The sequence below is a fragment of the Microtus oregoni genome, unplaced genomic scaffold, assembly GCF_018167655.1.
Source record: "Microtus oregoni isolate MIOR12 unplaced genomic scaffold, Mior012 000082F_ref0000272, whole genome shotgun sequence".
Classification (NCBI taxonomy): Eukaryota; Metazoa; Chordata; class Mammalia; order Rodentia; family Cricetidae; genus Microtus; species Microtus oregoni.
The window spans coordinates 298,861-443,039 of record NW_024544542.1 but is presented as its reverse complement, the minus strand read 5'-3'; the positions used below and the strand labels follow the sequence as shown (position 1 = coordinate 443,039).

The 144,179-nt window shown below is 44.6% G+C and overlaps 2 protein-coding genes across 6 annotated transcripts; one reads left to right on the top strand and one right to left on the bottom strand.

Annotated features, from left to right (window-relative positions):
- The first annotated feature begins 77,226 nt into the window (after positions 1-77,226).
- CUNH18orf21 (chromosome unknown C18orf21 homolog) lies at positions 77,227-84,588 on the top strand. 3 transcript variants are annotated; one of them, XM_041643184.1, is made up of 5 exons: positions 77,227-77,365; positions 77,443-77,465; positions 79,270-79,469; positions 81,876-82,075; positions 84,033-84,588. In XM_041643184.1, exons 1-5 carry the CDS (start codon positions 77,289-77,291, stop codon positions 84,184-84,186), a joined length of 654 nt encoding a protein of 217 aa, XP_041499118.1. In that variant the 5' UTR covers positions 77,227-77,288; the 3' UTR covers positions 84,187-84,588. The 3 variants fall into 3 exon arrangements, with proteins under 3 accessions (XP_041499118.1, XP_041499120.1, XP_041499119.1); XM_041643186.1 differs by lacking the exon at positions 81,876-82,075; XM_041643185.1 differs by lacking the exon at positions 77,443-77,465 and having other exon boundaries at positions 77,249-77,365.
- Positions 84,589-89,453: 4,865 nt separating this feature from the next.
- On the bottom strand, positions 89,454-140,300 carry LOC121441871 (regulation of nuclear pre-mRNA domain-containing protein 1A). Of its 3 annotated transcripts, none has more exons than XM_041643203.1 (8): positions 140,000-140,300; positions 117,347-117,476; positions 113,775-113,881; positions 113,599-113,696; positions 112,047-112,173; positions 111,772-111,947; positions 92,650-92,845; positions 89,454-90,143 (listed from the first exon to the last, which is right to left on the bottom strand). In XM_041643203.1, exons 1-7 carry the CDS (start codon positions 140,148-140,150, stop codon positions 92,696-92,698), a joined length of 939 nt encoding a protein of 312 aa, XP_041499137.1. In that variant the 5' UTR covers positions 140,151-140,300; the 3' UTR covers positions 89,454-90,143; positions 92,650-92,695. The 3 variants fall into 3 exon arrangements, with proteins under 3 accessions (XP_041499137.1, XP_041499136.1, XP_041499134.1); XM_041643202.1 differs by lacking the exon at positions 89,454-90,143 and adding an exon at positions 91,445-92,360; XM_041643200.1 differs by lacking the exon at positions 89,454-90,143 and having other exon boundaries at positions 91,445-92,845; positions 140,000-140,299.
- Positions 140,301-144,179: the final 3,879 nt, after the last annotated feature.

Here is a 144,179-nt window from a genome sequence, read left to right as displayed (position 1 = left end):
GGTTGCCATTGCTGCTGAAACATGAAGAGGGTTTTATGAATGTGCTCATAGGTCAGTTAGCCTTCCTCTATCTCCAGGTGTCCTTTCCTGTGGCTGCCTCTCCCAGCCCACAGACTTAAGTCTGCCTGTCCTGGTCTAGAGAACTCCCTCGCCATGTTCCACAGACCACACGAGGTCTCTGTGTCTCCTGGTAACTGTCTTTTGGGAAACACACCCTTCACAGCGGCCAGGCTCTTCAGAGAATATGCTCTTACCTGCCTGCTGTGCTCACACCAGCGGCAGTTGCTAGCCTTCCATCCACGCCGGCTTTTTACAAATTAGCTCATATGTCCAAGCATGAATAATGCTCATTATTAGAATGAGATGGAGCTCAACAAAAAGTTTCTTTCTGGTTTTCATCTTTTTTATGTCAAAATCGAATATCATCATTCCCATAAATAATAGATGAGAATGAGATTTGCTATCATTCATTCCATTCTTTGTGCTCCTTTCAATTTCATGCCACATATCACAAATACATGTATACAAAGTGATTGAATCTTAAAGTTCTAAAACATTTCCTGTGATAATAATACCCCAAATGTTAAAGTATTTCTTCTGATTGATTTAAGAATGGTTATTAGTAAGTAGTATGTATTTCTCTCAGTTTCTTTTCCTGATTTGGTGTTACAACACTCTAGCAGATCAAACAGTATTAAGAGATTTTAGAGGCCCCAACTCAAGGTATAGCCCATCCCAGTGGAGAAGTCAAGGTCGCAGGAGCTTGAAGCACCTGCTCACATCACAATCACAGTCAGGAGAAAGCAAGGGCTGAACAGACTCACACTGATGCCTGGCTTGCTTTTTTCACTTATGCAGCTCATGTCCCACTGAAGATTAGGAAGCTCTTCCCATCCCAATTAATGAACGCAAGATACAATCTTACAGGCAGTCTTATAGCAATACAAGCAGAAGCCCACCTCTAGTGAATGTAGGTCCTGTGAAGTTGAAAGTAATATTAATCATATACAGTGCTTACCAAAATTACATATAGTTTCATGTATGTATTTATTTATTTATTTTTGAGGAAGATCTCACTGTACAGCCAAGGCTGTCCTAGAACTGCTAAGTAACCCAGCCTTGCATTCTCAGTCTCTGCAACACTGAAATTGAAATAATACGCAATCCTATGTGGTTGTATTCTACATTTCAATAAGTAATTATTAAACAAAGGAGAGTTAGGAATTACACTTGTAGGCTGTTTTCCTATGCCTGCAGCCACTTCCAAATCATCATGAAGACACTTAATATTAACTGTAAATGCTTAGGAGTGTTACTAGGTAACTCCTGTATTTTAAATTAACCCATATTTCTTATCTATGCTTTGGTACAGGGCTTGGTACCTTTTCTCAGTATGGCCTATCTTGCTTCTTCCTACATCTGCTCAAGGCTCTCAGTTCCACCTGTCTTCCTCCCAGCATTCCCAGTTTTGCTCTCTGGCCTAACCTTATCCTGTTCAGCTATTGGCCAGTGAGCTTCCTTATTAAACCAATCACAGTGACAAATATTCACAGTATACAAAAGAATTATTCCAAAGCATACACTTTTTTTACCCAGGTGTGGTAACACACGCCCTCAATGCCAGCACTCCAAGGCAGATGTGAGCAGACCTCTGTGAATTCAAGCTCAGCCTGGTCTCCATAGTAAATTCCAGGACAGTCAGGACTACATAGTGAGGCCCTGTCTCAAAACAAATGAACAAGACTTGTCTTTTAAAATGTTACTTATAAGCATTACTCTTCAAAGAAATTGAAACAGGCTTTATGGTCACAAGAAGTTTTTTAAGGCTTCATATTATAGATATTCTTGGTTACAGATATGTTTTAGGGGCAATGAATTATGGGTCAGAGAGAATGGAGCAGGGAGAAGACCTAAGGTTGGAGCTTGATGTAGGTGGGTCTTCTTTCTATGTGTTGCTTTCATTGGTTAATTAATAAAGAAACTGCTCTGCCTGATAGGTCAGAACATAGGTGGGTGGAGTAGACAGAACAGAATTCTGGGAAGAAGGCAGTGAGGCAGACGCCATAGCTCTCCTCTCTGAGATGGACACAGCTTAGAATCTTCCTGGTAAGCCACCACTTCGTGGTGCTACACACATTAATAGAAATGGGTTAATCAAGATGTGAGAGTTACCCAATAAGAGGCTAAAACTAATGGGCCAGGCAGTGTTTAAAAGAATACAATGTGTGTGTTGTTATTTCGGGGTATAAGCTAGCCAGGTGGCCAGGAGCCGGGCGGCAGGAATGCAGCCCGCTGTTCCTTCTACAGGAGCTGAAGACCAGAGTCTAATAGTTGTGTTCTTGGGGAAGAGAAGCTGAAGCTGAGGAGTCCTAGGTTGTGTACTCCCTACATATACCTTTCTTACCAGGAGCACAGGTCTCTGCTTTTACATATTTTTAACGTTTCTTAAGAACAGACATTATTGTCTACTATTATTCCACATAATTTTAATACATTAATATTATTCTATTTTTAGTGTCAGCAATGTGATATCAGCAAAGCACAATCTCATAATCTGACATTTAACTATTGTCTTTAATTTGAGAATTGTTGGTTTTATACTTGAAAACTTACTTTGTTTTTGTGTAATCATAAGAATATGGTTTTACTAAGTACAAAAATGCAAAAGAAGCACCTGCTATTTATGATTCTTTTAAAGGAAACTCACTTTGTCCAAATCTGAAAAAAATTGCCTTAATGTATGGAGGACCCCCAAGTCTAGGAAACCCAAAATCCCTCTGTTGCTAGACACCACTTCCCCATTGTCATCCAATTACAGGACCCTACCTGGTACATTCCCCAAGCCCAGGACCCACTCTTACCCAAGAGTCTTTGGGGATTTCAACCTATCATCTCTGACTGTCTAAGAAAATAACTGTTTCATCCTACCTCTTCTCCTTTTAACACCCCTAAACTTGCAGTATAGAAAAGATCAAGAAAGCTAACGGGAACTACCACCTGGTTCAAGACCAGCTTATTAATTCTCAGTAGTCTCCTCTACCCTGTGGTGCCCAACCCTTACAAACTTCTTTCCACTATCCCTTCAGGAACCTCCCATCTCTTTGCTCTGGATCTCAACACTCTACAGACTCGAAACATTTTTGTTTTCACCTGAACTGACCCTGACATTCTCCTCTCTACAGAGCTCACTTGGACCATCCTACCCCAGGGGTTCCAGGACAGCCTGCACCCACCTGGCCAGGCCCTAGCTTCTAACCTACTCTCTTTGTCTCTCTCCAAATCTAAACTCATACATTATGTAAATGACACCCTGCTCTGCAACTCATCCCTACAAATTAGCCAAACTACTAACACCTCTGCTCTTCTAAATTTCTTGTCCAGCTGGGGCTATAGAGCCTCACCTTCTAAGGTCACCTACTTGGGATTAACCATTACCCCAACCCATAAAGTCATTACTTTGGCTAGAAAACATCTAATCCAGACCCATGCAGTCCCCTCTACTAAATAGGAAATGTTACCATTCTTACCATCCTGCATCCCTTTTCTCCCTCCTTGCCCAGCCCTTATATGAGACAGCCCTTGGCCCCTCACATGAGCTCCTCCTCAACCCTATTACTAAGCCCTTTCAGAAGCTCCAACAGACTCTCCTCCAGGTTCCAGCCCTTAATTGCCCAGACCTAACTCGTCCTTTCTCCCTCTATGTTACAGAAAAGGAGGGATATGCCCTTGGGGTCCTAAACCACCAACTGGGACCTTCCTTTGTACCTAGTGGCACACCTGTCAAAAAGAAACTAGACCTTAGCGCACAGGATGGGCACCCTGCATGCATGCTTTAGCGACTGCTGAGCTCCTCTTTCATGGATCACTAAAGCTAACCTTAGAGTCACCCACCGCTCTCTTCTCACACAACCTGTCCCATCTCTTAATTGATAAGGGCCTATAAACTCTACCTCCTTCCCAGGTTCTTTCTCTCCAGGTGGCACTGGTAGACAATGCCACACTTACTTTCCAATCTTGCCCAATCATCAATATCTCAAGTGTTCTTCCTTGAGCCAACAGTGATCACTCCCTATCTCATTCCCGCATTGAAACCCTAGAGGAACTACTGCCCCACCCCTTACTGTCAGGAGCCGGTTCCTCCTAAAATCATTACAGGAACCATCGCCCTGGGGAGTCTGCAGAGAACCCCATACCCCTAATTGTGTTAAGAAACCGTTCTATTGACAGAGCCTACCCCACACTCAATTAGCTGTTAATAGAGAGCTATCTGTTAGGGGAACCTGCCCCACATTCCAAACTATCTAGAGAACTAGGTGTGTCAACCTGTGAACTCCTGGCCTATGTGACCGTGGACCACGCGGCAAGATTCCATGCCCCCGCCCCCATCCCAAGCCAAACTCCTTATCCTATATAAACTGCAACCTGTCTCTAATAAACGGAGGTTCTGACAAACCTATCATGGCCTCCTTCTTCTCTCTTAGCCCATTGTCTTCCAGATAGTGCCTCTCCGGGACCCTGAAATAACTGACTGCAGGGTGGGTTACAACCCCTAGACTAAGTAACCCACCCAAAGCGGTTTACACCTTACACCTACAGGAGGACACATTGCCTTGGGCTATCTATACCTGGTACACAGATAGCAGCTCCTTTTTACATGAGGGTACCCAAAAAGCAGGCTATGCCATAGTGTCAGATACTGGGATGATTGAAACCTGGGCACTCCCTGTCCACACTACCAACCAACAGGCTGAACTAATCACTCTCACCCGTGCCTTCTGATTGGCACAAGGACAGCTCCTAAATGCTTACACTGACTCCAAATATGCTTTTCACATCCTCCTGTCCCACACTGCTATCTGGAAAGAGCGCAGGCTACTTACAACAAAAGGAGGATCCGTAACTAACTCTGGCCAAATTACAACCATGCTAAAAGCCCTGCATCTCTCCAAAGCTATAGGAATTACTCTCTGCCCGTCTCATTAGACTGACATCTCCAGCCTCTCTAAGGAAAATAACCGAGCTGACGGGGCAGCTAGAGCAGCAGCCCTTCAGGCCCAGACTCACCTCACCCACTGCAGAAAGTCACATCCTCACGGTCCCCTGACACTTGACAAATTCTCTTCTATCCACACCAGTTCTTTCATCCTAATAGCCAGGCTTTGTCTCGTTTTATCAAGGCCCACCTGCAGCCCACCCCTGGGGACTTGTATTTCTTAAGAACTTTTACTGCCTCTTGTAAAATCTGTCAAATGTCAGACCCTAATTCCAGACTTCACAATCTCCCCCTTTTCCTACCCACCAACCCAGGGGATCCCTCCCGATGACTGGCTGGCAACTTGACTTTACCCACACGCCCACAGTCAGATGAGTTAAGTACCTCCTGTTTTTTGTAGCCATGTTCTCAGGCTGGGCAGAAGCATTCTCCAGCACCAACAAAAGGGCTCTGCCATTCTCTGATTTCCTTCTCTGGGAGATTATTCCGTTATTTAGAATCCTTGCCTCTCTCCAGTCAGACAATGGTTCTGAATTCACCTCCGAGATCTCCCAAAGCTCTCAGCATCCCTTGGCATTTTTATATCCCACATCATCCTCAGGACTGAGGAAGGCTAAAATGAACTAACTGATCCTTAAAAAACATTCTTGTTAAAATGTCACAGGAACTTCACCATGACTGGGTAAAGCTCTTGCCTGTGGCTCTTTTCCGACTCTGGGCTCTCCCTAAGCAACTCCTTTCAATTGTGCCATTTGCACTCATGTATGGGAGGCCATTTCTAACCCCCCGGCCTCCCATCCAAACCCTCACCTCTCCCTGCTCACCTGCTCACCCCCTACTTATCATCTTTGTTCCCTGCTATGGAACTTTACTGAAAACCCCCTGCTCCGACCATGCACCAACCCCTAACCATCCCCAGTCCACATAGAGGATCACGTCCTTCTCTCTCCTCCAGACCAATGCCCTTCACCTCTTTCCCCTAAATGGCAGGGCCCCCTTCAAAGTAATTCTTGTAACCCCCCACAGGGGTTAACTGCTAAGCTTGAGGGCCTCCCTCATTGGATTCACTTATCCCACCTCAAACCCTTTGCCCCTCCCCCATCTCAAGATACTCTTTCTTCATACACAGCAACCCTAACAGGACCCTGGTCCCATAAGTTTCAGAGGACACCAAGGTCAACTGCCTTGTCTCCAATCCCAGAAGTGTGAGACTTCACCCCACAACTGTACTCAGCCGGATTGGGAACCCCATATGCTTTCCTTCCTGACCCCTTTCTGCGAGCTCCTGTCTCTACTAATCACATCCTGCCTCATCAATTTTCTTCCTATGCATCTCCAATGACATATTTGAAATTTCTTTTTTTTTTTTGGCATTTGCCCTTTTATATTTTATTTATTTATTTATTTATTAAAGATTTCTGTCTCTTCCCCATCACCGTCTCCCATTTCCCTCCCCCTCCCCCAATCAAGTCCCCCTCCCTCGTCAGCCCAAAGAGCAATCAGGGTTCCCTGCCCTGTGGGAAGTCCAAGGACCACCCACCTCCATCCAGGTCTAGTAAGGTGAGCATCCAAACTGCTTAGGCTCCCACAAAGCCAGTACGTGCAGTGGGATCAAAAACCCATTGCCATTGTTCTTGAGTTCTCAGTAGTCCTCATTGTCTAATTAAACTAATTGGATGTTGTTGCAGGACTAGCAACCGTTAGCCACAGAGTTAGAGGCATAAAGACTATAAAATGTGCCCAGGTGGTAAGGAGATATCCACACCCCAAACTCAAGAAGGAGACTCATGGAGCAGATTTCAGTATAACTCTTTACTACTGACTGCCCTCAGTAGTCAGCACCTGAGTCCTGAGTGTTAAGGTGAGGCCACGATGATGGGGAAGGCATGGGGGCTTTAAGGTTTATTTATGTGGAGGTAGGAAAACTTAACTGGTGATAAAGAGAAAGTGATTTGAGACGTATAAAAGGATGAAATATCTTCCGGATTCCTCTTTCTTGCTATGCTACTATCTATAACTTAACCACTAGCCAATAGAATTCTGATTAATAGTTAATCTAGCTCTGGCGGAGGACTTCCCACTATACTCCACCACTATATCACCATAGCCACAGCTCAGAATTTTAAATTCCCTTCGGTTGCTTTTTAACGTGTCTAAAACTTATCTCTTTTTAAAAACTTAGAAATTCTCGTAAGCTTCAGAGAGTTGGCTTGGATCCACCCAAACAAGTCAGATTCACTCCAGATAAGTACCATCCCTGGTCTTGGGACCTTCCTCCCTCAATTACCAGGACCTAAGGAAATTTTTTTTCCCCCTGACTTTATCTTCTGCCCTGACAGCATCTTGCCAGATCCCAACAGTGCCGGATGGTTCCACAGAGCCTGGACAGCAGTGAAACAACCAGCTACCCCAGAACGTGGCCAGCACCCCAGCTTTCTCAAGTTCCCCAAAGATGACTGATGCCTCCCACGTCAGCAGGAAGCAGTCTCGAGAACCAGGCCCCTCATTTCCCACCTCCACTTGCTATCCCTAATCACGTTTTGTAATAAACAAAACGGATGAATGTTAGCATTTCCGGCATCACCTAGGCAGTCCCAGGGTCCGACAGCCAGGCGTGTGTTGACAGCATTCAGCCAAATACTTACTCAGCCCAGGGTCCTTCGGCCCTGCATCACGGCATAATCTATGCACATTCGCTGTGTGGTTGCCTAAGTCTGTACAACACATGCTAAGCCCCTTTAAAAGCAGGCTCTACCGATTCCTCTCTACCGCTTTCCTTTCCGAGGAAGTCCTCCACAAACCCCTCTTTTTCACACCCTATCAATAAACTTCCAATGTGGGTATGTTGTATGTTGTGGTTTGTTCTCAACGTTGCTAAACTACAACATGGAGAGGTTCAGATTTGGATACTGTAAGCAAGGGTAAAGTTGCCCACGAAAGACGTATTGGGGGTCAAACGCGAAGGCTAAGAACAGCAACTTGGTGAGAGAGCAAGCAGCTTCTGTATGAGAGCATCTGGGGGTGCAGGCTGTTTAGATGAACGGGACGTCCTTGCCCTAGGTAGTTAACCTTTGGGGCAGACAAGGGAGGCAGTGGTTTTCCTAGTAAACAGAAACTGACTTTATGAGAATCCTGAGAAGTGCTGAGATCAGGCTTTCTTTCTGTTTACCCACTCAGAATTCTTTTGTTTAGGATATTGTCACCAGCGCAACCATTTTTGATGACCCACTCTGAATCTAACAGCAGCAGAAGCGAGGAGTGGAGAAGCCAGGCCTTGGCCCAGGCACCTTTTAATTGCTCCATCCTAGAGAGACTGGGTACTGGCAGAGGAGAAAGCCCAGGGAGGATGCAGTTGGAAGTGTTGGTCAGGGAATGAATAAGACAGCAACAGAACGAGGCCATATGCACAGGACTCTCAGCTGCCAGGTGCCTCAGACCAGACTGACTCAGGCCGGAGGGGCCACCCTAGCTTTGGAAGAGCCAAAGTTTGACTGGAATCTCCGAGAGAAGTCTTTGGAACCACTTCCTCTTGTTCTCTGTATTTTTAGCTTCATTTTGGTCAGCTGCAGAAAGATTCCCCAGTCAGGTTGTGGGGGTAAGCCAGATAGAACACATTACCAGTGCAGAAACCTCAACAGAAGAATACTTATTTCTGGTGCAGTCTATGTATCAGGCCCAGAGAATATAGACCAGCCAGTGTTCAAGCAATGGCTGGGGCCTGCCTCCTATGCTCACTTTCTAGGAAGCCAGAACATTCTGCCAGTGCAAAAGGAATAAAAGGGAAATTGTGGTGGCCAAGGTCAAAACAACCAACCCATGTCCCCACTGTCCCTTAGGTAAGTGCCAATTCTCAAGCAATACCAGGTCCCGGCAGACAGAGGGGTACCCTGTAGAAGTGATAGAAAAAAATCTTTGTTCTTGTTAAGATGGTAAGAAAGACTTAATTCAAGATGATTACCAAGATATTTCAGAGAAAGAGAGAGAGATTGAGAGAGGAGGTCAGACCCAACTTTGAATACAGCAGAAATAGCCGAGAGTCAGAGCTGTGCAGGCCCGAAGGTGCCACCGGAGATGCGCCTTTTGGCATAAGCATCATTTTGAGCTTATTATTTTGAGAAACTGCAGACATGGGAAACGCTCTGAAAACAAAGTGGGAGTTCCGCTTTTGTGAGGGAAATTTACATCTGTAAAGGAAATCTCCATGTGTAAGGGCGTCTTCTCTGTTCTGAGAATAAAGATGATTAAATTTCTGGATGGAGACAGCACCCACTTAAATCTGCATGACAAACCTTAACCTTGCTCCTGAGCTGTTTCTGCTCAATCTCCATAGCCCTTCTTTCTTTCTTTGTTTCCTGCAAATGATGATATTTAAGCCAGATGGTGCTATCAAAGTCACTTCTTAGAAACGTACTCATTTCTCTGGGTATGTCCTATGTGTACAGGAGGTTTACAGTTTATTAAAGCTTTATCTTTTGTCCTGTTAATGGGTCCTCACCTAAGAAGTTAAAAAAAAAAAGAGAGAGTGCTGTGGGATAATGCTCTTGTATCCTGTACAGATTTGTCACTCGTATTGATTTAATAAAATGCTGATCGGCCAGCAGCCAGGCAGGAAGTATGAGGAGGGGGTGACCAGACCAGGAGAATTCTGGGAAAAGGAAAGGCTCAGTCTGGATACACCAGCCAGACGCAGAGAAAACAAGATGAGAATGCCTCACTGAGTAAGGTACCAAGCCATGTGGCTAAACACAGATAAGAATTGTGGGTTAATTTAAGTTGTAAGAGCTAGTTAGTAATAAGCCTGAGCTAATAGGCCAGACAGTTTACAATTAATATAAGCCTCTGTGTGTTTTGTTGGGACTGAACAGCTGTGGGACTGGGCAGGACAGAAACTTCTGTCTACGAGAGAGAGAGACAGAGAGAGAGACAGACAGACAGACAGAGAGAGAGAAAGAGAATAGAGAAAAATTATTATCCATGGAAGAAGATAGGAGGGTTATAAAAAAATTACTAAGTAGATTCTAACTAAATACCAATCCAAAAGTTAAATAGCCAAAGTCAAAGATGAGGAAGTTGATCAAATAGCAAGGCATTCCCAAACGAGGCATATTTCATCCACTGCCCAGTATGTCAGTCACTGAAGTTATGAATTTTGCCTGTTAATCCCACAAATGGCGAGGAGAAAGGCAATCAACCAAAATCATGGCCATAGGTTTTTTGGCAATCAGACACCATGCAACAGGCCTCAAGCTTGTTACTTTTCAAACCCCAGACAAATAACTGAGGTGCCTATTTAACATATCAGAGTTAGACCTGATCACCAGGTTCTCCCAGCATCCCTCAGTCCCTCCTTGTTACAGGGTGTGGCTGGCATTGTTATGATTTTTTGCTGTGAGTCCAGATGCAGCTTGCTGTGGGGTCCCACAAACCAAGGTGGCTGGCCCCAGCCATGCAGTGGCGGGCATCCAGCAGACAGTGAATCCCCAGAAAGTGCAAGTTCCTGGCAAAGGTGCAGGTTCCCAGCATCGAGCAGTGTGGCATGTGGGAGGCACATGGACAGATACATGGTACAGAATAGAATTGGATATTTATTAGTTAAATTATGGAATGGGAAGGAAAGAGGGGAGAATGGGGAAAGAGAGGAGAGAGAGAAAGGAAAGAGAAAGAAGAGGACAGAGAGAGAGAGGAGAGCAGGAAAGGAACAAAGGGAAGCAAGATGGCGACGGAGGGAGGGGCTGCAGGAAGTGGGTGTGGCTTGTCTCTTAAAGTGATGAACAATCATAACAGGCATACCCTGCCCTCTACCATGAACTTTCTAGTCCAGGGGCTGAGCTGTCCTTCCTTCAGAGACTCTTCCCTACATAATCCAGACATTTTGGCTACCTACCCCTTTTGTACCTTTGGCCTCCTGGCTGCTACACCTCTGTTACCTTCTCTCCCTTCTCCCTCTCTCTTCTTTTCCCCTCTCCCCACATGACCCAGCTCAGTCTAGTTATGTCCACTCTGGACTCTACCAATGTCTCTGACTCTGGCTATGCTCTTCTTCACATTTACAATAAACTTTCTACTCTACCAAAGCTATTTCTTTTTTTCATTCAGTGCAGGAGATTCTTTGGGGGAGGGGGACATGAGAGGCTGTCTCTGAGCAGGGATAAGATAGTGTTGATTTTATGGGGGTATGAAGCATGTGCACACAGGAGGTGGACATGCATCTCATTGGTGATGACATGTCACATCATTGGCCTCTAGTGATGACGTGGCATTGTTGCTGAGCCATTGAAGGGAAGAGGAACCGGTTCTAGAATGTGGGCTTTTCCTAACAATACCCAAATTATTTAAAACCAGCTTTATATGTGTACATGGGCTGTCCACCCTAAGCTGGGGTTCCGAGATCAGCCCTGGACATAGTGAGGACAGGATTTTTATAGTTTAGGAGTAGGGGTTTCCAAATGGGTTGTTTGGCAGGCAAACAAGCAGAATTACAGGAACGAAACATAAGCATAGCAAGTTGGTCATAACCTCCTGAAACAAAGGCAAGGTTGTCATTTCCTGGAACAGGCAGTACAGAATCATTTGAAGTTAAAGTTACATTAAGGGCATAGCCCAGTCCTTGAGAACAGAGGTTTAATCATAAACAGAAATGAGCCTATTTTGTCTTTATTGTAAGATGGCTTTCAAGCCCAAGGTGAAGGCAAGCTGGGTTATCATTGCCAACATGAGAAGGCTGCAGCCTCCAACATGGCATGTGTGTCCTTTCAGTAGGGCTTAGGGTCATGCACGGAGAAGAGTCAAGGTGATCTGAGGTCATGAATGATGACTGAAAGCAGGGGAAGACAAAATATCAAGTGAATGTGTCCTGAAACTTCTAGGCTCTTCACTTGTTCTCCGGGACATGTCATTGTGTGCAGCCCTTCTGTTTTAAATGAGCCAATGACAATTTCTGTAAGCACAGGGTCATGGGACTACAGTGACTTGTTTCTCTAGATTCTTCCCTGACCTCCTGCCCAGCAGGAAAGATGTTTATCCATTAATGCTCTTTTGCTGGTGACTCTCTGGCTGCCCCTAGCATTTGTCAGCTGTGGGCCCCAGAAGGACACTGTACACCTCCTTCCCCATATCACCCCCTCTTCTACCCCAGCTTATAAGTAAGCGTCAGGGCCTGATTCTTACAGAGACCCTCTCTGCTGGTTTTTCCTCAAGTACATACCTGCACAGTCAGCTAGTCACTCATCACGGGTCTGCCTTTCCTTCTCACTGACCTTTGAGCTGGGTACAAGTTCAGAAAATGGCTGCATTAGTGTGGTCTTTCTGCTCAGTTTTTGCTGAGCCAATTCTTGGTTCTTTAACCTTCCAGATGGAAGCCAATAACCAAGTCAGAGATTCAAGAGTAGGACTTCATTCAGCGGACAGTGAAGTCATATCCAGAGTCAAACGTTTAGATTGCATCTCTTACACACACGCATGCACGTACACACACACACACACACACACACACAAACACACACACACACACACACACCTGGAATCAGGTAATGAAAGGGAGGTTGATGCTTTCTTTGGTGGATTACTAAGTGAATGGAATAACCCCGACTTTCCTGGATTTTAAGACTCTGCCTTAAAGAATCTTGCCCTCTCTCCTTTGTGACGATGGCTGGCTAGTTGTGGGGCTTGTTGTGGAAATTACAAGCTGTCCTGGCACTGGTTAGGGGAAAATCTACTATGGAGATGTATTACCGCAAGACAGCAATGAAACTGGAAGGCAACTGTGATCAAGATACTGGCCCTGTTGTTTTGAGGCATCCTGGCTCTGCCTGATCTCGCATTTTGCTTTCCACATTAGCTCACCCTCTGTGATGGTTTGAATGGGAAATGTCCCCAAATGGTTATGAAATTTTATCATAGTAAGAGAAGTACAGTAATAAACCACCATTATGCTAACTGCACATTCTTAGTGCACACACAGATCACACAATGTATGCAAGGATAGGGCTCAGGAAAGAGAAACAACGGGAAACAGTGCAAGAACTGATAGAAAGTGTACCTGGTAGGACAGGAGATTAGATCCCTCTGTACTTAGACTCTTCATTCTTGAAGGATTTCAAGGGCAAAGGTCATTTTCCCTATAACTTCCTTATTCCTGTATGTTGGCATGGGCCAAGTCAAAAGTCCCATAGAGATCCATCACTAACTGTCTAAGGAGAGGAATAGGTGTACTTCGTCCCTTGGAAGTGTTAGTTGACAGCTTCTTATTGTTGTGGTTTTGCTATGAAAACACTATAACCTAAAAGGCATAAACCTAACCAGAAAGTTAAGGATTCAGGGATCAAAGAGTAATAAAAACAGTATTTTTAATAACAGACTCAAGAAAGGAAGAAACCAGCTGTTGTGTGAGGCTTACCTGATGGTATCCCAATAGTGGCAGCAATGTCATTGCCGCCAAAGCTATGGAGCCGGTTTGTGAGGGCTGGATAGAAGGTCTATCACGGTACTACTCTTGCAGGGGGCCAGAGTTCTGTTTCCAGCACTCATATCAGGTGGCTTCTAACTACCTGTAACTCCAGCTCCAGTGGCCATGTCGGGCTTCTGAAGGCACCTGCACTCGTGTATACACACAGACACACACATGCATAATTAAAAATAATATTTTTAAAAAGGAGTGTGTGTATGTGTGCGTTTATGTGTGTAACTTTAACACAGCTAGTATTGGGGATTATTTATTCATTCATATATGATTGGAGTGTGTTGAGAGAGTGTGTTTGCCATGGCACACACATATGGAAATCTAAAGACAAGTTTCTCCTTCCACTGTGGGCTCCAGGCTCTGAACTCAGGTAATCAAACCCGCATTGCAAACACTTTTAACCACTAGTTATCTGACCAACCCTAGTTAGTTTTCACTTAGGCGCTGGTGACTTCACAAATACCACTTGCTATTTCAAGAGAATATAAAGGACCAAACACTTATCTGCAATGCCTTGTCTATGTGTATTAGTTCCTTTTCTGTCCAAATACCTGACAAGATGCAAGTTAAAGGAAGAAGGGCTTTTGCAGGCTTACACCCAAGGGAATGATTCTATCCTGGTGGGGAAGGTATGGTAGGAAATAAGAGAAGCAATTAAAAGAAAGAGACAGGAAAGTTAAAAAGGGGAAGTGGAGCACAAAGCTCCTGCATATCACTGCTGTAACAGTAGTCTTAGGATTCTTTTCCAAATGCAAGAACGAAGTGAGGACACTAAAAATTTTCAGGTGATGGGTGGATGTACTGTTAACATCCAGACGAACCTGGCCCCATCCCTTGAGGACCTGACAGAGTGGGCCACACCCTGTGCCAGGCCTGCATGCTGGGCAGGAGTACCCTGCTTCTTTAAAAGGCAAAACTCCACCTACTTCGTGCTCTTCTTCCTCTTCCCTTTTTTCTCTCTGCATCCCTCTCTTTCTCTCTCTCTCCCTCTCTCTCTCTCTCTCTCTCTCTCTCTCTCTCTCTCTGTCGCTCTGTCTCTCTCTCTTTTCTTTTGTTACTCCTGTCCCCAGAGGTTGATCTCTTCTCTTCCCTTTCCCCTTCTCTCAATAAACCCCACCCCCCCACCCCTAAGCTCTGTCAGGTGTATTTGTCTGTCCCTCACCTGCCATAGGCTCTCACCTGCCACCAAGGCTCTTCTTGCTCAGAATCACAACATGTATTCCAGAAGAAAGCGTTTAAGGGCACATGTAGCATATTCATGGTGAACGGCATTTTCCAGGTGCTTTCTTATGAAAAGCGCCAACTACCATCTAGGCTAGTCAGTCTCAAGAGTAGAAACTGGAGGGGCAAGAACCAGAGAGTAGGGAGGAAGAGACAGCCAGACAAATTATTTCCCAGAGCATGGAAGGGGATTGATCACAGAAAAGGTCACAGCCAGGGTACCTGGTTCTTACTATGTACAGAACAACCAGGCCAATCCTTAAACTAGAGATTCCAAAATTCAAGAGTATGAGATTAAAGAGAGAGAGAGAGAGAGAGAGAGAGAGAGAGAGAGAGAGAAAGAGAAAATTAACTTAATCTGGGAATATTGGCACATACCTTTAACCCCAGCACCTGGGAGTCTGCAGCAGGCTTTGTGAATTCAAGGTCTAGCCTGGTCTACATAGTGAGACCCTGCCTAAAACAACAAAATAGAGTATGAAGTGAAAAAGTAGCATATCCTCCAAGATAAGAACTAAGACCAGGGTGTTCCAGAGAGATGGGTGGGTGGGCAATTTCTGTTTCAGTAAAGTTGCAGCCTGCTCTCCAGTGTGAAATCTTAGTTCTTTAACTCTCCAGAGAGGATCCAAGAACATGAGAGGTCACTGAAGGAAAAGAGCTGAGGTTTTGGTCTATGGACAGGGAAGGGCAAGATCCAGGGGTCAAGCTCTCAGACCAGTTCCTCCCTTGCCCCAGCAGGTGAAGGAGGCAAGACCATCTTCTCGGGATGTAAAAGGTCAGATGGATAAGTAAGTGGGTGGGTTTGTTTGTGGCTCTTTTCTGAGAGGTGTCTTGTGTCTCCAAGAAGTCTGTCTTTCCCTTTCTGTTTTGCCATATCTGGCTCGTTCTGGGGCTTGTTATAGGAATAGTAAATTCTCACGGCACTGCTGAGTGGAAACTTCACACGATGAGATGATGAGATGGTAATGAATTGGGAGGTACCCACTGGTTGAGCTGATGGCTCCATCAGTGTGATGAAGTAGCCTGGCTTTGATGGCTCATTTAATACCTTGCTTTCTAGAGAAATTCACCATCATGACTCAAACAAGATGCACGCACGCACACACACACACTTCCCATTTTGTTTGCTTGTGTGGCTTATTTCTTTGAGAAAGTTGTAGGATGAGTTTTGACCATCTTTTCTTCCTCCACTCCTCCCTACCCACCCAAATTGGCATCTTGTTTGTTTGTTTGTTTGTTTGTTTCTACCCATCAAATCCAGCTTGTGCTGTCACAGGTGTGAGGTCTTCCACTGGAGCATGGTCCCTACAAAGACTGTCTATAAAAATTGCCTTTCCCGCCGGGGGGTGGTGGCACATGCCTTTAATCCCAGCACTTGGGAGGCAGAGGCAGGCGGATCTCTGTGAGTTCGAGACCAGCCTGGTCTACAAGAGCTAGTTCCAGGACAGGCTCCAAAACCACAGAGAAACCCTGTCTCGAAAAACCAAAAAAAAAAAAAAAAAAATGCCTTTCCCTCTCTCCCATCTATCAGTTGACAATAACTCTCTGACTAAGGAGCAGCCACCACGTCTATCTCCCCTCTCCTGGCTTGAGCTTGCACAGGGCCTGTGCGAGTTATCATAACTGCTATGAGTTCATCTACCCTGCTGTGTACAGAGGACATTGTGTCTTTGTATTCACTTACTGCTTTTGCTCTCAAAGTCTTTCTGCCTCTTCTTCAAAGCTTCCTAAGCCTTGAGAGGAGGCAGTGCAGTATAGATTTGAGCATTCTGCAATCTCTTGTTCTCTGCTCCTTGGTCAGAAAACAGACATTCTTAATGGACACACTGGCCATGTAAGTGTACTTGTATCAAAATTAAGCAAAGGGAAGCAAGAAGAAACAGGAACAGAGAAAAAGCAGGACTTGCCTTCCAAGGACGGGTTTTTAACTCACAAGCTGTGGTGTTTTCTGTTCTTTCACACAAAAAGTTTTCAACTGCCCACTCTCAATGATCAGCCACTCCAACAGGTTTGAGACAGAAGAGGCTTCCAAGTCGGACCATAGGGAATGCTAAGTCAGAGGTGTTTTCTACACAAAGCTGATGGGACTTCACTGTGTTGGAATGTGAATTCTAAAAGGAGATGAAAGTAATGAAGCCAAAAGATTTGTCAAAGGAGGCAGGAAATTGGGGAATCGTGGGTAGAGAGATCAGCTCTTCAAGCATTGGACCTTCTATTGAGTAAGTAACAAAAATTCCTGGTATCTTTTTCTTAAACACCTTTTATTGATTATTGCGGCTATCACATCCTGCACCCCACTTCATTCATTTCCCCACCCCTTCACATCCTCCTTCTGCCCTTGCAACCTTCTCCCCCAAGTCAAATAAATGTTAACGGCAAAACAAAAGGCAAAAGCAAAACCAAGCAAACAAAACCAAAGCAGTCTCATTGTGGAAGTTGCAATGTGACACAAGACACACAGTGTGCCCTTCAGTTCACACATCTTTACTTGTAGTGTTCATTGTATTGAGTCATTGGTTGGGCCCAGGTTTTTATCATTGACCACACGGTTAAAAATAAACGTACACCAATATCATGTAGTTGGCTGCCTCTGTGGGCAGTGCCTACTTCCAGCTCTTGGGCCATGCAGGAGTCTTGTTGCCCCATGAAATGTAAATGACTTCCATGCCGTTAGAAAGAATTTAGATTAAAGAAAGAATCTGACACAAAATTACACTTCAGAATGAGCATTTGAAGGAGAGAAGAGTCTCCAGACTATGGGGAGTGGAGCAGGGGCATGATCCACCTTTAAGTGGGGGAGGAAGCAGAACCATTACCACACCACACCAGGGGCTCCTTATGAGACTGTCTTCCCTTCACTAAGAGAGCTAGCCACTGCATACAGCATGTTGAGGGGGCTGGAAGAACGTTTTCAAATCCCCCAGAACCTGGAGAACAAAGAGGGTATCAGACGCCACAAAATCCCAGAGGAGCCACGGGGTCTGTAACCTAACATGTGGGACTGTCCACAAGCAGCACTAAATACGGGCAAAGTTGCTTACCTTGACTTTCCTCTGCGCAGAGATCAACTCCCCCTTCCAGCGACTTTCCCCACACCAGCACACATTAGCAGCAGGTCAGAACGTCCCATCATTCTGACTCCATCTTATCTTCAATTAAAGCTTCAAAGAACATCATACACTGGCAACTTTTTTTCTGGAGCGTCTCCCTTTTCTGGAAGGAAGGTATGCTTCTGCTGTTCTTTCGCTTCCTGGAAAGCCTGCTTAGCCCGCACTCTGGTCTCTTCTTGGGGGGGGGGGGGGGTGGACTTTGGAATGGAGCATAGCTCAGTGTTAACAGGCTTATTTAAGATTTTCCCTGCTTTCAGCAGGATTTTGCCTGGCTTCTGCAGGGCTGGCTGATATAGAACACATAGAGAAGGCCAAGTTGAGGCCCAGGAAAGAGAACAGCTTAAAGGACCCTAAAGCTCCATCTTGGTAAGAGTCTTAGCAAGAAAAAAAAAAAATAACCAAAAGGAACTTAGTGGTGAGGAACCCCAGAGATTACTGTTGTAATCAAGAGCTAATAGAAGCACCTGGGTCAGCACATCTCAACCTGTGGGTCGCAAGGTCACCTAAGACCATTGGAAACACGGATATTTACATTATGATGGTAGCAAAAATACAAGTTATGAAGTAGCAATGAAATGACTTTACCGTTGGGGTCAGCACAGCGTGAGGAACCGTATATAAAAGGGTCGCGGCATTAGGAAGGTTGAGAACCACTGCACTAAGTACGGAGCCAGGATGAAAACACTCTGTGGAAGCCATGAAGCTCCCCTGGGGCCGGGCGGACAGCTTTGTAAATGTGAATGACCCCCCGAAGCAGAAGAAAACTGTTTGAAACCCGTTCCGGAGCTTGGCTTGAAACCTCCACGGGGCCAGGCCTTTCTCCAGAAAGCCTGACCTCGCTTGGCACATACCTGGCTACTGTAGGCTACGGTGGACTACTGCACTATTAGGCATGGATCTACAATTCCCAAACTGTCCAGTAGGCGTGGCTTTCTTTCCCCGTGGATGCAAATCAGTTCTGTAGCTAATACAGAAGCGCTTCCCTGAGTTCCGGATCAAGGATAGTACCGTGTCTTTTCAAACCGAGCCATTGCCTGAGCAAAGGGCTTGAGTGAGGCTTTCTATTAGTTTATGCAAATCCTCATGTAAAATTCCAACAACGGTGGCTCTCGGGCTGAGTGAGCGTCTCCCCGGAAGAGTTAAAACTGTCAACCTGAGCAGGCGGGGAGGGGATTTTCTGGGACCCCACAGGTACGGATCTCAGTGGAGGGTGTGGGAGTAATTGATTTGCATAACTCTCACTAGCAGTGTTTGGATTCCAACTTACTGATTCAAATATGCAGAAAAGCCCGAGGCAGGGACTGAGTAGGTGTGAACGACAGCCTGACGGCTCGATTCGCATCAATTAGCATTTCAAAAAGTGTCATTCCACTGGAAGACCTTTTCTTAATTACTGCTGCACAGAGGTTCTAAGGGGAGCAAAGAGCTGTCTGGGGGTGCAAATCTTGAATCCCGTGCAGGGGAAAGGTGTCCAAAAAAGGGAGGAGAGAGAGAGAGAGAGAGAGAGAGAGAGAGAGAGAGAGAGAGAGGGAGTTAGGAATTGGCTTCAGCCATCAGTAGGAAAACGGCACTGATACCAGGGGACTTTGGAATCCCCAAAGCTTGGTTCCCTATGGAACTTCTTGAATTTTCCATTCGCGGTGGAACCTTGTCCTCAGGATACCTGCATTTATGCTGTCTGTGTGGGTAATGCAGGGACAGTAGCAAAACACTGAGAAAAGAAAGTGTGTGTGTGTGTGGGGGGTCGTTTCTGTCCCTCTGCTGTCCCTTTGCTGTGTCTTTTAAAGGCAACAGAACCATCTCTACTGACTCATTGTCAAATCACCCCCCTCCCCCCCCCCACCTCAACTGGGGACATTTCTTTTTTGAGCAGCTGAAGTAGTAAGTGGGCAGGAGGATGCTGACTTAGTGTGGAAATAAACAGAACACTCGTATGAGAAGAGGCAGAGGCTCTGGGCTCCAGCAAGGGCGCCAGCCACAGTCACCACTCGGTGCTGGCAGAATCTCAGGGCAGGCAGCGGGGTGGCAAGCTTCGCAGAGGAAAAGCGCTGGCTCCGGTTGTGCCCTGGCTGCCCTGGCTGCCCTGGCTGGCGGCTGTTGGCGGGGAAAGCTGGAGGCAGGCCGATCAGAAGAGGGGACATCTGAATGACTGCAGGAGGATTGCCTTTCTCTCTGTGGTTCTCAATGGAGGAGGGGCCCGGATAAAAAGCAAGGACGCTGCCAAATTCTGACCCTTTGCCTGAGTGCTGCAGTCGTTGCGGCTTGGCTACCCAGACCGGTTGCTATGGATTTTTGTGGGTCAGAATTACATTTTTTTCTGTGTGGTGTTGCTATTGTCCGCTAGTGCATTCAGTCTGCCACCGGGGTTCTGCTTGTCACACACACATTCTTGGAAGGAGTACCGCAATCTTGAACACAAATGGTAGCCTGTTTAGAAATGCCTCCCATTCCACCCCCATGGCACTCGGGGGAGCTCAAGTCTTTGACCACTTTACCACTGGGAAGGTGAAGTCTTCAGGGGGCTGCTAGCACATTTGATATGGATGCTTACGAACAGAGTCAGCAACGACAAGATGTCTGATCCTCAGGGATAGGGACCGGCAACCATGAGGCAACCATGAACCCCGTGGGTATCATCTGCTGGCCTGGTGAAAAGACCCCGGGTCCTAAGCTACTACAACACAGCTGTAACCCAGCCGTGAAAGATCAACGGAGTACATGGTCCAAGGAGAACCAGGAAGCCAGGGTATTCTGCAGTCACCACAGATCCCCGAGTTGGAATAGGGACTGTTTGGAACTTCACCCTAGACTGCTCAGAGCAGCACCATGGGACAAGGGGGAGCATAAGATTCCTTGCCCAGGAGGGGCACAACGCAGAAAACGGGTTGGCTAGACAAAAGCAGAGAACGTTTGCCTGTCAAATGACTATAGGCCCATTGGGGAACCCAGCGCCTCCTGCCTGACTAGATTCTTCTAGTTCTTCCAGTTGTAGCATTTCTTCCTGAGAATAGGATAGGACCTGTCTGGGCAGAGGACCCCCCTGAAGGAATGAGTTGGTGGATTTTGAAGGTTTTTTGCACCCCAATAAACCTCTCCGCCAACGCAATAATCCGAATCAGGCCAAATTAAACCGAATTAGAAAAAGGCCAGGTTTAATGGATACCAGCACTACCTGGTGGCCCTCCAGCTCCCCCCCCCCAGAGGAGACAGGGAAGGAAGACCAGAAAACCACGTGTTTGTTCTCTGGGGAGGGGGGCAGTTTAAATACTCTGTGGGAGTGGTCTTGAGCATCTCTGGAGAGAGGTCATTTGGCGGGCTTTCTTGGGGGAGTCTAAACTGAGGCAATTCCCAGGGGAGGGGGCTTGGGATGAACTTCACCGAAACATTCCAGACCCTTTGGATATTTGGATGCCAGGGGCTGGGTTGACACTTCCAACCAAACAGCTTTATTCAGACAAGGATAGGTTAGAGGAGTTCTTTCCTTTAAAAAAAAATATTTTATATGTATGAATGCTTTGTCTGCATGTATGCCCAGTGCCTACAGCGGTCAGAAGAGGGCATCAGGTCCCCTAGAACTGGACCTATGGGTGGTTGTGAGTCACCATTTGGGTGCTGGAAACTGAACCCTGATCTTCTGCAAGAACAAGTGCTGTTAACTGCTGAGCCATCTCTCCAGCCCCAGTGATTTTTTTGTGGTTATGTTACTGAGATATCTGGGGATTGTGCTGTGCTTTGTGTCCCTGTTTTGTGGCAGACTGTTCCTGTGGAGACGCAACACACACACACACACACACACACACACACCCTACTCACCCCAGATTGGGAGCCCATGATAGGCCAAAGTATGGATCAGACACCGAAGTCCAACTTGATGAACCAATACCGTTATTTATTAGGATTACTTACAGAAATATGGGTGAGGAGTTACTTATAGGAAGAGAAATGACCCAAAGACAGCTGCATCACCAAAGCCCACACCAGCATGGGTGACATCTCACAACAGCTGGGAACCTGGAGTACACTGCACAGCCTGCAAGCAGCTCAGCAGGTTGGAGAGTGTCCTTTCCAGGTGCTACAGTTGGTCTAAACACCTTCCACTCAGCTTGTCTGGTTTCTGCTACTGCCAGACAGAGGGTTTGGTCTTCGAGTCTTCTTTGCTTCTGGGCTGGTCTGAGAGGGACTCGCAGCTGTCTTCACTGTTTCTAAGTCTGGGGTGGGGGTGAAGGAGGTGTAGTGATAGCATCAGTGATACATGATTGGTTTCCTTAGTTTCTTGATCCTTGAGGGGGTCCAGGGCAGTCAAAGAGATGGTCTCTTTTGGTTTCATCATCCCAGGGTCAACCCTCTTAAGACTCGGTCACTTGTGCTGGTCCTTCCTTTCCTGTCTGAATCAGAACAAAACGAAGGTGGGAACTGCTAGAATACTTTAAGACTTTGTGTCTTGCTTTGGGGATAAGGATTCCAGTTCTCTGACCTGGAATTAGCAAAGAGGATGCCTCGACTAGGGGGGCGAGGGAGAATGAGGGTGAGATACAAGAGGGTGGGAGAAGGCCAGAGAAGGATGAGTCCTGTGGCTGCTTAGGGAGTCATACAACCTCTGTTTCATGGCACTCAACATGCCCTTGGGGCATCATTTTTTTGACCTGTCAAAATATTAGGTGAAATAAGTGCTCTCAGTAGTCACTGGTCCTAGGGAACAGACTAGACTAAAAGAACTCTATTCTCTCTGAAGCAAGAAACCACATCACTCACAACGGGGCCACTATTGACTTTTTTAGCAAAGAAAGCCTCCACGCTTCTTTCCTCCAGACCTTGGAAGCTGGACTCCAAAGCAAGAGAAAATTTGTGAGCTCAATGAAAGCCCTACTGGAAGTCCTGCCTGTGGCTTCTGTCTTCACCTGAGAGAAAATCAGCCCTGAGATGAAGTAAATGGAATGATTACCAAGAATTTTAGGGAGGCCCATGTTGGGTGCCATATATTACTGGAGAACTTTTTTCCCCTTTGGGTTATTAGTCTCGTTAATAAAATAATTTAGAAAGGGACCTGGAAATAAGGTCAAGGACAGTTTCATTACAGTTTAAGAGAAAACAACAGGACAGGTAAGTTGCCAAACTTGGCAGCTTCCGGGAAGAGAGAAAAGAAAAGAAGGAGAAAGCCACGTTGTTTATAGAAGCCACAACAGAAAGGGGAGGGAGAAGAGAGCTGAAGCAGTCCAGTGCAATAGAGAAAGAAAGCTTAGCCTTTGGGAAAGAGACAGAAAGAAGAAAAAGAAAGCAATCTTCCATGAGGGAAGTTCTGCAAGCATATGCTCTGAGAGAAGGGATAATTATTCCTCCCATCTCCTCAGCATGGCCTTATGAGAAGCATCCTTTTCGGTGGGTCACTTATTGGTCAAGTGATTGACAGGCCCAGCTGGATTTACTCTTAAGGGACGCGATAATGGTATGTAACGCTCCAATCTTTGGAGCAGAGAAAATGCCCTGTCTCCCTCGAGGGCCAGAGGTAGATTTTGATCTTTCCACCAGGAGGAAATAGCTTTCTCTCAATGAGTCTCAAAAGGATCCCCAGTGGTATCCCCAGTGGCATCCAAGGCTAGTGTACCAGAACTTTAGGTTTACAGTCAGGAGACTTGGTGTCAAATGACTCTTAAATTCTCACTGCTATTTTAGGTCCTGACAAATTTAGGGATGCTGTCCTTTCTAGGCCAGTTGCACTTTCATTCTTTTTATTACAACATGACATAAAGTCAAAGATTCTAAGAAACAGATATCTAGGGAGGGGTTTCATCCTCCTACTCCTTATGAATAGTTGTGACAATTAAAACTGGTCACTAGACAGAATCTAGAATCACTTAGGAGACACACCTCTGCATATGTCTGTGAGGAAGTTTCTAGATTGGCTTGTCTGAGGTGGGAAGATCCACTTTAAATGTTGGTAGCATTATTCCATGGGCTGTGGTCCCAGACTGAATAAAAAGAACAAAGTTAGGTAATTCATCTTTCTCTCCTTGATTGTAGATACAATAGGACCAGCTGCCTCCCACTCCTGCATGGTGCCTTTTCCTACCACAATGGACTAAACTCTCAAACTTTGAACCTACATGGCAACAAGAAAAGTAACTGATTCGAAAGTCCTATAAAACTATCTGTATCTTGGCCGGGCGGTGGTGGCGCACGCCTTTAATCCCAGCACTTGGGAGGCAGAGGCAGGAGGATCTCTGTGAGTTCGAGGCCAGCCTGGTCTACAAAGGGAGTTCCAGGACAGGCTCCAAAGCTACAGAGAAACCCTGTCTCGAAAAACCAAAACAAACAAACAAACAAACAAAAAAAAACCTATCTGTATCTTGCTATTCCTTTCACTGCCACAAACTGGGATGCTACTTAGATTTATTTATATTTATGATATGTATTTTTTATGTGTATGTATATTTATGTATGTGATTTGTGTATGTATTATGTGTATGTTTTTCTTGCATGTATGTATTGCATCATGTGGGTGCCTGGGACCTGGGAGGTCAGAAAAGGACATTAAATCTCCAGAACTGAAATTATGGATGGTTGTGAGCCACCATGCCTGCTGGGAACTGAACCTAGGTCTGCTGAAACTCACAGCATCCTCCTGTGCCAGTCTCCCGAGTCCTGGGGTAACAGGTGCGACATTACGCCTGGCCTTCCCCAACCCCTTTTTTTGAGATGGCCTCTAGAACTTTTTATATAGCCCAGCCTGGCCTTAAACTAGAAATCCTCCTACCTTAGCTCCTGAGTGCAAGTTTTATGGATATATATTACCACAGTAGGCTTGGGACTTGGTAACTCTTCCTTCGGGTAGAAGTCCAGGTGTAAAGTCGTTATCTAATCACAATGTGTTTACTTCTTGGAGAACAGACAGACAAATTTCCCTCTAGTCTTGACTAGAAATATTTTTCAACAGGAAAGCATAATGCCTGAACGAAAAGGGGAAATCTTTTGGAATTTTAACTTGCATATTCTTGTTGTTGTAGATATACGGCACTCTCTGGAAAGGGTACTCTCAGTCAAGTGCGCCTCACACTTAGGAAAAAGAGGCAGTTGTTCTACTCATCCCATCTGCTGCAAAGAGAAGAGAAATCACCCAACGCCAGCAAGGAGCTTTTGCCCAGATAGTATTGGGCTTACTCCAACTTGTTCTCTCTTTATATTCTGGAGACTAGGGCACAATTTCGGAGGGAATCCCTTGTCATGAATAGAATTTTTTTTTTTTGCACACATGGTGTACATGTGTTAATAAAAGACAAACTTTTATGGCCAGGCATGGTGGCACATACCTTTAATCCCAGCACTCAGGAAACTGAGGCAAGAGGATCAGGAATTTAACATTAGCCTGGGCTATACAGCAAGACCCTGTCTTTAAAAAATAACAAACAACAATTACACATTATTTTTACTACATTGAGAAGTTTAACAAAGAAAGGAAGGTGGCCAGGGGCTACCATGAGGTTGTGCTTGCAGGAGACAAAACATGAAGTGAGGTGCGGGTGAGTTGTTCAGTGTGCCCCGTTGTATCCTGCTCAGACTCTCTCAAGGTCCCTACTTTAGTTCTACATCTGTTTCTGTGATTAAAACACCCTGATCCCCCTGCCACACCGTGCCACAAAATCAACTTAGAGGAAAAAGTGTTTGCTTACAATTCCAGGTTGCACTGCCATTGCAGGGCAGTCAAGACGGGAGCGCCAAGCAGCCAGTCACTTCACATCCTCTGCCAAGAGCAGAGGGGATAAACACACAATCAGACTCATACACTCGTGTTTCAGTTCCTCTAAAAACACAATACAAAAAAAGGCATACAGTTCTCAGGGTCCAGGCCAAGATGGTGTTGTCCACATTCAAGGAGGGTCTTCCCAACTTGATTAACTCAAGTAAGAAAAATCCTTCACAGGCCATTTGGATGTAGGTGGTCCCTCCTTGAGAACCCCCTTCTCAGGAGATTCTAGATTGTGCCAAGTTGAAAACTAAAACTAACCATCACAGTCCCTTTATGCCTGACCCTGCCGGCTACAGACAGCCAGGGTGATTAAAGACTTGCTCCAGGGTCGTGGGTGGCATTTGGGAACCCACCTTTAAAATGGTTTTGGAGACAGCAGTGCTCTGGAATATTCCAGTGACTAAGGATCTACAGGCCAGGGTGTGACCTGTGACTTGACAAGGCCCAGAGGGTCTAAGTATTGCAGTGACAGTGGGGGTTCCAGATGCAGAATGCTAATCTCTGGGCGTGGAGTGGGGATGAAAGTGAGGTCCTGGGAGCGAACTGAAGGGTAAGCCTGACCTCCAGAAAAGCAAAGCAGTTTAGTCTTAGCGGATTTAGGCAAAAAATCTTAGGGCTGGGAAAAACACATGGTATGGTCTAGGCCAACCAGCCCCTGGACAGGCATTGTCACTGGGACCGGGGACCCAAGGGCCGCCTATAATTCCCTGCTCACCCAGCTCTGGTAGTAGTGTGGATGGTGGAAGACAAAGTCAGTGCACACTTACAGCATCCTATCCAAAGATGCTAGGTATGTAACCCAGGCTTAGTGTTGGGGGAACTCTTCACTGAAACAAACTGCTATAGGTTGGATAGCTTACATATCAAATGCTTCGTCTCCAGCCTATGCTGATATCAAGAGGCAGTGGAGCACTTAGGAGGCAGGGTTTCCTCCTAAGAAGAAGGGTTACTGAGTATGTGGTCTGAGCACAGCTCCTGGGTCCCAGGCCCCTTCTATTCTGTTTTCCTGCTGCCATGAAGTGAGTACTTTTCTCTGCTATGTGCTGCTATCATGGTGTGCTGCCTTGCTTACCACAGGTTCAAAGGCAATGGACCAGATTACCATGGGATGAAGTGTATGAAACCATGAGCCAAAAGAAACCTTTTTCCTTATATGATGATGATCTCAAGAATCTTTGTCACAGTTTCAGAAATCTAACACATGAATGTAGTTACAAATAAATATGTTTAGAAATATATATATAAGTATAGATATCTATATGGCATAGACACATGCACACACAGGCACACACAGTCACATACTCACACACGCGCACAAACGCGCACACACACAAATATACATATATAGGACGAACACCATGGACCTGACTCTGAAAAAAGCAAAGTTTACTTGAAAATATTGGTGAGGGCTTACGGATTAAGAAGATAAAGAAAATAGTGGTGGTTTTCATTTTAGAGAAATAAAAATCCGAGAGAAACCAAGATGTGACAACTAAAGAAGACAGTGACATTCTAGTCCCACGGGAGAATCTAGGGAAGAAACAGCTTCAGTTTTCTGGGCTGACCAGATCACTTTTGGGCCATAGCTCCGACCTACAAAGCCCAATGGCCGCCACCATGCTGACATCTGGAGTGGCCGTGCGTCTAGACGCTTTGTTCTTGGGAAATTTTGAGGCAATGAGGGGAATTTAGCCATGGGTGCAAAGTGATCTAGTACCTAAAGTCTGTCATAAAGCTGGGCAGTGGGTGGCAGCAGCTTTGCTCTGCTGGGGTGTGTGTCATACCTCAGGGGAAGAAGAAATCTGTTGCAATCTCAGATGATGCTGGTCCACAGAGCTCAGCACAGGTGAGACAGAGCAAGAGGCTGAAAAATGACAATATTCTTTGCATTAAATGCAACAGTTCTTTCCGTGGATAATTAGAAATTGCAACAGCCAGTATTATAATCTCTAAATCATGCAACTTCTACAAAACAAGGCAGATTGTCTTCATTTATGGGTAGGAAAAACCAATGCTCAGAACGGTAACTTAACAGAACGCTGCCATGTATCTATATTCACTGATGAGCGAAGATTCAAAGGTGGTGCTTCTTTTAAGCTGTCCTGTCATATGATGCCGACCCCAGCCTGCCAGTTCACTGGTCCCTTCGTTTCTGTCACTTTGACTCATCTCTCTCTTTCCACCTGACCAGGCACAATTAAGTCTAGCGTAACACATCATCTCTCTTATGTATGGCTGGATAGAGGTGCTTTGACTTTTTTGAAGAAACTCTTAGAGCTGCCGGAAGGGAAATGCTAATAAAGAAATAGTCTTATCAATCTTATTCTTAATGATATATAAATGAAACTTTTTTCAAAGAAAATATTTTAAGCAGAAGACAAAATGTGGTTCTTGAAAACTTGAGTTAAGGGCTGGCAAGATAGCTCTGCAGGAAACAGTTCTGCCACCAAGTTCGAGGACCTGAGTTTATCCCTAGGACCCACACAGGGAAGGAGAAAAGCGGCTCCCACTGACCTCCACACCCACATCATGGCTCGTGCATAACCCCTGCCACACACAGCAAACAAACAAGTGATGTAAGGAACAAAAACAAACAGAAACTCAAGAAGCAGGAGAATGACTCAGTCCGTAAAATCAGTTTGCGAAAGGATCCAGGTTCAGATCCCAGAATCCAAGTTTAAAAACAAATCCTGGTGGCATGGCCCTGGAATCTAGTGAAGGCAAGACGGGAGTTGGGAACAAACTGATCTCTGGTAGTCCGTGGGCTGGCTAGACTGATCTATCTGGCAATGGTCCAGGCCTGTAGGAGGCCCTGTCTTAGACAGGAGTGGGGACTGTGCCTGAGGACGGTCACCACGGTTGTCCTCTAATGGCTACATGCTGTCGTGTATATGCTAAGGCCCTACATAAACACACATGCACGTTCACACACATCTACCTTGATTTAACACAAAACCGGACTGGCACAGGGCCCTGGCCTGCGTGGCGGGGGTGGGGATGGGGGAGGAATAGCACCCCCTTCTGTCCTTTCTCTTTGCATGGTTACCATCCAGAGGCTGAGAGACTGAGACCCACGTCAGCGCTAGGGTCCCTCTAGGAACAGCATAGCAAGGTCTTCAGAGGACAGAAGTGCTGGGAGCTCTTAGTGATTACACACTCTGCTTCCTTCTAATTTTACACATGAGGAAATTGGGGCCCAGGGGGTAGAGCAACTCTCCCAGAGGAAGTTTGCTGTGAGACTCTGGGAATGGCCTCCACTCACGGCAGTGCTGGTTCTATCAACTAAGAGGCCATATCCCTCCTACCCCCCTGGCAAGGGGGAGCACAGGTGGACATTTTTAATGCTCTGCAGAGCTAATTCCCTGTGCCCACAGGAGGAAATAATTGCACTATAATGGCCCTTTTTGTCTCTATTATGTTTTTAAATTCGCATTTTTATTTCTTCTTTGAGAGTTTCACACATGCACACAATACACTCCCGATATTCTCTCCCCCACCCTAATTCCTCCTAGGTCACCCCATGTCCCCGTTTTAACTTCATGTCTATCTTTTTGGCTTGATTTCTATAACCCAGTGAGGGAAATTATTGCTGCCTATACTCACACTGGTGTGAGGCCTTCCAGTGAGCATGGCCTTCCTCCCGGGCCCCCCCAGCAGCCATCACTTGCCAATGGGTCCTCAGCTAGGGGTGGGGCTCACACACCTCTCCCCAACCCTGCTGGAGTGTTGGTCATCTTGAGCTTGTCCAGGAAACCACAGCCGCCTACATTCAGAGGGGCGTGGTCCTTCCCACCTGTGCTGTCTTCTGCTGATTATTATTTTTTATTTCTGCCTCTTTTTATGTTTGTTTTGCTTTTTATTTTGAGACATGGTTTCACTGTGTAGCCCTGACTGGTTTGGAACTTGCTCTGTAGACCGGATTGCCCTTGAACTCACAGAAATTTGCCTGCCTCTGCTTCTTGAGTGTTGTTCTGCTGGAACTAAATGTGTGTGCCACTAGACATGGCTTTAAGCTTGTTTTTATAACAAAACATGTCTAAGATACAATTCATATGCCATACAATTCACATACACACATACAAACAATTCAGCTGTAGCGGCTCACACTTTAAATCCCAGTACTCAGGAAGCAGAGGCAGACAGACCTCTGAGTTTGAGACCAGCCTGGTCCACAAAGCCAGGCCTACACAGAAAAGTTCTGTCTCAAAAAGAAAACAAACAATAACAACAATTAAAAAAACAGTTCACTAACTCAAAGTACACATCTCAGTAGATTTTAACATTTTTATTATTATTACTTTTAATTATGTAGAGGTGTGTGTGTGTGTGTGTGTGTGTGTGTGTGTGTGTGTGCATGTGGCCCAAACTGACCAGAGGCATCAGATCCCCTGGTACTGGAGTTAGAGAGGACAGTGAACTGCCATGTGGGTGCTGGGAACTGGACTTGGGTCCTCTGGAAGAACAGCAAGTTCTCTTAACCACCAAGCCATCTCTCCAGCCACTTCTGTAGTTTTTAGAATGCTGAGAGTGTGGGACCGGAAGCACAACACACAGTCCGTATCCTGGCCCACACGGCCATTCTTATTCTTAAAAAAATATCCCTTGGGGTCCCCCCGCCCTTGGGGTCCCCCCGCCCCACAGCAAACTCCGGCGGGTCCCAGCAGTGCCGGGCACCGGCTCTAGGGTCCGGCACCCGAGCAAGCGGCTACAGCTTCTCACCAGCGGGAGGGCAGGCACGCGGTGGGTCAGACATATAAACACAGAAAATAGCCATTAATGTTTATTAAAAAGGGGGAGGGAGAGAGAGAGAGAGAGAGAGAGAGAGAGAGAGAGAAGAAAGAGAAGAAGGGAGAAAGAGGAGGAGAGAGAGAGAGAGGAGAAAGAGAAGAAGGGAGAAAGAGGAGGAGAGAGGCAGAGTCCCATGTGTACACCGCGGGGGGGGGAGGAAACAGAAAGAGGGAGCAATGGCGGGCGAGGTCAGAGGTTAAAAGGAGTGGGCGTGGCCAGGGCAGGGACCAAAAGAATAACAGCCATGGCTGCCACTTTTCATTTCCCCGCAGGGTCTTCAGCCCTAGGAAGTTTCAATCTATTTCTGTCTCTCTGGGTTTGTCAGTTCTGGGTGCTATAGTTAATGCAATCATGCCAGCTGTGGTTTCTGTGATTGGCATCTTTCACTCAGCATAACATTTCAAGTCAGTAAAGTTACTTCAATCCCCGCTGTTACTAAATAATATTGTGCTGAATGGACCAGTGGGAACATTTGAGTCATTTCTATTTTCTGACTAAGGTGGGTAACGTTATGAGCATTCGTACACACACTTTCTATAATGACACGTCTTCCTTGGTCATGTGCATACACTTATCTAACAACTGCTAAGTACTTTTCTGTTTCAAAACTTTTTGAGGAAGTACCAAACTGCTTTCTGAAGTGGTTGACCATTTGTATCCTGACACTGTGTGAAGACCCCAGTTTCTCTGTGTCCTGACCGTAGCTCTACTCTTTGCTTTTCTTATCACTCTGACAAACACAGACACAGCTTAGGGAAGTGAGGTGAACCTGGCTCACAGTGTGGTGGGGAAGGCGTGGCAGCTGGGTCAGCTTCATCCAGGAGGCGGCCTGTGGGCATGAGCATCCCGGTGACTGACAGGATTCAGTTAGGTCCCGCCTCCCAAAGTTCCACACCTTCTAAAACAGCGGGGGATCCAGAGTTCAAATCACCAAAATGGTGACAACAGCCATATTTCGCTGTGGTTTTGATTTGTATTTTCAGTCTATTGGCTTTTTTAAATTGAAATATGCTTTTAGGTACATAAATATAAATATAACTTCTTACTGGAATCTAGCCCTTCTCAATGGCAGGATAAACCCATTCTCTCACGGCATGTTTTCTGCCTTAAACTCCATTCTGATTTTGTGTTTTTAGCTTTGTGAATATTTTCCTGGCATATATTGTCATAAACTGTTTAGTTTTAGAGAGAGCCATGCCCAGTTTGAAGCTGCTTTGCTTGTTTATTTTCTGTAGCTGCTCTTAATTTCCGCACCAAACAGACAGGTTACATTCATTTCCACTACAGGCAGATCTTACTGTATCTTCAAATTTACTTCATTTCTTTGTAACATTTTCACTTCCTCAGTTTTGTGAGATTGATTCTTAATTTTCTTTACTGTTTTTTAGTGTTTCCTTTAAAGATTAAGAAATATTATTATTTATCCTTTTTTTTTTTTTTTTTTTTTTTTGGTTTTTCGAGACAGGGTTTCTCTGTGGTTTTTTTGGAGCCTGTCCTGGAACTAGCTCTTGTAGACCAGGCTGGTCTCGAACTCACAGAGATCCTCCTGCCTCTGCCTCCCGAGTGCTGGGATTAAAGGCGTGCGCCACCACCGCCCGGCTATTTATCTATTTTTTAAAAACTTCATATGAATAGATATGCTGAGCATCCCTCCCTGCTTTTCAACCCCTACACTTCGTGTTGGTCTCCTGTGTCCCCCTAGAGGATTTTACCTCTGCCATATGCACACGTTTCATGGATCAGTATAACATCTAGAATCTACAATGAGAGAAAACTGGCTTATTTTACTTAATATGATCACCTCCCAGTTGCAACCATTTTCCCGACTTCAATCTTCTTTATGGCTGAAAAAGTTTTCCCATTGTTTCATTGTATATTTACACTACATTTTCTTATTTATTTATTTATTTATTTATTTTGCTTTTTGAGACAGGGTTTCTCTGTGTTACAATTTTGGCTCTCCTGGAACTAGCTCTGTACACCAGGCTGGCCTGGAACCCACAGAGATCTGCCTGCTTCTGCCTCCCAAGTGCTAGGATTAAAGGTGTGCGCCACCATTCCTCTGTTGATGGGCACCTTGGCTGGCTCCACAATGGCCACTGTGACCAATATCACAGTAAACATCCGCGAGTGTCTTCAGCATGTGCTGACCGGAGTCTTCCACACAGATGCCCAGGAGTCACACAGCTGGCTGCGTGGTAGATTCACTTTTAGTTTTTTTGTTTGTTTGTTTGTTGAGAAACCTTCATTCTGACTTCCATAATGACTGTCACTATGGTTGGAGTAAGATGGAATCTCGATGCAGTTTTGATTTGCATTTCTCTGGTAGCTGTTGAGTTTGGACATTCTTTTTGTATGTATATTGGCCATTGTTTTTTATCTCTTTTTGCTGTTATTTTCTTGTTTTTGTTTTTGAGCGGAGACACCACCATGCCCAGCTAAATTCATCTTGTGAAAATTGTCTCCTTGATTCATTAGTGTTGAGAGTAGTTTCTGTCTCGCCCAGTCCCGCAGCCATTCAGTCCCAAATAAACATACAGAGCGGAGGTCTACATTAATTATAAACTGGTTGGTCTATTTGCTCAGGCTTATTAACTAATTCTTACATCTTACATTAACCCATTATTCTTGTCTGTGTTAGCCATGTGACTTTGTCAGCAAGGGATTCTCATCTTGCTTCCTCTCTGTCTGGGTGACGACTGCAAACTGCATCTTTCCTCTTCCCAGAATTCTCCTGTTCTCTTCACCCTGCCTCTACTTCCTGCCTGGTTGCCCCCCCCCCCCATACTTCCGGCCTGGCTACTGGCCAATCACCATTTTATTAAAATACAATGACAGGGTACAGACCATTGCCCCACAGCACATTAGTGCATTTATGTATTGGGTTGTTTGATATCTTGTTTAGTTTTTAGGGTTTTCTTTTTTTTGGATATTACAGGTACTGATCCTTTGCAAATGTGTGACCAGCAAAGATTTTTCTCCCGCTCTGTATGTGGTCCAGTTTTGTAATTTCATGAGATCCTATTTATCAGTAGTTGACTTTATTTCATGAGCAACCAGAATCCTTACCTATGTCGAGTCTTGAAGTGTTTTTTCTATAATAGTTTCAGCTCTTAAATTAAGGCTTTTGAACAACTCAGAGTTTACTTTTGTGCAAGGTGAGAAATAAAGGCCTAGTTTCATTCTTCTACATGTGGCTATCCAATTAGAAGCACACATTTAAATACTTATTTCTGTTAATTCACATCAATTTAACAAGCTTCTCTTTTGCTTTTATTTATTCCTGCTTCACCTTGGGTCACAATTACCAAGAATTTCAGATCTAATAAGAAAACTATTAAGAGTAATGACAGCAATTTGCAGTTATTCTAGAGCACCTTGTCCTGTCCCGTAGCTTGTCGTAGGCAACCACGACATGGATTCCTCTGATGTTACTAACATAGCCAGGAAGTAGGCGTCAGAGGAGGATGCTAAACAGAAGAGCCTGTGGATGAAAATTAAATAGAAGCCATAAAATCAAAACAAACAAGTACAGATAAAGCCAGAAGCATAAAAATTCAAGTCTTCCTCAACACCAAAAGAAAAATTTTAAAGAAAAAGACAAAGAAAAGATATTAGTCAGGAAAACTTTAAAATACAGCTCAACACGGATAGTGATTTTAACAAAGTATTATGGATCTGAGATGAAGCACAGCAGCTATATTAAGATGCACAAGGGCAAGGCTGGAGAAACAGCTCAGAGGATAAGAGCACTGCCTGCTCTTCCAAAAGTCTTGAGTTCAATTCCCAGCAGCCACATGGTGGCTCACAACCATCTGTAATGAGATCTGGCCTCCTCTTTCTGTTTTCTTTGTTTGGTTGGTTTTGGGTTTTTGAGACAGGGTTTCTCTGTGTAGCCCTGGCTGTCTTTGAATTCATTCTCTAGATCAGGCTGGCCTCAAATTCAGAGATCCACTTGCCTCTGCCTCCCAAGTGCTGGGATTAAAGGTGTGCACCACCACCACTTGGCTTCCTCTTTCTATCTTAAACTCAACTCATTAGCAACCTAACTGTTCTTTGCCATTTGATATGACACATTTATGGGTCAGTCTCTGGGATAAGCACCACTCACTCTCTCACGGTCAAGGACAGACAGAAGGAACAGGACGATTAAGGGTGTCTTGTAAGAGCTACGCCCCACAGTGCATTTCGCCAAAGCCAGGGGATGCTCCCAGATGAGACATTCGCTAAAAACTGAGCACTGCAAAAGAGGGGAAATCCTTTGGCTGCATGGGTGACAAATGGCTCTCCTGCTTGCCTGTGATGTGACCCTCACCTTAGTCACCCTGCAAAGAGGACCTCTGTGGCTGCACATCAGCTGGGGTCCTATCAGGTAACAGATGCCTGCTCCAAAGGACCAATGAGGAATGTTTAAGGAGGGAATTGTTTGCAGATAGGTAGCTAAGGACTGAGGGATGCCAGAGAGCAAGGAGGCTCCCCTGGGACTTAGAGCAATCTTGTTACAACATTCAAGTTGTAGGGGGAAAGGGGTAGGGCCTGCTACAGAACCCATGGGAGCTGTGTACTGGGTGAGGTGGGGTGCTTGGTGGGCAGCAGCTGATCCTGCTCTCTGACATGCTCTGCCCAGCTGCCACCACGCATAGAAGTCAGTCTTTGGAGGGGGGTGGGGCAGAGAAGGGGCCCAGGAAGACTGGGACTAGTAGAAATATTCAACCACTGCCTGCTCATTTCCAGGTGATTGTAGCAATACCTGGATTTGGTGATACATTTGCAAGGATGGCAACCACACAAACTTTCATTTGCCGAGGACTCAGACTGCAGGGAAAGGAAGCCCCAAGAGAAGGCAGTGAGGAAGCCGTTTCCCTGTCCGTGAAGGCAGGGCTGGGTGTGTGGAGGGAGACAGCTCTGTGCTCACACAAACCACAGGGCTGAATTCCAAGCCTTTGGTTAAAAATTGGAGTTGTTTACTCACCTGGAGCTCTGTCATTATCTTAGGTGTCCTCGTGGGCGCACTCACCTGGAGCACTCTCGCCCCCCCCCCCCCCCCCGCATCTGTCGTCATCTTTGGGGTCCTCGCGGGAGCACTCACCTGGAGCGCTCACGGCCCCACATCTGCCATTATCTTAGGTGTCCTCGCGGGCACACTCACCTGGAACACTCTCGGCCCCCGCATCTGTCGTTATCTTAGGTGTCCTCGCGGGCGCAGCTCTCATGCTGCTCCTGGGCCCTTTCTCGGCATATTAAAGCACATTTTAAATTGTCACATCTTCCAAGGCAGAGAAGTCCTGATGGAAATGCAGTTTGAAACCAGCAGCAATCATCAGAGCTCCATCAATTAGCACTCGGCATTTAGCAAAGCAGGAGATTTTCCGAAGCTCTCGAGGCCTGAAACATTTTACAGGGCTCACTGTGGTTGCCTGTTTGAGTGATGTCCAGGGCTCTTGACTAGCCTTTTGATTGACAGGTTTTTCTGCTTTGTGCTGCCAAAGAATACTGAGCTTCTTAGGGGAAGCTTTAGCACAAATGGTTTAGCTCCTACAAGGCTCTTCAGCACCTTTTTTTTTTTTTTTAAGTATCCCTGCTTCAAACCACTAATTATAATTTATTATAACAATACTTCCTAAGAAGCAGGGTCCTCACTATAATTAGTTGCCGGAGAGTAGGAACAGCAACGGTTTATTTAGTTTCAGTTTACTTGTTCGGAATTTGTTACCACTTGAAAATTAACTCCTAATCAGATCTAAACTCCAAATGCTAGGGAATCATCACCGTGGGCTGCATATATTTCCCAGCAATTTGCCCTTTTTTTTTTTTTTTTTTGCTTTGTTTTTGTTTTGGTGATGCCTGCTATTTTATATAGCTGAGAGGGAAAGATTTTTATCCTAAAATGTTAACATATTTATGCCTTTTCTGGGAGATTGAGATGCATGGCCCCCCCCCCGGGCATCACGCACAGCTTTCAAGTGCTGGGTTGTGCGGATTGGAAATGTACTTCTCCACTGTCACGCTTCATCAAGCACAGAAATGAATAGGCGTTGTCTCCTGTGGTCTGTCCCAAGACTTGCCCTGGCTCCGTCTCCTTATCTGTAAAATGCGGGTGATAACAGAGCTGTGTGTGGAGCTTCATCTGAGCATTTGGTGAAGGGCTTGGCAGCAAGCAAGCAATTCTGACTTTCATTCTGGGCCAGCCAATAGGGTGACGGTGGCAGCGGCTAGAGCGGATGAGAGAGTGGGTCTCTGGGCTTGTGCTGAGCCGGGACCAGGGCTGCCTGCAAATGAAGAGCAGCCCTTTCTCCTCCATGCAGGCCAGGCTTCTAAGACAACTCTCAATGCTTAATTCAGACATAGTCACCAGAACCAAGTGGTTTGAAATTACTTGGCTCTCAAGTAGGTGACAAATACATCTTCATTGGGGCACCTTCTTATCCTGTTATGACTTTCAGGTCCTTTAGCACCCTGGACTGAGGTTTCTGTCTTGAGAATGAAGAGTTTTGTTCCTGGCCTCGTGTGGTATGAATTCATGAGGGTATTTCCCAGGCGTTGGGAATGCCTACCAATATTCATGCTTCATAGGGTACCGTGCCGCCTACGGTTATTGAAATGTCACTTGGGTAGTTCAGAAAGTCGGTGCATAGAGATTTAGCTTGGTGACACAATATTAAAAGGACAGCATACAGATATGTTTGAAGCATTGCCCTTTTTTGCAGATTAGAAGTATTAACAGTTTAATTGTGCTAGAAGGGCACTCAGTTGATAGAATGTTTGCCTGCTGTGCACAGGGGCCCCAGGTTCAATCCCAACACTGCACGAACTGGGGGTGGTGCACACCAGGGAGGTAGAGGCAGGAGATTAAAACATTCAAGACTGTTCTTGGTGACTTTGAGGCTAGGCTGTTAGATATGAGACCCTAACCCCCAACTTCACCCCCAGAAAAGAGAAAGGGAAAGGAAGAAGTAGTTTAACTGTTGTTTGTGGTGGTAAAAGCAACATGGTTATTGTCAAAGTACTACAAATAAGAAATGTCATTGCATAATGAAGAATAAACTCGCCAGCCTTGGGTTGCTCAAACCCTGCATGCTCCCCCACCTAGACTAGCCCAGGGCCCAGCTCTTGGGAGTATCCTGCTTATAGTGTCTGTATACCTAAGGCCTTGGCATCAGATAGTTTATGCCAACAATGAAACTTATGGTGAACAATGCCATGTGTCAAGATTTGGGGCTGCCATGCACTGCTCTGACCTCTGAAACACTGGGTGTCTTAGTTACTGTTCCATTATTGTGGAGAGATACCACAAGCAAGGGAACTCCTAGAAAAGATAGCATTGAACAGAGAGCTTGCTTACAGTTTCAGAGGGCGAGTCCATTATCATCAAGGGAAGCAGATAGGCTTGGTGCTGCAGCCATAGCTGAGAGCTTCACACCGTGAACTGCAGGCTGCAGGCAGAAAGAGGGGAAGCTGGGCCTGGTGGGTGGCTTTTGAAACCTCAAAGTCTACCCTTGGTGAAAGTCCTCCAATAAGGTCACACCTACTCCAACAAAGCCACACTTCCTAATCCTCCTCAAACCGTGCAACTAAATGGGAACCAAGCATTCAAACATATGTGCCTATCGGGGCTGTTTTCGTTCAAATCGTCACTCCCACTGGGGCAAGGAACTGAAACTGGTGACCCGGGCATCCTGTGCACGATTTCCTCCAAAGCTCCAAATGTCCCTGCATGGCTGCGGTTCCTGTGTCCTGTCACATCCCAGCTGGGAGGATCCGTGTGTGATTCTTCAGATGGTGACAGTTGAAGGCTCCTTAGATTTTCCTGTGCCTATGTTCCTTTCCCTACCCCTGATATTAATCTCTAGGGCTTTGCTATAATAAGTAAACTGGATCATATTTGGGGGATCCTCTGAGTCTTCCAGTAAGTCATCAAAAACAAGGATTGTCTTGGGGATCCCCAGCGCAAGCAAGCAAAAGAAAAACCATCCATTGTACACCTCTTAAAGATAAGTTAAACACATGGAAATCACACACATACTCAAGGTTTTTTGTTTTTTATAAGTGGAAAACAGATTATTCTCTGCTTAAGAAGCTTCCCTAGGTTAACACATAATGGACATACTTTCATTTGCCCTAATTACAGAGATGATATTTGTATGACGTTCCACTGCATAGAAAGTATAGAGTTTGAGGTACGTTTGCTTAACCCATTATCTACAAATAGACACGTGACCACTTTCCTCTGCTCTTTATATTTTAAACAATGCTTCAGTAAACACCATCGAAGATAATCTCTCTGTGAGCTTTTCTAACTATCTGTGATATAACTGTAATGCAATTATTGTATAACACGGATTGTAATACTGAGCCATCGAGTGGGCTCAGCAAGTTAAGGGACTTGCAGCCAAGCCTGATCACCTAAGTTTGATCCCTGGGACTCACAAGGTGGAAAGAGAAAATTCCCGTAAGCCGTCCTCTACAAGAATGTCACATCATGTGTGTGCCCCCATTCAAATTAAGGAATGGAATAAAAAAAATTTAAGGACTGTAATACAAAGATTTAAAAATGATGATGGAATCACTTGAAGTGACAAATGAGGTATGTCATAGCAGGTAAAGTTTTTGGAATCCCGCCAGGAGGACTTCTGATCTTTAAAATGATTGGACTTTGTCTAGAATCGGAAGAAATCCTCATTTACCTTAATGGAATCCTGAATCCCCACTATTTCCAATGTATCAACATACAGGCTGTTATTTATTGTAAGTCTGAAAGTATGCAAGACTTTTTGCTGAGATTTATTGTGATCCATTTGTCAAAAGTTTTCAGCTGTAAAGACCTGGCCCACAGTCCGAATGATGTAAGAGCAAGTGCACCCACTAATAATAATCTAGCCGTGTGCAGAACAAAACTAACCAATCTTAGACAAAGGCAACAGAGCCCAGAGTCTACACCACATATCACTGATAATGTCTAACAGTCAGGAAAGATCGGGAAATGGAGTCTGTAATCAACAGGAAACAAAAATTAACAAGATCCATGCATGACTAAGATACTGGAATTACTAGACAAAAACTTCTAAAAATAGTTATTATAGATCTGTTAAATAATTTTAAGAGAAAAATACAAAATGAGTGAGCAGGGGAAAGGAACTCTTAAAAATAATAAGAATTCTAAAAAAGTGAAATTTGCAGAAAAATGGATGGATTTGGGAAGTATATTAGATGAGGTAACCCAAACTCAGAAAGAAAAATCTGCATTCTCTCCCATTTTTGTTCAAGTCCAGACTTGGCTGCATGTCATGACTATGTCTCAAAAAACCGAAACAGAAGATGGGACAAAGACAGCAATTGATTTTTCACCAGGACAGAAAGGCAGGTGGCAGATAACCATGAGAAAAGACTTCAACACCACTGGCCACTAGGGAGATGAAAATTTAGACCACACTGAAGTGGCGTTACAAACCTAATGGGATGAATCAGTAAGGCAGGGCTGCTTAGACCTGGAGGGAGGGGTCTTACACACAGATGATGGGGGGGGGGGTGCAGCGGACACCACTTTGGGAAACTCTGGGTGTTTAGCTTCTACCTTCCACTGCCCCAGAACCTGCAATCTTGGGAATTTATCCCAGAGGAATGAAAACTATTGTTTCACACAAAGCCTTGTGCATGAATGTTTCTAGGAGACTTAGTCGTAATTGCCAAAATATAGAAATGTCCAAATGTCCTTAACATGTGGTAGTTTGAAAGGGAATGCCACCCAAAAGCCCATGTTTGAATACTTGAACTCCAGGTGGTGGAATTATCTGGGAAGAATTAGGAAACACGGTCTTGTCACTGAGGGTGGGTTTGGAGGTTTTAAAAGCCCAAATCACCCCCAGTTGCACTAGCACGCTGTTTCTCTTTCTGTCTCCTGCTTGTGGGTCAGGTGTAACTTCTCAGTTACAGCTTCAGCACCATGCCTATGGGCCTGCTGCCTAGCTCCTTGCCATGACGGTCATAGACTCGTCCTCTGAAACTGTGAGCCCCATAAACCCTCTCTTCTACAAGTTCCCTTGATCATAGTGTCTAAGTAAGGAGGTAGGGAAATAGATAAACAAACTGATATATTTCTACAATGGAACACTACGTGGCAACATAAAGGCATACTATTGATCAGACACACCATTGACTGGATTTTAGGGTATGGTTGTAGAGTGACTATGCCTACCTTAAGAAGATTACATACATAGTCAAATTCTACAGCAATCTCAAGTCCACAGAATTGTAGAGCTGGAGGTGGGTGGCTTGATTGCCGTCTAGGGCCATAGTGATGTCTGGGCCTGGGCTGCTGATGGGGCCCATGTCTGAGTTCAGGGCTCTGATGCACCCAGTCTCTGCTGAGGTCTGTGGCTCCTGATACCACTAAAGACTGAGAAGATAGGGCTGTATAGAATTGGCCCCGCCCCTCACTGGCTACAACACTATGGAGAACTGGCCCTGCCTCTCACCAGCTGAAGTACTCAGGAGAGAGGGTCCTACATCCACCTGGGCGGCACAGTGTAGCTGACCCTGTTCTCAGGGGCATGGGGGAGCTGGGCCATGGAGGTGGGAGAGCAGGTCACACCCTTCTCGTATGCCGTGTGGTAGCATAGGCGAAAGATGCCTCCTTTCCTCGACCCTTGCCCCCTGCAGCAGGTGGGGGATCAACCCAACCCCTCACCAGCTGCATCATACAGGAGAACCGGTCCTGCTCTTGCCTGGGCAACAGTAGTGTTGATTCTGTAGACAGAGGCACAGGTGAGCCAGCCCGAGGACATGGGAGTAGCACAGCTTGTATCCCCTTTGTCTGCAGTTTGGTGGTGGAAGCAAGGGAAAGATGCCTTTACCCCTACCATCTCCAGATGGCAAGGAAGCTGACCCTTCCCTCTACCAACTGCAACACTCGGGAAAGTGGGCCCTGCATCTCGTCTGGGCAACACGGCAGAGCAGACCTGTTTATGGGGGTCCAGGTGAACTGGCCCCGAGAACATGAATATAAGAGATCTGGACCTGCCACACACCTACCATATGGCAGCATGAAGAGGGAAGAGATGCCCCCTCAACCCCGCTATACCTGAGGCGGCGGGCGGGAGAGCTGGCCCTGCCCCTCACCAGGGCAGCAGAGTAGAGCCAACGCTCTTGGCAGAGGTTGAGTGGGGGAGTCAGTCCCAAAGCTGTGAGCATGGGAGAACTGTCCTCGCTACTTATGCTACTCATCTGTCACGAGGCCCCCTTCCCCCCCACCACCTACAATGGGGACTCGACCCTCTTCCTTACCAGCTGCAGCACTCAGGAAAGAGCCCTGCTCCCCTGGGAAGCACAGCAGAGCTAACCCTGCTGGCAGGGCACCACTGAGCTGGCCCTGAGGGTGCGAGACTGGGCTAACTGGCCACCCTCCCTCGTCTGCCATGTAGTGCTGAGGGTGAGAGGAAGGTGCTCTCACCCCGTGCCCCTGCCATCTGTGGTAGGTGAAGCTGCCCCTCCCCCCCAGCTGCAGCACTTGGGAGAGCAGGCCCTGCACCTCACTGACCCTATTGCAGGGGTTTGGGTGAACCAGCCCTGAGAACACGAGCTCGGAAGAGCCCTGCCATATGGCAGTGTGGATGGGGGTGAGGTGCCTTTCTCCCCACTGCCTGTGGCAGGTGGGAGAGATGACCCCTGAGGTCATAAGAATGGAAGAGCTGTCCCTGCCCCTCACCAGCTGCAACACTCGGTAGAGTGGTCCCTGGCTATACACAGTGGAGCTGCTGGTATAGCTGTGGGAGAGCTGACCCTGAGGGCATGAAAGCTGGAGAAGTGGCCCCGCCCTTGCTCATTGCTGCAAGGAGTAAAGTACCCAGGACAATGCTGGAGAGCTCGCCTTGGTGGTGAGGGTGGGCAAGAGCTGGCAGGGTGCCCAACCCTGCAATCACCCAGGCTCAGAGCCAGGGCTATGAGTTGGTCCCCTGGAATGTCCACCCTATCTATGATCTGCAGGAGCACACGAGGGGCCAGTCCTGCAGACTCAAAGCTTCAGGATCTCCACGTCACAGGGCAGCAAGAGGAGGCCCAGTGAGGGGCCAGCTTCGATAGTGCAGCAGAAACCAGACCAATGACTCCTTGCAATGGACACTTGCAGGTAAAGATGTATGAATAGAGGGGGTTACTGTGTGACTCAATGTGTCACACTGCAGCTTCCATGACGAGATTGATTTTTCCTTTTTTCTCTTAAATTTTATTCTAATAGGGAGGTTTCAAGGACAGGTACAAAAGAACTGGGAAGTGAATGGGATTGGGAAGCATGACACGAAAAACACAAAGAATAAATAAAAAGTTAAACAAAAAGCAAACAAAAAGCCCACAAGCACTTGCCTTGTAGGCCTGATGGGAAAGAACTCCAGAGTCGCCCTTTGACCTCCAGAGCGTATCCATACACCCCCATGACACCATCCATACTAATGGTGGCTCACAGCCATGGAGAACTCCAATTCCAGGGATCTGATGCCCTCTTTTGAACTACACAACCACCAAACACATACATGCAGGAAAAAACACTCATACATATAGAATAAAATAAACCTAACAAAAATTTAACTGAGAGAACAGAAGTAACATCTACCATCCTACCCAGAGATTTTTAACATTCCTCTCTGTCTCCATTTGCTTTCTGGACATTGAGTTTCTGAATATTTTAGGTTCAAGACCTGTGGTACAGCCCACTGCCCTTCTGCCCTAACTTGTCCCCTCTGCCAATGTCGGGTCCCTCGGGGGCTACTGGGCAGGTTCTGCAGCACAGCTGCGTCCCTCCGGCTGCAACACAAGACACGAGGGGTCAGAGCAGCGCCCGAGTCCTGTGTTGTAGCCTGAGGACACGCATAGAGTCCCATGAGCCCCAGTGGCCTCCCCTGCATGGCTCCACCTCTAGAGGAGCTCCTGGTTTCTGCCCGCGGAAGCGCGTGTGCCCAGCAAGGAAGCTGTAAAAGAACAGAAGGCAGCATGGGTAATGGGGCGTGGCACTCAGCTACCACCATTAGGGGAAAACCCAGTGCATAGGTTGTGTCTGGCGCAGGACCCTGCCTGGTCACCAGCCTGGTGGCGATGCTGAGAGACAAAGACTGCACATTCACGACCATGTCCCTCTTCCTCTAAACAATGAATTATGGCTGTCTACAAGCCGATAATTATTTTTTATTACAATAACCCTTCCGAGAAAGCAGCTCTTACTCTAATACTATAAGGACTTTATAAATGCTGGGCTGATTCAATGACTTGCCCTGGATTATAAATATCTTCACTGGGAAAGCGACAGTCAATGCAGTATTATTGCTACCCATTTGCACTGGGCCTATGGAGAATTTGTTTATTTATGGCTTATTTTAATTCAAAAACTTGTATAGCATTTTTGTGTGGGTTCTTTCTGATGTGTGATTTTGGTGCTTTTTTATAAAAATCAAACTAAGTAGGTCTAGAATCAAGAGAGTGTCCTATGTCAGCTCTCCCAAAGGGACATGCTGATACTTTTTCTCTAGATTCACTGTTGGGCAAACTTTGCAAAAAACGCCCATGGCTTCAGGATTGAGGCAAGAAATACTGTATCTCTTCCCTTTCTCCCTCTTTTCTCCCCTCCTGCCTTCTTTCTGTCTCTCCCTCCCCTGTCCCCGTTTCCTCTTTCTCTTTCAGCCTACTCTGTTTCCTAGGCTAGTCTCTAGCTCCCCACCCCCGGCCCAAGCAATCAGCCTCTTGAGTAGATGAGACCAAGGTTCACACCTGGGTCCAGCTCTCACCTGGCTTCTGTCTTCAGTAAAGCAGACAAGTCCGTTGGTTCCGACAGAAGGCAGGATGGGGCCAGAGTAGACGTCGTGTTTCAGCGCAGAACCGATGAAAGAAGACAAGACTCTCAAGACTTGCAAAGCAGGATGCAGAACGACGTCATAGCACGTCCACCTTTGTATCCGGATTTAAAATTAAACAATTTAGAGGGGAAGTAAAATCCCTTCTCTCTTTTTTTTTTTTGTTTTTGTTTTTTTCGAGACAGGGTTTCTCTGTAGCTTTTTGTCCTGGAACTAGCTCTTCTGGACCAGGCTGGCCTCGAACTCACAGAGATCTGCCTGCCTCTGCCTCCCGAGTGCTGGGATTAAAGGCATGCGCCACCACCGCCCGGCAAAACCCCTTCTCTTGCTCAGAGTATCTATAAGAAATCTGAGTCTCTTTGCAGTTGGTGTGGAATAACCTGTTGTACCGCTGAGCCATCCTCTCCCAGGACTGTAGGGCATGGCGGAAGAGGACAGAGGTTGGATGGCGGACAGCGTAGCCTCTCTTGCAGCCATCCCCTCTGTAATAGAAAAACTAAAAATGCTGCAGGATCCCCAGCGGTAGGCAGCAGAAATGCTGTAGGTCCCCAAGCGGTGGTAGCGGGCCATGTGGCGGCAGGCAGAGACGGCTGCCCGTCCCCGAGCGGTGGCTGGGCCCAGGCAGGGAGACACGTGGCGGGCGGGCGGGCGAGCGAGCAAGAGACAAGAGACATGGATAGGCAGGCCATACAGCGAGAGGTTGAATATTCAGGGGGTTATGGAGGGGAAGGAAAAGGGGAGAAGCGGGGAAGAGAGAGAGAGAGAGAGAGAAAGGGGGGGGGAGAATGAGAGAGACAAAGCGGGGAAGGAGAGAAGTGAGGAGAGAAGCAGACGCAAAGTTACCTCTCCGATGGTAAGACGAAAAAGAGAAAGAGCTCGGGCCGGAAGCTGAAGATCAGCCTGCCTCAGCGGAAGGGGGAGGGAGTGGGCGTGGCTTGTCTCTTAAAGAGACAGAACAATCATTACACCCTCCCCCTGCATTCTTCTTCTCTAGCAGAGCTGGTGACCACAGTCGAGTGACCATCGATTGAAATGACAGGAGCCTCATACAACACTTAGGAAATGTCTAAGGTCCACAAGCCCCTCCCAGGGATTATCTAACAATTACTGAGAGAGAAGACTCTTCTGTGGAACTCCCTATAAGGTGTGCAGGAGCTCCAGAGATGCAGGTTTTGTGACTCATCACTGTGCTGGGAAGGACTTCTTATGAGGCAACTACCGTTAAGACACCTATGCTACTGTAAGTAACCTCAATAAAGTCACTGACTCTCCATGGTAGACTCGGGTAATATTTGTCATTAGTACCCCATCCGGAATGAACAAATGTTTGTTCATCTCCCTAGGAAAAGTCCCACAACACTTGGAAGTCAAGATGAGTCCCCACATCCCTAGGAACCAGGCACAACTGAAGTGTGGGCCAGCAGGGACAGAGTTGTGTGAGCCTATGTGAGCCTCTGCACCTGCCTTGTGGCGTGTCCTCCCAGGTGCCATAGGTTGGGTCCTCTTCCCAGACTATACACAGAACTGGAACAGTGGAGGAGCAAGCCTCAGACAGCCGGGAAACTCCTGGGCTGGAACAGAGGCAAGTGGGGAGTGAGACAAGCCAAGGAAAAGTCAGCCTCCTGTCCCTGATGGCTGCCAGGGACCGGCCACCTCCAGCTCCACCCCCTATGTACTGGAGAGATCCAACCACATCATCTTGCCCAGACTGAGGGCGCTGCCTGGCTCCACATGCCAAGGAGAGGTAGAGGGAGAGAGAAAGAAAACCAGAGAGAAGCCAAGAACAGACCTTGAAGCACATCGCTCCTCCTTTCAGAGGGGACATCGAGGAAAGCAGGGCATCGGGGACAGGACAAGGAGAGAGAGCTCTGACTATTGCCTGTGACAACTGGGTCAGGAGCCTCCTAGGGATGGTGAAGCCTGGAGTGTGGTAGAATGGGGAGAGACAGAAGTTCCTTAGTGAATAGCAGTGTGGTCTTGTTTAAATGCAGCCGGATTCCAGGGCCATAACAGGAGGCAGCAAGTGTCCCTGCAGCTTTTCCAGCAAGCAGGGGCAGGAGCACAGGTGGACTAAGGCCTGCAGGAGAGAGGACAGCAGCAGAGCTCCTGCCAAGGCTGGGGATGCAGAACCCCAGATGTTCCCAGTAGCTGAAGGCCACACGATGACTCTTCAAGTACTTTGCCAGAGGGGAGGCCTGAGCTAGAGGGCAGGATGTTGGATTTGGAAGCATGCATGGCTGGCTTGTGGCTTGCACAAACTAGATTAACATTAACTAAGAGGGTCTCTGTGACAGCCATGGCTCCATCCCTGCCTGCCTGGTTCATAGACATGTCCAAGGCAAATGATGATGACAAGACCATCAGGAAGGGAGGAGACAGCAGGCGAGGACACTCTTCATACCCTGAGAGATCTAGACACCTCCTGAGGACCCTGCAAGGAAACTGAGAGAAGACACAGCCGAGTTTGCAAGGTGGTTACTCAGGGACTGCAGACATAGCTGTCACCAAGCAGATGCTGCCACACAGAAAACAGGCCTGTTTGCCTTCCATTTGCGGCAGGATATGTTTGAACTTATTTTCTCTTTGTTTCTACACTCCAAACAAGGGGAGCCTGCCTGCATCTAAAATGATCACCTTTTACCCGTTTACAATCCCCTCCCTCTGGCACAACGTACGTCTCCACTGTGTGATTACCGTAGTGAGGAATACGTTTCAGTTGGTAAAGTGTTTATCACATGAATACAAGGGTCTAAATTTGAACCCGGAACCTATGTAGAAAAACTGGGCATAGTGAGGTGTACTTATCATCTCCCCAGAGCTGGGGAAGAAGAGACAAGCAGATCAGTGTGGCTTACTGGCCAGCCAGTCTCGTTGAACAGATGAGTTCCAGCAATGTGAGAGACCCTGTCTCAAAAGAAACAAGATGGAGGCTGACTGGGGAAGATGCCTGGGATTGACCTCTGGTGTCTACATGCATGGGCACACATGCACCTCTGCACCTGGACACACGTACACCTCTGCACCCGGACACACGTGCACCTCTGCACCCGGACACACGTGCACCTCTGCACCCGGACACACGTACACCTCTGCACCCGGGCACACATGAGCACACACACATGCACACACACGCACATGTGCATGTGCACATACACACACAAAGACAAAAACTTTGATCTGGCCTCTGTACAGCTGTGTTTACAGACACTACAGGATGGATCTTCTCCGTGAGTCCAGATAAATAAATGCTTAGAGGAAAATGATTGACTCTGAATTCATTCATCAAATATATGTTGAGCCTCTTTGCATACCAGGTCTACCCGACACACTGAAAAGGCAGCAACCCTCTTGCCTGCTTAAGTTGCGGTCGGAGCCTCCTGCCCACAGCCAACCGCAACGGAGCAGTGCGGGAGTTAAGGACCTAACTTTTGGAGTCAGCTTGCTCTGAGTTCAAATACAGCCACTGAGCTATGTGACTGGAAGACCCTAAAAATAAGTCTCTACATCTGAAAAATGGAAGAGTGATGACGTCACAGAGAGAATGGTAGCGGGCGGGCTACGGTGTACTGCCTGTGAGACGCGCTTGTGCACCCGGAGAAGAGTTTTTGTTGTCATATGTAGCTGTGTAATGTACCAAATGTGTCCTGCTCACCTGTTGAAATCCTAACCCCTACAGTGACTGTATGTGGAAGAGGGAGAGATCGTTTTGTGAGACAGGAAGCCAGGGGGAAATGGGAGGAGTCAGCCGTTATAGCCCCCCCATAACCAACCTCCAGTCTGCTACCCCTTACCCCAAGTGAGCTCAGCTCCCTGAGCCATTCCCCATGCTCTTCACTGTGCCCACACCCACATACACATAGCACAGATCATCCCCTCCCCATCCGACTTCCTTCCCAACTGCCCTAATCGGCCTTCTGATAGCCCCCTGCCTGTCACCTGCCAGTCTCTGCATTTTCTAGGGCGTCTGTAGCTCAAGGCTTTAGCCCACATTTCCTTGTCCTCAGCCCAGCGCTAGCAGCTCTCCCCACAGGCACTTCCCGAATCCAGAGGAACCGGTTTGCTCCTGTCTCCCCTGCCCCTTTACCTTTGCCTCCACCGTGGTCCTTCTGGCAGCCCCTTCCTGCCTATGTTTCCAGGGCCCGCTGGGGCAGGGGATTCTCACATCATATCTTCTCACGTGTTTAGACTGTGTTGAGCTTCTGGGAGTTCTTTATATTACACATCTTTTGAGATAGTAAACACAGTTAGAAGGTCTGGGTTGGAAAATTCTGCCCTGCCAGGAACTGAATCCTATCTCCCAAGGTCTCTAATAAAGAATATGAAATATTAAGGGAATGTGATAAATATTTGTTAGATAAATTAAATTACTTTATAACCCTCCCCCATTTTATCACTAAAAAGGCCTTTTCTTTTTTCTGGCAGATATAACACAATTCAGTATCTCAAAAGCTTTAGCTGAGATCATTTTCTCAAGCACAGTTATTAATAATTTGCCTTAAAATGCTCATTTAAGTACCCAGTGCAGAGATAAGAGGTCTGCTTTCCTGTTGATGCTCACACTCAATCGTAATTATCTGTCACAAGAGACCTGAAGAGGTATGAAGATGAAAGCTCCGTGGGTCTGGTCTGTCACTGCAGAATCCTAAGACGGGGGCAATTAGCAGCAGCCTTAACTGCCGGGGTGGGGAGGGGCACCACTAATCATCTGAGACCAGTTATTCTGAATGTCATAGAATTCCGTGTCCTCTCCTACACCGCACGTACACACGCACGCACACACACGCACGCACGCACACTCTTCTCCCTGTCACGAAGGAAATCTACAGACAGAAGCATGTTGACAGCTGCATTGTGTAAGGGTCCACATGGGACCGTCTCGCTTTCCCAAGCCTGAGATTGCTGGCATCACCCAGCCATTCCCCTTCACACAGGGTCACTGCCATGAGCATTACTCATGGCATCGTGCCGCTGTGACTTCCCCAGCAGCTCTGCGCCTTTTCTCCTCGGCTGCTGAAACACTCCGTTTCTGTGTCTGTAACTTTTCAGTCTTGCTCTGACTCTGTTGTTATGAGGGGACAGACTGCAGAACAGCCCCCGAACCCCCAACAGATACAGGTACAAATGCCAGGAAGCTGAGCAGCTTGACCGATGGTGAGCAGGCATGATGGATGCGGCTAAGGCAGACAGCGGCTGTCCCAGTCCATGCTATTCTGGAGAAGCTGGTATCGCTTGCTGTGTGGTCCATGCTCGGCTAAGCCCATTTCAATCCTCTAGTCGTGGCTGAGGTGCCACCACGCCAGAATCCAGGCATGTTCAAGCGGTATGTCAAGAGACTTGGGTCAGGATGAGGGTGGTAGGAGAGCTGTGTCCACTCCATGTGTGGCGATTTAATTTCAGTACACTAATGTTCATCAAATGAAGTAAAGCCGCTAATCTGCAGTGTATTGGGTTTGTAGCTTTTATGACATATCATTTAGGAATCCATGGTGGCTTTACAGCAGTCAGTAGGTTTCCCCATGCTGAAGTAGCTCTACAATAAGAGTCAGCACTGGGAAGCCGCGACAATTTTCCTCTTTACTGTCTGACATTTGACTGACTTCAGCAGGAATGCTTGTCCTCACCTTGTCTCGGCTGGAGAACACTGCTCTTTGGTACAACTGGTGGCCAGCTCGCTTTCTCCCTTTTCCTTCTAGTCTGGGACCCATGCAGGATGGGCCTCCTCTCCTCGGTTAGACCACTCTCTGAACTCCCTCAAAGGTGCATCCAGAGGTGTGTCTCCTGGGAGATTCTAAATCCCACCGTGATGACAGGGAAGGACAGATGCTTGTGCGAGAGTCCAGTCACTCAGCCACAGGAGTGTGCAAGTGGAAGGGAAAACAAGATCGGCAACGAACACACAGGCAGGCTGTGGGCACCTTAAACCCACAGGCGCTAGCTGTGGTCGGCAGAGGGCCTGGCTCTGTGCGGTCTCAGTGAGGAAGCTTGCTTGTGAGAGACACTGACCTGTGAATGTTCCCCCACCGCCCCTGGAGGAGATTATGCTTGGCCAAACATCATCAGCTGCTGAGGTTTTCCTAAATCCCCTGGGTCCCCCTTCTTGAAACTGCTTGAGCTCCTTGATTCCCGACCTCTGCCTGTGTTGTCCATCATCGAGGAACGCAGAAGAGCTGCCCTGCTCTGCCTCTTCCAGTCACACCCTGATTCGGGGCCTTCAGCAGCTCCTCTGCCCCAAGTCCCAGTTCAGTCAACCACCCAGCAGTCCCAGAAACCACCACCATCTCAACCATAACAAAGGGAAGGCCTGGGGCTGCCCCACCAGAGACAGTTCCTCTGATCTCCCTGAACCACTCAGAGGCTCTTGGTCCTCTGCCCAGAGTGAGTGCTGGAGGTGCCAATGCTAGGCCAGAGAGTGGCCCAAAAATTCACTCAACAATCCCTTGGGAGGGACTGGGGGACAGGCACCACTGAAGGCACTGAGGGTATAATGCCACGAACACTACCCAGTGGAACTTTCCCTTGAAAGTTATATGCTAACAGGGAAGAAATGGGGCTGAGCAAAGTGGGAGGAGGGATAAAGAGACCAGGAAGCAGGGGAGATTAAAAGGAAACAGTGAAGAAGGAGGAAACTAAGAACCAAGAGGAGGGGAGGGGGATGACTGGGGCAGAAAGAACAAGGGGAGTATCGGGAGGTGGGTTTAGAGGGGTAAGTGGGTGGAGCCAACAGCAAAAGGCTGAATAGGCTACTACAGTAGTTTGGTTTTGTTACTATGATGAAATAACCTGAGGCAGGCTACTTTATAAAGAAAAGGCAGTTGCTGGGCTCATAAGCCCAAGACACAAGGTCCAGGGGCCTCATCTGTGATGGTCTTGTTGTTGGCAGAATTTCAAGGTGGCCTGGAGCATCACAGGGCAAGAGATAGTGTGTGTGTGTGTGTGTGTGTGTGTGTGTGTGTGTGTGTGTGTGTGATCATATAAAGCCACCAGGATCCAATCACGGACACTACATCCTGAGAACTTTACTTAGTACAATTCCCTCTCTGTGAGTCCACTTCTAAGCGTCAAATTAAGTCTTCCCGCGTCCTCACAACTCACAGAGGGACACTGGAGGTCCCTGTGGCTCTACGCATATAACATCTCTGAAATTCCTTCTGTTGTTGTTGTTTTTTTTTTGTTTTTTTTTTTTTTTGATTTTTTTCGAGACAGGGTTTCTCTGTAGTTTTTGGTGCCTGTCCTGGAACTAGCTCTTGTAGACCAGACTGGCCTCGAACTCACAGAGATCCGCCTGCCTCAGCCTCCTGAGTGCTGGGATTAAAGGCGTGTGCCACCACCGACCGGCTCTGAAATTCCTTCTGAATCCAAGAGGGAGAAATTGGGAGGACCTGGGAGGTAGAATGGCACTAGCTGCTTAATGGACAAACGGACAGCAGGAAGCAAGAGCAGAAGTCCCTGGACCAGCTGGGAGGCCCAGATCTTTGGGGCAGAGTGACAGAGGCCAAAACCAGCAGGGAGAAATGCTTAAGTTCCTGGTGAGACGTGGTAAGTTCCTGGTGAGACGTGGTAAGTTCCTGGTGAGAAGTGGCTAAGTTCCTGGTCTGTTCTAGGGAAGGGTCAATGTTTCCTGCCAGATTTGATAAGGACTTGAGAGATGATGGAGATTGTGATTTGAGGCCCATGCAGCATGAAAGGCAGAGCTGTCACTAAGTGAGGCAGAGGAGACCTGAAGCAGGTGATGGAGCTGCGTTAGTTTGTGCTCAGTTTCCTGTCTTCTAGGCACCTGAGAAGAGACATCACGGAGGCAGTAGGCATGGTCCTCTTCAGGGGAGAAGTCCAGGCTCCATGTATAAATTGAGAATCATCAGCACCTAAGTGATTTAAAGCCGTGACCTGGAAAAATAAAAACCCATACAAAACAAACAGACCCATACAAAACAGCCAACTGGTCTCTGACCAAGGAGCTGAGACAGAAGCAGAGACAGAAAGGTCTTTCCAACAAGCAGCACTGGGCCAATCAGATGCTGATGGGAATAAAAGGAAACGGACACAGACTGCCTTGGGCTCCTCCTAAAAACTGGCTTCACCACAGGCCATGAGCAGAGCCGCAAACCATAAAACCACAGGGTTTGTGGAAGATACAGGAGATAATCTAGGCAACCCAAGCTTGAGTGGCAAGTTTTCAGATGTAACACCAGAGGCAGAAGCCATGTTTGTTTTATTTTTTAAGGGGCAGAAAGAAATAGTTAACCTTATTTAAGAAAAAAAAGTCACAAGACTGGACGAGGGAATGTGGAGGAAACACAGCAGCCCAAGAGAGATGGCCTAATGCCTCTCCACAAACAGCCAGCCGTCTGTACTCCTGTCCCAGGCTTGAGCAGGGCTGGTGTGAAGGCTAATGTTGTCAATTTGACTGAGACGAGAAGGGTCTAGGAGTTTAACAAGGCACATCTCACGTTAGCTGCTTTTCTCCTTGCTGACAGAACACCCGAGAGCACTTGAGAGAGGAGAGGTTTGGGGCTCGAGAGATGGCTCTGTGGTCAAGAACTCTTGCTACTCTTGAAGAGGACCCAGGTGTGATTCCCAGCACCTACATGGCAGCTCCCAACCATGTATAACTCCAGTTCCAGGGGACTCCAACGCCTTCCCCTGACCATCAAAAACACCAGGCATGTGCATGGTTCACATACATACACATATACAGAAAAAATACATATACAATAAAATAAATAAACCTAAAAGAGAACAGGGAGATATTTAAGGGCATGGTTTCTGAGGGTATAGTCCATCTGTCAATGGCAGAGAAAGCTTAGCATTTTGTTCACCATCTAATGGACCAGGATGCAAGAGGGTGGGACCTGAAGTAAGGTTGGGCTGTGATTCTCAACCTCACCTCCATAATCCCTCCCACTGGCTAGACCCCAAAACCTCCCCGCAAAGAGCTTGACACCAGAGCATACAAGAATAGTCCACATTCATACCAACAGAGGGAAGACTGGCCATAAGTGTGGGCTGCACAAGCTACATGCTGGGGGTCTGAATTCAATAAACAGGAGAAGGAAGAAATCTCACCAGTGACTTCTTGGCCACTCCAGGGGTGTAATCTGCTCTACCACGCCCTCCCCACATGGATGACAGAAACCTTCAAAGCCAGGAGCCAAAATAAATCTTTCCTTCCTCACTTTATAATGTCAATGTCCCAGAGAGAAAAGATGACTAACACAGCTGCAGATACAAACATGGAAGTCAGCATGGAATGTCTTTCAATAAACGGCCTGTCTGCATGAACCAGACAGAGGAGTGTCCCAGGCAGAGGAGGAGGCTAAAGAACCAAGGCCTCCCCACCCCCAGAGGGGCAAGTCCCCACCAGGCCTTGGCTGCATTGATGGGCAGTAACCAGCACAGCTACAAAGAACCTGAGGGCCAAGAAGGAAGCCAACTCAAAGGATGACAGGCAACTGATGAGGGAGTCTGAGGATTAGCCATTGGATTGGCCACAAGGACCTTAGCATCTAAAGTCTGGGCTATGCTGGTGCAAAGCTCTGCCTAGGTATGTTCCTGAGGAAATCAGTGGAGCAGCAACGGGACAGCCCATAGGCAGTTCTAACCATAGAACTGTGTCGAAAGGGAATCAGAGATAATAAGCAGTATGTGAAAGGAGAGTTAAGTCAAAGAGAAGAGTTTTGTAAATTGCAGTGAGTGGCGGCTATTGTTAATGTTCTAAAAGAAAGGGACAACTCAGCCACACAGGAGAGGAAGCAAGAATGCTGGAGCAGAGGGCTGGGGGAGAGGGGAAGAAATGTCACACTCGACTACCTAACACTGCGGAAAGCAAGGGAGATGAAAGCCATCTGGGAAATTCAAACATTTCCACTTCCTCCTACTTTGGAAGAGCAGCCCATACTCTGAGGAGTACCCAGGGGCAAAGTTAAACCAACCACAAAGAACTTGAGAGGCGAATAAAAGGCTAAGCAAAAGTGAGCACGGGGACCTTCAAGTCAGCCAGGGACTGAGCAGATCTTCCCTGCAGGGAGTCCTGGGAAACAGTGAGCAGGGAGCTGCATCTTTTAGCATACTCAGATGGTCAACCTTTAATTTTCAGACTAAACTTTATCTTATGCAAAGATAGTGACTCGGCTGTTTCACGCCACTCCAGGTGCAGCACAGCTGCGCCTGAAAAGCACGTTCCGTCTCCTCAGAGATAGCACATCCATGCTCACCCAGGCCTGATGTGGATGCAGGATGCGCATGCGAAAAATGCCAGAAAACCGATCTTGAAGTGATGGACACTTCTGAAACCAGGCCACGTACTATACCTACAACTCTAGGATACATTTAAATTCACCAAGCTGTAAGCTTCATACGGGTAAATACTGTGATGTATATTAAAAGTTCTATCTCAATAAACTTATAAAAGGAGAACATTGATTATAGAAGATATGGGTCCTCTGGGAAGGGGTCACCCACCTCTATCTCTAGGATGCCATGCTCATTGCTCAGAAATCACAGCTTGTCTTCCCTGCTGCTTGACTGAAAAACTCCAAAGCCACCTGTAGAAATCGGGGCTCTATCCTGTGGCAACCAAGAGTTCCCTGGGTGTAACAAAGGCTAGTCCTGGGGATGTTTGGTTAGCTAGTTAGTCTACAGTGACACAATCAGCAGCTTACAAATACATTTACCACTCAGTGAAGAACTCAGCATCGGGCTCTGTTTCTCAGCCACAGCGGCCCTCAGAGAAGGAGAGATGGAACTCGCAGGAAGAACCAGGGCTTGCTCATGTAGTTATCCGTTTTCTGCTGTTAAAACAAAATACCTGAAGCTGGGTAATATATACAGAAAAGAGGGTCATTTAGTTCAGTTTTAGAGATCGAGGGCATGGTACCAGAATGGAGCATCTCCGGTGATGTCCCTGTAGTAGGTGGCATCATGGAAGAAGTATGTGGAAGAGGGAGAAATCACACAGTGAGACAGGAAGTCAGGGAGAACCCGGACAGGTCAGTCATCACACCTATCCTTAAAAGGATTAGCCAGGGTCCATATAGCTACACCTTGCTAAAGCCAGGTCCCCAGCGACCCACTCAACTCCCAATAGGCCCCCCCTCTTAAAGGTATCATTACCACATCAGGGTGAAGCTTTGAACGTATGAGCCCCACGGACACACTCTTGCCATCCCCAAACCATAGTGCCCACCCAGCCAAATTTTCCTTGTTCACTCTTACATAGCTAATCTCCCATTTTCTCAGTCTAGCTCTGTGCCTGCTGGGCTTTGCTCTTGACTGTCTTGGGGGTCTTTGCATCTCAGGCGGATCCATCTCTTAGCTTACAGGGCCATGCACGTGACACACAGTTCAGAATGGTCCCCTGTGAAAACTGCCCTGAGTTAGCATAGGTCCCCTCTGGAAGCCACTGAGTCCTCGGAACTACCCAAGAAAGAACTAAGGAAGCCTTGGCTGGACATTTTACTAGCTGCCTCCACCTCCGTGATCCCAGCACTGTGGTTGTCTCTAACAGCAGCAAGCCTCCTAGGTGACTGAAATATGTGTGTTTCCGGGGGGAGGGGCTGCCTCCCTCTTGCTCAAGGCTGTCTTTCTGCGCCCTCCCCTGTCTGCTCGCTCCTGTGCTCCTGTGCTCATAGCCATTCATTCTGCCCACCCTTTCTTCATTGGCACCTTGCCCCTCCTCATCCACACAAATCTTTCCTGTCTGATCTCAGCAGCTGGGTGCAGAAGTTCAGATCACTCCTATCTCTGGGCACCTTGGGGAACCATGCTGGGTGTCCTCCTCTGCTGTGAGATTAAGTGGCTAATGCAGAGTGAGGTGTTTATTAGCACATTTGTAGCGTGCTCTTCCTGTGGCCAATGAGCCCTGCCAGCCGCTGCAATGCCTGTGGGAACCTGCAGGTCTCAGCCCTCTCTAGCTGCCTTCAATCTTGTCGCTTGTGACTCAGGGATGCTGTTTTATTGCCAGGAACCTCGCCCTCTTCTCTCCCACACCTCCAAGTTCAAAATGGTTGGGCGACTGACTCCGAATAACAAACTTCTTTTCTACTACTTATTTGTAGCACGCTCCAGTTTCTCTGATGGCCTAGTGGCCTTAATTCCTATTAGTATATCCTTGTTCCTGTTCGTCCCTAGCCCTGCTTGGTTCTCTGTCACACACACACCACACACCCCCGCCCCCATCCTAGAAGCAGCAAGTGCGTCTCCATTTGACCGCACAAAACCCTTGGCCCCTGTTGGGACTCATTTCCATCTCCAGTCCTAATTCTATGCCCTTTTAGACCTAGCTATTATTGCTTCTAATTTGCATTGAATGGCCCCTTAGCAACCATCAGACACTGCTTTGGATACCAACTTGCTTCTAATCGTGCTAGATTCACCAGAATTGTAGCTCTTCCAGAGTACAATTTAACATGCGATAAACAGAGCCGTGAACAATTTCCACCGCATCCGGATACACACATGCCCTCTGCGGAATAACTGCACGGAACCAAGTGCTCAGAAAGCACATATGGGGTGGAGCACACTGTTCCTCGGCCATTAAAGGAAGAAAAAGCAATCTCAACAGTTTACTACCCTTGAAACGCTATTAGACCCAAGATAGAGCTACTTCTGGTAGAAAGTACTGGCTTGCAGTGGGAGACATCCAGACAAATAAGCAATACGGGCATGAAAACGTCCAGTGTGTCTGATAACCAGGAAGATGGAGATCAAAGCCACAGTAAGACCTTTCCACTCCCCAATAAAGGGGTTATTATATAAGTAAATACAACAACAAGCGCTGGGGAGAATTGGAGAAAGGGGGAGCTTTGCCTGTTAGTGAGACTGTGAATTAGGATAGCCACTGTGAGCGACAGTATGAAGATTCTTTCCAAAATTCTAAACAGAACCGACAGCTGGGGTAATGATGAGCACTTTTAGCCTTACAACTCAGGAGGCAGAGGCACGGGAGCTATGTGAGCCTGAGGCCACCCTGGTCTACATAGCAAGTTCCAGACCAGCCAGGGATGCACAGTGAGACTCTGTCGAAAACAAAACAAAAACAAACAAACAAGCAAAAAACCACAGACCTACCCTGTGAGCTAGGACCCCCACCACTGGGTGTATATGAAAAGTAAATGAAATTACATCGGCACCCTGTTCTTTGCTGCACTGTTCACCATCGCTATAGAATGGACACAAATGGACTGGAGAGGTAGCCCCCTTGGTAGAGGGCTTGCCTAGCATGCATAAAGCCCTTGGGTTGAGATCAGCACTGCTTAAAGGGGGCACACGGCTGCAGCCCAGCTCTCAGTGGATGGAGGCAGGAGGATCAGAAGCACATGGTCAGCCTTGGTTACATAGTTGGAGGCCAATGGGGCAGAGAGAGAGAGAGAGAGAGAGAAAGAGAGAGAGAGAGAGAGAGAGAGGGACAGAGAGATAAAGAGACAGACAGAGAGAAACAGAAACAGAAACAGAAACAGAGACAGAAAGACAAGATGAAGACGAAGAAAAAGAAAGAAAAGGGAGGGGACAACTCAAGTGTCCATCAGCTAAGAAACAGTGAAATGTCATACACACACAGCAGAACACTATTCGGTTGGAATCCACGGAATAGAATCCTGACATTTGAGACAACCTTTAATGGAACCAGAAAGCATTAAAGGCAGACACTGAAAGACAAATACCACATGGTCTCAATCATTTGTACGTTATAAAAAAACACTGATCTCTGAAGAACTGGGAGGAGAACGATAGTCACTGGAGGCTGGGGAACAGCGGGGGGAAAAAAGATTTGGGGTGAGGTTGACCAGTGAGCCCTGCGGAGCCGCTGCACAGAAGTCAGAGGTTCAGGTGAGTGAGTATTGAACAACAGGGTGACTGTAGGTAATAAAATATTGCTTATCCCAAAGAAATGTGTTTGGAGAGACAGATTTGCCGAACCTGGTTTAAAGGGCATAGGTGTGCCAAAGCGACTATCACAGAACACCACTAACACGGATGTTTACACTTAACACATCAGTTTAAAATGATTCGCATTTAAATTTTGAAAAGACTAAAGGAAAGACTTTAAGCAATGTATGACATTTAAGGAAGTAGATAATTTATAATATCCTTTTAAAAAGCCGGGTGAGCGGTGGTGGTGCACACCTTCAGTTACAACACTTGGGAGGCAGAGTTCAAGGCCAGCGTGGTTTATAGAGTGAGTTCCAGGATGCAAGAGCTGTGCAGAGAAACCTTGTATCACAAAAAGCAAATTATTATTATTAATAATAATAACAATATTCTTTTAAAATAATCACATTTAGCTAGATTCCACTTGTTCACCCATCTAGCCTTGAGGTCAGCTACCCATCTGCCTGTCTCAACACAAAGGTCCTGCCCTTTCGTTTCTACAGCTGAGCTCCACTCCACTGCTTTGCTTTCAGACCTGTGACCCACAGTGGCCTGACCCACAGCAGCAGCCTCTCCAGAGGCTTTGACAGAGATGCCATTTCCTCTCATCTACCCTCCTTCCTGCCTCTTGGGCCTCTGGGCCCTCCTGAACTCTGCTGTGGACTCTTAGGCATCCACAGTTCTGTAATCTACATATATATGTATGGAGACATATCCAGTGTGTGACTTGCGACGTGTGACCTGAGAGTTCCTATGTCTACCTCAGTCACAGCTACCCCGGAAAGTCGGTATTTGGTAGACTGATGCCACCGTGGAAACGCACATCCGTGTTCACATGTGTTGCGGACAAGCACATGCACAGCGATAAGGTTTGTTGCAGGAAAGGTCAGAAATCATATGAAAAAAGAGTCAGGACATCCACAGTCCTGTCCCATTCCGAGCATGGCTGCCCCCAGTGGTCCCCTTATGCCTCTTCCCAGTCATTCTTCCCCAACCACTGACACCTTTGACTAACGGGGTCACTGGCTAATGAGCGTGGAGGGGAAAGGCCAGTAATCCAAGACCAGAAAATGGTCCCCGTTACAGACTTTTAGAAGATTGGCTTAGAAATCTCCAGCTGCTAGCTGGGACCACTGTCGCCTGACTCCACAGAGCCTCGCCCTGAGACTCGCTGACTGAGGCTGAGCTTTGATCAACCAGGACATTTCTATGGCTTTTATTTTATTGGCATAGATGTAGACCCGGAAAAGGAGAGGCTCACACTAACTTTCTAGAACTAGCCAGTCTTCTATCTCCCTTCACATGGCACAAATTGCATCAGGAAACTGAACAGAAACGGAGACACCATTCTCACCCCCCTCCCTGCAGCCCATTAACCTGGGCCGCAGGTAAGATCACCGCCCAGCCAGCTGTCTTCCTGTAGGGTTAGTCAACGACCTCTGTCCTAAAGGGTGATGTCATTCCCTGCCCTCCAACCCCGTCGCTGCTACCGCCGGCCACTACACTAAGTAGTGTTTGAGGCTTCTTTTACTCCTGCTTGTGAGAGTCAGCTATACGGTGACAAGTAGATCCTGACCATTCAGTAACACCGCTGTATGCAGAGCGAGGGCTTCGCTGTTGGAATATATCCCATTGTATCCCAAATTTTGTTTTTCAGCTACTATGAATAAAGATTTATTACCATTCTAGCATGCATGTTTTGGGTGTGTGTGTGCATATATATATATTTGGGATGTATACACACACACATATATATTTATCTTCAGATATGTACACATTACAAGATATGTATATCATGTTGTATTTCTTCATTAGCTGTTGCTATAAAATTTATGAGTAATTTGCCAAAACTGTAACATTTTATCCATTCAGTTAAGGAATTATTTTAAAGTGCACTGATCCACGTTGAAGAAGTTGCGGCGGATCTGGTGCTCTAGTATACAGGGTGGAACAGCTCCCTGCAACCTAACATCACGGAGCACTGAAGAGATCTGCTGATTCAAGAAGAAGATTTTAGGTTATCAGTCCAAAATGTGAGGGGTAAATATTTATTCATTCACTGAGCAAACAAGAATAAACCATTTAGACTGTGTGTGGCCATGGCAGGGCTTGCTCGGTGCTGTGTTGCAGGCAGTAGCCAACACATTTAGATTAGAGAAAGCAAAGAGCCTGACTTAGCGAAGAGCAGAAGAGGGCGTCGGCTTATGTCTATCTGTGGGTGACATGGGCTCACACCTGCAGAAGCCTGGAGAGTCAATGTGACTAGCTCCCCCAAACAACTGTCACGGCAAAAAGAAGATAGTGTGAAGCTTTTGAGGCAAAAGCTTTTATATGTCAAAAGACACGAGGCAAGAGCAAATCCCACCCGCAGACAGCAGTAAGAAGCGAAGTGAATTGTGTAGGACCAGGTGGTTAGAAATGTCTAAACCTGAATAAGAAACTCATCAAAGTTCCCAGTAACAGGAAGGGAGCCTGAGACACCGGTGCTGAGCGTCTGCTCTTAGGTAAGAAATTCTTCACCACAAAAATGCCAGTTCTCGTCTAACTGGTGTACTAGTGTAACGAGATGCCAGTTGGGTGGTTTGAAGGAGAATGCCCCCATAGGTGCATATGTTTGCACTCTTAGTCCTCAGCAGAACTGTTCCAGAATGACTAGGAGGTGTGGCCTCTTTGGAGAAGGTGTGTCACTGGGGGTGCCTCTGGAGTTTATCTCTCTCCTCCTGCTGCCTGAATATCAGGTTGTAACTCTCAGCTACTTCTCCAATACCACGCCTGCCCGCCTGCCTGCAGCCATGCTCCCCACCATGATAGTGGAGTAACCCTCTGAAAGTGTAAGAAAATCCCCAATTCAATGTTTTCTTCTATACGTTGCTTTGGTCATGGTGTCTCTTCCCAACAATAGAACAGTAACTGGACACCAACCAAAGCACTGATCAGCATTTTCTTTATTTTATTTTATTTTTTTATTTTTATTGGGCTCTACATTTTTCTTTGCTCCCCTCCCTACCTCTGCCCTCCCCTTCAACCCTCTTATGCAGGAGATCTTGTCTTTTTCTACTTCCCATGTAGATTAGATCTATGTACGTCTCTCTTAGGGTCCTCATTGTTGTCTAGGTTCTCTGGGATTGTGATTTGTGGGCTGGTTTTCTTTGCTTTATGTTTAAAAACCACTTATAAGTGAGTACATGTGATAATTGTCTTTCTATATCTGGGTTACCTCATTCAGAATGACCAATCAGCATTTTCATCAAGCTACATAAGCTGATCATAAGCCATGTATTCTATGAATACATTTATAGGAAATGCCATGAAAAGGGACAGTTCATAGCCACAGAAATGTCAATGATTGCTTAAGCAGGGACAAAGGTAGAAGGTAACATAGTGATTGATTATAATGGGTAGATGGCTTCACTTAGGACAGGCAACTTCCTCTAAAGCAATGGTAGCTCCAATACCTAAGAACTATTGATTTGAATATTTTAAGTGGGTGAAATATATAGTATATAAGTTATAATCCCAATAAAGCCACTTAGAATTTCATGCAGAAAATGGCATACATAATTTGGAAAGCAATAAAAAAAATCAAGTCAGGGCTACCTATGATATACTGAAACATGCACTAAAGCCTCTTCATTTAAAACAGTAAGGTGCTTGGGCTGGAGAGATGGCTCAACAGTAAGAGCACTGGCTGTCCTTGCAGAGGACCTGAGCTCAGTTCCGAGACCCACGCAGTGGCTCACAACCATCTCTAACTCCAGCTCCAGGGGATCCAATGCTCTCCTGGCCTTCAAAGGCATTAGGCACATGTGTGATACACAGATATTCATGCAAACAAAACATTCACACATAAAAAATAAAATAATTTTTAAGAATGATGCCTCTTTGCCTGACAGAAGAGAGGGTGGTACCCAAGAAATAAATGGCTCGTCCTGCACTCACTAAGCCTGGGAGAACTGTGAGTCCAGCACTGTGCTGGGCTCCAGGTATAGAAAAAGAACAACAGTCCCTGACCTGTAGGAGCCCCTGGGTGACTGTCCCCAGAGCCGCCACTAACCCATGCCGCCTGTATACATGAATTATAAAGAGCTCTCTCTTGCATGGACCCAGACCTGTATTGAGGGATGCAACTTGGGTGAAGAACGTTGACTGAACAGTAACCCCACTTGTTCACCCTGGGCTTTTGTGCAAGGCAGGAACTATACATCCATGTGCAGCTGCCCTCATAGTTTCTGCATTACCTGGGTTTGCAGCCCTGGCCTCTCTTCATTGGCAAACAAGGCCTGAAACCAGGGACTTAGAATAGCAGCCCGCATGCCTAGATTGAGTCTGAAACCCCTACCATATATACTGCTCACAAGTCAGAGCTTTCCCTGACCAACAGGCAGGACCTAAGAACTGACGCTTCCACCCAGCTTCTGTCTGTGTCCCAGGCACATGAATCCAGGGTTTCCCGGTCAAGCAGGGTAGAAAGGCTATGGTAGTGACATAGGAAGGGAAAGAAACCCCTTGCCCCAGCACCTGGCTGGGAGTCAGAAACCTCACCACAGTTGACAAAGCCCAGCGGGTCTCTAGAGACAGCATCCCCTTTCGCAAGATAATTTTAAGGATAGATGTTCAAAGCAACAAATGAACCACACTAGCTTAAGGTCAGGATGTTAAGACCCTGAGTTACGTCACTGCTCCCTTCTCTCTAAACTCAAGTGATACAAAGAACAGCTTTACAAAAGAAAATTCTTAAAGAGGTCAGTATGCCAGCCATTACACATTTGCTTATTTTTTATACTATACTTAAATTTCAAGCTTTGCTTAATCTTTCAACATTTTAACAAATCATACGCTTTGAGTAACATGGCTTCCCAGCCATTTTCCTAGATGCATATTGTCCTTTTCTTAACTCTTTCTTTCTCTCCCTTGAATCCTCTCTCTCCCTCTCTCCCTGTTATATCTCTCCTCCCTCTCTCCCCCTCCCTCTTTCTCTTCTCTAATTTGTATATTAACCTGAAGTGTATTTTTTTCTCTACTTAATAAACTTACTAACTTTGATCACCCTAGCTCATCCCGAACTTTTTTTCCGATATAGTCACGAGTGGAGCTTTACCTGATGGACGCCTGTAGGAGGGATCCTCTGGCTGTGGCTGTGGCACTGCTGGGCTGTGTCCTTGCCACTGGTGTTAAGACAATCCTCAGAAGCCAGCACCCTCTGAGGGTCAGTCATCCCTCTGTCTGAGTGGCTTCCCCAGTCCTGCCCTGCCCTTTGTCGCCTTGTCCCTTGTCCTCCCCAGAGTACACCTCCACTGAGCTCATCCCCCCTCCCTCCCTGCCCCGAGCCCAGACAGATGGTTCACACTCACTGGCACAGGCATGCAGCACTGTCTGAAGACAGGACACAATCTAAGTGACCTCACTTACCTTGTGCCCTCACCAAAAGCACACTGGGTCCTACAGGCGCAGCAGGGGTGCCAAGAGGAAGACGTGCTAATCAGTCAGCAGTAATTCCTGAGAAGGTGCTATACCTCCTGATGCCCCCATCACCCTCCCCGGTATAGAAACCGCCAAGGCCACCTCGGCCTGGTTTCCCTTATTAGGACAGAGTCTCCAAGTTCTCAATTCTGGGGCGATGGAGGCACTGCGGCCTCATAGCAATGGGCAGGCTCCTGGGGAGTCCCTTTACTGGCCATTGTTTCTTCCTGGACTGTTTTCTCCCTCGTGCACTTGGGTTTCGGAACACATGGCCAAGCCTCTGGTCTGCAATGGGCACTGAGAAAGCAAAGTCTGCAGACATGGTGCTGCGCAAGGTCAGGGCCCTTTGCGGCAACCCCCTCTGTCCAGCGGAGAAAGGGCGGGGGAGGCAAAGGAAGGAGTCCTGAGGTGTGAAGGGACGCATGCACGGTGGAAATAAAAGGCAAAGGCTTTTCCAAACGGAAGCTGAGGGCTTGGGAAGCAGAACGTGGATAGAGTCCAGCCCGGAGTGCAAGCTGCAGCCACCTTCTACCCTCTGGCTGCCATCAGAGCCACAGGGTAGCTACAGCTTGCCCAGGGGCTCCTGACACAGATGAAGACAGTTTGGACTTTTTCTCCACCCATGTCTCCATCCTGTTTCCCCAGCCACTACTGGAGGAAAGGCCTGGCCCTGCTCAACCTCACAATGCCCTCAGGCCCCACCCTTCTTCCTCAGAGCACTTCCAGTGAGGCCTTCTGCCCCCGCTGCAATTCCCAAGATCCAAAATGAGGTTTTGACCTGAACAGTTTCTGAGTCCTGAGGTGGGGTTGAGGGGTGCTGAGTGTGTGTGTCAAATATGTATTTCCAGGGTTCTCTTTCCCATTATGCGCATTGGTCCCGATTAGCCATTGATTTTAGGCATAGACTGTAACTGGCTGTAAGACAATACTGGTGGTGGTGAGAACAAAAGGTTATCTTCTAAAACAAATTGGCAGATTCATTGGTTAATCCAGACCCCTTTCCACAGCTCTTTACAGACTGTATGAGGTGAGGGGGAGGGGGTTGGTGGACATGTTCACGCACACTGTGGAGGTGAGAGGGGATCGAACACAAGTTGTCAGGCTTGGAAGTAAGCATTTTACCCACCAAGGCATCTTGGCAGCCTGAGAAGGAGCCCAGCTCCAGCTCTTCTGAGGTTGTGTAGAGACAAGATGTCCTAGAGCCCAGCTGGGCCAGGAGTGAACAGGGACAACCTTTAGTTCCTGCTGGTCCTCCTGCTCACATCTCCATAGCGACAGAGGTCTCAGGCCTGTGTGACACCTTGGTTTAGGTGCTGCAGGAGAAAGGCAGGCCCCAAACAGACGCCTACCAACTCAGCTATATCCCCAGCACCTGTTGTGAGACAGGTTTCCCATAGCTAAGACTGAGCTTGATCCTTCCTCCACCATCTTCCAAATACGGGGATTCAGGGTGTGACCCTCCATGCCCAGCTCACCCCCTACCTCTGAATGCCCTTGAGTGCAGATCTCAAGGGAGTGCCAGTGGTTGGTGGGCCCCTAGAACTGCATGGCTCTAGTGGGGACATATACAAAGAATGTTTGCAGGAAGCTTTCCACCTGCCCCACTCTGGAGGAATCTTGAGACTCATTCTTTCTGGAGTCCTGGCAGAACGAGAGCTTCCTGACAATCCAGAGTGAATCCTAGCTGACAGGCGCACCCAGCCTTGAAGGAGCTAGGCTCCTCTTGTTCTCTCCTTACCAGCGTGTTGGAACAGGGGCATGACAAACCTCCTCCCTGTCTCCCACTCTACCCACCCAACTGGGCGGCACTGGACTTTCTGTGGGGTGACCACTGTGGTCTCCCAGCTGCATGTGGGCCTGACCAGTCTAGTTCAGTTGAGGCATCTCTGCTCCCTTTGCTGAAGTGTTTGTTCCAGGGATACATTCCTGCAGAGAGAATGGCCCAGGCAGAACACTCAGGGTCATGATCAGGGGTAACTAGCAGCTCTCCCCTCTGCTGGCCTGAAGGAAAGCTAGCCCAGAGCAGAACCAGAGAAGTAAAGAGAAAACAAGAACCCAGAACCCCAATGCAGCCACACCTAGAGCACAGCAAACAGCTGTGCCCCAAAACCTGGGTCTGAGCTCAAGGCTGAATACTGGAGTGTGTTTCTCATAATGGAAACCAGAAACATCCCAACTGAGACACCACACGTCCTCTGAATTGTTAAGCAACCATTAGGCAGAAGCAGGCTGGGGAGATGGTTGTCTATAAAGTGTTTGCTACGCAAGCATGGGGGGGGGGGCTGAGTCTGAATCCCCCACACCCACAGAAAAAGCTGAGTGCAGTGGCACACACCTGTCACCCCAGTGTGGAAGTCGGAGACAGGAGGGAGCAGAGGCGTGCTGGCCAGCCAGTCTAATTAAATCGGTGAGCTCCAAGTTCAGAGAGACCCTGCCTCAAAAACTAAGATGAGCAGTTGAGAAAGACACTTGATGCCTCTGCATGTGTGCGTGCACACACACATGCACAGACACACAAACATGTCAACACACACGAACACATGTACACACACATGAACATACATGTACACATACACAAACATAGACACACACCATCTCAGGTGATAAGCTCTGGAAACCGTGGCTTTGAGAGGCATTAGTCTCAAGACTGACCCAGTAACCCACCCAGGCTATGCTGGAGCCTTGATTGACCCTTACTTAGATCATTCCACCCACACACTGCTTGCACCTCAGAGGATTTGAATCTAGTTACAGAAACTGGCTTATATTTGGGGAGAATTAAAACAATAACTAGTTATTGTGGTGGTTTGGATGAGAATGGCACCCATAGGTGCCATATATTTGAACACTAGTCCCCAGGTAGTTGAACTGTTTGAGAAGAATTAGGAGGTGTGACCTTGCTGAAGGAGGTATGGCCTTGTTGAAGAAAGTGTGGAGGTTTCAAAAGTCCTTACCAGGCCCAGTCTCTCTCTCTCTCTCTCTCTCTCTCTCTCTCTCTCTCTCTGTCTCTCTCTCTCTCTCCCTTCTCCCCCCTACAGATGAGGATGCAAAGTTCTCAGCCACTGCTCCAGCGCATGCCTGTCTCTCTCCATGATGATAATGGACTTATCCTCTGAAACTGTAAGCAAGCCCCAATTAAATGCTTTCTTTCATACGAGTTACCTTGGACATGTTGTCTCTTCACAGCAATAGAATGGTAACTAAGACAACTATCTAGGAAAAAGACCAATACATCATGAAACCCCAATGAGGGTTAGTTGCTATACTCACACGTTAGCTGGGCACATCCTGCCAGCTAAGGAAAAAATTATGATCTTACTATCTGAAGAAGAAAGGATGCTCTTCCCAGGCAGCCAGCTTGTAAAGCTTAGGCCCTGAATGCTGACATTAGCAGAACCACACTTCAGCTTATCTGTATTTCAAGCAACACCAAAAATGTCAACATTAATCTAAGTGCTGGCAGTGTGCGAATGTCACCAATCCTGGCAGAGAAACGTTCACATCAGCACTTGTAAGAGCGCGCAGCAGGCAGCAGTGAGTTTTCAAAGGAAGCCCAGAATGCCAGCAGCAGTAGAGGGTGCACTGCAGCTCTGGTCTGTGCAGTCCCTCTGCAGACAAGGCAAAGAGGCAGGGAAGCAGGGGGATGAATGGGAGGGGATGGTGTGGGAAGCGCTCTCGGCAGGACAATACAGTGGAAGACAGAAAGCAGTCTTCAGGGATACAAGCTGCCAGGGGTCACCATGCTCCCCACCACACCCAAGAACCACGGAGCAGTAGAGTAGCTGTAGTTACCTTAGGAGTACCAGGGCACATCACTGCTAACAGGAAGACCTTGCATAACCATACCTAGTCTCACCACAAGGTAACTGTGGTGCTATTTTTACCCCTATTACATTGATGAGGACAGTGCTGATTGGCTATCAGCCTCATAACTAGGGGACTGGTCCAAAAGCCCCCTGCTCAGTCCCGTGGCCACATCCATCCTATCTACCCTTTTAGGAGGCATTCCCTGTGAGCTGGGCTAGCAGGTCCACTCCTGGGTTTGTGCTGAGCCTTCCCACATCACCACATGCTCCCTCTACAGTGCTCCAGAGATGCAAAATAATGAGCCGGCCCCAGGGAGCTCCAGCCCATGGGCACCACAAGCTAATGAGAAACCTGAAGCCTTCGGGCCTTCTGCAGAGGGTTCTGGGAGCCCTGCAGCCCTGGTTCCTGCACACAGCCCAACCGACACAGGCAGCGCCTTCTCCAACTCGTTCTCTCTCTCCACATAGATCATGCGCAGTAGAACCTCTGGTAGAAACGTAAACTGTGACGGCTTGAATAAGAATGTCCCCATAGGTTTATATATTTGAGTTAGTCACCAGAGAGTGGCACTACTTATGAGGATGAGGAAGTATGACCTTTCTGGAGGAACTATTGCCACCAGGGGGTGGCCTTTAAGGTTTCCGAGGCCTAAGCCAGGCCCAGTGGGTCTCTCTTCCTGCTGTCTATGGATCTGGATGTAGAACTCTCAGATGCTTTCCTAATACCATGTCTGCCTATATGCTGCCATGCTTCCTGTCACGATAGTGATGGGCCAAACCTCTGAAACTGTAAGCAAACCCCAAGGAAATGCCTTCCTTCATAAGAGCTGCTGTGGTGATGGTCTCTTCACAGCAACAGAACGGTGACTAAGACGTAAACTAAGAGAAGGCATCATCACTGAAGCACACCACAAAGCAGACACGATATTAGGGTTCAGGCCTTTGCTGCTGAATATCTCCAGATCCGCCAAAGGCCAAAGATTTCCACGGACTCCGTCTGTCAAGCTACACAATTTCTGAAGGACAAAGGTGCACTCCAAAGTGAACCTGCGACAGAAGTCACCACACCCTGGGCTTGTTAGACAACTCATGGAGGTCTCAGAAAAAAAAAAATGTGTTTCAGAGTGTTCTTTCACTCACAGGGTGTTGGGGGAGGTCAGTGAGTCGATGGGTCTGAGAAGAGTTGCTTCCAGTTTTCCAGCCAGTGGAGACAAAGTCTCTTCTTTTAGGCAGAAAAAAAAATGACTCTATTGATTCCATTTTCATGTTCTAATGTTATAAGCTCCAGAAGCTATTAAATAAGCAACGGGGGAGGGGTAGCAAGATGGCTCAGTGAGCAAAGGAACTTGCCGCCAAGTCTGAAGACCTTCGGAATCCATGTGGTGGAAGGAGAGAACCAACTTCAGCAGGTTGTCCATCAGCCTGCACGTGTGCACCATGACATTTCACTCTGTGCACACCTGTGTGTAACACACACACACCACACATACCACACACACATACACACCACACACACATACCACACACACATACACACCACACACACACACACAACACATACCACACACACACACCACACATGCACACACACGCACACACACACAGGGGTGTTACTGCACCTAGGACTAAGTCCAAGTCAGACTGAATTGAAAATGTGTTGTTGGGCTGGAGAGATGGCTCAGCAGTTAAGAACACTGACTGTTCTTCCAGAGGTCCTGAGTTCAATTCCCAGCAACCACATGGTGGCTCACAACTATCTTTAATGAGATCTGGTGCCCTCTTCTGGGGTGCAGGTGTGCACACAGGCAGAACACTGTATACATAATAAATAAATAAATCTTTTTAAAAAAAACTTGATGGAGAAGATTAATCTGCCAGATGTGAATGGCTCACGTGAAGTCAGTATGTGTGTGATCTGCAAGAGGTGTGAAAATGTGTTGTTCAAAGCCCCCAGTCTCACAGATTTTTCTCTCAGGCTCCTCTGGCCCCAAGGAAGCAGTCTCTATCTTCCAAGAAAGGCATGGAATAGCCACATGACCTATTCAATAAAAGGGCCTCCTCACGCCTGCTCCCAACTTCCAACCCCATCCCAGACAGTGAAAATGAGGGACACAGAATAAGAGGAGATATGATCAGATAATTTTCTTCTGAATTCATGATTTTTTTGTTTTGTTTTTAGAGACAGAGTTTCTCTGTGTAGCCTTGGCTGTCCTGACACTCATTCTGTAGAGTTTGGCCTTAAATTCAGAGATCCACCTGCCTCTGCATCTCAAGTGCCAGGATTAAGGGCATGTGCCACCACACCCAGCTTTTTAAAAAGTAATTAAAATAATAATATTTACAATACTTTAAATTAACTCGTTAAATGTAGTAACAATATTGGCAGTAACATTCTCAGTAGGAAAGAACTCTCAATTTTATATGTGAACATCTATGGAAAACTGCCTTTTGATTGACAGGTAACACCTTAACAAGTACTTTTAGGGGCTAGAGAGATGCCTCAGTGGTTAAGAGCACAGACTGCTCTTCCACAGGACCCGAGTCCAGTTCCCAGCACCCATATTAGCACATTAAGTAGTTCACCAGCCCCTGTATCTCCAGCCCCTGTGGGCATCTGTGCTCAAGGGCACATACCCACACACAACACACTCATAGTCATAATTCCTTAAATCATTTTAATCTGGCCTTTGATGATTTCATAAATGCATACAATACATCTTGATCATTTTCACCCGTTATCCTCTTTTCCCCTCTCACACTGGCTGAATCCCTCATTCTGCCCAGCAAGCCCCTGGTTGCTCCTTTTCTGTCACAGTGATAAGACATCCTGACAGAAGCAACTTAAGGGAAAAGGGGTCCTTCAGAGAGGTTGATCCGGCTCACAGATCAAGAAGAGTATGAAGACAAATCAGTAAGTGCCTGAAGCAGCTGGTCCTGGTCCAAGCGCATCCACAACCAGGAAGCAGAGGGCCATGAATGCTTGCTGCTGCTCACCTTCCTTTCTCCGGTTACACCATCCAGGATGCTGCCAGGGACAGGCCCTACTCACAACAAAGCCAGGTCCTGGGAAAGTGAGATCGTAAGGGAACTTGCCATGGAGCCTGACAGCCTAAATCAGACCCCTGAGTCCAACAGCGTGGAAAGAGAACGGACTCCTGAAGGCTCATCTCCCAAGTGATTCTGGGTTGTGGCACTGATAATCAGCACTAACCACCACATGCAGCTGCCGCCTTCATGTCTCTGTTTATTGTTGATAGAGGAAGAAGAGTGGAAACCAGTGAGTCTAACTAGGGTTGCTGGCATGAGCACGGTGGGGTTATTTATAAGGACATGAGCAACATGGGGACATTTACGCCCCTCCCCTCAGCAGCCATTAACTTCCAGTGGCTCTGGGGGAAGAGGAACAGCTAACGGTTTCAAGAAACATCGATCCTCAACCAAACCACTCAGTTGCTAAGTCGCAAGTCACTAAGTGAAACAAAACAGCAAAGGAACAGCCACCATTTACTGAGCACACACAATCTCACAATAATTCTTTAATCTCACAATAATCCTCTGAAATGGAAGCCTCATTTTATAAATGTGGAAACTGAGGCAACAGGCAAAAACACACTCAAGGTCACATGGCCAAGAAGAAGCCTAGCCAGTTCTCTTAAAGCTCAAGGCCAAATCCACCACACCAAAGAGATGTTGTTTCTGCTCAGGCATGCACAGGACACTCTGGTACCCACATCGGCCACACTCCTCGAAGGGGCCTCTGTCTGACCTCACAGTCTCGTTATTGGCACACCCACAAACCTGTGCCACCTCCTGCCACACCTGACTGCAGAAGGCTGAGCAGATGCGACAGAACAGGCATGGCAGTAAGGCCAGGCTGACACAGAGCCTGTCCCGCCGGGATCAGGAGCCAGGTGGCCAGACACTGTGGTCAGAGTTGCCAGCATGCCATATGCTTAGGGTAGGCCTGGGCCTGGTGGGCACAGAAACCAGGAGCAGAGCTGGGGCACAACCCAGAGGATGGCACACTGATGCCAAAGCAGGGTGACCATCAAAGAAGACGGTCCTGAGGTCTCTCTCAGTGGAACTTCTAACCCAACCTGCTACCTGGTACCTGGCAGCTGAAGTCTCTGCTACCTCTCTTGCCCATGTGGAGAAGATGGCCACCCTTCCTCTGTGATTGACAGACTTACAGCGGGGCTACAAGCAAAGGGGTCACTGCACAAACCTCACAGTGGGAGGGCCTGGCGTTTGGGGGTGTGGCCGTTCATGTGTCTACACAGTTCAGAAATGACTTCCCTCTCTGACAGTTCTGAGTTGGCTCAGGCTGGGTCTGGCATTCTATGTGGGAGCAACCGGGGCTGGGGCTTGCGCACCCAGGATGTTTCGGGCATGGACTGATGCCTTGACAAGAGTACTGCAGGAGCTAGAGAAAGTCGGGCCTCTGTTACCACGCTGTCCGTCACCCAGCAGCAAGAACTAAGCTGTTCTACTCGACGGCTGAATGCCAAGAAGGGGACACAGAAACAGCAGCCCTTGCTGGGCCTTTCAAAACATTCTATTGGTCAAAGTGGCTTCATAGTGAGTTCCAGGACATCCAGGGCTATGTAGAAAGACCCTGTCTCAAAATACAAAACAAAAACAAACAACAAAAAAGCGGATCATAGAACCAGCTCTGACTTAAAGAAATGAAAAGTAGATTCTACTTCTGATAGGGAAAGTGGCGTATGTGCCCACAGGGGTTATTGGCAGCTGTTTTTGAGGACAATCTGCCACAAAAGATACAAGCAGACCAATTAATTGTGCAGACTTATCTGCCTTTATTTCTCCTTATCCCTGCTTGGAATGTAGGTGTGGTGACTGGAACTTCAGCAGTCCTCTTGTGTCTGTGAGGCAACCTGGGAGATGAGAGCTGCCCACTGAGGAAAGGAGAAGGAGGAAGGTTTCCCCCAGAGGATCTGTCCCACCAGGTACAACCAGGTAGCGTGTCAGAGCTACCTGACACGCACAAAGCTTATTTGGTTTCTCCATTATACAAAAGACAGTGTGCTCAGCTGCACGTGGACAGCTAAGGGAAGGAATCACAGATGCAGCATTTCCTAGTCTAAAAATCTGTCTCTAGGTACAGAGGCTGACCAGGTGGTGCAGTGCTTGCTTAGCTCCCAAGAAGCCCCAGTCTTGATCCCTGGCACCACATAAAATTGGGCGTGGTGCCCTCAGGAGGTAGAGGCGGGAGGATCAGGATCGTCAAACCACCCTCCTCAGCAACATGTAGAATGTGAGGCCTAGCCTGAGCTACAAGAGACCCTGTTTCCAAAACCAGATGAGCTGGAGAGACGGCTTAGCCAGGAGTGACTGGTGCGCAAACAGGATCTGAGTTTGGATCCTGTCACCGGCAAAAACCGACTGCTGCAGTTTGTACCAAAAAAATGCCGAGTGTGTGGCATGGGGACAGGACAGGTGGGTCCCCAACTTACTGGCCACCTAGCTAAGATAAAACACTAAGAGATTCAAAACTAAAGTGACCGCGCCGCCTGGTTTAGAGCCCCCACTGCTCTTTCAGAGGACCCAGCTGTGACCTTCCAGCACCACACAGCAGCTCACAACTGTCTGTACTCCCTGGGCACCAGGCATGATGTAGTGCACAGATAAACATGTCCGCAAAACACCCATGCGCATAAAAAATATTTTTACAGTAAAATAAGGTATAGAAGCGATTGGGCAAGACATTCTGACCTCAGCCTCTGGCCTTCAGATGTGCAGGCTGATGAACCCGTACAGGTGTACACACAGGCACCACACACTCCTAAGTACAAGGTCATCCTCGGGCTCAGAGCAAGTTCAAGGCTAACCTGGACCACGTGAGTGATGATTATAAAATACATTCGCTCTAATCCTGAGTAACTGTGAATTTTTATTCAAGCCAAAGGTTTGGTGGTGAGGTTTGGGGAACCCTGGGTTTGTAGGAGAAGATGCTAGGCCGGTCCTATTCTTTCGTATACCCGCTGCTGGAGGAGAGACTCCTTAACAGCCTGGCTACCACAACGGAGGGAGCTTCGGAGCCCGGAGCCCGTTCCTGGCATGGCACTCAGGGGGAAACAGCAGGGAAAGTTCAACCCGGGTAATCAAACCCACACTCCCGCCTCCCACGGCTCCCTCGCTGTCAACCACCCCCTCTCTTCGCTGATCTCTACTGCCACCATCGGAGAAACTTCACTTCTTCCGAATTCACACAACCGGCAAATGTCTGAAGCAAGAACAGGTGTGCCCAGGGGACCCCACAGCCGCCAAGTCTAGCTAGGGAAGCAAGCTGGGGACTGCAGATGAGAGTGGAGCACACAGGAGGGGTCTGCCAGGACCCTCTAGCCTCCAGCAGCGACACCGGGGAAGGATGGCTGCCCAGCAGAACCGATTTCTTTCGCGGTGGCTGAACTTGCCTCTGCTATCATTTCACTCGTTTTCGTGTAGAGGTTGGCAAAACTTTTGCATATATTTCAAGTTATTGAAATAGTTTATTGCCCCCCATCTATTTTCAAAGAGCGGTTAGCTATCTAAAACCAAACGATCCCTTTCTGAATATATTTAAATATAATTAGAGAGGCACGGCTGCTGCACACGGTATTATGAGACATCGTGTAAACAAATTATTCACCGTGCGGGTTGACAAGATCTTGGGGCCCTGCAGTCTAATTTTTAACATTAATGGCTTTTCAGAAATATCCCGGGGCACAGAAAAACACAGCACCTGGCAGCCGACCTCCACATCCCTGTAGAGCTTCGTGTCTTCCCTTGCGGTTCCGCCCCGAGCAAACCTGTTGCCTGCGTGCGGGCCTCCTGCTCCCTGGGCCGGGTGACCGGCTTACAGCGTCGGTGGTAACAGGTGGACTCGGACCTGCGCGGACTCCCGCTCTCCCGTCCCGCGTCGGCGGAGCTGCAGGTCTAGCCGGCCGCTGTCGGGCTGTTCCCCGGGCTAACCTCCCACCCCGCTGCACGTTCTCTTCCCGTGCAATCTCTCCGTCTGTTTCTGCTTCCATCCACTGTGTCTGGAAACGTCCCCGGAGCAGGTCCGTGTCTCCCTTTCCATAGCTCACTGATCCAGGCTTCGCACTGCTCACCACAGTCCAAGCCGAGGTCCTCGACGTAATTCTTCACACCCGTTCTAATAAATAGCGGTTCTCCAGCCCCCTCACTGACCCGCGTACTAGCGTGACTGTTTTTTACCGTTTATACCACATCTCCTTGGCAGAAGGGTCCTTTCCGTGATCTATGCCCAGGGCTGCCGCCCGGATCCTTCAGCATTCGGACTGCCCACGTCCTCCGCCCGGCCCTGGCCACGACTTGGGGCGAATGGACTGGGCTCCGGGGATGCGCGGTGAAGCTGGCCCGGGATCGCCGGGATCGCGCTCGAACCACGGAGGATTCTCGCCGGGATCGCGCTCGTACCCCAGAGGATGCTTACCTACCTGGTTCGCACTCGGCCGGGATACCGGGATCCCAGTAGGACCTGAGCTCCGTCCCTCAGGATTACACTCGGACTCGCCTTCAGGGTCCGCCAGCTCCAGAGAATGCTTTGCTAGGCAGCAGTGTCAGGGGCTGGGCGGTCAGCAGGGAGTCCCAACCAAGTTATCCCTCGTAGCTCTTTTGAGGGGAGTTGCCGAGAGTCTGTGCACCGACCTGGCGGAGCCTGAGCGGTCCGAGCTTACCCGCCCACAGACCGGGCTCTCCCTGGTGCTCTTGGTTGCTTCTCCTCGGTAAGAGAATTTGCGCCTCGCGGGGACCCACGCGAAACTAAACTATTTTTCCCTCTGCTGGTGACTGTCAGGAACTGCAAGCGAGCGAAGAAATGCAGAAAGGTTTGCTTCCCTGCTGGCCGCTCACCTGGAGGGGGGGGGGGTTGTCTTCCATCCACTACAGGCTTTGGAAATGCGCACTACTTGTAAACGGATTATTCTGTTGTACTGTGTTTTGTTCTATAAGCCACATTAAGAAAATGCAATTCATTTTTAGAGTCATTTCTCCATCTTATTTTAAAGATTTATTTATTTTGTTGTATATGTATGTAGGGGTGTTTTGCCTACATTTGTCTGTGCACTACAAGCATGCCTGGTGACCAAAGAGTCCAGAAGAGGTCAACAGATCCCCTGAATCTTGAGTTACAGGTGGTTATGAGCTGCTGGTCTACAAAGCGAGTTCCAGGACATTCGGGGCTACACAGAGAAACCCTGTCTCGAAAAATAAACAAAACAAATTAAAATAAAAAAACAATAAAAGAAGAAGAAGGAAAACTAGAGTTCCCTTCTGGCATTTATGGCTAGAGAACCAAGGACATTTCTGGAGAAGCCATATTTTGATTTTTGGGTTTTATCTCTTCCTGGACTCATAATGTGTGAGATAACCCTCTCAGGAAATGCTGGACCTGGTGGTGCAAAGTCATGGTTTGTGGCTCCTGGAGGGTGCTGTTGACCTGAGAGCAGAGCAGTGGGAAGTGGTGGAAAGAGGAATCAGGGGCTGGGGGTCAGGATCCGAGGGGGGAAGTATGCTGGACACCTGGGCAGATCTGTGTGGACAATCAGGACAGTTATTTTAGCGACTCTGCCACTGAGAAAACAGGTGAGAAGTCAAGCAGAGCTGCCGAGCAGGCATTTGAATACAGGAGAGTGGTCTCAGAGAGGAAAGAGGCAGGGGAAGGACAGGATGATGGAAAGTAGAGGAGGTGTGATTCTCCCTTCTTTTCTGCCTTACAGGCTGGTGTAAGGGACCACAGTCTGGAAACAGATGTGGTGTGGTGGCTCACACTTGTCATCTTGGGACTCAGTCGGCTGAGGCAAAAAGTAGGGTAAGATAAAGAAGAGCCTGGACTACTGAGTGAGTCTGAGGACACCCTGGACTACAAGGTATGTCTCTACCTCAAGAAAGGAAAAAAACTATTTCTTTAAGATGAAGTGGCATTGCATTTATGCTCTGGGTTTGTTATGAAGATCAATAAGTTAACAATACATGTTAGCGTGTTAAGAAAAGCGCCTAGCAGTCATGCTCATTACAAACTGTTCTCCATTATATTTCAAATGAGAAAAGGCCGGGGTCTATGAAGAAAGGCCTTAACATAACTTGCTAACTTGCTGTTCATCTTGAAAAAAAAAATCAGATGTTTTACTTTACACTTAAGAAAAAAAGTCACACTTGATATCAGTTAAAGAATATGCATGCCAGGCTGGCGTGGTGGTGCTTGCCTTTAATCCCAGCACTCAGGAGGCAAGCAAATATGAGAGTTGGAGGCCATCCTGGTCTACATAGTGAGTTCCAGGACACCCAGAGCTATGAAGAAAGACTCTGTCTCAAAAAATTAAATTAGTAAAGTGAACTCATAAAAAAATGTGCGTGAAATAAATCAAACTAGGGCTGGAGAAATGTCTTGGCCATTAAGGGCATATGCTGGATTAGCATTTAAGAGCACTAATTGTTCTTGCAGGGGGACCGGGTTTTTTTTTTCCCAGCAACCACGTGGCAGCTCTAGCTCCAGTTCTAAGGGATGGGATACCTTCTGACTTCCCCAGGTACAGCACACAAGAGATGCACATACATACACGCAGGCAAACACCCATACACATAATATATAAATCAGAGAGAGGGGGAGGGAGGGAGGGAGGGAGGACAAACTAGAAGAGTAAAGAAAACCACCTGGATGGCAGTTAACTGATTAATGTTGTTAAATTACCCAGATCTTGACTTGATGGTTAGAAGAAGCAAAACAAGAATGAAGTCAGTGAGATTAGTGGAGCCTTGGGCTCGGGAGCCTGTTCCATTCCGGGCACAAGAACTTCACTTTGGATGTTTCTGGGGACCACGTCAAAACCAGAGGACGAACTCCCGGCGTGAAACCGAGAAGATAGGAACTTCAAAATCGCGAGTGCGTGTTTCCGGAGGGAGTTTGAATACGGAGGCCCACAATGGTTACACACGAAAGCTGACTTCCGGCGTGGTCTTTCGCGGCGTCTCGGCGGCCGGGCGCGCTAGCTATGCGGCAGAAGCATTACCTTGAAGCGGCGGCTCGCGGCCTGGTGGAAAGCTGCCCTGGCCAGGCCCGCTACCTCCTGTAGGAGAGGGACGGAGGGCGGGCGGGCGGGAGGGCGGCCACGGTGTCCCGGCCTCACTCCTTGATCTCTTTTGCAGCTGGGCCTACAATTCGACACACGGTAGGAGAACGCCGGCTGCTGCGGCTTCGGCCCGTGTCCCCCAGCTCTGCGCCATTCCGACATTCCAGTGATCCAAAAGAGAAGGCCGATCGACTTGTCTCATAGAAAAAGGCCTAGGTTTCTCAGTTGCACGAAAAACCTAAGTTCCAAATTCTTTAATATGTCTTAAACCTTACCATTTGACACATTGGTCAGGCTTTTTTTAAAATGTGTTTTTGTGCTTTGCCTGCCTGTATATCAGGGCACCACGTGCGTGCCTGGTGTGGCAGGAACCAGAAGAGGGCGTCAGATCCACTGGAAGTTACAGCTGGTTGTGAGCTTCTCCGTGGGTGCTGGGAATTAAACCTGAGTCTTCTGCTAGAACGGCAAATACTCCTAACGCTCCAGTCCCTTGATCAGTTTTTATTTTAAAATTTTATTCTATTAAGTGTGCAAATTTTGCCCTATGTCTGTACCACTTGGGAGCCTGGTGACCAGAAGAGGAGGGTGAATCCCCTAGAACTGGAGTTACCGGCAAGTGTGAGCTGTGTAAAGTGGGTGCTGGGAATCGAACCTGCGTTCTTTGGAAGAGCCATCTCTCTAGCCCACACATTGTGTGTTTGTGTTTCCAAGAGCATGAACGTTCAGAAGTCAGAGAGCTTTGGGAATACACTCTGTCTTGCTAGAGGGGTTCCTGGAGATGGAACTCTGTGCCGTGACCCACAGAACCATCTCAATAGCACACTGATGTTTCAGGAGTTCCCACCGGTCTTCCAGGAATCGACTTCTTGCTCCTGTATTTGAGTATACTTTGTTGGTTCTCCTAATCTTCCAAGATCCAAATACTGTGTCCCTAGAACTCAGTTCTTAGATGACAGTTTCTCATTCATTCTTAGGGTTGGGTACAGTATACTGAGACATTCCTGATTCCAGCCTAGATATCTCCTCCAGATTGTACACTCATGATCTCACGGCCTTCCTAGTTTTTTTTTTTTTTTAAATGACTAGTTCTTCCCACCGGAGTAAACTGATCCTGTCCTTACTGTGAAGCCATTCTTTACTCCCTAACATCTCTCCTTGGTCCTTCTTGTGTCAGCAAATCACATTGGCTTTAAAATATCTCCCCATTTTTACATCCATTGCTTCCAACCTGGTCCAAACAATTACTGTTCCTCTCCTGAATTGCTACTAACTGCATTCCTGCAGCCTGTTTCTAAGCCAGCATGCCAAATAACCTTTCTGACATACTTCATCTGTTCACTTGACTTCAGCCACACCAGACCTGCTTGCTGTTGTATTCCAGGGCTTCCCCGAATGCCTTAGCATGCCTGGAACTCTCTACTTACTGCCTGCTGTCATTTCTCTCTGCAAACCACCTTCTTTAGTTACAATAACAGGACCAACCTCTGATCCCCTCCCTTAGCCCCACCCCCTGGCCCAGCACTTTGATGTTGTTTGTCATCTGGTTGTCCATTGTTCACAGTACCCAAAAAAATACTGATTGTACTAATATGAAAGGGAGGGAGGAAAAACCCTTGTGCAGTTTAAGTGTGGTAAATGTATTGATAACGAAGCAACAAATGAGCAAAGTAGTAAAGGCCAGCGGCCTGCCTGTACGTTGCTGAAGGAGTAGATGGAGGGAATTAGAGAATGTTGTAAAGTACATCATTGCCAGTTTGCTTTTATGAATTTTCGTATCTGGAGTTTGCTTCAAGAGACTGTATCTGTTGATATCATGGGTATATTTATCTTTTTCCCATTTATGATGCCATTTGTTTGAGGTAACAAACATGCTCACTTGTGAATTTGGTTTATGTAATTGTAGAGGAAAACAGCACTTTTGAAGAAACATGTCCACACTGCTTCCAGTTGTTGGTTCTGGATAACTCTAGAGTGCGCCTCAAACCCAAGGCCAAAATGACACCCAAGATACAGAAACTCCTTAATCGAGAAGCAAGAAATTATACACTCAGTTTTAAAGAAGCAAAGCTGTTGAGAAAGTACAAAGACTCCACAAGTGTTCTGGTAAGGTTGCAGCTCTAGGACATAAAAATGTGGTTTTATTTTGTCTTCCATCCCTTAGGTCAGAAATCAGCCTGCCAGCATCTGGACTGTTAAGGGCACACACACACACACAGTGTTTCTGTAACAGCAGTTCACCAAGGGCACAGTTTACTTTTATTATTTAGAGATAGGGTTCTCTTATGTAGCCCTAGCCATTGTAAAAGGTGTGTGCCACTACACCAGCTAGTTTATTTTTTTATTCATTTTTTTTTTAATTTTTTTTTTTTTTTTTGGATTTTCGAGACAGGGTTTCTTCGTAGCTTTTGGTTCCTGTCCTGGAACTAGCTCTTCTAGAACAGGCTGGCCTTGAACTCACAGAGATCCAGAGATCCGCCTGCCTCAGCCTCCACTGCCCGGTTTATTTTTATTTTTGATAACTGCCTGAAAACAAGTGACGGACGAGCTTACCTGTGCTCACGTCACTGTTTTCCAGTGTAACTCACAGGATTGGGCGTCACTTAATCCTTCCTTTGGCGACACTACCCTTGTGTATACCCTTGTGTACAGTCCAATGTCAGCATGTAGTACTTGTCCACCTGGCAAAGTGTTTAGTATCAGGAATACAACAAAAATTCCCTAGGGCTTACAAGATGAAGCCCACATCAGATATGTTTTATATCCTGCATGCTCTGTGTGAACATTATCAGCCTACTCAAGTACATGTAGGCACTGGATATTACTATAGCTTAGGTCTGGCCTAAGACAGGGTCTTGCTATGCAGCCAAAACTGGCCTTAAACCCACTGTGTGGCTTAGGCTGATCTCACCTATGAGCTTCCTGCCACAGGAAATTGTTAGAAAACATCGCTGCAACATATTTGGAAAATGTTCCTATAGGAAGGTAAGTCTTCTGACGTTTTACTTTGCTGAAGTTTTAGTTAGCGATCACTAGAAAGGCTCAGGATGTTTAGCTAATTTACTTAATCTGTATGCAATCTTTTCCCAAAAACTATGAGGCAGCAGGCCTTTATGCAAATTGCTATAGTCACACTTCTACTGCTGTGATAAAACACCACGACCAAGGCAATTTATAAAAGAAAGTGTTTAATTAGGCTTACGGTTCCAGGACTAGACTCCATAGTGGCCGAATGAAGGAACAGCTGAGGGCTCACATCTTGATTCACAACCTTGAGGCAGAGAGAGACACTGGGAGTCACCGTCTTTTGAAACTTCAAAGCCCACCCCCAGTAACACTTCCTCCAGCAAGGCTAACATCCTAATCCTTCCCAAACAGTTACACCAACTGGATTTCAAGCATGTGAGCCTATGGGGCTGTTCTCACTCAAACCACCACACAGATCTTCATTTGCATCTTTGTGTTTGAAATCTGAGTACCTCAGATTTACATTCTACTGAGTCATGAGCTATATAGAAAAGGCATTTAAGTACCAAGTGGACCATGTCTTAACAATACATCCTACTGGGGCTGGAGAGATGGCTCAGCAGCTAAAAACATGTGCTCTTGTTAGTTCCCAGCAGCCATTCCAACACAACCTTTTGTACCATTTTTTGGCTTCTTCATGGGACCAGTCATGTACATGGTACACATATATTTGTATGGGCAAACATCCATATATATAAAACAAAACAAATATTAAATCTGAACCCTATAAGAGAGTTAACTTCTAGAAGCAATGATGGAAACTGAAAGGTTTTTGCAGTCATACCAACATTTACAGAATCACTATGGATCTTAAGGCACTACTTAAAATGTCAGCGATCTGCTATGTTTCATTGGGAAAATAAATCTAAAATATACCATAAAGGAAATAGTCAATCTTTACTGCTGTTACAAAGACTAGCCAAATGTTAGTGTCTGGTCTCCAAAACCCAGTTCCCACACAAACCAGTTTCATGTTGAAGAAGTACAGCTTATTATATTTTTTAAAATTATTTTATTTTGAGATAAACCATTTCCCCCTTCCCTTTCCTCCTTCCATACCTCCCATGTACCTATTGCTCTTTCAAATTCATGGACTCTTTTTTGTTTGTTACATGCATATATGTATGTACATATATATTCCTAAATATAACCTGCTATGTGTATGTACATTTTCAAGACTGGGCATTTAGTATTAGATAGCCAGTTGGTGCGCTCTTCCCTGGGGAAGACTATTCCTCCTGCTTTCCACATTTCTTAGTTGCCTATAGTTCTTTGTATAGCATTTTAAATATAACTATTTAGCCTATACCCTCTTATTAGCAATTCTGTTGTTTTTAATCTGTCTTGTCAGATTCCTCCTGGTAGACTGGGGGTAGCCTCTGCGCTAACTTGCTTCTGTCATACTGACATAGAACCTGAGGATACCCGAGGTTTACTGAGTTACATTACCAGAGAACTCATGGCACCAACTTCTTTTTGTGGTAGCTGGTTACCTGTAGAACATGCAACAAAACAGTGAAACACCATGGCAAGAGTAGAAGCTTCCTGTCAGCACTGAAGAGCAACGCAACCACTGCTACAAACAAAGCCAACCTGAAAACACCAAAGAGAAATACCCCAGGCTTCACGCACCCAAGTCATAAGATGTCTGATTCCAAAGGCAAAAGCCCCTCTTTGACTTTCAGGTACCTTAATTTGTTAGCTGCTATGAAGTATGAAATATCACTTAATATGCACTCTTGAGTATTCCGTGTATTACAGTACAGGCCTTGGCACATTTTCTTTTGTTGTTGTTTGTTTTTTGAGACAGGGTTTCTCTGTTGATTTGGAACCTGTCCTGGAATTCACTTTGTAGACCAGGCTGGCCTCGAACTCACAGAGATCCACCTGCCTCTGCCTCCTGAGTGCTGGGATTAAAGGTGTGTGCCACCACCGCCCAGCTTCTTGGCACATTTTCTTCAGGAGCCTTTGGTTTCTAATCCTCAACTCTTAAGTCGGTGCATGTGACTTCTATGTCGTTTCTCTTAGCACCTGACATACACCCACAGCCAACTTTACCAAGGCTTTCTTCCCTCCTGTTTAACTCTGGACAAAATGCCCTCCTTTACAAACTCATTAAAATGGCAGGAGGATCACTAGCTTCTACACCTTAGTCTTTTTTTTTGTTTTGTTTTGTTTTTTTTTTTTTTCAAGACAAGGTTTCTCTGTGGCTTTGGAACCTGTCCTGGAACTAGTGTAGACCAGGCTGGCCTCAAAGTCACAGAAACCCATCTGCCTCTGCCTCCCGAGTGCTGGGATTAAAGGTGTGTGCCAACACTGCCTGGCTCTTTTTTTTTTTTTTTTTTTTTGGTTTAACCTTAGTCTTTATTACCAGTTTCTACCTGTTCTTTCCTACTGCTGCTGTCCTCGGTGACTTTTTATGAGGACTATGGCAGTGATCTCCTGATGAAGACCTGGCTAACATGCAGCTCTGTCAGTAGCATTTAACCCTGACTCTGTGGCATGGGTCAAATACGTGATCATGGCTTCCCAGCCCCGCTCCTGCCTGCCCATTGTGTCCTTGGCTTACTCTGTGCCACCAAACCTGAAGCCCTCACACCATGTCTCCAAACTGTACCACTTTGCTTTGTCACAAATGCTCGTTGGAATCTAACTGAATGGAGATTTGCCAGAGATGGGAGTTCTCATTCTAGGACTCCTCAGTACTGTCACTGTGCAGTCATAAACTTAAATGCCACTCCAAAGATACTGTGGGAAGAATTTAGAGTATTTTCTTACAAAAGAAACTGAAATATCTTGAGCATAAACAACAAAATCTAGCAAGGACTGAGTTATTTCTGTTCAATGTTTGAAATTTCTATTGGGTTCAAAGTTTATGATACTGAGTTAAAATGTCAAGTCTACTTTTATGTGTATTATTGATTTTAGTCAGTATTTGTATAAGAATTCAACAGAAAATGTCACTTTTTGTGTAAATATGGATAAAAGAAAATGTGGCATATTTAAAACAATTTAGTTGCATCTGGGGTACTGGGGACAGGGTTCAGTTGGTAGTCGGTAAGCACAAAGACCTGAGCACAGATCCCCAGCACCCACAGGAACACTCATACTACATGGTGAACGGCTTCTTCTGTGGATGTCTGTGGAGTGTGCCATATGCACCTGGCACCACCTGAAAGAACCAGAATGTAGACCTGCTAGGCTGGTGCCTGTCTGTGGCACTGCCAGTCTAATGGGGAAGACATGGTGGAATGGTGCCTCCCAAGCCTTTCACTGTTGAGGAATGACGTGGTCTTCAGTTGTAAGGATGGAATGTTCTTAAAGTTCTCACTTAGAATTGTCATGAATCCTGCAGTCAGGTGGGAAGAGAACTCAGCCTGATAACATTACCTCCTGGTTTATTTTTCGAGTATCTTAGGTACTTCTAGAACCATCCAGTGCGCCTCCTAAATGGTGTCAGAACCTGATATTCCAAGAGGTTTTCGTTGTTGTTAATGAGAATTACTATGATGAGGACAGCCAGTGCCCATAGAGAGCTGAAATTCATGTGGTTTGCTGAGTAGAAGATGCTGGGAGGAGTTCTCTACAGAAGAATGTTTGTCCTTTGGCAATGTGTGAACCGTAGTCATTCTCTCGTTTCAGAACACCTGCATCTGGACAGTCAACACCCATCTGCTCCTCAAGGAGTGGGAGCAAAAGAAAGAAACACTTCTCTCAACTAAAAGCGCTGCTTAGTCAGAGTGCATCTGAGAAGAACCCGAAGCTGGACTTCAGGCACTTCTTATCTTCTCTGTGAAGAGAACGGCCTTTGAAAAGGACTGCCCAGTGCAGGTTCTCAGACTCGAGTTCGTTAACAGCTTTTGTCTTCTCTTGGATTTTTGAGCACATGGAGACTTGGTCCAAAAACAAGCTCTTGGCATCCTTTGGTGCTTATGCAGAAAATGCCTCATTAATCAAGTGACTGGGACTCCCCTGGTAAATGTGAAGATGAAATACAAAAGAGCAGACCAGAGAGATGGCTCAAGGGTAAAGACACTGGGGCCATGCCTGACATACAAGGCAGAGAGAACCCACGCTACCAGTTGTTTCTGACATGCATATGAGTGCCCCCCCATATACAAAGAGTCAATGTAATAAAGGGTTGAGGGTTTAAGAAACTATTGACAGTTCTTACAATAAAGGTATAGTGGATTTTGAATGGTAGCATTTATTTCATTTTTAAGTTTTTATTGTCATCTATTTCTGAAGGAAACAAAGGTCTCAACATAAAATACAAAGGACGATTTCTTTCAGCAACATACAAAAAAAAAAGCCTGTATTTTAAAAAATATTTTCAAAATTTAGGCCAGGCCACCGGTGGTGGCGCACGCCTTTAATCCCAGCACTCAGGAAGCAGAGGCAGGCGGATCTCTGTGAGTTTGAGGCGAGCCGCCTGGTCTACAAGAGCTAGTTCCAGGACAGTCTCCAAAGCTACTGAGAAACCCTGTCTTGAAAAGCCAAAAAAAAAAACCTTTAGTGTAATGTAGTATGGTATCATAAATATGGTCTAGATCCACACGGTGCACCAGTGTGACAAAGACAGAAATCAAAGCAAGAAAAACAAGTAATATTTTAGACAAATGATGTCTGATAAATATCTACAGCTTTCTAAGAAACTAAAGTCTCTGAAATGACAGATAACAAGCACTGGAATATTCAGGTCATTAACTGCCAAAAATAGACCTCATAAATGTTTTATTTCACATATGGCCAAGTAACATCTAAAACTAAAATTGCATGCCTACCACACTGGTTTATTTGAAAAAGTGATTATTTCACTGACTATAAAGATGTTAAAAATATTTGAAGAGGGCTGGAAGGATGACCAGTAAGCAGAAGCACTTACCGCCAGACGACGGCCTGGGTAATCCCTAGGACCCACATGGTGGGAGGGGGGACCGACCCCTACAAGTGCTATGTGTATAACCGCACGAGGACTGGAGACAGTGCAGTGATTAAGAGCACATACTGCTCTTGCAGAGGGCCCAGGTTTGCCAGCACTATATGGTGCCTCACATCCATCCAGAACTCCAGTTCCAGGAAATCAGATGCCCTCTTTTGATCCCCCTGGGCATTAGGCATGCACTTAGTACACGGACATGCAAGCAGGCAAACACTAAGATGTAAATATATCTAAAAAAAAATCCATAATGAAAATTCTTTCCTAAATTGTAAGACATTCCTCTAAATACTGTTATTAAGTGGTGTGCTCTAAAGTGTGTACTACTTAAAAACTGCTTCTTAACTCTGGCACTGCACCATATCACTAGAAGTGCTGCTGAAGAGAAAAACCACGTTAAGAATCAGTAAGCTGTCACTGGAAGTTAGCTTTCTATAAGTTCACAATGGGGAATTAGATGACTGGAAAGGACCTTGCTTTATGCTACTGATTTAAAATTTTACTGTTCTATTCCATTAATGAGCATAAAAGGAAGCAGAGAGACAGGGGCTAACAACTGTTGGTCTGTCTTCCTTAATGCTACTAAAGACATTTAGACTAGCTCCTCAAACAGAACGCTAAACGTGTTGCTATCTTGGGCGTCTATGCCAATAGACAGGTACATGATGAACTGGCCGGGAAGCTCACCTGAGGCCCTACAACACTCACATACCAGCTCAAAACCAGAAGAAAAGTGTTAACTGCAGCTCAGATCTGAAAACCACAACCAAACCCCACTCCCCTACTTATGGCAGTATAGTGAATATAATGAGATTACACAATAGCACTGGGAGTGATTTAACAGCTTGGTCTCAGGAAGAATTTGCTGCCTATAATCCCAGAACTCTGGAAGACTCTGAGTTCAAGGCCAGCCTGAACTGTATAGTGAGACTCTGTGAGAACAAGCAATAGTAAAAAGAGACATTATTATTTGGGGAAAGCCATATATTAATATATGACTTAAATTCCTCCTTCAACTTGTACTTCTGTAAGTAAGGTAAAGTTTTATCTGGTGAACAAAGAAACAGATATTGCTTGGCAGAGTGAGTGACTACCATGGGCAAAGTACTGGGTTCCATTCTTAATAGCACACACAGGAAGACAGAATTAACTGAATAGAGCAGTATTTCTACATATATCTGGATTAGCCAATGGTTCTGAATCACAATTATTTGAATTAATTCAAAGTTCAAATTTTGTGTTTCTCCATGAAGCACAACTCAAATGTGCTAATTCTAAAGTTTGTTACATATCCCACTTTAGCAAGAGATTAGGAGCACTGATGGATGTTCAGGGGCTGGAGAGATGGCTCAACAATTAAGAGGTTTACTGGTCTTGCAGAGGACCTGAGTTGTGTTCGAAACACCAACTTCAAACAATTCACACAGCCTATAACTCCAGCTCTAGGGGTATCCAAAACCCTGACCTGCAGGTACATGTACATATCTGTACGCGCACACACACGAGATAAAAGAACAAAATGTTCTTTAAAAAAAATGTTTTTTTAAAAAAATCTTAATTATCTAGGATTTATTTAAGAGGTGCATATATATATGGGCTGGAGAGATGGCTCAGAGGTTAAGAGCATTGCCTGCTCTTCCAAAGGTCCTGAGTTCAATTACCAGCAACCACATGGTGGCTCACAACCATCTGTAATGGGGTCTGGTGCCCTCTTCTGGCCTGCAGGCATACACACAGATGGAATATTGTAAACATAATAAATAAATAAATATTTTTTTTTTAAAAAAAGAGGTGCGTATACCTAACCTTGGATATTGTGATTCTGTAAAACTGGGCCCAATAATTTGCACTAAGAACAAGTTCTTGGCCAAGGCTAATGGTTCTGATCTAATATGCCCCTAGCTTAGAAAAATAAAATTCTGAAAATTGTATTATTCCATTCCCACTAGCTTTTAGACATTTGAAGATACATGAGCAGCTGAGTAGTAATCTGTGTGCCTCAAAAACACTCCATCAAACATCACTTGAAATCATCTCTATCAGCAGTTCACTCTAACTGCCGTGCTGGTACACACCTATAATCCAGATAGATAGATAGATAGATAGATAGATAGATAGATAGATAGACAGATAGATGGATGATAGAGATAGATGATAAATTTTTAATATATTCATTCATTCATTCATTCATTCATTCATTCATATTTTGGTTTTTTTGAGATAGGGTTTTCTCTGTGTAACAGTCTTAGCTGTCCTGGAACTAGCTCTTGTAGACCAGGCTGGCCTCAGACTCACAGAGATCTGCCTACTTCTGCCTCCCAAGTGCTGGGATTAAAGGTATGTGCCACCTCCACCTGGCAAATAAATTTTTAAAGGTGATTTTCAGCTTTTCTAACCTGGGGAGTAAAGGAACGCGGACAGTCTCATGGAATCTAAGATTTAAAGGTGGGGATTGATGGGAAATAAACAGAGCAAGCAGCAATTAATATTAAACAGAGAAGCCAGAAGAAGGAACACTGAATAGACAAGGGAACAATGAAGAGAAGAGACAAGACAGCTCCGCTGGAAACAGAATGAGCAGGTTAAGAAGTGCAATCAAGGGCAGTCCAAATCAATGTGAGCACTGAGCAGGCTGAGGCAGCGAGACCCCACCCCCAGGCCAGCTTAGGTGTCTGTGAGAAAGCCTAGCAAACTAACAAAACCAAACCAAAGGGAAAAAGAACAAGGCAAGGTAGAGCTGGTTCGGTGAACTGCAGGTTAGATATTATTATGATGATGATGATGATGATGATGATGATGATGAAGAAGAAGAAGAAGAAGAAGAAGAAGAAGAAGAAGAAGAAGAAGAAGAAGAAGAAAATGTGAAGGAGAACTGGGAAGGTGCAGAGTTGTCATGAAGACCCTTGGGGTCCCTCACATGCACACCGGGCCTGTCTCTTTGCAGCCTCTGGCATGGTATTTTGGGGCAGAACATGTGGCTATGGATTCTGTAGCTTATAAAACCTACATTCTACTAGAGTAATGCAAACAGGAAGCACATGAATTCATATGAAGTGGCCAAGTGCCATGTAAGAATGGGGGGAAAGGCACTAGCCAGAGGACCGTATTTTCCAGAGTGCAAAAATCAGGATAGTTTGACCTTTTCTAGTAACTTCAACTAAGTTGTGTGTGAGTGGTGTGTGTGTTATGTCAGAGATCTAACCAGGGCCGTAGTCTTATTTACAAGCCTTCTACAATTGAACCACTTTCCCAGCCACAGCTGAGGCTTATCAAAACTCTTGCCCAAACGGATTTCTAGTATTTCCAATTTTACATTAAATCCAAAGCATGAAAACGAGTGGTTTAGCTACCACTACAGCACACACCTAGCATACAGGGGCCCTGATTGTGATCACTAGAACCACAAAAATTAATTCAGGATGTCACAGGAAGCCTATACTCCAGGAAGCTTCGGGTATTGACTGGTTGTCCACTTGAAAGCACTGTACTAGTGCTGGCATGTAACAGTGGCTCTTCTCTGCCTCCAAGGAGCCAACTATGTGATGAATTGCAAACTTGTACTTCATCATTACCCATAATTTGTGTGTGTGTATGCATGGTACATGTGCCCAAGCTGAGGCTAGAACAGGACATTGGGTTTCTTTCTCTGCTGCTCTCTGTACCTTCAGATAGAGTCTCTCACTAAACCTGACGCTATTCTAGCTATCCTAGCTGGCCAGGGAGCTCCTGGAATCTGCCTGTCTCCACCCCCAGGACTGGAACTTGTAACCATGCCCAGCTTTTTATTCAGGTGCTGGGAAACCAAACTTAGGTCCTCATGTTTACTTACTGCAAGGGCTCCTACCCACTGAGCTATTTCCCCAGCCCTGCTTAAATATTTGAGATAAGAATTTGGCGCTCAGCCATCTGCAACTTAACAAATGACAGTAATACTGATAGTCCTACAAGTCTGGACTACTGACCAAGTACAGAGACCCCTTTTTGTAGTTTCTGCTTCACTGACACTTCCAGGACTTTGCCAACTCCCTCCCTTTAGTCCCATGCCTTTCTGTCCTTTATGCAATCAACTGGATTCACCAAAAAAAGGAAAAGAAAAGAAATCACACGCACAAAAACTCTTCAAAAAGAACATAAAACTTTATTAATATCTTATACTGTCATCAGATACAGCTAAAGGGTTTGTAAAAGACAGGGAGAATCCTTTTCCCATGTGCTCCTGTCACCTCAGACTGACTGTAGATGGCAACAAAAGCTCTGTATAACCAAATCCATTAAGTGACACATGTTCCCTTTCTGTACAGGAGAGCCGAGTCCACGCTGTTAGCAACTTTGTAGAGCACACCTGGGAAGCACGGCTCATCTTTAGGAGTAACTCCTAGCAGTTGGTAAAGTAGGGTTTTGTGTTACTTCACATCCTGTCCATCAGAATAGAATGGGAATTCAGGAAGGCCTCCTGCCTCCCAGTCACTGTCCTGTCCTCTCCAGACTTCTCAGACAGTCCATGAACACACCGTGACACTGCTCACGTGACAGTGACAGTGGACCAACCACATCCTTTGAACTCTGAAAATCATGATGGCTGGATCATCCTAGCTTTTGTTGATTCTAAGGAATTTCTTAAAGAGAAGCCCTGATTCAGAATGCTGTGGAGCACTATCACACACCTGCAGGGTGGCTTTCCTCAGGGAAGGCTGGCGCAGAGCTCCTTTCCAGGCTCCCAGCTCCCCCTGTGGTTCTTTTACTTACTGTAGTGTTGCAGGAGCAGAGAGGCACCAGGAATCTGTTCAAACTGCCACTGCAGACAGCTCTCTGCACTGTTTGTGGAGAAAAGAGGAGGGTGTCCATTCACAGCATAGGGCCTTGCTGCAAATGTGACTCACTTTGCCCTGAGGGCCAGGCCAGGTTGCTCTCACACCTCAGATGCATGGTAGAGAAAATGTGCATGATTTAGAGTTCGGTATTTTATACCCTCACCTAAACCTGTTTGTCTGTCTGTCTGTCTGTCTTCCTTCCTTCCTTTTTCTTTTAAGGCAGGGTCTCACCATGAAACTAATGGCACGAATCTCACTACATAGAACTCTGTAGAACAAACAGGCTGGCCTTAAACTCACAGAGATCCTACTTCTACCTTGCAAGTACTGAGATTAAAGGCGTGCACCACCACACCCAGCTTAGACTATCTCCTAAGGCTTACCATGTTAACTACTGTTAAGGCTGGAAAACTTACTTCTAGAACATATTGTACAGTTTGTGTTCAGTTAGTGAGCTAACTAACAACTGTGGTTTATGGGACCCAGGTTTTAAGTACTAGCATTTATCACAGATCTCATCAAGCTCTTTAAAAAAATAATACATTTTATCATAAATATTTAGATCAGATACTGGCATCAAAAGAGTATCTAAGTCTGTCTTCATGGTGAAAATATTTCAGCAAACTTCTAAAAGATTTTGTATCTTCCCAAGAGTACACCGTTTATAAATTAGTTTTAAATGGAAAAAAGTATCTACTTTAGATGGATAAATCACCATGTCAGCAAATCATAAATAAGTTCAAGATACTGAAAATAAGTTAACACACAAAACTTCTGCTTCCAAAAACATCAAGAACAACAAAAACTAACTTATTTGGCATACTTTCAAAACAGGCATAACCAGGGTGTGAATGTGCATCTGTCCACCCTCCTTTGCTGAATCTTTTCTTCCATCCCTACACCTAGGGAAAAGACAGCAGCACTGGCAGACACCCTACTGTCAGGGGAGAGGCTGGCTGCCACACACAAACCCCTTCCTGTGACAGACAAATGCTACTCAGGATGTGCCATGAGCCACTCCTCAGCCACAGTACAGGTTAAGTATGTCTGTGGTGTGCACAGGGACCCTGCTATAGTATAAGGAAATGTGTCCTAACTCCCCAAAGCTGTCTAAAGCACTGGAAGCTAGGACAGGCAGGGGATGCATGATGCTATACAGAGAACTGCTCGGAGAGAGGTCAGATTGTTAAAAGCACTGTTTCCCAACCTACTGACTATTGAAGATAAATTACCTGTCATCCTTCACATGTAGTTCATTTCAACTATAATCTCTTAATACTGAGAAAGAAACAATGAAGCCATTCAGAGTAGCAAGATATAATTGGCCCGTGAAACTTAAAAGGTGTTCTATTAACTAACTAGTTTGACTCTGATTACAATGAGAAATGCAAAGCAATGAAGGACAAAAATAGTCCCCTGTCATTAACAAATACAAACCTGCAGGTTCACAATGTAACTTAAAAGAAAGCTGGAGAGCATGCACCTCTCTAACACACCAGGACCGAGTAAAGGTACATTGGCTTTATATGTACATCTGTAAACATACAAGTATAAAATTCACCAGATCTACCCTGTAGTAGCATCGCTTAATTCCCAAATATATAGTTATTAAAAAACTTTAAGGAAATAAAATGTTTCAGGCTGCTTAACTGAGTATTATGGATACTGAGTTCTTGAGCTACTTAAGCTAAGTGCTATTTTACATTATATGGACGAGGGAATAAGCATGTCACTTTCTGAAGTTTCCTTTACTCCCCACGGCTGGTGTTCTGTTAAAGGGACCAATGACACATGATGACTGATCTGACAGAAGCAGTCAGCTGTACTCTTGGTAGGACGTCAAAACTTAAATCGTCCTCAAAGCACTGAATGCACTTAGCTCTACAGTGTAATCAAGGGAGTCTACTGAGCAGGCCTTTATCCTGGGCTGGCCTTCGGGGTGGAGTTACTGCAGTGCTATGGAAAAACGCTCCATAGGCTGTAATCTGACCCTCCATGTGACACCCATGCCTAGGGTTAAGTTACTGACCTCTAGGAAATAAAAAATTCAAAGGCATGAGGACACAGAGAAGCAATATTTGGGTGGTAAGAAGGGTAAAGGTGAGGTGGAAACATTTAGTCTCTTCTATAATCAAGTCCTAACAATACCATAATACAGTCTCACATCAGCTCTTGATCAGTTCTTCTCTTAGGAATTAGGTAGTGTACAGTGATTAGATACTGAAAAAAAATAAAGAAAAACAATTGAAAATACATGAAGAAACAGAAACATGGAATTTCTCACAAGGCCTCAAAAACATTAAAAAAACAAAACTTACAAAAGATCTTTTGAAAATAAGCACTATTAGGCTCATTAATACACAGAATCACTTGGTTTAACTAAGTCATGTTAACTCACTAATAAAAGAGTAAACAAACCAACATTTAAACCATTTTATAATTCCTTGTCATTTCTTGTACCATTCTCTGAAAACGTACAAAAATAACTCTGCAGGACTATTCACCTAACCTGTCTCCACGTCTGGCAAAGTCCTGGCTTTGGAAGAGACTGGTCATCAATCTTCACTGTAGATGTCCCCAGCAAAGGGCAGGTGCACATGACTGCCAGTGACATTGGGCAATCGAGATAAGTCTGGCAGGCTCTGGATCCGGGCTCTGAGTTCTTTGCGAACCAGGGAAACTCTGGCTAACTTGCGCTTATATTCCTGCAAAGACAAACCATTCTTGTTAGCTTTCATGATGAAAAAGCAATCTAGGGTTCTACTGATCTCTGCAGAGAGTGTATTATTCAGTTAATGCCAAATAAAAGAACATTCCACTGTGAGTTTTAGTCAAAAAGGCTACAGAGGCAATAGAGGGGTTGAATAAAAGTGTATTAAATCCATGCATGAAAACAACATAATGAAACAACACTACTTTGTATCAAAATATTATGTTTCCTTAAATTGAAACTTCAAATCCTTTTCTGTGACTGCTGGCAATAAACCATTGCAGCATTATCAGTAAACTGGGACTCTGTCTCCAACACAAACCAGCTGCTTCATAATACATTATAGTTCTGTTGGTGATGGTAGACTTGAGATGGTTCCATGTAACCACAGCTGACCATGGTCCAGTGTGTAGCGGAGGATGACCCGCGTCTGAGCCTGCTGTCTCCACCTCCTGAGTGCGGGGATGACAGCATGCACCAGCACATCCAGGTTATGTGCTGCTGCTGGAGAAGAACTCAGGCTCTGTGTACACTAGGCAAGCACTCTACCAATGGAGCTACAATCCCAGCGCCAGCATCTTTTCTTACTATCTCCATTTATTACTGCTTTAAAATTAAGGTCATGACTACACCCCCACTGTTATGAATAAGTGATACATTATTATACACTCTGAAATTCTGATAGCCGCACTTGAATGCAACTTGAAGTAATGGTATACATTTTCTTCTATGTATTTTAAAACATTTAACTTCAAATGGGTTATACAGCTCACCAAACTGGGCACCAAAAAAACAGGTTTAAAAAGGCTGGCAACCAGTACCCCAAGGAATGAGAGACTAGAGGTCAATCAAGATAATCTGGTTTAGGGCTGGAGAGATGGCTCAGAGGTTAAGAGCACTGGCTGCTCTTCCAGAGGTCCTGAGTTCAATTCCCAGCAACCACATGGTGGCTCACAACCATCTGTATTGAGATCTTGCGCCCTCCTCTGGCAAGCGGGCATACATCGAGGCAGAATGTTGTATACATATAAATAAATAAATCTTTAAAAAAGAAAGATAATCTGGTTTAGCAGAAGAGATCACTATCTGTGGCAAATATGAAGGTTTGATATCCTCAGTTAAGTTCTCCAGGATAGCATGTGGAAATGCCCACATTCTTTTAGCCAACAGAGGCCTGCAGTGAAAACAAAAGAGTAAGCATGCAGAACCTCTCTTTAGAGTATCTCAGTGCTGGCAGCACACCCCATTCTCCTTGGGATTTCTAAGAACCCACCTGACTTGTAAAAGAAAGCTATTGGCCCCATTACACATCAGATCTCAGAATATCTGAAAAGGGGTCTAGATCGTATGAATTTTGTAAAAAGCCTCCCAAATGATGCTAGCAGCCAAAATTGTGAGCCACTTGCCTACATTTCTGATGCCAAAAATATTACCAACCAGGGAGCAGTCTTGGTACTTCTAAGTCTACTCTGTAGAAGTAGAATTTACCTGGCAGGGCAGAAGGTTTGTCAGATTACTATGACCCACAGCACTTAGGAAATGGGGTAGGAGAGTGTCTAAGAGAACTGGGCACATTAGCTGCAAAGCACCAGATAGCCACGAACATCAGAGGTAACAACATCCTTGCCTTTCCAACCAATTATGATGCCAAGCTGCACTAACAGACATTTCAAGGGCCCTACAGTCCAAGGGCTAACTCTTTACTTGCCAAGGACACAGTCTTAGAATTCCAAAGGTGCATATCACCATGGAAGCTGAGTGGTATACACAAAACAGTTAGAAGCAGGGGAATAGTTTTCTAACTATATACTTCTAAACGTCAATTTTGGAGGGGGTTAACGGGTGTACCTCAGTGGTAGAGTGCTTGCCTAGCATGCAAAGCCCTGGGTTCACTCATCAGTAACTGGTAAAACATTGTATTTGAAAGAGGGAAAGGCACAATGAACTACCAGAACATCTTGTTTCTGAGATAATTTCACTGTGTAGCCTAGGCTCCAACCCCCAGTGTGACCTTAACCAAAGAAAAACAACTTGAATCCTTTTCTCTACAAATTCTACTCTTTTCTTATTTTACTGATTGGATAGTTTTGTTTTTTTTTTAAAGATTTATTTATTAAGTATACAGTGGTCTGTCTGCATGTATGCCTGCAGGCCATTAAGAGAGCACCAGATCTCATTTCAGGTGGTTGTGAGCCACCATGTGGTTGCTGGGAATTGAACTCAGGACCTTTGGAAGAGCAGGCAGTGCTCTTAACCACTGAGCCATCTCTCCAGCCTTAGATAGCTGCCATGGTGATATGCACCTTTGGTATTCTACACTCAAGTATAGTGGAATCTTTAGTCCCTGCACCCAGGAAGAGGTAGCAAGTGACCTCTGTGAATTCAAGATCAACCTAATGTACACAGTGAGTTCTATCTAGGCCAGCCAGAGTGACAAAGAACACAGTCCTAAATAAATAAATAAAAATTTAAAAGTGTAATACCTAACACTACACTAGCACATGCTTCAATAGGATGTGTGTGTGAAAACAAAGGTAGAACTAAACATGGACAGTAAAGCTGACATTTTTGTATTTGACATTCTGGGGGTTTTGTAACCCGTATATTTAAGTCTTTAATCAAAACTGAAAATAATCCTCTACCTACTAGTATAATCAGCTTTTTTTGTCATGTACCATTAAATTACTCTACATCTTTAGTCCCACACTGTTCTCTGACCTAAACAATCGTGTACTGGTCTGAGTTTCATCCCCACAGTAAAACGAACAGAACTGACTCCTCAGGCAGCCTATACCCCGAAGCTTGGTCTCCGATGTCCCGCCAATCTGCTCACTCACAAAGGCCCACATCTCTGCCTCACTTGCCAGTCTCATCCCACAACCTTTAAGTTTGCAGTCTTTTCAGTTCCCAGCGTCATACAAAGCTCACTACCACTGGTTCAATCCATGTCCTCCATCCTTAAAAATCGTAACCATAAACCAGGTGTGGTACATACCTTTAATCCCAGCAAAGAGGCAGAGGCAGCAGGACCTCTGAGTTTGAGGCCAGCTTGGTCTATGCAGAGTTCCAGAACTGGCACGGCTATAGAGATCCCATCTCAAACAACGGGTTAAGGCTGGAAGATGGCTCTGTTGTTACAGGCTAGGCCCACGAGGTGGGGAAACTAACTCTATGTTATAGAGCTATTTCGGTGTCTGACCATCCTTCCACCTATGCACTAAGATAAGCCTGTCATCTTTGATAGCAGGAGCCTTCATCTTGCCATGCTTTACCACTGAGTTAAAGTTCAGATTTAAAAGATCCTATTATGCTGAAGGCCGGGGCTCAAACCTGTCCCTTAGATGATGTGATCGGCCTTAACTAGATCTCTGCAGTCGATGCCTACTTTATACGGAATATCCCAGACAACCTCATAAACTCTGTCTTGACCAATACAGCCACCAACACTGCCTACTCCAGCCTCAGCGGATTTCCTATGTGCTCACTTTTCAAAGCTCATTTGTTCTAACTCTAAATGGTACTGGATTGTTTCCAAACTCCACATCTGTACTGGAGAGGGCAGTTTTCCCAAGTCAGCTTTTCTTATGGTAACAAGCAGAGCAATGAGTCATGAAGCCAGGAGACTTGAGATAAACCATTGCCACCCTAATCTTCTACCTGATCATCCAAGTCCCCATGTTCTCTTTAGAAAATAAGGGCATGTTTTACAGATCCATGATGCTTAAAGAACCTTGAACTTTCAGATCATAAAGTGCTGTGTGATTAACATTCTGCGGTAGCATCTGAATTAGCTCAAAACAGTTAGATTCACAGTAGTTCTGTCTCCCTAACGCTGGACACTTTAATACAATTCCCCTTGCTGTGGTGATTCCCAACCATAAAAAAATTTTCATTGCTACCTCATTGCTATACTTTTGCTATTGTTATGAATTTTTTTTAAAGATTTATTTGTTTATTTATACAGTATCCTGCCTGTAGGCCAGAAGAGGACACCAGACCTCATTACAGATGGTTGTGAGCCACCATGTGGTTGCTGGGAATTGAACTTAGGACCTCTGGAAGAGCAGTCAGTGCTCTTAACCGCTGAGCCATCTCTCCAGCCCTATTGTTATGAATTTTAATGTAAATATGCTTTCCAGTGGTCTTAGGTGAGCCCCAGGCTGAGAAGCACTGAGCTAGAGGAATAAACTTCCCAGGCTGGGTGTGGTCACACACTATAATCCCAGCACTTAGATGCCACAGGCAAAGCAACCTAAAATTCAAAACTAGCCTGGTCTATACAATGAGTACCAGGCCAGCCTGGGCTACAGAGTTCTGGAGACCCTATTTTAAGAGGTGGAAAAAAAAATGTTATTTTAGGTCTCATAGTTCTGAAACTTACTGATTTAAAACATTTCTTGCTCTTCTTTTCCCAGACAGGGTTCCTCTGTGTAGCCTTGGTTGTCCTGAGACTTGCTCCGTAGACCAGGCTGGCCTCAAACTCTGCTTGCCTCTGACTCCCGAGTACTAGGATTAAAGGCATGCATCAACACTGCCTGGCTGGCTGGCTTAAATATTTTTCAACTTGTACGTGTAATCACCTTTTCCTAAAGATGCTCCTACTTCTGCCCCCCCCCCCCCCTCTTCATACACAAATGTGACAAGAATAAACAAAAACCCACAAGAGAACTAGATGTGGTAGCGCACATGTGTGTGGTTTCGGGATTGGGAAGAGTAAGGCAGAAATGAGGCTGGCCTGAACTAGTAATATCTGGTTTTCAGATATAACTAAATAAAATACATTTTTCTTAAAAAAAAAAAAAACCCTAAAAACAAAAAGTGGAGAATTTCCACTGAATCCCCCAGATGCCAAGAAGGCTCAGCAGTGAGAAGGACCTGCCTATTAAAACCCCACCCACTTCTTGGGACACTTCTGCTGTGTTATAAAGGGTACTACACCAAAGCAGGAACCCCAAAGCTGATTCCCGTGAGATGGTTTTGTGACCTGTTGGAAGCAACTTAAGCAGATTTCAGAACGCTATGAAAACAGGCTTACACAGTCCGTTCCTCCCTTTGCAACTGCTATCTCCACTGTTATTTAAGAATAACACAACGAGATTGGCAATAACTAACATAAGCATCTCTACTCTTTCAGAACAGTAACATCCTAGCACAATCGTCAAAGACTTTGTCCACAAAATTTCTTAAAGATGGAGAAAATGGAATATTATTTCCATACAATTTCAGAAGGGTCAGATATATAAATATCCAGGCAGTTCATCTCCGTACTTTTCTGCGCATGTATCATTAAACTGATATCTGATCACTTAAATTCTGTTAGGGATTCAACACTGAGCACACTCTAGCCCAAACCAAAAACACCAGACATTATTCTAAACACTCCATTTAATCTCTAAGGTGGAGACTACATGTTACAGATGATAAATTAAGTCACAACCAGTAAGAATCTTCACTCAAAACCAACAACTGGTAGTTTGGGGACTAACTAGCGTTTAGTACGACTGTCTTGCCTGACTCTGACCGAGTAAAGTTTTCTCCAAGTACACATGTTAAAGTAGAAAATGAGGAAAGCTAAGAAAAAAAGAGGAGAGGAGGGGGGGAGGGGAGGGGAGGAAAGGGGAGGATAGGACAGGAGAGAAGAGGGGAGGGGCTAGAGGAGATGAGAGGAAAGGAAAGGAGAAATAGAACTATGGTGAGAGAAAAAAAGGGAAGAAACAAACTACAATGGAGATTAATTATAATGTAACCTTATTTATGCCTACCCACTTTCAGAAATTAAAACTGGGATTGAAAATAAAATTTCCCTTAGAAGAGTCATCAAAAAAAAATGAATAAAAATGGATTGCTTATTTAAAAAAAAACTGACAACTGAAGAAAAGGAAACACAAATCTATACAGATTGGTTTAATCCTTATGTTTGCCCACTATGCCAATCTGTTTCTCGAGACCTGGAATTAATTTTATGGGTATTCTGAATATTTTCCAAGTGAAAAGTCCTAAATCACCTACAGGACTGCCCACTGAAAAGGGTTAGAAGTCCTGACTCCCAATTCAAGAGCCAAGGAGAAAACTGTGACGTGGACCAATAGGCCTGTCATTACACACCTGTGGCTTTTTTATTTTCAGTAGCACAGTCACCACTGCCTCCTACATAGACATTAAGTTTTACAGGAAAAAAAAAAGAATAAAAAGGGTGGCCCGGGGTTGACAGGCAGCGTACAACACTGACGACTTCAAAAGCAAGATGCAACTTACAGAAATGACCTGCTTCTACACAGTGATGACTAAATGGAGTTGACATCATTTGTTAACTTGAAATATTTTTGTGTCTCTTTTAGTCTCTCCCTTAGTGCATTTTCTATAACATATACTATATTGTTGCTACTATAACATATTACCTTGGGATTTTCAAATGTCGTACAGTATGACATCTAAACAGGGTGCCCCCCAGAATCTTGTTTCACAGCTTTTAACAAAGATGCCAGATAGATGAGTCTGGGTTCATGTTTGGAATAAAAATTTTGTATGATCTATACTACATTTCTGCTGTATCCTCCACATGCAGATACCATGAGTTAAGCACCAAGAGGGAATTTCTGCATAAAGCTGCCCTCGGAGTCGGTCATACAGATCTCACTCACGTCAACACTGGATCCAATTTTTCCATGTCCTTGTTACTTCATCTCATACTCCATCACCTCTAACAGCAAACTCACTACTTTCTTTGCGCAAGTGTCTTTTGAGAGAAAACCCCAGGTCAGTGGGTATTTCAACATTTTTTACCATAGCTTTCCTGAATACTAGGCATCATTACTGGATTCCCTTCACACCTTGCCTGAACAACTCTGCAAAGTCCACTGCCTTTCTTTGTTGCATGTATTTCCTCTCTGGTTTCTCTCCAGGTTTTCTTGCTGGTGCTGCAATATAAGCAGGATCTGTCTAGGTTTAAACTGCAATTTGTTCTCTTAAGCTTGCCGGACATTCTAGTTTCCCTGGATTAGGTTTCTACCAGTCAATCTGGAAATCGTTAAGTCACTGTGGCTTCACATTTCTTCTACTCTTCTCTTCTGGTATTCCAGGCAAAAAACAAGACTGTCTCCATTCTTTGATGTATTTATTATTTGGGTTTCATTTTGTGTGTTCCCGTTTATTTTCTACTCCGCATTTGTTTAAGAAATCCTCATTGGCCTCTCACAAGCTCACCAATTACCCATGGCTGTCATCGACTGAGTTAGTCATCTGTCGATAAAAATTGGGGAACTTTTATCTTGTTTTTATTTGGGCCACTTTTACCTCTCTTACATTATCTGCTCAATTTGGCATGGTGTCTGCTTTACCCATTAGAACCCTAAGCATATTAATCATTTGTTAAACTCCTGGCCCAATTATTTTTAAAAGTCCCATGTTAAGTCTGGTTCTGATACTTGCTTTGTCTCTTTTGGCTGCCTTTTAGTGATCAGTGTGTTTTGTTTTGTTTTTAACTGACGTTGAAACAATGTACCAGGCAATACTGAAGCAAACACACTTATGTGTGAAGCACTATGTCAATCTCATGGGAATTAGACTATTTAAGGTTGAATTAGATGTCAGACCAAAGACCCAACACTAATAGTACTGCTCCTGGTTCTGCCCATGGAAGTACACCAAACTTTTCCCTTTCCATGGCCTGCAAGCACCTGAAGACACACATGCCTCTCTCCTAGTGCTCTACTCTAAGGCACTGCACTTCCTCTGGTACCCGGGCCAGGACTCCTGGCTCTAGTTATACTGTGGACAGTTCATTCACGTTGCGTATGTAGTATCCCATATTTACTAGTTCAGCTCAATACTATCCTAGTTACATCACCTGGCTAACAGCTACATTTAACCAGTGCTTTTCCCTAATTGACATAGTAAATAGCAAATCTTAACCATGGGTCAAGTTAATCTTGGGTGAGTTTTCGGAAGTAGCTCTAAGCAACTTAACTGTGAGAGTAAATGGGCATGCGCATACATCTCGGGGGCTGGAGAGATGGCTCAGAGGTTGAGAGCACTGACTATTCTTCCAGAGGTTCTGAGTTCAATTCCCAGCAACCACATGATGGCTCACAACCATCTGTAATAAGATCTGGTACCCTCTTCTGGCCTACAGGGACACATGCAAGTAGAATGCTGTATACATAATTAATAAATAAATCTCTAAAAAAAAAAGTACCTATCTCCTCTTCTTAATTATTTGTTAATATGCTTCTGATGTTGCTTAGGTACAGTTTTTTAATCCAAAAAAATCTAAACACACTTGTTATTTTCTCAACAGTACACTAATTAAAAGTCTTTGGAATTAAAACACTGTGGCTTAATAAACACTGAATTCCTATCACAACCAGTTTCTTAGTTCTGTATTGTGACATGGAAATTCTGATTATTTCTATAAACTCCCAAGCATATTACCTTATGTTGGAACAAGACTCACAGAAGCGTCATGAATGGAACAGACTTTGACCCACAGCAGTTAGGGGTTCCTCATCATGACCTAAAACATGAGATTTGGGGACTGTTCTACAAAGATTGACTATAGGCCAGTCAAATTCTACCTATGAAATCACATTACTCTCAACATCATTAAGAGGTTCACAATTTATCTCAGCCAGTCCTGGAATACCTCCCCATGAGTTACTGGTCAGAGAAATCCTTCAAACACAAGCTACTGTCATCAGTCTTGATTGCCTAATAGAACCAAATTGTAAAACCCTATTACTAAAAACATAACACACTTTGCTTGCAGAACATAAGAAAACTGCAGTTAATTGCTGTTGTTATTGTTTTGTTCCCTTGCCTCATCCTAGTTCTACTACCTCATCCTAGTTCTACTACTGAACTTCAAAATTACCTACCCATGTCCAACTTCCACACAAAACCCACTTTACAACAGTAAACCAAACTGCTTCTTGTTCCTGACAAATCTACACTCTACATTCCACGTTTCATTGTGTACAGCAGGTCCTATGCAGTGATTCAAGCGGTGACACCCTGAAAACCAGCAGACACGAGTGGTAAACGTTGGTCCTTTCACAGGGATATTTAGCTGCCACTGCATGCCACACCACAGGGCAATAAAGATGTTATACAGCTGAACTGGATGAGATTCCCAGTGATACAAATGCAAGGAGATTTCATGGATTCAAATAGAATCAAGAAATGATTTCTAAATGTTTTGTCTGACAGACTCAAGAATTGGCATGACCATCAAAATCCCAAAAATATTTTATCTACTAAAAACAAAATCTTTCCAAACATGACTTTCCTGTTAAATTTTACTCTTCTTTTGCTCCAAGGGGAAACATTTAAACTATACTCTCTGTATTTTGTAATTAACTTCTTATGAGCATACAAATTTTATACCTTGAATACTGAAGGACTTATATGCCAAAATATAAAGAAATTTGTAGTTAACCCCCCCCCCCCCCAATCCAGCCCCGTGTACCATAAATGTTGGTAACTGCATTTTTAGAAGCAGTCACCTATAGCTCAGGCTGGCCTCCAACTCACTATGTAGCTAAACACAATCTGGAGCTTCTGATCCTCCTGCCCCCACCTCCCTAGTGCTGTGGTGTTGGGGATCAAACTCAAGTCTTCATGCATGCTAGGTAAACACTTTACCAACTAAGCTATACCCCCAGCCTAATCATTCACCCACCCACCCATCCACCCATAAAGGGGTGCATTACCAGTGCCCAAGTATAGAGGTAACTTGAAGGAGCCAGCTCCTCTACATGGGTTCTGGGGACCAAACTCAGGTAGAGCTTGGGAGCAAGTGCCTTCACCTCTTGAGTTATCTCACCGGTCTCTCAATACTTTGTTTTATACACATTTTTAGTACGTTTTTTCTTTAATGTATTGTACATACACTTGAGATTAGAAACAACTTGTAGAAGTCACTTCTCTCTTCCATCATGTGGGTCCCAGGAATTGAACTCAGGTCATCAGGCTTGGCAGCAAGCACCTTATCAACTAAGCTATCTTGACAGCTTTTTAAACATTTTTATAACTATATCCTGTTCACAGGTAAAGATCACCATAACACATTAAATTCAAACTACAAAGTGACTCACTTTGTTGCACCCTGACCTAAGGTTATAGCCATTATGACTTTGATGCTTTTGCTTTATATTCTTTCTTGCCTTGTCTAGATTCCCTCAGTTCTCCTTTGATTTAGAGAGAGTTACTCTACTGTGACTCTTCCTCGCCCCCCCCCCCCCCCCCCGCACACCTATATCTTACCCACTCGTGCAGTGCTGAGATAGCAGTAGACCAATCCCAGCACCTCTTGCATGCTAGGCAAGTACTCTAACACTGAGCTAAAAACAACCCAGGACCCAGTTAATTGTTGCCAGGGGAGAAATATTCTTCAGTGTGAAAAGTGATAAGAGAGTAATAGGGATAAGTAAGATCAAAATAATTGTATACATATGTGAAATAAAACTCTAATAAACCTAAAAAAAATTGTCAGTGCCTAGAAGAAAAAAATTGCCATAAATTTATGTCATAAAAGGATGATTTATTGGAATTTGTTTGAATATTCTCTAAAGAATAGAAATAAAGGATCATTATATATTCTGTAATTTACTTTGCTTACTTAAATTATCCTTAGATTTTTTCTTCTCAAAGGACATAACTTGTCTATCAACCATATACTTTAAAAGGTTGAATTTAGCTGTGTAGCGGTGGTGCATACCTTTACTCCTAGCACTTGGGAGCAGAGGCAGATGCATTTCTTTGAGTTCGATGCCAGCCTGGTCTACAGAGCTAGTTCCAAGACAGCCAGGGCTATACAAAGAAACCCTGTCTTGAAAAACAAACAAACAAAACCATTGAATTGCCTAATTCTTCAATCCATGGGTTAGGAAAGTAAAAGTGGTACTAATGAAACAGAGGCAGAGGGACCTCTGTAAAATTCAAGGCCAGTCTGGTCTACATAGTGAGTTCCAGGAAAACCAAGAAGGAGAGGGGTAGACAGAGAAGGCTCGAGAAGCACTGGTAGCAATCAAAAGTCTAAGGAATTAACCAACTAAGCAAGAAGCAGACATTCACATCTGTAGAAAAGACACAGGAGCTAATTAAACAGTATTTTACATTCATGCTGAACAAGTCTGACACTGCCGTGGTCTCTGCTAAGCTCTGAAGGCATGAATATTTTAGAGTCATTGCAGACATTCATAATCCTTGTTAACTTATTTCAAGTCATTTTTAAAAGGAATCCTACGTTTCCTACAGCTCCCCAAAGCGAAGTTAGAAAACCCACAGACCGTAACAACAGCAGGCATACTAGACAATAGTCAATACACAGCAGGAAAAATCCACTTCTAGTCAGGTCTAGGTAAGTCCAGAAATCCAGTCTTGAAATGGATGGCCTGTCTTCTGGTTCCCTCTCCATTCATCCTACATAACAGTTTGCAAACTAGTTAAGCACCTGTGATAGTAAATCCCTTTCTTCAACAAAGACTTAAACAATCTGACAAAACCAACTCTAGTCAATATTAATCTGGGTGCGCCTGTAATTCCAGCATTTGGAAGACTAAGACAGGAAACTCTTACGTTTAGGCCAGCCTGTACTACAGCGGGAGATTTCATCTCAGTGAACAACAAACAACAAGATGATGACACAGACACCACCACTAACACTAGACAATAAAGATTCCATTCTAGAAGAACAAAACAAACACAAGTCAGCAACAGTGACAGAAGAGAGAGGAAAACCATTCTAGACATGGTTAAACCAGGAGAAAGGATGAGCAAGATGAAGTAGCAACAACTCAGAATACTTAATGCACGGTAAGAGTACAATGGAAAGTTCTAAGTAATGAAGGAGAAAAGCTAAAATTCAACTAAGGTCTCCCTGCAAAAAAGAACAAGTCTTCAAAACCGTCAAATCCTGGTTTGTGACAATAAAACTCCAGCCTCTAATGCAGAGGCAAAAAAGGTTGCTCAACAAAGCTACTCTCTACTGAAAAGAATTTTTTTGTTTGTTTGTTTTTTTGTTTTTCTAGACAGGGTTTCTCTGTGGTTTTGGAGCCTGCCTGTCCTGGAACTAGCTCTTGTAGACCAGGCTGGTCTCGAACTCACAGAGATCCGCCTGTCTCTGCCTCCCAAGTGCTGGGATTAAAGGCGTGCGCCACCACCACCCTGCTACTGAAAAGAATTTTGACAAGAGTTGACAGGAATAACTTCTCTTTCTTTTGTCTCCTCCTCCTTCTCCCCAATCCCTTTTCTTACACAGACCAGGCTGGCCTTGAACTCAGAGACCTAGCCAATCAACAAATCCCAAAGAATGAGATTATTTTTGATAGATGCTATAGCAAGGACAGACCTAGAAGCTGTAATGCAAATTAGATAAACATTTCAATATTCTAGTAGTCAAGATCACAGACCATGGTACTGGTAGCTAAGTAAAAGGAAAGCATGGAAAACTTGTTTCCTGGTGAAGAGCCTAAATTTTGTAAAATAAAGAGTTCCAGAAGCAGGACATACGACAACAGAATGAACTTCAACACTACCGAAAAGGTTGTAACGATGGGAGGCCTTGCAAGCATGAAGACTGGATCTGGTTCCCAGAGCCCATGAAACATAAAACGAGTGTGTTGAGGCACACCTGTGATCCCAGCACTGAGGAATTAGAGAGAGGGAGACCTGGAATGCTAATTAGTCAACCAGCCTAGCCTACTTGGCAAGTACAAAGCTAGTAAGAGACGCTGTCTCAAGAACAACAGGTCTAGTGCTTGGGAAACAATAGCTGATTTTGTCCTGTGACCTGTGCACACATAAAAACCAAGTATCTTCTGCTGCCCTAACTTTTTTTTCCTCAGAAGAATTCATTACTATCACAAACAAGCAAAGACTTAACCTGAAATAGATTCAGAGCAGTATTTTCCACCAGCAAGAAGTTAAATGTAATAGATCTGCCAAAATGTTTATTAATTGCTAAATGTCATTTCAGCCAATAGTTTCAACAGGAAGAAACAGAAAGAAGTCAGACAGTGGGGGTCCACCACCTTTAACTCTAGCACTCGGGAGGCAGAGAGAATTGAAAGCTAGCCTTATCTACAGAGCTAGTTCAATGACAACCAACGCTACACAAAAAAAAACTTTGTCTCAAAAAACAAAACAAACAAAAAAAAATAGATAAATACTACAACTTGGCTATTAAAGTCAGACTGATAATCAAGATAAGAGTAGATGGAGGAGAACTTGGTTGGCATGGGCAAAGCTCGGGCCATCCCAAAAAATAAAAGGGAAGGGGGGGTGATGATTATATGGAAACGTTTACAGTAAAAGTGCAAAATAAGACAGGATACAAAAACAGACATGGATACAACAATCTCATCCTTCATATCTTGTTAAAAGTTAAGGAATAATAGAATTGTAGGTAGGATCTATGCTTTTAGCAATGGGTGCAAAACTATGGTGATCACACATTACCTTTACAGTATTAACGAAACTTCACCTCACACAGGCAACAAAGAGGCCAGTCTGGGTTTCAGAGCCAAGAAAGAATCCATCTAACACTTCACTGCTACTACCTGGGCAGCTCAGACCACCACTGCCAGCATGCAGTTTAGATGAAGTTTTGCCCACCTTCCCTCTCTGGTTCACTCAGCAACCAAGAGTACAGCCAGCACTACTGCTCCTTCCTGTGCTTTGAACTTGTGTGATCATTTCTTCAGGGAAATTCAAATGCCTTCTTCATTGTGGCTCCAACCTACTTTGAATTTCCTCTCATTCCTAAGAATCCTCAACTGCTACAATAGCATACTCTAGGCGGTGCTGACCAACTGAGGACTCTGCCTCCGCAGGCAGCACACCTGTTCATCTGCACCCGCTCTCCACCCCAGCAGTAAGGGACAGAGGGGAACTCCAGCCCACTTGGCACTGCCCCCTTTCAGCCTCAGCACTGCTCACTCCATCCCTGTAGTCATAGATTACTCAGGTGCTGCTCTCTTACTAATGGGAGGAACAAAACAGGTACACGTTCACAAGGTAAAAAAATGGCCATTTTCTCTGTTCAAATGGCTGAGCAGACTTTAGTCACTGTATACATTGAGCTCCATGCGGTCTTTCTAGTAAGCAGTCCTCCTGTCTTTTCTCCCTCACAGTGTCAGTCATCCTCAGTCACCAGGATCCACCAATTTTATTACAGCAAACCAAGATATGAGAGGGAGAGAAACCACATTTCATATGCTTATTAAACTGTTATTAATTATATCCAACTTGTTAATTAAACTTTATCTTAGGTATGAATAGCAGGGAGGAAAATGACCCATGACATGATAAAGGAATGAGCACTCTCAATTAAAATACAAAGTTGAAAATGAGAAAAAATAAAATTGCATACATACAATAACCATGATTAGTTGAAATGGCAAACATGAATGGTATTAGAAAGCAATCAAAATCACAATTTGCACAATTAAGTGTAAAACTTACAGGTCAGTATGCACATGTAAGAATTAAGCTTGGCAGAAATAGCATTTCACAACACTAGTAAAGAAATCGTTAATTTTGGGTTTTAGGGGAGAAGGTTGATGCAGAATCTCACTTTGTATGTAACACAGATCATACAAAGACCAAGCTGGGCCGGGTGGTGGTGGTGCACGCCTTTAATCCCAGCACTGGGAGGCAGAGGCAGGCGGATCTCTGTGAGTTCGAGACCAGCCTGGTCTACAAGAGCTAGTTCCAGGACAGACTCCAAAACCACAGAGGAACCCAGTCTCGAAAAAAAGACCAAGCTGGCCTCAAACACATGCTTCTGCTTCAGTCCACAGTGTACTAAGATTAAGACCTGAGTCACTATACCTGTCCTACTACCAATCAATAAAAGGGCAATTATTACTTTCAATTTGCTACATTTCTGCATTATATGCAAAACAAATTTCAATAAAATTATTGAGAAATAATACAAAACATTTCAAGGCCTTTATGGTTATATAGATAGAGAAGGCTATTTTAAATATATATATATATATATACACACAGGCAAAAATAAGTCATAAAATCAGAACTCAAGACTGGTCAAAAGATAAAAGAAACTGAAAGAAAAATAAACACTTCCAAATATGCAATACTCAGTATGGGTGAAATCATACACATATGCTGCAGGCTCTGATAGCCTGGCTTGGAATATAACTGTGGGAGAGCACATAACTAGCACGACTGAGACCTTCTAGATGAACCCCAGCACTCTTCCCTACTGCAAACCAATCCTCAACATCTTACAATGTCTGTACTATGGTTCTATCCATATTAAGCAAATTCACACAGTGAATACAGTTTAACAGAGGCACCATGACAACTCAAGGGAAAGGAACTTTCTGTGCTTGAACACAAATGCATGTGAAGGACAGAGGTCAACAGTCGGGTGTCTTCCTCCACTGCTCTCCACTTTGAGAAAGCGTCTTCTCTCTCCGAACCTGGAACTCAGATTCAGCTAAAGGATCTGTCTGCCTCCCAGTGCTGGGATCACAAGTGCATGCTGCCGTGCTCATCATTTACAGAGGGTTATGGATCCTAACAGCTCTCATGTTTGCCCAGATTAACTTTACTCACTGAGCCATCTTCCTACCCCAGAACAAGCTTTAATCATCAATATTCACTTTTTTTTTTTTTTTTTTTGGTTTTTCAAGACAGGGTTTCTCTGTGATTTTGGAGCCTGTCCTGGAACTAGCTCTTGTAGACCAGGCTGGTCTCGAACTCACAGAGATCCGCCTGCCTCTGCCTCCCAGTGCTGGGATTAAAGGCGTGCACCACCACCGCCCGGCCAATCATCAATATTCACATACCAAATAAGCACTTATCCTCTCTATATGCTTTCTCATTATGACTTCTAGTGTTTGGAATTATGGCTTCCTTCTTCATAATCTATTCCTAGACTTGGAAGTGCACAGTTTGCAAAGATTAGCAAGCACTATCATTATGTGTGCTTATCCATGTGTTTATTTTGCTTCTTTCTAGAGTTTCTCTGTAGCCTCCTCGCTGTACTGGAGCTCACTCTGTAAACCAGACTGGCCTTGAACTTAAGAACTCCATCCACTTCTGCCTCCTGAAAGCTGGGACTAAAGGTGGCAAGCACTGATTTTATAAAAGCATGTTTTCTTCCATAACTTCTAAAAACTAAGCAATCAGGAATCTCATTGATATGGGATTCATCTGTACATTGTACCCTCTCCAAAAAACATCACATCAAAGAGTCACTTTAAGTTATCCTATGGTGGTAGACACAATCCCAGCAATAAGAAGGCTGAGGCAAGAGGTTCCAGATCAAATAAATCTTTTCCCCCCATCTTATGTGCACTGGTGTTTTGTCTGTGTGAAGGTATCAGATCCCCAGGAATTGGAGTTACAAACAGTTGTACGCTGCCACGTGGGTTCTGGGAATTGAACCCAGGTCCTCTGAAAGAGCAGCTAGTGCTCTTAACCAATGAGCCACATCTCCAGCATCCACCCACCCACCCATCCATTCATCCCCCACCCCTGTCAGATTGCTATATAAACTGCCTTAATCTCAGGATTTCTTTGCCTCAGTCTCACTAATACTAGGATTATGGGCAAGTGCAACAGCCTAGATTAAAAGTCTATTATCTGTTCACTTATCAAAGTTAATCCAAAACTACCAAAACAGTTAGAAGCACTTCATATTTTCATCATTTCAAATGTTTTAATAGTGGCTTTCTCAAGACATGAACCACTTCTTAACTTCCTCAAGACAAGACCACTTCTTAAACTGATACTTTTATTTCACTTTCTAACAATGGTGATTACTGACCTCGATAACTTAAACCAGTTTAAGAGACAGTGCAACTGATACAAAACCTTAAACTTTCAGTCCCCAGTCTCTACTTCAGGGTGATGCCACCTACTAATACAAAGCATGTCTAAAGTCATTGTCACGTCATATGACCAAAAAAACAAAAAACCCTTGGCTTCTCAATGACAATTTACAATGAGTTCTTGCTAAATAACTTCCTAGTTTATGAAAATGGAATCTTTAAAAATATGATAATGAGCTGGGGCATAATGGCACACACCTTTAATTCTAGAACTCAGCAGGCAGAGACAGACATATCTGAGTTCAAGGCCAGCCTGGTTTACAAGTAGTGAGTTCCAGGATAGCCAGTGTTTTGTACAAAGAAAAAAACCTGTCTTGAAAAACTAGAAAGACTTAAAAATACAAAAACAAAACAAAAACCCTGATCATAATTGAGGTGGCTTCAATTTAAAATTCATTCATGCTGAACAATCAAACTTCCTTGATTTCAAGCCTGTGATTAGTTGGAAAGGGTATATTAGAAAGCATTGGAAAAATAGGACTTCTGATTTTTCAAAAGGGATATACTACTTTCTATAAGAACAGAAAGTCAACATGACTTTGGAATGAATGCACCAATGCTGGAGGCACTGTTGGGGTTCTCAACAATCCAGTAGTGCTTAATTACTTTATTTTCCCATGCCTTACTTCCATGAAGATACAGTGTGGATAATAATGTGTCCTGTTGTATAGGATTATGTGAAGAGCCTTGAACAGTACCCCAGAGACATGGTAAATGGCAGCGCTAACGTCATCAGCTCTCTGTATGACTATTAACTAGTAAATCTGGCTAGAAAGTACCAGCAAATGGGGCAGGGACGGTGATCTATTTTCTACAGTTACATGTCAAATATAAATTCTATTTTTGAAACCAATGATAGTCAACAGCAAAAGTGAGAAAGCAGTTTTAAATAGAATAAAAAAATCTTCGTTATTCAATTTTCAAAAACATGAGACAATACAGGCTTTGGAGTTTGATGTTTATTTTTAGCCGGAAATATGCTAATGGTGATGACATCGTAAGAAGATATGCCGTGTCCAATACCTGCAATAGAAGCTCAACAGAAGTTAAAGAAACTGTACCAAAAGGCTGAAGACAAAAACTGTTGGCATACTCACCCATACCACTGCAAATGGGAAACAAGGAAGGATACATTAAGACTGAAGGCCACTACATCATCACAAACAGGTTAAGTGAACTACCATATTCATGGTCTAGGAAACTCAACTTATCTATTCCATTTCAAGCAGGCAACCTCTTCAAGGACAGCATAAAATTAAGAGTGGAGCATTGGTATGTGGAATAATCAAGGAATTCTCTCAGAACTGCAATAGCAGGCCAGTCTAAGCATCACCTGGGGATTAGTGAGAAACTGCTGAGCCAAGAATTAAATAATAAAAAAATTTATGAGGCAACACCATGATAGACCTACAAATTAAGATTGAGATGTCTATAATACAGGGACTGAATTCAAGGCATTTTCACAAGGCGCTGAAATTCAAAACAACTCAAGTAAGAACCCGTTAACTGAATGGTCTTTTAAACAAAGCTAAGCCCAGTTCTCCTATGCTGACAATGGCTACTCCACCAACAGTAACAACCATACCTAATCCATCAATAACCTTTTCCGGAACAGCACTGTGGAAGCCCAGAGAGTATGGCTGAGGGGGAATATACTAAGTGTGACAATCATGTGGAGGGGGTAATCTGAATACTTAATGATGGACCTAAAAAACAGTATGTGCTAAGAATAGGAATTCAATAAGCTGAACAACCTTAGTGAATTACCACTAACACAAGACTTACTAGACTTGACTTTTTCTTATTATGTTTGTGCTTAGAGGGTTTAAATTTCTACTATTACATGAAATTTCACAGAGATGATTTCAAATGTAACAAATTCTGCTAAGACCAAAATTTTACATTTACTTAAGCAGTCTATAGGGAAAAACTGATGGCAAGAAGCAGCTTACCTGGGTCACTGCCTAAAATAGTCCATGATGCAAGAACTCTAAGATGCACAGATACATTAAGGTACAGAAAATTAAATAACAATGCACTAAAGAAGGAAAAGGTTACGCACTTCCAATTTATGTTCTTTCTCTGCAAGGGCTTCCTTTTGACAACGAAGAAAATCTGCTAACATTCGAGTGAGCTGTTTTCTATCATCTATTTCTGCCGCCAGTCTGCCATTATAATCTGCCAGCAACATACAAGCATCCTCTACCATTTTAGAAAGTCTTTCTCCAGATTCTTTATCTAAGAAAAGCACAAGGTAATACAATTAATGCACAACAAAACAATGACAAGCCGCTCCCACACCCACCTCCAAGATAACCCTGTGGACCTCACTCTTACCTGTTATTTTCTCAAGCAGGGACACTTCTTGAACTTCAACAGGCAAAGAAGCTATCCTTTGATGAACTGCTGCATCACCTGAGGCTGCATTTTCTAAATCTTGTAATGCTCTAACAAGGTCTAGAGTCTAAAAAATTACACAACTTCAGAACCAAAAGAAATAAAGCTCTAACAAATATAGAGGACTTGACACCTCTTTCATATGCCTAATCCTTATGAAATACTCATTAGCAAAAAGTCTGCAACATATACCATTCTTAAGACACATTTTTAAAAAATACATGTTAGACTACTTTTTTCATGTGTTTTGTTCCATTTATGTCTGTCTGTACAACTTGATCACACCTGGTACCTCAGAGGTCAGAAAAGAGACCCAGATGCCCTGGAACTGGAGTTACAGATAGTGGTAAGCTGTCTAATGTGTGCTGGGACAAAATCAAACCTGGGTTCTCAGGTTAAGAGCTTAACTGAGAAAGAGTAGTGGTGATCTTAACCGACGAGCAATCTCTTTTGTCCCCAATCCTTCTTTTATATGTTAAGTAAAAAAACTATGTTATTTTAAGTGTTGAACTTGAGGCACAGCTTTAGACCTCGAGGTGTTCACACCCTAGTGTTTATGAAAGCAAAGAGTGCAAAAACTTTTCTAATTAGCAAACTGAGGTAAGTGACTGGCTAGTATGGTAGATACCTCAGAGGAAAAAGAAGGCAGCTATTAACTCTGACCTAGACAGTATTAATCTAGAAAATTTTTATTTTCCTGAAAAGTTTTACACATAATATATTGTGTTACTACCACCTATTGTTATCATTCTAGCAATCATTTTATATGTTTAAAAACAAAAAATATTTAAAGGAAGCAATGTTCATCTAAGCATAGAATTTTAGTTTAAGCCATATAACAAATGTTTTGGTTGTATTTTATTTTTAAAAAAAAGGTTTTTAGTTTTTGGGGGTTTTTTGTTTGTTTGTTTGTTTTGGTTTTTAAGACAAGGTTTCCCTGTGTGTATCTTTGGTTGTCCTGGAACTTACTCTGTAGACCAGGATGGCCTTGAACTCACAAAGATCCGCCTGCTTCTGCCTCCCAAGTGCTGAGATTAAAGGAGTACACCACCACACCCAGTAAAAATAAAATCTTTAGTGTTAATAGTGGGTGTTTCACTACATTTATTCATATTTAGCTATTGGAAATGCATTCCCTATATAAAGCAAACAATACAACACTTAAGGTATTACAGTGGTTACGAGCATGAACTGCTCTTGCAGAAGAGTTCAGCTTTTAGGACCATGACAGGTAGGTAGCCTATAATTGCTGGAACTCCAGCCCAGGGAAACAGACACCTCCTAACTCCTTGGATGTTCACTTGCACATACCCATGGACAGACACATACATAACTAAAATAACAAAATCTTCACACACACACACACCATACTACGTCAAAGAAAAGCAATTTGTTAGCCAGAAATATGCCTTTCTTGCACCCAGAACACTGAAATGATCAAAGCCCAGAGGTCACATGGAGTAAAAACCCTGCAGCTGCCTTGTATTTTTACCTGTGGTGGTTCACTTGGGGACCCAAGAGAGGAACAATTTTCATTCTCATCCACCTTTATTTGGTCATAAGTCCGCTTCCTGGTCTTCTTATCTCCATCTGATTTAAAAACAGGAAGTCTATGAAAGATGTGTTTTCCTGAGAGCCAGAGAAAAGAGATCAAGACCCTATACTTACAGAGTGCGTGCTTAAGTTGGTCTAACACATCATCCTCATAGACGGATCGCTCTTCCCAAATAGACAGCACTCTGCCAAGGTGCTTCTTACAACTTTCATCAGTTTCACTAAATTAAAAAAAAAAAATACTGAGTAAAAATGTATAGTGAACACTACCACAAAGTAATGTTGATTTAAAATAGGACCAAATGCTGGCTCCCAGCAAGAGCTACTCAGGTGCGCTGAGCACCGTCAGCAGCAGCTCAGTCAAGATGTGATGCAAACACCATCCTTGCTTCCCTTAAGAACTCAGTAACATCTATACAGAGAAACCCTGTCTCAAACAAAAACCTAAAAGAACAAAAAACTCAGTAAGAGAACAAAGCAAATCAAATGGTTTTAATTGTCAAATTTTCAGAAGCAGACACTAGGGGCTTACAATGATAGTGCTCGCAAGTGAAAGGAGCTAAAGGACAGTGCACGTTTTAAGTTTGCTGAACCCACCACTGTCTTAGGCACAGAAAGCAAGGGGCACTTCCCAGCAGCTGTTGTCCATAAGCACTATGAATGAGGATGTGGTACTACAGACAGCACCCTGACAGATCCAGACCAGTCAGAGAACAGGGGTACTATCTGAGGAATAAAGGCAAAACTGGCAGGGCGGTGGTGGCGCACGCCTTTAATCCCAGCACTCAGGAGGCAGAGGCAGGAGGATCTCTGGGAGTTCGAGGCCAGCCTGGTCTAAAGAACTAGTTCCAGGACAGGAACCAAAGCTACAGAGAAACCCTGTCTCGAAAAACCAAAATAAACAAACAAACAAACAAACAAATAAATGCAAAACTGAAGACTGGAACTACAGGAAAATGGGACATGGGTGACTTTCAACCATTTGTCATTTCCTTCAGCACCACCTCACCTGGGTTTTGTAGTGTATTTGTGTACACGTGCGCGCATGGTTAAGATAACCTGGAACTGGAGTTACAGGCAATTGTGAGCTTCCATGTGGGTGTTGACAAACTAGCCTGGGGCCTCTGCAAGAGCTGTGCATGCTCCTAACTGCTGAGCCATGCTCGAGTGCCTTGCCTGGGTTTTATACCACCATCATGCACTCATCTCCAGCCTCAACTCCTCCACTTTAAAAAATATCCACCCTATGTCAAATCAGAACAAGTTCTTCTCTACAGTCTCTAAAACCCAAATCCTCAGCCTGAACTACAGTCCCACAGCCTCTGCTTCTGGCAAACTCTCCACATTCCTTGATGATCTTCAAACTTGCCCAGAATACTACGGCTCACTCTTCCTACCTAAAATCTTTTCTGTAGGTGAATTTTTCTAGAGAGGAACATATATAAAAGCATAAGATAGGGGCTGGGCATATAGCTCAATTGGTAGAGTACTTGCCAAGCATACATGAAACCTTGGGCTTGATCTCCAGCACCACATAAACCATGCATGTTGGTACATGTCTGTAATCCCTGCAGCATTTGAGAGGGACAAGTAGGAGGATAAGAAATTCACAATCAAAAATAAAAATAAAGACAAAAAAGAAATTCAGTCATTTTTGGCTACATACCAAGTTCAGGGTCAGCTTGGGATATATAAGATCCTATCTCAAAAATAAAAGTATCTAGAGTGGGAGTTTTAGGACAACCAAGACTACACAGAGAAACCCTGTCTTAAAAAAAAAACAAAAACATTTATTTTGCCGGGTGGCCATGGCGTAGGCCTTTAATCCCAGCTCTCGGGAGGCTGAAGCAGGAAGATTTCTGTGAGTTCAAGGCCAGCCTGGTCTACAGAGCTAGAGCTAGTTCCAGGACAGTCAAGCACATACAAAGAAATGGTCTTGAAAACAAACAAAAAAGTAGCTGAAGGTACAAGGAATTTAGAAAAGGGTCTGTTAGTTTAAAATGCAGACTACAGGTGGGAAAAGCACAGTGCACATGAGTATAGAGAGGCAGACAAGCTCCACAACGGAGCACCTTCAGTCTTGCTCAAAGAGAAGGGAGCATTATGAGTACTCTGCTACTCTGCCTACAGTTTTCCCAGAGGACCAAGCCATACTAGGGGAGTGGCTACTTGTACCAGCAAGAAAAGATGACGGTAACTAGTCAGGAAAATGGCACCCGGCAGGCTGTGTGCTCCATGGAGCATGCAGTGAAGGAGAAGGAAGCGTAGATGACACCCATCATGCTGTCAGCACAAATGAAGCTGTCATTCCCTGAGATAATGAGGCCTAGAGAAGGCGCAAATTTGGCAGAAACAAGGACATAATTCATAGTCAGACAGTTGAGTGTGAGACACCCGGGTAGAAACATCAACAAGTAACTGGGCATACAGCTCAGGAATGAAGAAAAAAGTCTCAACTGAGCCAGACTTGGGCCTTTATTCTTGGGAGGGAGAGGCAGAGATGAAGAGTTCAAGGCTAGCCAGTCTACACAATGAGTACCAGGCCAGCCAGAGCTACATAATCACATTCTGTCTCAGAGAGAAGGGAAGAGAGAGAGAGAGAGAGAGAGAGAGAGAGAGAGAGAAAGAGAGAGAGAGAGAGAGAGAGAGAAAGGTGTAGCACTTAGCTCTGCAGGGTAGAAGGCAATGTGGAAACTGCAGGTCACATGACATTAAGAAAGCAGTAACAGCAACACCTGACGTGGCATTCTCACCCCTAGAGCACTAATGGATGTGATCGCCATGTACCATCGTATGCTGAAGCTCAGCCTGATTTACTATCTTATTCAGCACTGTTGCCCAGGAAATCTATTACATTTCAGCATATAATATTTGAAAATAAGTATGTAAGACAGAGCCAGATGGCTCAGTAGATAAAAGGTATTTGTCTCACACCTCATGACTTGAGTCCAACTCTAATCTCCAACTGTGGCATATGTACACAAACACAAACAAATGAAATATAAATATTTAGAATGCATAAACTAGGATTTCCACACACAAAGTTACCTGAAGAAAAATTTGAAAAGTTTATGATTAAATATTCATTCGTTTTTAAAAATTTTTTATTTATGTGCACCGGTGTTTTGTCTACATGTATATCTGTATGAAGATGTCAGATCCACTGGAACTTGAATTACAGACAGTGTGAGCCACTATGTGGGTGCTGGGAATTGAACTCAGGACCTCTGGAAGAACAGCTAGTACTCTTAACTGCTGAGCCATCCAGTCCCATATTCTTCATTTCTAAAGTACTTAAAAATGTTAGGAAATACACACACACGAGAAAACCATAAAAATATTGTGGTATTAAGTAAGTTCAGAAATGTCAAACATAAGATGGAGTTCTACAAGCATGCATTTACAGTTCAGTTCCTTTACTCTCAGTGACATTCATCCCAAGAAAGCAGGCATTCTGGTCTCTTACAGGAAAGCCATGATTCAAGTATTCCAAATGCCCTCAGCAGCAGCTCAAATCCTCACAGAAAGCAAAAACCATCAAATTACAAATTAAAAAAAGCTTCCAACAAATACATTCCATATATTCTTACCTCATGTACAAAAAGGACCCTACCTTGAAACATGCTTGAACGCTTCCACTATGTACATTCCATATATTCTTACCTCATGTACAAAAAGGACCCTACCTTGAAACATGCTTGAACGCTTCCACTATGACTGGCGCAAAGTCTTTCGTGAACTCTGGTCCTTTCCGTTTGCTGTTCTGAATGACATCATTGGCCAGGTAGAGAAAAGTAAGCTTCCTGTTGGGTTTGGCTAAAAAAAATGAGAAAAGAAAAAAACTTAAGACATGTAAAACATCCTCACTGAACGCAGGCAAACTTTCTTCTCACTGGAATGGCTCCAGCTTCTCCTATGAACTCATCCACTACTGCTACTGACATTACCAGGGCAGCCACTCTACCTCTTCTGAAGGTCAGATGTGTGTGGGGAAAAAAGAATCAAAGAGGTACACAGAGGTCAGTGATGGACCTTGCTGTCCCAGATTTCACCCAGGGAAAAGCTGAGAGTTACCAAATTTTTACTTCCTCTCCCATTAATTATTTTTTGTAAGACTTTGTTTTATTTATGTGCATACGCATGTTAGCTGTCTGAGGGTATGTGATGTGTATGCATGGAAGTAAAGTCAGACCCCGAGGTTGGAGTTACAGGTGGTTTTGAGTGGCCCCATGTGAACTCAGGTCCTCTGGGAGAACAGTCAGTGTTTTTAAACACTGAGCCACCTCTCCAGTCCAATTTGACAGTGTCTATGTAATCCTGGCAGTCCTGTGTTTTGCTACGTAGACCAGGTTGACTGCAAACTCAGACATTCTCCTGCCTCTCCTTCCCAAGTATTGGGATTAAAAACATGCACTACCATGTCCAGCCTCTATCAAATGATTTATTTATTTATTTTTGCAGCCCCATTGCAGTTTTCCCTCACCCCTCTCCTCCCAGTCCCCCCATTATATCAAATGATTTTTAAAACTATTTTTTCTTATCTAAATGACAGACCAACTGCAGTACTTTTGAATGGGTGCTTGAGCTAATAAATGGGGTCCTTTCTTAGTTATGACAACATTTTTTAACTTTTATTATACGCTACATACCACTCTAAGCAATGTATGTATTATCTGATTTAATCCAAATAATGTAAGAAATTGTTATTTAGTAACTGAGCAAAGAAATATCAAAAAGGCTGTTTACCCACAATGAAATAGGGGGCATGATCAGCCAAGATCTAACATCCTACATGTTCACTAATAGATAAAATGTGCTGGTCACCCCTTCCAAATGCTACAGCCTGACAAAGAAAGAAAATCCTGACAGTCTACAATATAGATGAACTCTGTGGACATCATGCCAAGTGGAAGAATCCAGTCACAAAAAGATAAGCACTATTCTTCTTCTCCTTAGGCACAGTACCCAAAGTCAAACCACAGAGCCAGACACAGAAGGGCAAGGTTGCTAAGGTTCAGAAGCAGGGGATATTGTTTCATTTACAGTGAGATATTCCAGGTTCACAAGCCGAAGAGTTCCAAGGACTGGGAATACAGTTTCATGGAAGAACACTCCCTTGGTATGCATGAGGCCTTGGAGAGAGACAGGTAGAGAGAGAAAAGCAGAGGGAGAGAAAAAGAGGGAAAAGGTGGTGTGGGAGAATTGTCTGTATTCTGTCAATCATGTTTTAAATAAATGCTGATTGGCCAGGCAGGTAGTATGGGCGGGTCAACCAGACAGGAAGTAGAGGCAGGGTGATGAAAACAGGAGCTTTCTGGGAAGAAGCTTTTCCCCACGCCTGCCCAGACCACCTATGAAGCAGGATGTGATCTGTCTCTCTGAGAAAGGTACTGAGCCATGTGGCTAACATAGATAAGAACAATGGGTTAATATATGCTAAGCTAATAAGTAGCCTGAGCTAATGGGCAGCAAAGGCAGACAGATCTACTGAGTTGGAGGCCAGCCTGGTCTATAGAGTAAGTTCCAGGACAGCCAGGACTACACAGAAAAACTCTGTCTCAGAAAAACAAAACAAAAAAAGCCAAGGAAGAATGGGGTAGCAAAGTCCTATAGCAGAATTCTCATTTTGCTAGAATCTGCTTACCAGATGTACTCAATGTATTTGAAAAGTATCTTGACTTCATAGCTTTCTTCATTCTGTTACTATAAACGTTCATGAAATTAGGCCAGGCATGGTGGCACAAGCCTTTCATCTCCACAAGCAGGAGGGAGAGGCAAGCAGATCTCTGTAAGTTCCAGGACATCCTTTTCTATACAGTGAGATCCCATCTCAAAAAACAGACAAGAAAAAAGTAGGGCAGAGGAGGAAGACACAAATAGATCCCTGGGGCTTGCCGGCCAGTCTGGCCTGATCAGCAAGCCCCAAAGGTCTCCGTAAGAAGACCTGTCTTTTTTTTTTTTTGCTTTTATTTATTTTTTTATTGAAAATTTCCACCTCCTCCCCTCCCCCTCCCTAAGATCTGTCCTTTTAAGAAAAAAAAAAGGTGGTAGATACCCGCAGAAGAATTAATCAGAGGTTTTGCTGTGGCTCACACACACACACACACACACACTGCATAACAGAAGCTCGGAATGATTGTGGTCCTAACACCAATTTCAATTTTTCCTCTTTTGGAACCAAGGTTAAAATATGAGAAATTCTGCCAGGTGGTAGTGGCGCATGCCTTTAACCCCAGCACTCGGGAGGCAAAGGCAGGCAGATCTTTGTGAGTTCGAGGCTGGCCTGGTCTATGAATCAAGTTCCAGGACAGTTAGGGCTATCACAGAGAAACCCTATCTCAGAGATGGGGTGAAGGGTAAGAAAAAGAAAGAAGGAAAAACAGAAAGAAAACAATCACAACAATTCTGGGAGAAAAATTGCAAAAGTGATTTATAAACAAATTCAGACCACTTTAAAAATAACAGCTATTGGGGCTGGAGAGATGGCTCAGAGGTTAAGAGCATTGCCTGCTTTTCCAAAGGTCCAGAGTTCAATTCCCAGCAACCACATGGTGGCTCACAACCATCTGTAATGGAGTCTGGTGCCCTCTTCTGGCCTGCAGGCATACACACAGACAGAATACAGAATATTGTATACATAATAAATAATTAAATATTTTGAAAAAAATAACAGCCATTAACGCTTTCACACAGGTCTGTAATAGCAAAACCTGGGAGGCCACTGCAAACAGTTTAAGGCCAGCCTAATAAGTAAAGTAAGCTCCAGTCTCAAAATCTAAAAAAAAAAAAAAAAAAAAAAAAACACAAAGAGGCTGGGTGGGATGTGGCTCAGTAGTAGACCACTTGCCTAGCATCCCATTAATGCCTGGGCTTCAGTCTCAAATCCCTAATTCCCTAAAGAAGCACCTCTGGGCGGCAGAGAGGCAGGTTGAGCCACGAGTGTGACCTCGTCAGTTCCTAAGCTTCTGCTGGTCACAAGATTCCCTGAAGAAACCCAGTTTCTACATCTTCCATTCAATTTAAACAATTTTTATTTAGTGTTTGCTGTGTGCCAGGAACCATGATTGGCACAAAAACAAAAATTACCTTTCCTGATCTATTCACTGGCTGGGAATTTTTGCAAACTACACACACACTGGCAGATTATAAACCCAACAATAAAATCCAAGTTCTTTTTTCCTTTATTTCTTCTCTACATAAATACAATCACATCAACATGAAAGTAATTATAAACATTACATCCCACTGTATTTATGTATTCTGCTATATTTCTATCAATAAAGCATAAGCCAAGTGTCATTTAATAATTAAAATTAATAATCAATAATAATTATAAATGAAGTACTACACTGTACATCTCACTTACTTCCCTGAGATAAATCTTAAGCTGCACTAGGTGTAAGGTATAGATCTTCCTAGAGCGCGCGCACACACACACACACACACAAAACTGCACACTTAGGTCTTACAGAAGATCAGGAGAAAAGTCATTATCGTGTAACAAAAATCTATTACAAAGAAAGGTTTGGCATAGCAATGCTTCGTAATCCCACATTCAGAAGGCTTAAGGCAATAGGACCACAAGTTTGCGGTCAGTGTGGAGTATGTTATGGGACTTCATCTAAAAAAACAAAACAAAACAAAACAAAAAACCTATACTAGGAGAAGTAAACAGGTAAAGACAATTGTTGACAAGCCTGACTACCTAAGTTTGATCCCCAGGACCCTTGTGGTAAAAGAGTTGACGTCTCTTGACATCTCTCAGTTGTCCGTGGGCCTCTACAGGTGGGCTCAGTAAATAAACATAGTAATTTTTTTTTCAAAGTTCTATAATATGAGGTAGAACATTCGTCTAGCGCATGCGGAGGCCCTGGTTTAATCTCCAACATTTTCCTCCCTGACAAACTGAACTGTTATGGACAATAAGATTACAGTAAGTATACATTAAATCTTAATTTTGTTTGTTTTTTGAGACGGGTCTCACTGTGTAGCGCTGGCTGACCCGGAACTAGCACTCAGAGATCTGAAATGCCTCTGCTGGGAATCAAGGCACATACCACCACTCCAGTTTAAGTCTTCTAATTTTAAGTGCACTTTAATTAAGTTTCTGAATGAATTTTACCAAAGGGTTAATTATAAATGGCGAAGATCTCATGCCATTTCATTAACTCGGGTAAATTATTTAGTATTTACTATATTCACAGGCATTGTATTAGGCACTAGGAATAAAAGACGACTTTCAGTCAGACATGCACAAGCCCACATACACACATGCACACAAAATAATTAAATAAAAATGTGGCAACATTCTAAAAAGACTAAGAAATTTTAAGCTTCACTGTTCAGAAAATGGTGCACAGCAGTTCTACAAATGGGTGGTGTGCAGGACATACAGATGCACCTTCTGGTATATTAGAAAAGCTCAAACAGGAAGGACTGGTATTACCATTGCGTCTGGTATGCTACTCGAAGGCTCGGATGTGTGTAGAAACAGTGGAACTTTTGGGAGGTGTCAGAGACCTGAGAAGGTGAAGTCTCAATGGGAGGTCACTGGAGGCATGTCCCTCTCCCCTCCCTGCTTCCTGACAGCCACGAGGCAGATGAACAGGTGTGCTACCCCACATTCACCACAACATTGCTTCTCCACAGTTCCAAAACCAAAGGAGCCAACCAACCATAAACTGAACCATGAGCAAGAGAAAATCTCTCCTCCAGTTTTTGGTTTGGTTTGTGGGTGCTGACAAGACAAGGTATGCCTCCACTTGTCAGGTGTGTCTTTCTTCCTTTTAAGTTGATCTGCTAAAGGATCATGCCACAGTAGTTTCAGGTTACAACTGGACACTGAGAATACAGCAAAGGGTCAGAAAAGAAGAGGATATTTCAAACTGGCGCTTGGGTTTCTGTTTTTTGCTCTCTTTCCTCACCTTAACGACCTGTATCCATTCCTTTGCTTTCAGAGGGGTGTTTACATAGAAAAGGTCTTCTCTTCATTGCCATGATACTCTGCCTCATCTGAGGGCCAGAACAATGGGACAAGGAACCATGGACAAAAACCTATGAAGCCATGAGCCAAAAGCTTTCCTGAAATATTATTAATGTAAGGGATTCTGTAATAGTGATAAGAAAGGCAACTAATACAGACTGAGCCCCAATACTGGGGGGAGGGGGTTGCCAGAAGACTATTCCGTGTTTTTTTTTTGTTTGGTTGGTTTTTTTTTTTTGGTTTTTCGAGACAGGGTTTCTCTGTGGCTTTGGAGCCTGTCCTGGAACTAGCTCTGTAGACCAGGCTGGTCTCGAACTCACAGAGATCCACCTGCCTCTGCCTCCGGAGTGCTGGGATTAAAGGCGTGCGCCACCATCGCCCGGCGACTATTCCGTTTTTTAATTCATTATTTGGTTTTCATTTTATGATTTACTTTTATTTCATATGCACTGGTGGTTTGACTGTATGTATGTCTACACAAAGGTTTCAGGTTCCCTGGAACTGGAGTTACAGTTGTGAAGCTGCCATGTGGGTGTTAGAATTGAACCTGGGTCCTCTGGAAGAGCAGTCAGGACTCTTTAACCACTGAGTCATTTCTCCAGTCCCTGTTGTGCTTTTTCCCCTTGTATGAATTATATTTCAGAGAACCAATGGTTGATGAAGAGTAAGTTCTTTGCAGATTGGGTATCCAAACATGAGTCACCAAAGTCAACTAAAGACAAACTGTTGGTCCTACCTAGCTTCTGTATGGGGTAAATCTCAAAATTATCCATTTCCACAGTTCTCACATGATACTGATGCTACCAGTCTGAGACCTATAACTTTCTTTTAAGGCAAGGTGTCACTATGCAGCTGTAGCTAGCTTAGCTAAAACCCTTACGTAGGGTATGCCTAGATCACATGCTAACTTTACCGCCTGCCTCCAAAGTGCTGAAACTACAAGTACACAGCAACACGCCTAGCTGAAGACAGACGCGAGAGAGATTCTACAGTCCACAGAACATAATCTTCTCAGCAAATAACCTGCATGGAATTTAAAACCAACAAACAGAAAAAGGATGCCAGCATGGTAGTTACATGTCTTTAAACCCAGCACTGAAGACAAAGAAGCAGACAAATCTTTGAGTTTGAAGTCAGCCTGATGTACATAGCAATTTCTAGATCAGCCAGGGCTACACAGTGAAATCCTGTCTCAAAATCAAAGGGGGAGAATAAAGTGAGAAGAAGCTTTGGAGTCTGACCTGGAACTAGCTCTTATAGATCAGGTTGGCCCGGCTGGCCCTGAACTCACAGAGATCCACCTGCCTCTGCCTCCAGAGTGCTGGGATTAAAGGTGTGCGCCACCACCGCCCAGCTTGGATTCTACTTTATATATTAATTATTCAAGACATTTCTAAGGGAACCTGAAATACTATACATAGATACTAAGTTGAAAATTATCAGTTATGAGGCTCATAATTATGATGATGGCTCAGTGGAGCAAATATGAGCACATACATAAATCTAAAAAGAATCATGGTTAATTTTCGTTGGGTATGATTTCCCCCTTTTGGTTGTATCAAAGTTTAATAATATAGGTCTTAAAGTACTGTAAACATATGCTTTATGATAAAACGGCTCCATATCTGATATTTGCTTTAAATAACCAGGGGAAAGAAGCAAACAGCAAAATGGAGACGCCATAGGCATGAAACAGAAAAGACACAATGTCATTAATGCTGAAACCTGATGAGACCTGGGCTGGGCTCTACACAGCTGGGCTGAAGCTACTGCTAGCTGAACAGTACTTGCCTACCAGGCACAAACTTTAGATTCAATCCCCAGTACTGCATAAACCAGGAAGTAGTAGTGCACACTTGTAATCCAGCACTTGGGAGGTGAGGCAGGAGAATCATATGTTCAGAGTTATGCTTGAACTATACAATGAGGTAAAGGCCAGCCCTGAGTACATGAGAGCCTCTCTCAAAAACGATGAGATGCTGAAACTGGATGGTGTTCATGAAGTATCAAGCCACTTCTGACTTTTGTGATATATTTTTTTTCTCTTTTAGATTTTTGAGACCCATCTCTCTATGTATTAATCCTGGATGTCCTAGAACTTGCTATGTAGACCAGGCTGGCCTTAAACTCAGAGATTTTTAGAGATCCTTCTGCCTCTGCTGGGACTAAAGGTATGTGACACTACCACCCTTAGAAGTTGAATATGTTTATTTTCCCTTTTTTGGTTACTTCCCATTCGTATCATGTTGCCTTGTTTCAGCTGAGATATTTGCTTTCCTTATTAATTTATATTTATGAATAAATTAGTCTTTTCATGCTGTAAGTATCTTCTCTGGAGCTATTGCTCCAGAAATTTAGTATTTTCTATACTCATAAACTTTAGGAAATTTATAAAGCTAAATCTATTGCGTACATGAATCTTGGCTGATAGCATATTTAGAAAAACTACTTGATGCATCAAGAAGTAGCAGTAAATGCACACTTGCAGTTTGCATAACTGCTTTTCATTCATTCAGGTGAAATTAACTTTCTCGGTGGCACTGGGTAGGATAAGAACTACTTGTTGGTACTCCAATTATTCTCGTGGATCTGAGTGTCTAAAATGACAAAGGCTTTGCGTGTAACATATCATCCTCAACCACTGTTCTGTTCTGTTGCATTAATAGACTTCTAACTCCTGTGCCAACATCGTTTTGGAGTAAAACGAGTTTATAGTCTGCCTGGAAACTTACAATGGATACTACCTCCACTCTTGGCTTCCCTTCAAAATGATATAGGCTCTGGCTTCCAAGTCTGCTTTTCCCAATAATCTAATCTTTAGAATTAGTTCTAAATTTCTTGTTAAAAAAAAAAAAATCCTGAGATCAGCAAGATGGATCAGTGTGTAAGAGTGCTGATCACTGAATTTGACAACCAATTACAGAACTTCTATGGCAAAGAAAACAGATTTCCACATGCATGCACACAACACATACTCTCTTACACAATTCCTAAGCAGCAGGTGGTGCATCCCACAATCCCAGTACCAGGAAGCCAAGGCAACAAAATCACAATTCGAAATTTAAGGCCAGTCTGTGCTTTAAAAACAAACAAACAAAAAATACCCTTAAAGATTTCTCTGGATTTATAATTTAATTTGGAGATCACTATACTGACCTCTTTACAAATGGATTCTATTAACCAGCACTTCCTGGGAGAAGGTGTCCTGGGCGCCACTCTCACAAAAGCCCACCAATAACAGGCTACACCCATTCCCACTCTCCCTGTGATGTCACTGAAGACCCGAGTCACACCTCCCTCCTATGATGTGCTGTGTCTTAAATCCAACTAAAACAGGACTGAACAAGAGTGAGATTTTCATAGCATCATGCAGTAAATCTATGAATCAAAGCCAGATGTAGTAGCACTTACTATCAAACCCAGTTTGGCAGTGGTCAGAGGCAAGGAAGATCTCTGAGAGCTTGGGGCCAGCCTTGTCTATACAATAAGTTCTACGACAGCCAGGGATACACAGTGAAAATGGGTCTCAAAACAAACAAAATATGAATCAACTTTTTGGGGAGTTTGTTTCTTATCTGTTGTTTTCTGAGACTGGTTCTCACTCTTATTGGAACTTGGAGTAGTGTTTTTGTTTCCCAAGTGTTGGTTATTCCTAGCAGTGAGTCAACTTTTACATGCTACAACTAGAGACAAGAAGTTCTCAAATAGAATGAAAAATCAATAATCAATACATGCCAACACCAAGAAGATATGAGAATCATGACAAAGTCTTAAAGCAGCCATCATAAAAATGCATGAAAATATGCTTTAAAATACATTTCAAATCTATGGGACACAAGCGAAGTAGTGCCAAGAAAGGAAACTGAACACCATGAATACACACTGCAGCAAGGATGTCTCAGAGCAAGCTCAGAGCTCCAAAACCTAGGAAGGTATGGCAGTACCACAAAATAAACCTGAGCAAGCAGAAAAGAAGAAATAGTGACAAGATCAACTAAATTAAAGAGGAAGAAGGGATTGATGAAAATAAAACCCACTCTTGGAAAAGATCAATGCAACTTAAAACTCAGGTGGGCACAGCTGTTCCTGCCTGTAATCCCAGCACACAGGAGTCTGTGGTGGGATTACCATGAGTTCAGGCATGGCCTGAGTTATAAAACAACCATTAAAAATAGATCTTATTTTCTTTTTGCCTCTATGGGTATTTTACACGCATGTATGTCTGCATCACTTGGATGCGTGGTGCCTAGAGGCCAGAAGATCCCCTGAAACTGGAAATACAAACAGTTGTGAGCTGCTCTATGGGTGCTTGGTGCTAAGAATTGAACCTGAGTTCTCCAAAAGAATAACCAGTGCTCTTGAGTACTGTGCCTTTTCTCCAGCACCCAGAAGACTGCCCTTAAAGGTGAAACAAAGTCTAAGACTGCTGAGGAGAATTCCTTCACACTGTGTGAAGATGTGTCACTGTAACTGGTTTAATAAAGAGTTGAATGGCCCATAGCTAGGCATGTTAGGCATGAGGACAGAGAGGTCTCTGGGAAGAAGAAAGGCTCAGCCAGAGAGGAAGCAGGAGAGTCAGTACAGAGTAAAGGTAACCGAGCCACGTAAAAAAAAAAACATAGATTAAAATATATGAGTTAATTTAAGTTATAAGAGCTGTTGGAACAAGCCTGAGCTATAGGCCAAGCTTTCATAATTAATAAAAGTCTCCATGGGTTTTTTTTTTTGTTGTTGTTGTTGTTTTATTTTGGTGAACTGGTGGCCCAAAGAAAAATCCACCTACATAAGACCTCTCAAGCTACCAAAGCTAAGGTAAGTTAAATTACCTAATAACAATACTAATAGACCTAACGAATAGGACATACTAAAAGAACTCTAAGGCTGATCTGAAAAACACTAGATACTAATTGAAAAGTCCTAAGAAATAATATTCAACAGTAAGGGTAAATATAAAAGCAAACACAAAAGCCAGTATTATTGTATTTTAAGTTTGTAACCGTTACACAGTTCAGAAGGATGGCTCAATCACTAACTTAGCTAATTTAATTTTATTTCTAAATTCATCCAATCCTTTCCTATAATCTCTTTCCAACCCTTCTTCCCTCCAGTTACCTTGGCTCCCAGTTACTTACTTGGGGAGGAGCAGGACAAAGAGAGGCACAGGTTTGGGGGTCAGGACAACTTGCAGGAGTTAGTTTTCTCCTTGCATCATGTGGGTTCAGGGGCTCAAACTAAGGCTGTCAGGATTGGCAAGTGCCTTTACCTCCTGAGGTATCTCGGTGACCTTACTATGTCTTTAAGACAAAGGAAGGACATCACCCTCTATGAACAGAGACACTGGCACTAATGAAGGCCAGCACGGAAGAACTTCAGAGTAAGTCTATAGTAAGGGACAATACCTGGATGACTGCTGTGGAGCCCTCAAGCCTGGCCTGCCTTCCTCTTTCCTGGCTGCTTTCCGCCTTCTGGTGTGATCACATCACTACATCTCTTTCCTTTCTGAGCCTAGCTCACAGGGAACCACAGTGCACTCACTGATTTTGCACTTGAAAGGTTGGGGAGGTAGTGAAGTTCAAGCAAATGAGGCCTAATTGGATGAACCAGATGTGACTTGGAAAGTATACCTTGTCCTTAGCCACTTATGTGCTCTTTCTGTTTCTTGGCCACCACAAACCAAACTTTGCTCTACTACATACATGCTCCTTGCCCTGATATTCTGCTTTATGTTGGGTCCAAAAGCAATGAAGCTACTGATGACAGATGAGACTGAGACCTCTGAAATCATGGTCTTTTGTTGTTGCTTTTCATTTTGTTTATTTGAGATCGGTTTCTTTTTTAAAAAATAAATCTTTATTTATTATGTATAGTATTCTCCCCGCATGTATGCTTGGACACCAGAAGGGGGCACCAGATCTCATTACAGATGGTTGTGAGCCATTATGTGGTTGCTGGGAATTGAACTCAGGACCTCTGGAAGAGGAGTCAGTGTTCTTAACCTCTGATCCATCTATCCAGCCCTCGAGATAGGTTTCTTTGTGTAGTCTTGATTATCTTGGAACTCACACTCGGGACCAGGCACCATGCTGCCAAGGGTATTTTATTTGATAAGTTTGAGTCCGGCTCACTAACCTTGAATTTGTGTCTCTCCTTTCAGAGGGCTTTGATTACAGATGTGCAATATCATACTTTGAAAACAATCAAAATGCAAAAAAGTATACCTTTATTCATTAGTACCTATGATAGTTTGAATAATTGGCTCCCATAAGCTCATAGGGAGAGAGAGGCACTATCAGCAAGTATGAGAGAGAGGCACTATCAGGAAGTATAGCTTTGTTGGAGTACATATGGCCATGCTGGAGGAAGTGTGTCACTATGGAGGCGAGCTGTGAGGTCTTCTATCTGTTCAAACCATGCCCAGTGTCTCAATTCACATCTTGCTGCCTTCAGATAAATATGTAAAATTCTAAGCTCCTTCTCCAGCACCGTGTCTGTGGGCATGCTGCCCTGTTCCACCATAATGATAATGGACTGAGCCTCTGAACAGTAAGATACCCCAAGTAAGTGTGTTCCTTTATAGGAGTTGCCATGGTCATGAGGTCTCTTCATAGCAATAGAAACCCTAAGACAGTGTCCAACACAAAAAATGTACATTGTGAAGACAACTACATAAAAGGAGGGACGGTTGAACAAGAACAGATTTATTTTTGGATGCTACTGAAGAAAACTGGTACCAAAACAAAGTTGGTTGTACAAAAGAGAAACTAAAACTGCAGCGAGGAGCTGTCGACAGAGAACGGAAGCTAAGACACACGGAAGAAACAGGAGAGAGAACATACAAGTACACACAAAAAGTGCATTCTTTTTGTTAAGATGAAACTCACTTAACTATGTTAAGGCAGACAATTAATTATTCAGGAGCGCTTAGCACATTTATAGGATTATGTAACCATTGCCTTTATGTAGTTCCAATATATTTTCAGTTCCTCCAAAGACCCATCATGTCCATTAAGCATTCATTCCCTATTTCCCTTCCCCTCACATCTCAACTACCACTTTCTATTCTATGATTTTCTCTAACGTATATATTTCAAAGAAACAGAATTGTACAGTATGTGACCTTCTATATGAGGCTTCTTTTTGCTTTCCATGATGTTTATAAGGTTTGTCCACACTGCTATATATGTCAGCACTTCCTTCCTTTCTATGGTTGAATGTTACTTCAGTATATGGATATATCACATTTATCTAGTCATCTGGTGGTGGGAAATCAGGTCCATGATTAAGAAAATCACTGAGTTTGGGGTTAGAGACTCAGAAATTAACAGTACTTGCTGCTCTTGCAGTGGACCAAATTCAGTTCTCAGAACCAGCACTGGGATGTCCTTTCCAAGCCTCCAAAGAAATCTGCACTCACAGGAATATATCACCTCAACATCCCAACCCCCAAGACATACACACATAATTTGTTTGCTTGTCTTTGTGAGACAGGGTTTCTCTATGTAGCTCTGGTGGTCCTAGAACTCAGTCTGTAGACCAGGCTGTCTGGCCTTGAACTAAGAGAGCCACCTGCTTCTGCCTCCAGAGGGCTGGGATTAAAGGCATGAGCCATTAGCACCCCACTCATAATTTTCTTATGTGTGTGGTGATTTCTCAGAAAATCATGACTTCCTCAAAACTAGTAATACCACTTTTGAGTATACATCCAAAGGATGCTCAAGTATGTTTATAGCAGCATTGTTCGTCATACCCAGAACCTAGAAACAACCTAAATCCCTCTCGACCAAAGAATGGATAAAGAAAATGTGGTACATTTACACAATGGAGTACTACACAACAGCAGAAAAAAACCAACATCTTGAATTTTGCAGGCAAATGGATGGAGCTAGAAAACATCATTTTGAGTGAGGTAACCCAGACCCAGAAAGACAATTATCACATGTACTCACTCATAAGTGGTTTTTAAACATAAAGAAAACACACACACACACACACACACACACACAAGTCTACAAATCACAATCCCAGAGAACCTAGACAACAATAAGGACCCTAAGAGAGACATGCATGGATCTAATCTACATGGGAAGTAGAAACAGACAAGATCTCCTGAGTAAACTGGGAACATGGGGACGATGGGAGAGGGTTGAAGAGAAGGAAGAGGCAGGGAGGGGAGCAGAGAAAAATGTAGAGCTCAATAAAAATCAATAAAATTTTAAAAAAATCTAAAAATTCAGGCTGGAGAGATGACTCAGTGGTTAAGAGCACTGGTTGCTGCCGGGCGGTGGTGGCGCACGCCTTTAATCCCAGCACTCGGGAGGCAGAGGCAGGTGGATCTCTGTGAGTTTGAGACCAGCCTGGTCTACAGAGCTAGTTCCAGGACAGACTCCAAAGCCACAGAGAAACCCTGTCTCGAAAAATCCAAAAAAAAAAAAAAAAAAAAAAAAGCACTGGCTGCTATTCCAGAGGCCCTGAGTTCAATTCCCAGTAACCACGTGGAGGCTCACAACCATCTCTAATGAGATCTGCTGCCCTCTTCTGGCATAAAGGTATATGTTCAGATAGACTACTCACATAAAATACATAAATCTTTAAAAAAGTTTTTAATCTAAAAAAATTCACCTAGTCATGAGCGTGCTGAGGTAAACAGCATAACTACTGCCATCCAAACCATCAGCTGTAAACATACCAGCTGACTCAATGTTCATAAATGTAAAATGTCCAGGCAACTCTGGGTTTAGAGTAATGCTAAAGAATACAGACCCTATAGTATGTACTCAGAGAAAGACATAGATAGATATTTGTTATGAGAGATCAGCTCATGGGATTAGGGAGGCTGTTAAGCAGACAGATCCAAAGCTATGTCTTTAGAAATTCAGCAAAGCCAATAGTGTAGCTCTAGTTGAACTCATGAGAATCAGGAGTGCCAACAGTGTTCTGAAGGCTGTAGATGGAGACTCAAGTTGAGCAGCAAATATTTCTGTTAAAGGTGAAAAGTGTTTGGGGAAAAGTACTGCGTGGGGGCTTGAAGCATGTCTCAGTGAGTAAGATCAAAGGCTCGTGCAGGACTGGGGCTCAGTTTCCAGGACTCACATGGTGGCTTCACAACCATTTCTAACTCCAGTTCCAGGGGATCAAACACCCTCTTGACCTTCATGAGCTCCAAGCACCATGTGATACACAGACATATGCATAAACACTCACATACAAAAAAAACTTTTTAAAAACTGCAGGGAGACCTTGCCTCCCCCAGAAAAAAAGAAAAAGCTACTACCTTGTATAAGGCACTTGGAAGACTATAGCATGAGGACTGGCAAAAAATCAAAAGCCAGGTACCAGCAGGAGCTATACAAGAACCAAGAAGATAGGGCCACATTTCAGCAAGGCTCTTGACTCAAAAACGTCAACCAAATAAGAAAAAACATATTTTATAACAAACTGTTAAGAAAGTGGTGCACGCTTTTAATCCCAGCACTAGGGAGGCAGAGGCAGGCAGATCTCTGTAAATTCGAGCCCAACCTGGTCTACAAGAGCTAGTTCCAGGACAGCTAGGGCTGTTACACAGAGAAACTCTGTCTTGAAAAACAAGAAGAAAAAAAGGAAGAAGTAAAGAGAAATAGATGATCTGGTAGTTTGGCTGAAATACAATCCTGGACCACTTCAACTAAAATTGTTTTGAAGAATAATCTATAAAATTGCTCTTGAGAGGTAGAGACGGGAAGATCAAGAAGTCAAAGTCATCCTTACCTACATTCTTAGCTACACAGCAAATAAGCCAAGGCCAGCCTGAGTTACATAAGACCCTGCCTAGGAGTAAATAAGAAGTTGAGTAAAATTAAAATCAAAACCTAGGAACAAATGCTAGTATTACTTACGATATTTGCAAATACTAAAGCTGAAGGAAACACGCTGGGTGAAATGGTGAGCTTTACTTAAACTGTTTCTGAAGCAGAAATATGCTCCCTACACTGGACCAACGTGTCACAGGACAAACATTCAACAATACAGACCATTTTCTTAATTTACAAAAGCACAGCTAACTTTTTTTCAGTTTAAGTCTTTTTTCACAAGGAAGACAGAGGGAGGATAGTGAACAAGTTTGAGGACCACTTATAATAACCACACATGCATATTAAGACTACAGTTTTCCAACTAAAAACATTGCTATTGCAAAGATGTTAACTGTCTTTAAGACAGTAATAATTTGAAATGACGCCCTCTCAAAAACCTGAATGTATTTTTCTTGCAGCTAATAAGATAATTCAACAGTTAATACAGAAAAACAAGAAAATTCTGAAGAAGAACAGCTGTGGGGCTGCAGCCCAGTAATCAGTGTGGCAGCAGGGCCTGAGAACACAACCAGCAGGGTGGAACAGTGAGAAGCTACCAAAGGTTATCTAAGAAGCTACTTCCCTTCCTGCCTTCAAAACAGAAATTTAGAATTAGAAATAAATGTTCAGTGGAAATGTCATGGCAAATACCCACATTCTAATGATGAGAACAGCTGAAGGCATTGTCTAGTATGTGCAAGACCCTGGGTTTGACTTCCAGCAATATAAGAAAACAAATTATTAAAGCTACTGTAAAAATCTGTATTGTTAGTACAGTTTGTAGCAAATTATACTCACTAATAATCTTTAAGTCTTCCCAATTCCCTAAACTAAGCTAGGTCTCCTGTGCAATTACTCAGTAGCAGAATCCACTTCCCTGGCTGCTATGAAAGCTCCCTGAAAACAAAGTTGTAGCATTTTATCTGCTAAATCATCTTAGTCCATTAAGGGGAATACAAAAACCTTTTCCTGAATAAAGCAAAAGATCTACTTATACATTTCAAATGAAAATTTGTTTTATTAAAAACAAACAAAAACACCTTGGGCTGGGAAATGGCTTATGGCTGATGCATAACCTGAATTCAATGCCCAGAATCCATAAAAGTCAGGCAATACATCCCAGCAATGAGGAGGCGGAGACAGGCAGATCCCTGGGGCACACTGACTAGCCAGTTTAGCCTCATCAGTAATCACTGGATGAGGGATCCTATTTCAAAAAACTAGGTAAGTGGTTTCTGAAAAAGACATCATCTGCAACCTCTGGCATTGATATGAACGTATACAGGTGGCACTCACACCCATGCATACAAACATACAAGAGAAATTTCTTTTATATTTTTACATATATTATGTGTGTATTGTACATGGCTTGTGTGTTCATTCTTCAGAATGCATGGGAAGGTCAGAGGACAACTCTTTCCACCATGCAGGTAGCGGGAATAGAACTCAAATCACCAGGCTTAGCAGCACACATATTTACACTGAGCTCTTACAGGACATCTCCCCTCATTTTTTGCCCTATAAAACTACATTTGTTTGTTCAAAGTAAGAGCACATGTTTATCTTTATTAGAAACTAAAGGAAACTTGCTTAACTAGGAACAACTGCCACTCTTTAAAAAAAAATGTACGTCACAGAGAAGAAAACCTAAAATTTCAATTCAGAGGAATTCATATTTTAAAAGAAGCATGCTTATGGCACAGCAATGCACCTTCTGCTCCATATCTAACTAACCATTTACAGGAAAGAGAACTATTCCTTAAAAACTAGTCTGTGGGTCCCCTGGGGTCCATGTAATCAGAACTCTATCTACAACATGCTCAACTACTCTGTGTCTTTTCCTCCTCTCTCTTACACACACAGTGCTGCTCTTCAGCAGTCATGACATGTGTGATGTAATGCAGAAACAAACACGAGAATTCATTCCCCTCTAAGGCATTTAAAAGATCTGCAGGGGCTGAGGTAGCTCACTTAGCTTCAAGAGGTCCTGGACTCCACCCACAGCACCACAGACAACAACATAGAAATAGTCACTCCTCTTCCCAATATTCTATTAGGAAACAAACCTTCACCAAAACATTTTATGTTGTATGAAATCAATTCAGTAAATGCAAATTTGTATCTACTTTTAAAAAAGATGAAGAAAGAAAAAAGCTAACACGTTTTAGGTGTTGGTAAAGATTATTTGCTAAAGCTAAGAGACAACTACGTGATGTTTATATTTATTTGACATGTTTCATGATTTTTCTGTTTTTTTTTTTCTTTTTCTGTTTTGTTTTTTTTTTGGTTTTTCGAGACAGGGTTTCTCTGTGTCTTTGGAGCCTGTCCTGGAACTAGCTCTTGTAGACCAGGCTGGTCTCGAACTCACAGAGATCCGCCTGCCTCTGCCTCCCGAGTGCTGGGATTAAAGGCGTGCGCCACCACCGCCCAGCTTCTGTTTTGTTTTTTAAAGACAGGGTTTCTCTGTGTCTTTGGAGCCTGTCCTGGAACTAGCTCTTGTAGTCCAGGCTGGCTTCAAACTCACAGAGATCCGCCTGCCTCTGCCTCCCGAGTGCTGGGATTAAAGGTGTGCACCACCACAGCCCAGCAATTTGTTTTTTTGATCGGCCTATCAACTGATAATTTAAATATTTATTCCATCCAAAAAATAATACAAAAATAACTTTATACTACAGATCTTATTCCTGGAAAGGGATGTGAAAAAAAATCTATGAAAATGGGGGAAAAGGGGCTGGAGAGATGGCTCAGAGGTTAAGAGCACTGACTGTTCTTTCTGAGGTCCTGAGTTCATTCCCAGCAACCACATGGTGGCTCACAACCATCTGTAATGAGATCTGGTGCCCTCTTCTGGAGAGTAGGCATATATGCAAGACAGAACACTGTATACATCATAAATAAGAAATCTTTTTAAAAAAAAGAAAAGAAAATGAGGGAAAAGTTATACAGCTACAATTCAACAATTATCTTCAAAGATACAGTCTACATTGGTTTGAAAACATCAATTATTTTATTGTTGTTTTGCTTTGTTTCAGACAGAGTTTCTCTGTGTAGCCATGGCTATCCTCAAACTCAGAGATCTACCTGCCTCTACCTCCTCAGTGCTCGGATTAAAAGTGTATGCCAACACCATCCGGTGCTTCCATCAATTCTTTTTAACTATGAAAACTTCAGTGCAAACTTATTTAGTTCTAACTACAAAACAGAAATAAGTAACAGTATCACACAACATAGAAAACTGTCATTTTAAAACAATGTCTTCAAGAATACACACACAGTGCTGTTTTTAAAACAAATCAGAGCAGGTAATATACAGTCTTTATTTTATTAACGTCACCTCTTACTGATCTAAAGCATTATCAGTGAATACAAATTCAACAAGTACTTCAATCAGTTGAGTTAAAACAACCAAAAACTGAAATAAGAAAACCCAAAAGAGTCCACTATTTGCTTCATACATACCACACCACCACAACCCACTTACAACACAACAGAGTGATAGTGCTGAGGGGATAAAGATCATCCGAAAGCTGAAGAAGTGGAAGGAGACTCCGATGAGGCCCTACAAATCACCCCTGATGAGGAAAGGAATTTTGGGGCAGACTAATCCAGACCACTGTGAGTTCTGTGCAGAAGGAAGCTCACCACCACCAGTACTGTCCGCACTGTCATTCAGAACATCTATTTACCTGTCATTTTCTTCCTAAGTATAAAGCATTTCATCACGTAAGGGTGTCCCCAGTCAGGCTCATAGCATTTTACCATCTGCCTGCACGCTTGCACCACTACCTTTTTAATATATTGAAATCACCTAGCACACATCTCAGTCCTTCCTTTCCTGCCTTTGGTAATCATTATCTTGGAATATAGTGCTCAACCACTACCTTCCACATAGCTCTTGTTTTGTTGAGGTGGTTGTTTGAGGCAAAGTCTCTCTATGCAGCCTAAAGTTGAACTTTAATTTGCCTGCCTCAGCCTCCAAATTGGAATTACAGGTAAGCATCACCAAGACCAGAGCTATACATGCATTCGTTGCAACTGCACGTTATGTAAACACTAGATTTTGAGAGTTTTCTAACTTTTCTAAATGGCAAACTGGTCAGTACCCTGACTGTTTTACTCAAGATTTGGTTGTTCCTTAATTCAGTTATGCTGTTCCACATAGCTCTATAAGGAATGCCCAGCCTCTGACACTACAACACACTGTCATCTATAAAACTCACACTCAAGAACTGTGCAAAGGGGGCTGCAAAGATGGCTCAGTGGGTAGGAGCAATTGTTCTTAGAGGACTGGAGTTCAGCTCTAGGCACCCACAAGGTGGCTCACAACCAGGAGAAGATCTCTTATGGCATCCTTAGGCACTGGTGCACATATATAAATGCAAGTGAAACATTCACACACATAATATTAATATTTTTTAAAAAACTATGCAATAGGGCTAGAGAGATGGCTCAGTGGTTTAGAGCACTTCCTGCCTTTGCTGAAGACCTGGGTTCAATTCCCAGCACTCACATGGTGGTTCCAGTTTCAGAGATTTCAACACCCTCTTCGGGCTTTCTCTGGCACACAAATGGTGCACAAACAAACATACACACCTATACACATAAATAAAATTTAAAACATTTTCTGTGCAACAGAATGACCAAAGAACAAAATCACATGTTAAAAAAAATCATACTCATGTTCACAACTCTGTGTTGGGCACATTTATATTGGCTGCAAGGAGCCCTCCAGCTGCAGAATGCACTTACCTGCATCTAGTTCACTAATTACAAAACAACAAAACTATTAAGCATTAATAATTTGTGTTAATATCACAACATAAAGGTCATTTTCTCCTACCAGAATGTCTGTTTCCACTTTGTAAGGGCTGGAAATGTAACTCAATGGTCTTCTTTCAGGACCCAGACCATGTGTCCTGTTCACATTCCTACAGTTTTGTTTATCAACTTCAACATCTCATCTCTTACAGCACAGAGCCAATGGCAATCATTTAACTATTGTGAACTAGGAAACTATCACTATACATGGTATAGTAAGATGGGGTTATGTTGCTTTTAAGAAAACAGTATTAGAGTGTACAAGGCCTTAGGTTCAATCCCTAGTACCACACACCCCCAAAAGAAAGTTATTTGAGGTTGGAGAGATGGCCTCTGGGTTAAAAGCATTGGCTGTTCTTCCAGAGGTCCTGAGTTTAATTCCCAGCAACCACATGGTGGCTCACAACTATCTGTAATGAGATCTGGTGCCCTCTTCTGGTGTGCAGACATACATGCAAGCAGAACACTATATACAAGATATAGAAATAAATCTTTTAAAAAAAGGAAAAAACTAAGTTAAATTTCCATTTTTATAATGCAATACAGAATTCTGTGCTCTATTACTGGATATATTCCTAGCAAAAGAACATTGACATCAACAGGCATACACACACACACACACACACACACACACACTTTCAACTTCAATCTCCAGGTATGAGCCTTAGCCCAGGGCTTTTTATTGTTATCCAATCTACACCTTTAGCAAGTTCATTTCCATATCCCAAAACATCTCATCTAAGTCTCTCAAAGGGACAATGCCAAATACAAATTCTCAATCAAGAAATATCACAGTTTGCTGGATTTTTTCCAACCAAGTTTTGTATAGGCTTTGCACCTTTGGGAAACTCGGACACGATTTACATATTTCAAACAGAAGGTGTTGAAGACAAAGGGCGGATTAAGGCTAGGTGCTAACATTCCAGAATCAAACCAACCGCAGCTCTGTTGGGGTTCCCCCTACAGTAAGTGCAATAAGGGGGCTGGAGAGATAGATGGCTAAGTTAAAAGCACTTGCTGCCCTTGCAGAGGACCTGGGTTCAGTTCCCAACATCCACATCAAGTCTAACCACATATACCTGTAACTATAGTTCCAGGAAACCCAACATCCTCTTTTGGATTCGTGGACACCAGGCACAGCAAAAAGAGAACATATATAATTAAGGCAAACAATCATACACATTGAACTAATTTTATTAACGTATAAATAAAGTTGCCTGGCGGTGGTGGTACACACCTTTAATCCCAGCACCTGAGGGGCAGAGGCAGGCAGATCTCTTAAGTTTGAGGTCAGCCTGCTGTAGAGTTCCAGGACAGCCAAAGACACACAGAGAAACCCTGTCTGGAAACACACACAAACATACAAGTTAAGCACAGCCACTTTATATGAAAGCTATGCAGATGTATGAAACAATAAAGAACAGTGCCACTCTGTTCAATGATCTAAGAAGTAACATAAAATTCAGTTTAAGCCAATGAAAAAAGACAGGGTCTCACAATGTACAAATGTAGCCCTGGCTAACCTGGAACTCACATAGGCCAGCCAGGGTGATCTCGAACTCAAGAGCCCCTGTCGCCCATGTGCTAAGTTTAAAGGTGTGTGCCACTACACCGGTCCTCCAATACCTATTTTATTTTCTGCAGATCTAGCACAAACTAGCTCTTTATAGATAAAGTTACTCAGCAGGAATGAACTGAATTTTTGCGTGTCGGTGAGCGAAAGACATTTGTTCAAAAAAGTTCCCCTGGCTTTGGGTATCACTATTAAATATTTTGTAAAATGAAGACGCTGAACTAAAGAGTCCTTAGGTTACTGTCATTTTCAGGTAAGGCGTCTACAATTCAAAAGCTAAAAGGAATTCACCAGCCGAGATCCTCTTTCCTACCAAGCAAGGGATGTTTACTCCGCATCACGTGTCTTTAAACTCCCGGTTCAAAAACTGACATACCTGTATTAGTTATACATGAGCAAATTTGATCTATCATAGAAAAAAGCACAACTCCCAACCCTACTTTTTTTTTTCCTTTCAACTTCGTGATTTTTTTTTCCTTCTCCTATCTTCCATGAAAAACTACAGGATGAGAAAAACGCCGACTGTATGAGTTTCGGGCTCTAAACTGGTGCTGGGTCCAAATCTCTCGATACTATTTAGTGTTTGGTTGTGGACTTCTTGGTTATTTACACTTTTAGTCTGTCACTGCGGACCAAGCACCGGTTCTGCAGGAGGCATGGTGAATGAGATCGGGATACACTAGTAATCCCCACGCCGGAAGACCCCGGGAAAGTACTCACGAGCCCGGCGGGAACGGGTGGGACGCGCAGAGACAGGGCTAAAAACAAGAGGACCAAGGGGTCGGAGTGGTTTACCGAGTGCCAGGACCCGGGATCCAGGAAGCTGGGGTGCGGCGTGAGAGGCTAGGATCCAGGAGTGAAAAGAGGGCAGCCTGGGGCAGGGCGCGGGAACACGGCACCCCGGACCGGATCACCGGGAGCCTGGGGTAGGGCGTAGGGAGGCGGCGAGGGAAGCCAGGGAGCACGAACCGAATTGGCAGGAACCTGGGAAAAACTAGAGAGCCCAGGCGGAACTCGGGAAGCCGGCGCGGGGAGTTCGGGGTGGGAAGCGAGGAACCTGGGGAAAGACTGGGAGCAGGGAGCAGGACCCCGGATCCAGGAAGCCGGCAGCCAGGGTCGGACGCGCCCGGACGCTCACCTTTGCGAAGCTCCCGCTCCCACACTGTGACGATGGGCCGCGAGTGTTTGCGATGGTGGATGAGCCACAGGGACAGGGTCTGTACGCTCTGCTGCGAGTTGCTCAACTCGGACAGCTTCTTCTCCAGCGCCGCCTCAGAGAAGGCGGACATCCCTCCGAAACCACGTCCGCGCCGTCCCACGCCGTGGAGCCGAGTGGAGGAGAGTGTCGCCGCCCTCGTCGCCGCCTCGCCCCCACACCCCACCCTTCCCCACGCCCTCACCACCGCCACCCCCGGAGTCCGAGGCCGGCCGCAACCTAGCAAGATGGCGCCCAGCCGGCAGTGACGTCATGCCCTGGGCCCCGCCCCTCGCGCTGCTCACCCTGGGAAAGGAGACGACGCCCGGAGGCGGGAGTGAAAGGGAGGAACGAGCAGAAAAGGCAGGTACGGTGCGAGGGCGGGGCAAGGGGGCGGGACGGGGCGGGGAGGGCGGGGCGGGCGGCCTCCTGGGGCGTGGCCAGGCCTGAGTCCTTGTTTCTAGGGAAAACTGCTCCGCTACATTAACAGGAATGTCAGATATCTGAGTAGGCTGTACATTGGTGTATATTGGTGCAGCCACTTTGGAGGACAATTTGCTTGATCGATTACATTAAATACTGCATAATCCTGATGGTGACAACTTGATGGTTGGTGGGGGGTCCGCGTAGGTTCGAAGTATGACCCTGTCTAAAAAGAAACAGGGCTCGGGGCGTACACTGCTTGCCAGCATGCATGAAGCCTTGGGCTCAAACCTCAGTTCAGTAATTAAGTAAGCGAACATACAAATGTGGGCCGTAGCTCAGTTGGCAGAGTTCTTGCCTAGCAGCCTAGCATGCAGCAAGTTCTACTCACTTTCCCCAGCACAGCACTAAAAATCCTGGCCTGCTGCTGCAATCCCAGCACTTGGAAAATGGGGGCAGAAGAATCAGAAGCTCCGCCTCAGCTACATGGCAAATTTGAGACCAGTTTAAGGATAATGAAACCCTGTCTCAAAAAAGTGGGTGGGGGACCAGAGAAATGGCTTCGTAATTATTAGTAGTAATTATTGCTCTTGCAGAGGACCTGATTTCAATTCCCAGCACCCACATAGGGTGGGTCACAGCCACTTGCAGCCCCAACTTTGGGGAATCCAACCCCCTTTTCTGGCTGCCTAGGCACCTGTATGTATGCGTACATAAACAACACAAAAAGTAAAATAAATACATTTTTTAAAAAAAAATCAAAACAAGAACTAGTGTAACTCACCCAAGGGATCAACAAGGTTTGGCTGCTTTTCTTTCCCGACTCAGCTATTGCCGAGTAAGTAAGATTGCTGCTGGACCAGACTATACACAGCAATCATCGTTGCTCTGCGGCTTCCCTGGCCAAGCCTCAGCCTCAGTGCTTGCTTTTCCTGTTCCTTCAGATATGCCTTGAATTCCAGAAACCCAGGAACTGAAAGGTGCTTCGTGTCCTCAATGCTAATACCCATCTCCTACAAGTTATTCCTGTTCCCAGGGAGGAGTATGCAGAAAGAGGCCACAATGTGCCACCAATGTGACCTCTTTGTTGTACTTCTTCAGACCCTGAAAGCTTAGACCACATGACCTACAGACACCAAGCTATTCACCATGTGTTTGGGGGAGCAGAGGGAGGTGTGAGAAAGGGATTCTCTGTATAATAGTCCAGGCTGTCCTGGAATTCACTTTGTAGACCAGGCTAGCCTCGAACTCACAGAGATCTGCCTGCCTCTGCCTCCCAAATGCTGGGATTAAAGTCTTGTGGCTGCCTCTGCCTGGCATGTGTGTGTGTGCTTTGTGTATGTTGTATATGTGTGTGTTGTATGCAGTATGGGGTTGTATGTAGCCTGGTCACACACATGAAGATGGGATCCATGATTCTGCAAAACTCTCTGAGGAAGAAATGGGTGCTGGCTCCCTCCAGGCACTTTTCTCACCCTCAGAAAGCTGGCCAGTATTTCTGTGCAGCATCTTCAACTTCAACAGCAAAGTTTATGGTCAGCTGTTTTATATCAGATTCAAGATCAAGAATTCTATTTTAAAAAGAAGCACAATTTACTGAAAACGTGATGACTATAGAAAAAATACATCTGGGTGCTTCCAGTGACAGCAGAACAGTCAGAGCAACAGTAAGCGGCACCAGGAGCTGAGGTTCAAGCGTGCAGGACTTTGGCACTGCGGGTAAACAGCTGAACTCTGAAGCACACACATCACAACATGCACATAGCAGTTGGAAAGACAGAGATAGTGGGTCTGTTTTTTTTTAAGTTATGGAAACAAAATTACAGTTTAGCACTTTTTATTGTTTTGTTTTTTTATTTAGGATCTCATTGTGTATCCCTGGCTGTCCTGAAACATGCTACCTAGACCAGATAGCTTTGAACACATAGAAACCCATCTGTCTCTGCCTTCTGAGTGCTGGATCAAAGCTGCACACCACTGCTTTGGGATATTTGATTGCACTATGAAACTCCAAAGCTGTGTTAATAAAATTAACCTTGGATCAGGAGGCAGAGCAGAGACTAACTGGCCGGAATAGGCCACAGAGAGGACAGAGGGGCCAGGAATGCGGCTAGAGAGTCATACAGGAAGGAGTGGGGATTCGAGGTCTTGAGACAAGTGGGGAGACTCTTCTCTTGCTGGATCTCTGACCAGAAAGAAAGGCCAGTTGATTGCTTCTCGGCTTCTCTGATCTAGCAGGTTTTCACCCCAACATCTGACCCGATTCTTTATTGGTAAACACAATGATAAAGACTTAGTTAAAATCTACATTTGGCAACCAAGCCAGTGCCAGAGTGGTGCTGATTTCAGACCACAAGACACAGGTGGTAGTTAAAATATTAGTAGATTCAGGTGTGGCTGCTAGGCTGCCAGAAAAACAAAACAAAACAAACAAACAACAAAAATCACCACAGCCAGGTTTTTTTTTAAAAAAAGTAGGTATTTTATATGAATCGAGAAGCACTTAAGTGTGACAGATGGTCTGGAAGAAAACACAACATATTCTACAGTCGAATTTGGAAAGGATCCAAGTTGGATCCTTACGCTGCTTTTATATTTTCATGCTTACAGCAGTAATAGGTTAATGCCTTACTTATATGGTATTATTGATTTAAGTGAGTCTATATATAGATGTGAGGAAGAGATCTGGTCAGTAAGGAAGAGACCTGGTCAGTCGTCCTCATCAACTTAGACCATGAAACCCAATATGAACGAATTCAACAGAATCCGACATATATGGGCTGCCCATGCGTGCTTCAGCATTGCCAGGGCATAAACTTTCAATTATTTTGATATATAGATGTGGCTCAGCAAAATGTGTGAGTTTGTATTATCACTACTGTGTGTACGATGTAGGGAATACACACAGGTAGTGGTCAGAAAGCAACCCTGTGGTGCTGGTTTTCTCCTGCCATCTTTATGCGAGCTCCAGAGATTGAACTGGGTTGTCCGGCTTATGTGGGAAGCGTCCTTACCTGCTCAGCCCTCTCACCGGACTAGTGGTTTGTTGTTACTGCTGTTGCTTCTAAAGACAGAGTGTGGTGGTTTGAAAGCAAATGGCCCCCAAAGAGAGGGGCTCCAATGGGAGTTGTGACCTTGTTGGAGTAGGTGTGGCCTCGTTGGCTGTGTCACTGTGGGAATGGGCTTTGAGGTCTCCTATGCTCAAGCTACACCCAGTGAGACAATTCTCTTCCTGTTGCCTTTGAATCAAGATGTAAGGACTCTCAGCTCCAGCACCTGTAGCATTAATTCTAATTGTTCTTAATAAATAAAAACCCAGGGGACTGGAGAGATGGCTCAGTGGTTAAGAGCACTGCCTGCTCTTCCAAAGGTCCTGAGTTCAATTCCCGGCAACCACATGGTGGCTCACAACCATCTGTAATGAGGTCTGGTGCCCTCTCCTGGCCTGCAGGGATACACACAGATAGAATATTGTATACATAATAAATAAATAAATATTTTTTAAATAAATAAATAAATAAAAACCCAGAGTCAGCTATCAGGGGGTGAAAGCTGAAAGATCAGAGAAGCAGAGTGGACAGCCACTAGAGAGAACTTTTACCTCTACCAATGATCAGACCAAAGATGATCCCGTCCTCAGACTGAATCCTCAGACCGAATCCTCAGATTGCATCTGTCTCCACTAAACCTCAGACTGCAA

Coding starts and splice junctions, on each gene's coding strand:
- CUNH18orf21 (XM_041643184.1), top strand. CDS start 77,289: ATGCGGCAGAAGCATTACCTTGAAGCGGCGGCTCGCGGCCTGGTGGAA. Junction 79,470..81,875: donor AAGACTCCACAAGTGTTCTG/GTAAGGTTGCAG, acceptor TTTTTGTGGTAG/CTGGTTACCTGTAGAACATG. Junction 82,076..84,032: donor AGCCCCTCTTTGACTTTCAG/GTACCTTAATTT, acceptor CTCTCGTTTCAG/AACACCTGCATCTGGACAGT.
- LOC121441871 (XM_041643203.1), bottom strand. CDS start 140,150: ATGTCCGCCTTCTCTGAGGCGGCGCTGGAGAAGAAGCTGTCCGAGTTG. Junction 117,477..139,999: donor GGAGCGGGAGCTTCGCAAAG/GTGAGCGTCCGG, acceptor CATTTTTTTTAG/CCAAACCCAACAGGAAGCTT. Junction 113,882..117,346: donor GCGTTCAAGCATGTTTCAAG/GTAGGGTCCTTT, acceptor TTTTTAATTTAG/TGAAACTGATGAAAGTTGTA.